The sequence below is a fragment of the Anopheles arabiensis genome, chromosome 2 (genome assembly GCF_016920715.1).
Source record: "Anopheles arabiensis isolate DONGOLA chromosome 2, AaraD3, whole genome shotgun sequence".
Taxonomy (NCBI): domain Eukaryota; kingdom Metazoa; phylum Arthropoda; class Insecta; order Diptera; family Culicidae; genus Anopheles; species Anopheles arabiensis.
In genome coordinates this window covers 27,432,544-27,554,439 of record NC_053517.1, presented here as the reverse complement: position 1 = coordinate 27,554,439, position 121,896 = coordinate 27,432,544, and the positions used below count along the sequence as shown (strand labels likewise).

The 121,896-nt window shown below is 45.5% G+C and overlaps 12 protein-coding genes across 18 annotated transcripts; 8 read left to right on the top strand and 4 right to left on the bottom strand.

Moving 5' to 3' along the window:
• The first annotated feature begins 1,521 nt into the window (after window positions 1-1,521).
• On the top strand, window positions 1,522-25,986 carry LOC120898124 (NGFI-A-binding protein homolog). Its single transcript, XM_040303548.1, has 7 exons — window positions 1,522-3,204; window positions 21,030-21,131; window positions 21,223-22,189; window positions 22,261-22,354; window positions 24,146-24,240; window positions 24,433-24,505; window positions 24,580-25,986. The coding sequence occupies exons 1-7, from the start codon at window positions 2,748-2,750 to the stop codon at window positions 24,799-24,801; spliced, it is 2,010 nt and encodes a 669-aa protein (XP_040159482.1). The 5' UTR covers window positions 1,522-2,747; the 3' UTR covers window positions 24,802-25,986.
• Window positions 25,987-26,003: 17 nt separating this feature from the next.
• LOC120897712 lies at window positions 26,004-32,843 on the bottom strand. The gene is made up of 10 exons (XM_040302765.1): window positions 32,802-32,843; window positions 32,605-32,739; window positions 31,649-32,506; window positions 31,233-31,373; window positions 28,938-29,112; window positions 27,512-27,826; window positions 26,960-27,431; window positions 26,807-26,882; window positions 26,629-26,713; window positions 26,004-26,542 (listed from the first exon to the last, which is right to left on the bottom strand). The coding sequence occupies exons 1-10, from the start codon at window positions 32,841-32,843 to the stop codon at window positions 26,100-26,102; spliced, it is 2,742 nt and encodes a 913-aa protein (XP_040158699.1). The 3' UTR covers window positions 26,004-26,099.
• Window positions 32,667-34,112, bottom strand: LOC120898129 (mucin-2-like). 2 transcript variants are annotated; one of them, XM_040303556.1, is made up of 2 exons: window positions 32,866-34,112; window positions 32,667-32,768 (listed from the first exon to the last, which is right to left on the bottom strand). In XM_040303556.1, the coding sequence occupies exon 1, from the start codon at window positions 33,677-33,679 to the stop codon at window positions 32,873-32,875; it is 807 nt and encodes a 268-aa protein (XP_040159490.1). In that variant the 5' UTR covers window positions 33,680-34,112; the 3' UTR covers window positions 32,667-32,768; window positions 32,866-32,872. The 2 variants fall into 2 exon arrangements, with proteins under 2 accessions (XP_040159490.1, XP_040159489.1); XM_040303555.1 differs by having other exon boundaries at window positions 32,679-32,768; window positions 32,870-34,112.
• A 2,158-nt stretch (window positions 34,113-36,270) lies between these two features.
• Window positions 36,271-40,820, top strand: LOC120898132 (ras-like protein 2). The gene is made up of 3 exons (XM_040303560.1): window positions 36,271-36,591; window positions 38,208-38,295; window positions 38,378-40,820. Exons 1-3 carry the CDS (start codon window positions 36,484-36,486, stop codon window positions 38,785-38,787), a joined length of 606 nt encoding a protein of 201 aa, XP_040159494.1. The 5' UTR covers window positions 36,271-36,483; the 3' UTR covers window positions 38,788-40,820.
• On the bottom strand, window positions 40,730-42,772 carry LOC120898126 (venom protease-like). Its single transcript, XM_040303551.1, has 6 exons — window positions 42,594-42,772; window positions 42,122-42,516; window positions 41,735-42,054; window positions 41,592-41,667; window positions 41,426-41,510; window positions 40,730-41,350 (listed from the first exon to the last, which is right to left on the bottom strand). The coding sequence occupies exons 1-6, from the start codon at window positions 42,655-42,657 to the stop codon at window positions 40,914-40,916; spliced, it is 1,377 nt and encodes a 458-aa protein (XP_040159485.1). The 5' UTR covers window positions 42,658-42,772; the 3' UTR covers window positions 40,730-40,913.
• Window positions 42,773-43,293: 521 nt separating this feature from the next.
• LOC120898127 (45 kDa calcium-binding protein) lies at window positions 43,294-45,183 on the top strand. 2 transcript variants are annotated; one of them, XM_040303553.1, is made up of 4 exons: window positions 43,526-43,702; window positions 43,733-44,154; window positions 44,229-44,904; window positions 45,002-45,183. In XM_040303553.1, the coding sequence occupies exons 2-4, from the start codon at window positions 43,898-43,900 to the stop codon at window positions 45,074-45,076; spliced, it is 1,008 nt and encodes a 335-aa protein (XP_040159487.1). In that variant the 5' UTR covers window positions 43,526-43,702; window positions 43,733-43,897; the 3' UTR covers window positions 45,077-45,183. The 2 variants fall into 2 exon arrangements, with proteins under 2 accessions (XP_040159486.1, XP_040159487.1); XM_040303552.1 differs by having other exon boundaries at window positions 43,294-44,154.
• Window positions 45,184-45,263: 80 nt separating this feature from the next.
• LOC120898128 (serine/threonine-protein kinase fray2-like) lies at window positions 45,264-48,259 on the top strand. Its single transcript, XM_040303554.1, has 4 exons — window positions 45,264-45,589; window positions 45,654-45,765; window positions 45,836-46,049; window positions 46,115-48,259. Exons 1-4 carry the CDS (start codon window positions 45,473-45,475, stop codon window positions 46,575-46,577), a joined length of 906 nt encoding a protein of 301 aa, XP_040159488.1. The 5' UTR covers window positions 45,264-45,472; the 3' UTR covers window positions 46,578-48,259.
• LOC120898125 (3-oxoacyl-[acyl-carrier-protein] synthase, mitochondrial) lies at window positions 46,570-47,996 on the bottom strand. The gene has a single exon (XM_040303550.1). The coding sequence runs from the start codon at window positions 47,965-47,967 to the stop codon at window positions 46,588-46,590; it is 1,380 nt and encodes a 459-aa protein (XP_040159484.1). The 5' UTR covers window positions 47,968-47,996; the 3' UTR covers window positions 46,570-46,587.
• On the top strand, window positions 48,231-49,257 carry LOC120898131 (ribosomal RNA small subunit methyltransferase NEP1). Its single transcript, XM_040303559.1, has 3 exons — window positions 48,231-48,500; window positions 48,582-48,825; window positions 48,898-49,257. Exons 1-3 carry the CDS (start codon window positions 48,354-48,356, stop codon window positions 49,221-49,223), a joined length of 717 nt encoding a protein of 238 aa, XP_040159493.1. The 5' UTR covers window positions 48,231-48,353; the 3' UTR covers window positions 49,224-49,257.
• A 450-nt stretch (window positions 49,258-49,707) lies between these two features.
• On the top strand, window positions 49,708-76,354 carry LOC120898122 (homeotic protein female sterile-like). 5 transcript variants are annotated; one of them, XM_040303545.1, is made up of 12 exons: window positions 49,708-49,838; window positions 53,179-53,250; window positions 56,180-56,237; window positions 56,372-57,523; window positions 57,710-58,799; window positions 58,950-59,120; window positions 60,105-60,224; window positions 60,421-60,546; window positions 68,297-68,379; window positions 68,858-71,346; window positions 71,513-71,684; window positions 71,812-76,354. In XM_040303545.1, the coding sequence occupies exons 3-12, from the start codon at window positions 56,196-56,198 to the stop codon at window positions 71,875-71,877; spliced, it is 5,511 nt and encodes a 1,836-aa protein (XP_040159479.1). In that variant the 5' UTR covers window positions 49,708-49,838; window positions 53,179-53,250; window positions 56,180-56,195; the 3' UTR covers window positions 71,878-76,354. The 5 variants fall into 5 exon arrangements, with proteins under 5 accessions (XP_040159479.1, XP_040159480.1, XP_040159478.1 ...); XM_040303546.1 differs by lacking the exon at window positions 49,708-49,838 and adding an exon at window positions 50,712-51,360; XM_040303544.1 differs by lacking the exons at window positions 49,708-49,838; window positions 53,179-53,250 and having other exon boundaries at window positions 54,585-56,237; window positions 58,950-59,108.
• A 622-nt stretch (window positions 76,355-76,976) lies between these two features.
• Window positions 76,977-80,710, top strand: LOC120896735 (DNA repair endonuclease XPF). The gene is made up of 6 exons (XM_040301116.1): window positions 76,977-77,278; window positions 77,366-78,127; window positions 78,199-78,353; window positions 78,417-79,498; window positions 79,585-79,806; window positions 79,895-80,710. The coding sequence occupies exons 1-6, from the start codon at window positions 77,058-77,060 to the stop codon at window positions 80,600-80,602; spliced, it is 3,150 nt and encodes a 1,049-aa protein (XP_040157050.1). The 5' UTR covers window positions 76,977-77,057; the 3' UTR covers window positions 80,603-80,710.
• A 34,048-nt stretch (window positions 80,711-114,758) lies between these two features.
• On the top strand, window positions 114,759-115,507 carry LOC120894636 (NPC intracellular cholesterol transporter 2 homolog a-like). The gene is made up of 2 exons (XM_040297352.1): window positions 114,759-115,020; window positions 115,105-115,507. The coding sequence occupies exons 1-2, from the start codon at window positions 114,843-114,845 to the stop codon at window positions 115,380-115,382; spliced, it is 456 nt and encodes a 151-aa protein (XP_040153286.1). The 5' UTR covers window positions 114,759-114,842; the 3' UTR covers window positions 115,383-115,507.
• Window positions 115,508-121,896: the final 6,389 nt, after the last annotated feature.

The window sequence follows — 121,896 nt, the reverse complement described above, 5'->3', positions numbered from 1 at the left end:
ATGAAATATCGACATGTATTGGACAAAGACAGCAGAAAGCGTACAAATGCTAACGATAATTGTGAGCTAATCTTTTTTTATCTTCCGTCAGTTGTTAATTTCTTGTCCTTCTTGTTAACATTTTATAGAGTATTGCATCACAGTATTAGAATGCCATTGCAATCCTTTAACTAGTGTTTCATAAATCTTATCTTATTTTTACGTTTTTTTTCAGTCAAAAGTAAGTCGGAAGATCAATTTTACATTAGAAGCACATGCATTGTCTTGTAATAAATAATTTAATATATGTACGTATGTAAAAACAGTTAACGAGATTTCGTGTTGACCTTCAAAAACCTATCGGAATGTGCCCTAAACGAACGTTACGTGAGTGCCGAACAGTTTGCGCGCCAAAGCATCCAACCGTCACCCGGCCACGTGCTTCACATTCCCGGGTGATCTCGCCAGGATCTTGTAGCATCCCGCAGAACAGTAGAGCAAGAGCAAAAGAAAGGGACAGAAAGAAATGATGAGAAAGAATGATGTACAATGATAGTGTCATCGATACGAAACTGAGCTTGGTTGCAGAAAAGGGAAGGCAATCATTTTGCCCCCATTAAAAGATCTATCCCAGCCCAGCAACTCACGCACTACGGCCGACTGCGAGTGCGTGAGTTAACGCGAAGAATTAGCATATCGAAGAAGGTACACACAAAAAAACGCGTAAAGGGCGGAGCCACAATGGTTGAAAACAACCTTTCTTTTTTTTTTTTTGGTTACTCCAAACCATCATCATCTTCCACCGAAATACGCTCACCCTTACGCATTTAACCCTTAGGTTGTTGCAGAAGCACCGAAAATTACTTGATCGCACCGCAATTTTCCCTTCGCTCCCTCGTTTCAAATGTTGGCTTTGGTGTGTGTCGGTCTCTCTTACGCTATCTCGCACAGCAAACGGTCAGTCGGTATTCCATCTCTTTTTAACGAGATCACACGCACAAAAAAACTCGCAAAGGGGTTGATGTTTTTTTTCCGGTAGCCATGGAATTGCTGCTTCTGGTTTCTGCTCATCTCTGCGCTTTCGGTCGCTCTCATCATCGATACGAATTTTCCTTAACCCCTTTTTCTTAAGGGGCGACCCAGAGCGACGTCTTTTCACTCTTTCTACCTCTCTATTTCGGCTCGCGAGTCGAACCATACACGTACGCTCCGTACACGCCGGAGGAATGGAACGGCAATTCGATCTCCAATGCCCAAGAAACCGCTGCTGCTGCTGCTGATGACGGCGATGACGGTGATGATGGTAGCAGGATAACCAGAGAATCTAGCAGAGCAGAGAAGACACATGCAAGTGAAAGCGAGATGCACGAGCGCTGAACTGCATCTGGCGAGAACGAAACGGAACATCGGCCGAAAGCCGACCATGCTAGCGATCGGGTTTTTCTCGGCACGTTGCCCACTAGCTATGGCCAACAAAGCAACGGCACACAGCGAGCAAAAAAAAAACGCTGCTCACCAAACAAAAAGGACCACGTTTCCTTGTGCAACGTGCCCTCTCGATGGCAAAGGAAACGAGAAGGAAATAAATAAAACAAAAAAAACACAGTCCCGATCCACATCGAAGACGTACTGGAAACTGGTCAGATGGTCCTGACGGCGCTCACACTCACATACACACAAACACATACGATGATGATGATGATGATGATAACGACGACCACCACAAACAAAAGCAAACACCGGTAGCCGGTAGACGGGAAGTTTTCCTTGCCACTCCGGAGGCCCTTGGTGGACTTTTCCTTCGCGCTGTGCGCTCAGATATTCTTTCGGCTTCGATCTGTACAGTTGACAGTCCAAGGAATATATAGCCAGAACTGGCACTCCTTAACCCATTCACCGTTCCAAACATACGACATCGTGTGGTGTTGTTTTTGTCGCACAGAAACGCACCATCCAGTAGAGAGTTGTATTTTTTTTTTACTTAACATTCCTGGAATGTTAATAGCTGTGCGGTAGAACCACCAAGAAGAGCAAACCTTGCTTTATTAGTGCAACACTTTACGGCACTTACTTGTTTACGTGAGCAATAGAACTAGTGCGTGCAATCATCGGTAGATCCTGCCTGACGTGTGGAGTGAAAAGACGGTATTTTTGAAACAGAGTGTACTGAGCGTTGCCATGGGAACCAACCCCAATGGACGTGACAACTGAGCTAGCTGGCTAGTGTGTGCATTCATGTTGTGTGACTGTTTTTTTCGAGCTCCCGTGATAGGCAAGGGACACCTACTCGTGATAAGGAACATTGGTTGTTACGTTTATTTTCGTTAATTTACCAAGGATAAGAAACAACGAGCCGCGTAAAAGTGATACACGTGCATACAAAAATACGATAAATACAATATTACTTTAGTAGGATGATAGGAAAGTTAGAGTAGCATAAATACGGATCCGTGTACTTTCGTGTATTTGCGTGGGATAGTTTTAGTTAGCTTTATGTAGGTTAGTGGCTTAACAGGGCGTTGATCGGTAGGCAAAATTTGCTAGTACTGCAACCCGTACGATAGCTCCTTTTGGCTTCCAAGCTTTTCGCGGTGTACGGCCAGTGCACGTAGTAGCTTTGCGTAGGGCTGTTCGTCGCTCAGCCTGCTTAGATCGGAGATACGGCGTCGCGCTAGGCAATGCTTTGAATGTGTGCTTCAACGTACCGCCCCACACCATCCGCTTCCGTGGCCGCCCGTGCACGTTTGGGCGATTGATCGCATCCGGTAATGGAACTCAAGCCCCGCTCCGCCTCACCAACGACCGTGCCCAGTGGTGTGATAGTGCAGAGTGCGCTAGCAGCCGGCTCGCTACCGGAGCAGATCGGCACAGAGAGTGCGGCCAGCAGTAGTTTGCTAGCCGGCAGTAGTAGTTGTACCTCGCCCTTAGCTAGTACCGTAGGTCAGGTGGGACATCTTTCAGACCGTGCGTCCGAACCGTTCGGATCGGCCGGTGGTACGGCAACGACGACGTCCACTGGTTCGTCCACTGTTGCGCCTGCGAAGGTAGCCCCCTCGGCACTGTCCTCCTCGTGCTCGGGCCCGATCGCCGTGCACGGTAAACAATCGCCGTCCATCGCGACGCCGGTGAAAAGCTCGAACGTATCCGGCGGTAGCAGCTCCTGCATACCGAGCCCCATCCTTAGCCCGCCGGGAAAAATCTTCGGACGAAACAACAACGGCATCAGTAAGTAAAACATGCTTAGTTTAACTTAGTTTATTGTTTCCGCTTTTTAACGTTGCAGAGATTGGAAGGAGCTTTGATTTGTATTAATTTCATTCAAAACCAGTGACATAGTGGTAGCATAATCGCTGAGCACATCTACCCTTAATCCAGATCGTAAAGTATCGAACGTATTGTCCGTCCATCCATTACTGAACGATGGAGGATTAGGGATAGTTTTTCTTCGTCTTCTGGTGTACCGCCAGTTTCCTATCCCCCCCACAGGGAAAGCGCCTTCAACGTGCCATTTCTTCTCCCCGTTGACGTTAAACGGATGCCAGCTTCTTAAGTGCATCTGGTCGGAGCGAAGCGAGAAGAACATACCGTAGCCGGTCGGGTACAAGGAATGCAATTTCTTGCAGCGTGCGTCTCCACCGCTCTTCACCGCCCAATAGCCAGTGCGAAATGAAAGGCGAGCGTAGTTCGTTCTGCGAATCATTCCGCTTGGAGATTTTCCTGTGCGCCAGTGTGTTTTTCGCCTCTATGGTTCCCCCCACTTCTTGCGTCTCGTTTGCCATTGTGTGCTGCATGTGCAGTGTGTTCTAAATTGAACTTCCAGCAAGCGCGTTGTTTTTATTGTGGACCGTCCCCACGTCAGAGACGGTTAGGAGCCACCCCAGAGGAAAAGCGTTTCTTGTGCCCTTCAAAATCATGTCCTCCTTCCCTCCAAGGCTCCTTTCCCCCCATGTGACCGGCGGTTTTTTTTTCTTTGCCCGCTTTCTCCCCGGGAACCATTGCTCGCCATGTCCTGCAACATTGCCATGTCCTTTATCCATCTAAATGGCTCTTTTTTTCTCTCTCCCTCTTCCACTCCCTCGTTGGAGTGGGTATTTTGTGTTTTTCTGTGCTGAGCTTTCTCCCTCGTGGCAGTTCACTCCGCCGACTTGCTAAACGGCTCCACCTTTCCCCCCGCGTTGGTTGGGGTTCGTATTTTATGCTACGATATTTTATAGATTATACCAAACCTCCAGCTAAAAAGACGTCGGACACACAGCACTGGCCGGGGTAAATGGAGTCTGATGAACGGAGCAGAGTGGTGTGCAACAAGCAACAAGAACCATTCTGCCATGCTTGTCCAACTTCCAACTGAAATCCTGCTTTTTCTTCAAACACCTTCGTCTATTTGTTCGTAGTGGGAGCTTTTTTTTCATTTTCTCTATGTGTGTGTTTTGTTGCTTGTACTATTACCTCACCGGAATATGTATGCATGTATGGAAGCTTTTCCCGTACGGTTGCCCATTTCTTTGTCCACTGTTCGCTTTTCCTTTGTGCATTGCAGCCTGCTTTCCTGTGTGTGTACATTTTCCTTCACCACACCCCGCTGCACGGTTGCACTTTTCCAACGGACAAGCAGCATCGTTTCTTGCTGCAAGGTTGTTGTTTTTTTTTAGTCTCTGCTGGGTCTCTTTCAACCCGTCCCAATGCCAGCAGTATCATCAGCTAGTACTCACATGCAAAAAAATGTCGGTCCGTGGTTGTAGAGAATCGTCAAGAAGTACAACAGAAGAGCAACAAAAAAAGTACCAGACCAAGGGACTCGGTTGCCCTGAATTCTAACACGGTTCCGATTCTTTGCTTGCGAAAAAAAACACAGTGGCAAAAACACTGCGAGGAAATGTGAAACAGAATGAAGCCTTTTTACATTTTCTTTGCATTTTAGTTTGTTTGTTGCAGCAGCAAAAAACGCGCTTTAAACCTTGTGCACGGCTATAGTAATTATCGAAAAGGCAACCAACAGGGTAAAAGAAAGAAAAAGAAATCAAATAAAACACACACACACACTCATAAGTGAATACATACACTAAAAGCTTGGCTTGGAGGGGTTTCCCTTTGAAAGCGGCGGAATGATCCATTTGGTCGATCAGATTTCATCCACGATATTGGCTCCGAAAAAAAAGAACAACCATTGAATCGATTGAATGAATCGGTTCGTAGGAGTACGAACCGATCCTCTCAGCCTAATGTCCCATTTCACTTCCTCCGACGGTTTACTTGCAGTCTACGGACAGACCCTTTTTTGTAGTTGCATTATTTGCACAAGCTAAAAACTCTTTTCAACAAAAAAGCAGTCTTGTGTTTTGTGCACTCACTGACATTTTTTCCCCTTCTGTGCACACTTGCACAAGTGCAATGGCAGGAACAGTACCGTGGAAAGCATCCTTGTTCTACTGTGCCAGCGGTGTGGGGCGCGCTGGGGGACGCACTGGACATTGCTGTACAGTGATGGCCTTTTTTTGTCCCTGCTTCCGTACACTACTTGTGTTTTTCCTTATATGTTTATGTTCTTTCTATTTTTCTTTCGCTCCACTGTTCGGATACGTTCGCTTGTACTGCAACCTGGGGCTAGTGAAATTGGTATCTTGGAAAAGAGCGGCGAGGAAAAGTAAGGAAAATCTGTGGGGTAGTTGGATGCCTTCCGTTCCATTCTGTCTACATTCTGTGTGTCGGGAGGACTTTGGGGCCAGAAAAAATACAAACTTCTTTAACATGACCCACCCCGATCCTGGTTGGATGGCTGGAGCCGACCCATATTCTTTTAATGCTCGCTCCACTTCCACGGTAGCACGATTTGCTTGCTGTGCTTAGATGGGATCGTTTTTTTTTTCTTTCGTTGCTACCCTTCCTGTTTGCCATTTATACATATATACGAGTTCCTTGGGTCGTTAGTAATTCACTTGAAGTCGTTTTTTTTTCTTCTAAAGCGTCGAGCAATGCAATCTCCTCTCTGTCTATGCAATCTATCTATATGGTGTATGTAACTCCCTGTTGTTGCACTTACTTCGCGTATATTTCATACTATCCGTGGGATTGAAACCCTTGTGGTGTTCTTTTTATTTGTGTTAAATTTTAAATTCCACTTTTAATTTAAAAATTTCATGTAAAAATATACTAAATATTTTTTTAACATTCTCTTGTATTGTTCAAAAAAAGTGATACGGATTATAAAGGTTCAAGGTATTTTTTGTGACAGTATAAAATGTTACAGAGAGGACAAAACTATGCAGATAAGCTTTGGATTACTAAACCTATTAATATTTGATTGAGTTCACAAATATTTGAAGCTATATTTGCAATATTAAAACATGTTTAAACATTCCTACACGATCATTTTAACTTACTAACTTACTGACTAAGTAGCTCTAATTAATCTAAGAAACAATCTACCACTTCTTTATCCACTTTTGCACAAGCACACAAGCATCTTAGATGGTGTACATTTATTTTCCTATCTATTTTCCGATTTTCATGCACACTCATGGCTTGTGCTAGTTTGATGCACACGCATTTGCGAAGCTACCGTAGATCTGTTTTCGTGTCCATTCAACGACCGTCGACTGACCAGCAAACAGCGTCACAGTAATGCCATTCGATATGTCTTTACAAAAAATCAGCAACCATAACGCTAAAAGGTTGGCAGTGATAGATGATTTTTTTCTCTCCATTCCACTTGCAATGACGGGAAGTTACTGCGATTTTTATCTCGCTCAACTGTTTGCCGCATCTTTGAAGTTGGTTTTTGAGAAGAGAAAAAAACATCAGTTTGCGCTACTTTACGTTACAAATTGATGTGTGTCCGGTAGGGTTGGAATAGGATGCTTAAATGCGTAAAATAAGTGCAATGTAAGTGGCAAATGTAAAACAAAACTTAACGGAAATATGTTGTTAATCTATGCTGTATATAACGATACACTCGAACCCTCTTCTAAGCCACCACAGCGTTTTTAGGATTGCCTGACAGGTATATAGGTACATCGTGCGCTAATATCAACCGGGAGGGTCAAAAGTCCTGCAACCCGTGGGTCGTTGCAGGACAGGATAACTAAACACTGTCACGGGACAGCTGTCCCATTTGATGACCTACTCGCATTTTAATCATTGAACGAATAAACCTTTGCCCGCGAGCAGAGCAGAACGTCATTCCCTGGGTCACCGGGGATCACGTACGCATCTATTAGACCCTTTCTCATCTTCTTGAACTGCAGAAAAGGTCCACGTTTGATTTAATTAATAAATTTAGCCGCACCAGGGCACTGTTTGTAATCAGTAACAGTACCCGAGCGAAACAAAAAAAAACACCAACCTTATTTTTGTCAGCCCATCAACCATCAAACCACGGCGGTCACAGCCGGTCGTCCGCGTGATTTTCAGTGGCGAGCAGATGTCTCCACCACGGAGCGACCTCACCGGATGCTGGATATACAGCTTCAGGAAACAAGCGTATTTCATTTGAATACGGTCGGACAACGCTAACCCTACCAAAACTGTTCCAACCAACAGCAAAAAAAAAAGGATCACCATGTACCCAATTCATCCGATCGCGTCCGTCCGTCCGTCCGTATGCGCGTAACGGTCACGCAGCAACCAAAATCCCTCCGCGCAATCCTGCTGGACCGAGGGCTACAAAACCGTATGACGAGGGGTCAGATTGGGAACGGCAGAACGGGTCACAGGATATGTACCGGTGAAGCAGGAATTGGGCTACCGGTCGAGCTGGTTAATGGGTTGAGATTTCTAGTTTCGGAGCTCTAACCAGCCTAACACGCAGAAGGGTGTGCTGTTCGCTTTGATAGTTCGTAGGTACAGCTTGGTTATAGAACAACAACCAAAAAAATGATTTTACAGTCGCTTCCAAAATTACCGTTAGCAATCTGGTATCAAATTAATGCTAGCCAGAAGTCACAGCCATGTGACGATGCAGGTCGTAACCCTTTGCTAGGCCTTAGGTCACTCAGGTTATGGTTTGCTTTGTTTTTGGAGCGCGCATCATCCCATTTCTCCCAAGGGTCGTCGAGTGAGAACATACACACATTGACCCCTTGCGTTTGTTCTGGATGCTGTACGGCTTGGAACGGAAAATGTGATTGTTACAACGTACATAAGGCTTGCAAAGCGTAGTAAATGTTCCAGCTTAAACTTATCGTTATTCTGGGAAGACCTCATGAAGTATATAACAGTGCGATTCTGACAAGGGGACAAGATGAATCAGTGAAGTAATTAGGATCGAAAAATACATCCACAAATATCCGAAAAAAGTAGTTTTCAGATAACGTAGGATCATGTTCTAAAAAATTAGAGCAAACCACACATTCATACCACAGTTCCGAGGCACTTTTTCACAAAATGCAATACCGACAAATAGTGTCTCGGTTTTTCCCGACGCCGCTCAGGCAGGAATGTTAAGGCCATCATATCTTTCACAGCGCACAGGCGGTAGCAAACGCTCAAATCAATGCTTTATTTTACACGAACGCACACAAAAAAGCCTACACCATCTTATAATCTTAAATCAAAGCTAAACTTCTTGAGTCAAAAGCCTTTTTTTCGTTGAACTGGTGTTTTGTTTGCTTCCTTCAAAATGTACGCAACAACACCCGCCCCGCGGTCCCGCGGAAACGGTGTGTGGCGGCACGGTCGCTTAATCGCTGTTGTCGCACCCGACCGCTTCAACAATGCACAAGCGCACCGGGTTGCTGCAGCGGGGCTATTGGCAGCTTTATTAGCTGCCAAGGGCGGCTTCTCCTTTGTCGGGGTGCCCAACTCGTATGCGGTATGTTTTGGAGGGCTGCTGCGGTGAAAATTCTGTTTTTGTGCCTATTTCGTGCTCGCGGCGGTGGCTCCAGCTCTCTGTCCCGTGCAACCCTGCGAACTATTTTCACCTTGTCTTTGGCAAGTCCCCCTGTCGGCGTTCCGATTTCGACGTATGTGTGTGTGTGTGTGTGTGCGTTCGATGTTTGATTTGTCATCTAATTGTCCTTTAAAAATCAAACTCGAAGATGAAAAACGATCGAAGAGCCGCGCGTCGCAATCAGCACGCGCAGAGCTCAGATCAGCTGAAATGTTCGTGGCTGGGATATGGGTTGAGCAAAAAACAAGAAATCAAAGGGCAATAAATTTCTGCATCGATTGTTTTTTTTATTACACACCGTACTGTACTGTACGGGCTCGTACAACTTCAAAAAACATAACCGCGACAGCTTTACAGCCACGGAGCCGCTGATGGTTGTTAAAGAAAATGGAATGTTTGTGTTTTTGCTCTTTGATCGTTGCTATAGCATCTTAGCGCGGTTAAAGGACCATGTTACCCGCCTAATTCCAATAGAATGTGGGGTAATTATAGAATCATTTTTATTTTTAGCGAATAAAAAATGGTCTGGATGCAGTTTTTACTCCAAGTCAACACGATAATTTTGTTTTATCTTTTTAAGACACAGGAATGCTTCAATATTAGAAAGCAATATAAGCTTACAATATTTTTTTTTTAATTCCAGTAAATAAAGTATCTTAAATAATTGTTTTATACGTCATACTTCATTCCAGCTCCAAAAGCAGGAATATCCTTTCCTCAAGTCATGGACTGAAAATGAATGCAACGCCGTGGTTTTTTTTCATTCTTTCTTAATTTTGGCTGTGCTGCCAAGGCAAGACCCAGCGCTGTTTGTATATGTTGAGGTCTTAACCCTTTTTTTCACAGGACATCAGTTTGGCGTACAAAAAAAAAACTCCCTTCATAAATAAACCAAGGCACGTTGTGAGTATGTTGAGCAATTTGCTTCCTTGCATAGCTAAAATCATAACCATTACGGTACAGTCCGGTATAAGTAGAGACGAGTTTTCTTAGATCCAAAAGATTTCAACAAACCAAAATAAAGCAAGAAAAAAAGCTTAATTCAAATAAATGGTTCACCGTTTCCTTGCATCTAGCAGTTCGTATTGTAAAGGGTTGCTTGTAATAGCACGGTATTTTTTTCCTATGTGTGTGGCTGTCGAGTGTGGTTCTTTCAATTTATTGCTCGTCGCGACTTGCCGGGATGCAAAGGTGTGCCTTTTCGTCTTCGTACATCACGGAGCCTTATCCCGAGTGACGCTGCGCGCGAAAAAAAAACAACAGCCTTGTCCAGATGGTCACAGATGAAGATCAAGGTAAGGATGTTCTTTGATGCAGTTGGATCGGATTTTTTTTTGTCGTTTGCCTACTCCTCAATTGTGTGTGTTTTAAGCTCTAGAGAAACAAGACCTTTGCGTTTGAGGGATAGGATTTTTTTCTCTGATACGAATGTATGTATATCTTCTTTGTAGTCTAAGAGGAACAACGTTTAACGGTGATCGTATATTCGTTTGTCCAGATAAATAAAATCGTTTGACAAAAAAAATACGTTGAGCGAAGAAAATGAAAAGAGTAACCGTGAAATAATTAAAGATAAAGGTGTTTGCTTTACACAAATGATTCAAGTCATCATCCAGAAGATATAATCTAGCATCTATTTTTTTTTTCGAATAACTGTAATAGAGAAAAACTGAAAATGCATTGTATTGAAATGCAAAATTGCATCGAAATGGAACGAACCACACCTTTTCTTCTCTGGACCGCGAATCATCCACATTGCACCCTGCCGAAACGTACATGCTATCTTTGATAATCAGCTTGCGATAATTAGTACCGCCGATGAGAGGTTCTGTCGGTACTCCCATCTAGAACCGTGTACGTTTTTGCGTATGCGTTTGCGGCTCATTACATATGCAGCTGACCGTCCAAGTGCCCACATTGGCCCGCACGCGCTCTCACTCGCGCAAACCGCACAATAGCGCGCAAAGGGAAGGAAGGTGATGCAAGCCTTAACCTTAAACTTCATCACTTCCACCGGCTGATTTCAGTAGCGACGCATCAATTGATCACATAACGGGTATTTCGCGGGTACCGCCAAAATTACGCAAACCTGTCACAGTGCTTGCGCAATATGTAGGAGCAGCGATGCAACGCAGAAGGATGGCGGTAATAATCGGTACACCGGACAATATGCACCGTTATACATCCCCGTCCAGATGGTTGTTCGGAGGATCGAAAATGAAGGGTTTGAGTGACCACCGATCACAGTGGCCCACAGCCACCATCATCATAACCCGAGCCGTGGTGCATCCGGTCCCGAAAAGCGCTGCTTGGGCCAGAAGTTCTTAAGTTGTGATGAAGACAAAAGAAAAGTGGACCGCAAGCCACGCGCCTCTGCATTCCGGGGAAAGAAGTGCGACGAAACCATGGCTGTTCGCTGATAAAACGATCTTAATTGATTGTTGGGATCACGCGCCAGCATATAAGGGCATCGTTTTCTTTTCTTTCCCCTTTTGCATCCCGGCACAAGGTCCCGGGACCAAGGGGTTCCTGAGGAAGCTCTAGGACCTAAGACCTACCTGAAGCTGGGATCAGTCTACCTGGTCGCGTTTTGGTCGTGTGTCCTTCGTGACCTAGTTGTGTGATCGCATACCCTCGGCGTACCGTGCAAGCAGTCCGAGGGGAACAAGGCACAACACGTTCCTCTCGATTCTTACGCCACCGGGTCGGTGATGTCATTTTTTGGGGTGCATACTGATAATAACGATAATAAGTGTTGCCCGTAAACTAAATGCTTAAACATCGATCGACACTCTCATTTGCGGGCCGATTTCGTTGCACCGGGTTCGCCAAAACCGGGTCACCCGGCAGTTGCCCTCGTACCGCATACCACATTGTTGCAAACTGTTAACTGCAAAACCCAGCGAACAGGTATGACGCGAATTAGGCGATCGATGGGTGATGACTATATTTCGGCAAATATTTACCCTTACATTGTGCCTCACCGCAAGCTTCACCGCAATGCCCCGTGCGGAAGGAGGAGCGAAAAGATGAAACATCTTTCCGCTGGCTCGTTAACAGAAACTGCACAAGGAAACACAAGGTGCCTAAGGCACGTGTCCGTTTGCCGGGTGCGGTGCAAAGAACACCGAGCACGTGTATGTTGCCAAATATTTGCGATTCTACCCTTCGTGCCGGTGTCCCTTGCGCGTACGGGATGGACCAGCTGGAAGGCCGTTGCTTGTAAGGGTCAAGGGTGTAATTTTCGTGTAATGTTCTTTCGATTAATTGTGCAACGGTGGATGATGATGGTGGTTCGTGGTTGGTCGATCTGCTGTACATTGCCGTATCCGGTAGAACCTCAGCCGAGCTTGGGTCAGCTGGTTTGTCGCAAACGGGTGAGTTGACATACTTTTGTGTGCGTTCCAGAAATTATGCCATATGTAAATTGCGCTCGCGTGGTGTGTAATTTTGAGTAACGGCAATTGTTCATTGGAAACCCTGTTACGCGATGGGACCAAGCGGAAGTGCTTCATTTGGGTGCAGCATTGCATTTGGATCGCAATCGTTGATTTTTTTTTTTTCACTGAAAATTATAAATGAGGAAACCGTGTTAAAACCAAACTCTAATGATTTTAATATTTAATAACTGCATAAAAAGCAAAATACCAATTCCAACATCAAATAATGCAATGTAATCTCCACTCAACAGAAAACCCAATCTTAAGTGGTTCTGATGTAGCAAGAAAAGACCAAGACAAAAAGAACAGATCGGCAAACAAGGGAAAGATAATGTTACAACTTTTGACACTTCCATCATTCCATTTATCCTATTAGAAAACATTCACCCAGCCATCCATCAAATAAGGCCCAAGCGCAAAACGATCCGCAACGATTCCCGAAGGAAAATGACTCCATTAAACAATTTTCCACTTTTTTTGTTCATCCTTGGCGTAATTAATGCGGTTGTTTGCTCAACGAAATGGATGCACAATCTTACCGTCTCGAATGAAACGATTTTCAAAAAAGGGTTTCGCATGAAAAATAGCAAAGATAAATACTCTACTTCAGCCGCGCTCTGGTCCCGCCTTTCCCGTCCAGTTCTCGTCCGGTGAAATGGATTCTAATAATTCAAAATTTTTGTCACACGTTTCGGCCGACCTTTCCATTATGCTGTGTTGTTGGTGCTATGTTTTTGTTTGCTGTTTCGTCCACTGTCCTTCAGAAACCGATGGTGCGAGAATCTTCATTCAATTACGACATTATTGAATTTGGGATCAGTGCTTTTCACTTCCGCCATCGCCTACGGGGATACGTTCCGGCCGCATTGCTGTCACACACTTTTTCCGATGCCAGTTTCACTTTCTCCCATTTCTTCGATATCAATGCACAGGGTGGTGAGTGTGTGTGTGTGTGATGGAAGCAAGTAAGGGTGGTGCAAAATGTTTCGGGCGTATTGCTCTTACGCTCTTACGCACCCAACACACAGCACTCTGGCCAATCAGAGCGCTTTTCGTAATTTTTGTTTCTAACAGCGGTGGTGGTGATGGTGGTGTCTATCTTTTTTTGTTTCTTACTTCCTTCGGGGTTACATTCGTCGAACCGGAAAACCCACCCCTGTCGAGGAGCGAGAAGCACCCTCTTCCGCACGCAGTTGGTGATCGGTTGACGGAAGCGCATCGCCGCTGTCACGACTGGACGAGATTGGCGAGAAAAGGAGAAAAATAATTAAAAATGATAAAAATTTGTAATTAAGGGAGGAAACTCGGCCTGCGTTGCGGCGTTTCTGTGTGAACGATTTATGTGAGTCTGTATGTGTTGTGGAAGATTTGTTCCCCCATGATTCCTGTATTATGCCACTTAGCATTTGCAACCCTTTTACTATCTTTTAAAACTTTCACTTCAATGTCCGGCATTGTAGCTGGCAGTTACGCTGACAAAGGAAGGGTGTTAGAAGGTGGTAAAAAAAACGATTGCACCCATCGCACGAATGGTGCCGCTAATTCAAAGCATCTTGCGAGTGGTGCGAGTGTTAAAATGGTTGCCCATTAGCGGTGGGAGCTGTGGGTGAGTGTAAACCTCGAGCGTTTTTTTTTTTTTGCATCTGGTCTTGTAAGAAGATAGCATCCATTTTGTAATGCCTTATAAGCAGTTAATCCTTTTTCCTTTATACATTGTTTTTTTATATATGAAACACAAATCATATGTAATAACATGTTTTTTTTATCAAATATTATTTAACTATTCCTCAATTGAACATTAGTTAGTGAATTATTCCTCCTGAACTATATAGTGAACTATGCCGCAATTGAGCATCAGATTAATTTGATATACTCTAAACACATTTTATCAACAAACTTTATTGTTGTTATGATCTGTTAGTGGACCTTAAATATGATACCCACCTAAGACCCACCATAAATGCGCATTTATACCTCAAAAAAGTTATACAAACTTGCTATGTTCGTGTTATGTTTCAGAAACCATCTAACGGTAAAACGTTTTTATGTATCGTACCAAAAAGCCGTCCGTCTGCACAAATCTAACTGTTATGACCATCAAACTATTTTCACTATAATTATCGCAATTATACAGATCGCAGATCGGAAGCGTCTTCAGCTTTCTTTCCCAGGCATTTGACCCATCAAATCAAAGCCATTGAAGAAGAAAGGCACAAAAAATGGCCCATTAATTTGCGTCCCAATAACCACTTACTAAACGAAAATATCGCTGATATGTAAGATGGTTCTGCCAAGAAGCTAAACGGTGTGTGAGAAAATTCTATACATTAAACTGTGAAGCATAAACAAAAAATGTGAACAACTTTCGCTCAACCGTTATTTTTTTGGCGGCTGCTTGATAGCTCAAAGGTTAGAACATTCAACGTGGTGGAGGATAACGGTGTAAAAAACTACTTAGATATTCCTATCCGGTGTCTTGATTCTTTTGGGCACAGCATTCAGCGCCCAACCGCCTTACGAAGGAGCTTGGATTTTTTTTTCTTCTTCAAATACGTAGTTTTAACCTATTCCCAGGATCTTCCGTGTCATCACGATCGCATTTTTACCGCTGCCAGCTGCTCATGGTAAAGGAGACACAAAAAAAACCTTGCACCTACCACAAGGAGCCCATCCTCCCAGCGCTCTGTTGCATATTCCAACGGGACTTCTTTCTCCTCGGTGTGGCCAAGGGAAAGTAACATGAAACAATGGTTTGGGCTGGTTGAGGTAGCAGCGCACACAAAAAAAAACCTGTCCGTCTAAAGAATCTTTAAAACAGCACCACAAAAAATACCTCTACCCAATCGAGCAAACCAATTCCGTGTGCATAAATTATCTCCAATGTCCTAATGATTAGCTCGTAACCTCGGAAGCGACCGGCTCCCTGTAATTCACGGCACCCAGAGCTGGCCCACCGGTACCGGAGCTGATACGCTTTTCTCACCGGCTCGCACACCAAACACCAAAGGGGAGTATGCAAGAGGACGAGTTGATGAGTGGTTCTGGCATTTCTGACTGGCTAAGAAACGCAGGAACAAACAAAAAAACAGGACACACACCACCCAAAACTATCTACCGCGAACGATTATTCAAATTTCCTCCAACCTTCCCGACGCGACCCATCGATGTGTGTCTTCAGGGGTTTCCTTAAGAAGCTTGCCTACCCTCAAAGGGCAAGTAGCAACAGCGCGCGTGTAAAAGGGGTGAGAAAATCCAAGAAGCCGAGCTGACCCCAGGGTATGGGCATTGGCAAGCGTGTTCCGCGTAAGGGTTAGGGATGTTGATCGAAAGGTGAGTTTTGTTTTTTTTGTTGGTGAGCTGATAGCTTCACCGTCCATTATTCATACCTAGCGAACACCTTGAACCCGGTAAACACCTTGACAGAGCCCTCTAATGCTGATGATCGTATGCATGATGAGGCGCATCTTTTTACGCTATACGTAAGCCTTTTTCTTACAGGGAGGACGTGACGTATTTTTTTTTGTTTTACGCGTTTTTTTTGTAGTATTTAATTTTTACTACAACTTTTTTTTTTGTTTCATGTGTCTATTGCATTTTAACAACCATTCCTCAAAAGAGCACGCTTGATCGCCAGGCGTATGGTAATGAGATGCTGTGGGAATGTGAATTTTGGTCTTTCCGAGAGAGTTTTTTTATTGTTTGACCATTTTTTGTAAATTTTCATAATGGTGCCATCCGTGTACCGTGTGACAATAAATCTGGACAGCTTTAGAAGCTTGTGAGAAAGTACATAAATTCTTGCGTTGTTTGGTTTACACTGTGTACAATTCTAAACAGATATAATAAACTTATCGGAAATGGTAGCCATACTAAAGCGATGTTCTTGAAGAAGTTATCATGGAATATAATTGCTTTGCCAAGAGAATACAATAATATTAACTAGTAGTGCAATAGTAGTGAATAACACCGAAATGAGGTCCTAAAAACATACCGAATAGACCCTCTGCCGAAATGTTAAGTGGAGTTTGATGACTTAAGAGTTAAGGCAATATCTTGAAAAATTTGCTCGCTAGTGAAGGATGAGCTTTTTTCATTGGGGCATCTTTGCGAAAACGAAAGTCCCTGGCAGCCGATAAGTCGTATTGTTTGATCCGAGCTGGGACTAAATAATGTAGATAACAATAAACTCCTTAAAAAGGTTCAACTGTTTGAACGAAGGAATTAAAGTACTTTGGAATGATGACATTTGAAATCCAGAGTTGTGTTCCCGTATTTGCGTACTCCCAGTGTAATCAACTTACTCCCGGATTTGCTTCGCGAATGAAAGATTCACACACTTCAGTAACATATAATTTTGTAATAAACATTTCTACGGCAAAAAATACACTTTCCCATGATAACCACGAATGCAGCACAATCCTACAAAACCAATCTAAACACTGCCAAAGGGTGTGCTAGCAAGATTGGTTTGCTGGTGTACAAAAAATATTCCATCATGCAAATAACTTTTTTACGCATCCTTCAAAACGCATCCTTGGCGCGGGCACACGAAATCGAAAGCAAAGTTCCATCACAAGGAGCTTCACGATAAGACGATGAGAATCGTTCTATCTACGAATGGCAAAAAAAGCAGTCTGAACATTAGAGCGAACAAACCCTGACACTGTTCTCACGGTGTCTTGCTTAAACAATTACCAGAGAACCGACCCATTCGGACAGTTCCTCCCAAGATACATACTCAAATTTCGGTCTCTACTAAAAAAAAAATAGGCCCAAAAGGAATAAACGCAAGATTAAACAGCAACGGAGAAAAAAAAACTTAAAATCATATTAAATAAACAAAAAAAAGCTATCCCTCAAATCCCAATATTGACCAAAAAAAAAGTAAGACCATTTCTGAAATCAAACAAAAGGGTTATCCTCCAGGTTCCGGCGGGAAATGAGAGCGAAAGTGAAAAATTCCCAAACATCACGTCCACCAGAAGAAGCAAATGACAAATGAAGATCCTAACAGCAAAAAAAACTCATACGTATACACACGGGCTACCCAAAAACGAACGCCGTGATATTCTTTCCACGGGCCGGATCGGACTCGATATGCAAATAAGATCTACCCCTAAGACACGGCGCAGGATCCCTTGCGTCAGGCGTTTATCCTTCCCCGGGTCCGGGACATCCATGAGAAGCAAATGTTCACAGACAGTGTACAGGTTTTTTTTCTTCCTATTCCTCGCATTGTGGCATAAGGGAGCAAGGACTTAACTTCCTTCGCAATAAAGGGATAGTGGCAGAGATTGTCGAAGGAAAAAAACCTGCTACTTCTACCTGCCAGATCCTGGCAACATCCAGTAAAACGCATCAACCTTTCGGATGCATTGTTATAGCATCTGGATGGAATGGAAGTATGGAACTTGCGATCTAGTAGAACCGATCACTGCACGAATAACCACTTTCTATCGCATCAAAGTACGCTTTAATTGTAAATTAATTTGCACACATCCATCGGCGTAGACATCATATCGCTGATTCTCATCTCCCTAAAGCAAAACATTGATCACACACATAGAGAAAACAAAAAAGAAGCGATACAACTTCATTCAGTATTTGCTCTCACTTGACAACGCTAACAAAACCCGCCCCGGGAAGGGTGGGTTAATTGTTGGTTAACCGATTAGCTCATCGAGTTTTGGTTGGAAGTGGTTGGCAGAAAAAGTGGATCCTCATCTACGCCTCTTTACCCGCTACAAGCCCACCCGATTGCACGACAAATGATGCGGCTCGACAAATGTGTTCTCGTTGAAGAGGTATTCTTTTACGGATCGTGTTTTTTTGTCTTTTTTTTTGTTTGGTCTCCAGTATGCTTAACGTTTTGTAATATAAACTCGTTTTCACGCGATCATCGAGTCTTTCACGCGCAACAACCCACTCGCGGACAGAACGCGCAAACAGAAGTCATCATAAACATTTTCCCAAACAAATTTACCTTCCCCGGGGTCCCGGCTGCTGTTTAGGGCCTTACCACACGGTGTAGTGGCAATTTTTTACACCCGCAGTATGCAAATTCCACCCAGCACGCTCTGGAGGGCTTTGCCGCACGAAAGAATGAAGTGTTGTCAGATGAGAGTGAACAGTAAATTGAAGAGTTGAAATAAAAAAAAAGTTGACTTCTTTACTAAAACCAACTTTCAGGCAAACTACATGCAACAATTTAATCGTTTCATTGAGCTGTTGTGGAGTTTTTTTTTTTTTTTTGCTGTCTCGTTTGTCTAATCAAATCTATGATAACCCTTTTCCCTGTTAAAACTACCGCTGCGTACGCGGGTTTATGAGTACGCGGGGTTGACAAGATCTGCAATCAGGGGTGCAGTTTGCACTTTTTTCTAGCCACACTCGACCCATCGAAACCACCGTGAATTACCCCTTTTCGGTTTGGTCGTGGGCCGTTTTCCAAGGGGTGGTTAGAACCTCGCCATTATTTATCGTCGCTCTCGGTGGGTGAGGGTAGTTTGTACGGTGCTCTCTATGATGATGCCATGAAGCACGATGAAAGGATTATAGCGCAATGAATGGAGAAGATAGTGACGGCAGTGTTGCCATGATAATTGAATTTCGTGTTAAAGATTAAATCAATTCCACAGCAAATGAACCATATTTTGTAATGATTAGGTATTAAATGAGCAACGGATTGAAAGTTAATCAAAATTTGGGTACTATAAATAAGTCACATATCTTATTCCACAAATTGCTAAGTAAAGTGTAACGATTAACAACCTGGTCTTTCCATGACGAAACCAAGAGTTGAAAGATCAAGTTTTAAAGAATGATCTTCCCTACCCTCAAAATGATTCAATTCATTCTCTAATAATGAAAGCACGCGCCCCGAATGTTATATATAAATGCAATTTAAACTATTTTACGTACTGTGTTCCTACCGCTATTGTGAAACGATTAATTGTACCAATTTCAAATGCTCGATAGTCATACCTTATGCATACCATGCATTCTTAAATTTACAACAACAGCACATCGAAACCAATCCAAACATGGGAGTCATTGCGACTAGCAATTAAACTTTAATTACTTGTTCTTCCCATATATTTTTCCAAACATGGTTACCAAAGCATTCCACCAAGTCCGCTCATTCTCTCTTCGTGGACTTCGTTGGTTTCTTCCGCCAACGTTCTCTCATTGGTTAAGTCTAAGTTTACAAATGAAAAAAAAAAAAACAAATGTAACAAACTCCAAAACATTCCTTCTTTACCTTCTCCTTCACGGAAGGTTTCACTCTCGCTTGGATTCGGTGGCGTGCAAATATTTAGGCAAACGTTCGCATGCAAGCCCAAATCGACGCATATTTTACACTCCTTCGCATGCGTTCGTCACAAACGTGATGGACTTCGCGATCTTACTCATACACCCCGATGGACCACATTCCAATGGCATGTTCTTTTGGCAGACGAGAAAACAAAACAAAAAATATGATGTTTGACAAGATTTTCCCGCAGTGCTCCTTTCAGCACAGCTACCGGTTTTACTTCCAGCCGAAAATCAGTTGAACTCCTGTTGCGTCCTTGCCTGTGTACGGTGTGTTTCCTGCTTGGAAGGGTGTGGTTTGCGACCCACAGAGTGGTGGGCTTCTTTTTTTCGGTTATTTCGGGGTTGAAACTCGTTGATCCTTTACGGTTACCCCGGTCTCTGATTGGGCTGCTGGAATGGGTCGGCACTGTGAGACACACCCGACAGGGAGGGTTGATGCTGTGGGTTGTCCCACGGTAAGACATTCGCATCGCTCTGTGCCGTCCTGCTTGCTCACACTCCACCAAACCGTTCAGTTGCTTTAACAGAACTCACTTCCGATTCCTTTTCACCGTTTGTGTGACGGTTGGCATGCTGTAAATCCCTCCATTTTCTGCACCAAGGCAGTGTTTTTTTCTCTTCTCTCGTTTAAATGTCGTGTTACACACAAGCGAGGGAAAACGACCGTCATTTTCTCGATTATCTTCTTCCCCTTTAAGGAGGCATCGAGAAGGGTAGATCTTGTATTACAAAAAAACGGCCTAAACATGAAACAGCAGAGGTTTTTCTTTCGCTTTCGCTCTCAAGCATTTGCATACAGAAAGCGCGATGACGACTCTAGTAATAGTACAAACTTTGCTTGTACGAGCTAAAAAAATACTCAATCTCATAATAAGACTTTTTTTTCTTAATGGCTCAAGAAGAAAACCGGCCTAGAGAAGAGTTGTAACGGCTTTCTTTTCACTTGCGACAGCGCGAAACCGTTGTCTGTGTTGGCAGAAGTTCATCAAGCCTTTAACCCAAAATCGAAGCAACGACCGTTAAGGATCTGTACATGGCCGCCCAAAAAAGTGTCTCCCAATGAAGACGTGTATAAAAAGGAACATTTCCGCCGAGTAGCAAGCAATAGAAATAGAAACTAATGATTTGGGACAACGCAAACGTTTGTCGTGGCGCGCGTAAAGAAAGATGTCAGTCGAGGAGAATTGGCCACAAAAAAAAACTAGAATGATGATGGCATAAATTATAAAGTGCAAAGTAGGATTTTTGGAGGGAACTCCTTGACGCCATTCGGAAAGCCGGTTGTTTGAGTTCCAGTTTTTAACGGTTTTTCGGTCGGAAGATCTTTAAAGATTTTGCATTATATTTTGAGCGCTAAAAAGTGAATTGTTTTGCATGTCGTTCCGTTTTCTTTTTTGCTTTTGCAGTGGTTGTCACATCGACCCCATCGAACGAAGCCGAACTTCAGCTGTACCGGGTGCTGCAGAGAGCAAGCTTGCTCAACTACTATGACACACTGCTCGAGATGGGTAAGCTGAGCTAGATTCCAACCGTCAGAGTATGGTTCCTTCTAATGTCCGACATTTTATTGAATTACTTCCATCGTTCTCGCTTCCCCAGGGGGTGATGACGTCCAGCAGTTGTGTGATGCGGGCGAGGAAGAGTTCCTGGAGATCATGGCACTGGTTGGGATGGCCTCGAAACCGCTGCACGTTCGTCGGCTCCAGAAGGCACTGCACGAGTGGATGACCAATCCCTCCGCCTTCCAGAGCCCGCTCACGAACGTGGACATACCGTCGCGGATCCCGTACAGTCCCGAGCCGGGGTCGATAGCGCGCAGCGTTTCGACGGCCAGCACTGGACCGTACGGTGGTCCGTCGACCGTTGCCGGCAGTTTTTCGAACCTGACCGCCAATGCTGCCGCCAGTACGAACCTTCCGCTCACACCGCCGACACCGATCCCGTCCGCTCCTGCTTCGTCCTCCTCTTCCTCCTCCTCGGCAGTGGCCGCTGCCGCAGCGGCAGCCGCTTCAGCCGCATCGTCCACCCTCGGCCATCTCGGCACGGGTGTCGGTCCTTTGGGCCATCATCATCTGCTGCACCATCACCATCATCATCATCCGCTGAGCAGCAGCAATCTAAGCAGCACGATCAGCAACCAGATCGGATCCACCACCAGTGGTTCGGTGCAGCTGACACCGTCGCTGACGGAGGATCAGGTGGCAAAGATAATACAGGCGGCCGAGCGGCTGTCACGCACCCTGCCCCGGCTCGAACCGCGCCAGCAAAGCATCAAGAAGCGTTCGGCACGCGACCTGGAGGCGGTTATCGCGATGAGCGAAAGCGATCCCCGGCGGATGGATGAGATACGCAAGTACTCGGCCATCTACGGCCGGTTTGACTGCAAGCGCCGTCCGGAGAAGCCCCTCACACTGCACGAGGTGTGTGTGAATGAGGCGGCCGCCCAGATCTGCAAGTACATCCCGGCGCTGCTGACAAGGCGCGACGAGCTGTTCCCACTCGCCCGGCAGGTGGTGCGTGACTGTGGGTTTGGTCATTCGGCCAGCATACGATTGACGGGGCTGAGGTAGGTTGGAAAGAGAATATAAACAACAATTCCGGGTGTTATAATTCACCGCTCTCTCGTTCTATTTCCAGCCAAACGCAGCCAAATCGTGGTGACGAACTGGACACGGTGCAGCAGCTGAAACGAGCCCGCCTCTCAAGCGACACCAGCTCGGACATGGGCAAGGTAGCTATAGCAACTGCACCTAAACGCAAATGATGCTTGCTTCCTGCTTCCGTTAACGTTTGCTTGCCACATTTCCAGCACATGCTTCGCCGGGCCGTTGGCCTCAAACGCTTTATCGCACATTTAATGTCGTTGGTTATTGTTATTACACTCGACACAGCATAATGTGTCGTCTCGTTCGCTTTGATTTTAAAAACGCTTCTAAACTGTTGTGCCTATTGTTTTAGTTTGCTATCTTGTAGCTCCGTTCGTATTAGTGAGCGTGTTTATTCCGTCAGTTTGAAGCTATTCTACGTGTGTTAGGACGGATTTAACTAAACCCTTTGTATTTCGTTTTTCCCCCTTTATGCTTCATTGCTTTATGAGTTTTATCATTATGATTATTTTACTTACAGCCAACTCCAACTACGCAATACACATGCTTATGAGCTTACTCGCTGCTTGATTGTAGTTGAACGGTCAAAGTCTAAAGCTCACGCTGATCTGGCGGAGTCGCGGATCAACTGTTCTGCATCGGCCTGCTGCCTACCGGCTGGGCTGTTCGGCTGTGGGCACCGTGTACCTACCACACGTTTGGCCACGCTTCTGGGCTACGCTTTGCTTACCAAATTGCTTTCCAATGCTTCCACACTATCGCTTATCGCTTTATCGTTCTTTTGTTGAGCATTTAAGTATCCTTTCATATTTACTTATTTATTATTGGTTTAAGTTTATGTTTTAAGGTTTAATTTTGTTTTAGTTTCGTTTCGCTCATCTTTAAGTGGTTGATTATAATATATTGAGATGTCAATGGAAAGAAGAAAACTTATCTTTAGCATGGAGTTAAACTCACACGAAGATACTTTTATCCTTTCCATTGGCACTGGCTGATATTTTTGCTTCTCATTTTCTACATCAAAGATGTTGAAGCAGAAATTTCACCCTAGTTTCATTGCACTTCCTATTTTGAATAGCTATCATTAATAGCAGTTTATCTATAAATCTACGGATTATTAATGAAAATCCAGTGTGCCTTGTAGCTTTAGTTCTAGTCAGGTGCTTTGACCTTCGTTTATTTTGCAACCTCCTTTGCCATTGCGTTTTGTAGGTTTTTAATAGTACAGATAAAAATACTCATTTTATTTTCGTAGTAATTAGTTATAGCATTTTATGGTAGAAAAATGTATCTGCTTCGCCACGCTACGCTTTAAAAATTATACGTGCAAATGATTTCCAAAAAAAGTGGATTGAAATTTCAGTTGACGTTGTAGTTGAATTTAAATAAATCCAAAAACTAATAATCAATTCAAAACTCAAACATTGCCACGATATTACAGTTTTTTTTATTAGATTTAATTAATGTTCGAACAACTTGCTTCAGTTTTTTATTCTCATTTTCTGTAATACAACATGTTTATTGAAACCTTAACTACGGTCTAAAAAGCCTGTTTTACTATGTTTGCACGTATAATTCAACTGCCCTCTGTGCTCAAATGTACGATCTTTGCTAACACCAGTGCATTGCTATCGGATTCTGCAGAGAGCTAGATTCGCTTCACTGCTTCTGCTTCCGCTTTCATTTGATTTCTATAGTTTGTGTGTTGCTTCTAGTATTCCTGTAGCTATATTTATGTTCCATGTTTTTTTTTATTAAATATGCTGCACTTAACTTAAATCCTCTATATTCTGCTTATATATCGCTTGCTTATATTGCGCTTATGCACATCGCTTTCTAGTATTGCGCCTACACAACCTAAACCAATAAAGGTACAGTAAAATGGACGGTACTAATTCTTATTCCCCTTTTCCCAGGAAAACTCGGATGACAATCGCGACATTTCGAGCGGCTCCATTTACCAGCAGATCAGTGACAAACCCTTCGATTTAACTGATTCAAGTAAATTTTCGTGAGTATTTTTTGTAGCATGAAGAAGAAACAACCCGAAATGCGATGCTACAAACACGCGATGTGCAAATGTGGGTTGTTTGATCTTGCAAAAAAAAACTAAGCTAAATGTGTAGCCTAGAATCATTGTACCATGTGATGCTTGTGTCATTCGATTGCTAATGCTTTTTTTCCTCTTCTTTCCCCCTCACAGATACACTAGATCCGAATTTGATGACACAGATTCTCGATTTAGTTTTAGCAATTCAAGTTCGTCACCAGTTCAAGTGAGTGATTAACGGGGCATGTTCCTCTTGGTTCAAACTTTAATCCGTACTCGTTTCGAACTCTTGCTTCGCAGGCTGGAAATGGAGCCGACCGAGATTTGAGCGATCCCGACTTTGGTGAGCTGCGTTCGCACACTCCCCGCGTTTTGGACCCGACCGGTGGTTCCCTCGGCGTACAGGTCATTTCATCCTCCGGTGGTCACATCATTGCCGTTGCCAACCCAGCCCTAGCACTCAGCCCAGCGCTCAGCGAAGCGATCTCGATCAAGCGGGAGACCATCTCGCCGGATCTCTGAACCACACGATCTCATCCCATACCTCCATAGACCATATGCTATGCCGGGCCACTGGCATAATTTATTTCCTTTTATCAATAACCCAAGGATGACCAGTGTATATTGTAGCAATAGGGTTAAGGTTCCGTTTTGCTTATCATTTATCTCTGGTGGAGGATTTTGCAAAATTTGCGTAGGTCAAGGCATCACGTTTAGTTTGTACTAGTCGGCAACTTTGTAAAAGTTTTTTTTTTCATAAACACGCACAAACAAGCATACTTTCTGAATACTTACGTTCGGGCAAATTACTTGTGCAAGCATAAACTCTTGCAATTACGAAAGAGAGAGGGAGAAAGAGAGAGAGAGAGAGAGAGAGAGAGAGAGAGAGAGAGATTAACCAGATAGAAACAAAAAAACGATGCAAACAAGCTGTAAACGTAAATGCAATTTTAGATCAATATGTTATGTCGAAGTGACTAATTTTTTTTTGTCATAATTTTGTTAGTTCTGATCAATTTCTAAATTTTCTATTCAAAATTTGGTAATATGCATAAGATTCTTTCTTCAGTGCAAATTTCAATCCGCCCAAAAGACTGTTTAATCAAGCAAACTGATAGGACTGCTTATTTATGTAATGTAGGTATTTGTTTTACTGTATTATTATAACCGCTTTTTTGTTGATGTTGATTTTGATTCTGCGTCGTGATTGTTTCATGTTTAAAAGAACACAATTTTGGTTTACACACAATGAGACTGGCTTCCCGAAATGGTCGACAATTTTAGTTTAATTCACTACGTTTCGATCGGTAGCTTTTGGGTTGATCAATGAAGAGGTAAAGAGATTTGCAAATAAAAACCATTCATAACGACAAAAGGATGAGACAATTAATGCAAGCAAAAGATAGTTGTACATAAAAAAAGAGATAAAATTTTACAAACAAGAAGCATGCCTCGAAACAGTCAAATTGAGCATGTGTCTATTACCAAGGGAGTGCAAAATGAGAGGGCTAAATAAAACAACCTTACGCTCAACGCCCTTGTAGCAAAATTTTAATGTAACAAACTCATCGTATACTTCTTATATCTATGAAAAAAAATATGAAAAAGAGATATATTTGTACTTGCCATGCGAGTACAGACATGGTACAAAACTGAACAACAAAACATCGGTATCTGATAGAATAAACACGCATTTTAAGAACAACACACCGGTCTACCGGGCATTTTCATTTGTACTCACAACACTAATAATACCATTTATTGGAAACGTAAGAGAAAACAACACAAACATAGAGTATCTTCACGCAGCGCAGAGGGCCTTACAGCGGTTCCGCAACCTTCTGCTGTATCCAATCGACGAAGCTGGCCACGCGCGTATAAACGCCGGGCACTTCTGCACGAGCGCATCCGATACCGTACGACACGATGCCGACCTGGTAGTAGTGGAACTCGGTACCGAACCGTTGCGGCAACATCAGCGGCCCACCACTGTCGCCCTGGCACGAATCCTTGCCGCCCTCGATCACACCGGCACACATGACCGCGTTATCGAACTGCTTCTGCGAAAACACCTTCCCGATCTTGTCGTACAGCGTGCGGCACTCGTCGTTCGCGATGATGGGAATCTGTAGCTCCTGCAGCACGTTGGCCGACTTGCCACCCTCCTGGGTGCGACCCCAGCCCGCCACGAACGGGGTGTAGCCGATGAAGTTCTTGCTGCGGATCGTCTCGCTCAAGGGCAGACAGATGGGCTTGATCGCATCTGTGGGGCAATGGACAGGAGAGTTAAAGAAAAGGGTTTCCCATCTACCCAGAAGGCCACATCCATGGTCAACACGCAAACCTTACCACTGAACTGCACCTCAAACTCCATGTACAGCACGGCCAAATCGGTATGTCCGTCTTTTTTGTCATACGATGGATGAGATTCGTACTGGACGATGGTACGCGGGGAAGAAAAGACAGAAACAAAACGTTAAAAATTGGTACTTCCCTTCACCTATCCCGACCTTGGAGAGTTACTCACGCGAACGACGGGTACGTCGATGTGTTTCGTTTCCGCATCGGTGGACGTATCGTGCTCACCCAATCGAACCGACGACCTGAGCAGCGGGAAGAGCAAAATCAGATATTACAATTCCAACCGTTGATGCTACGCACGCCAAGCCCCAAAACTTACAGATCGCGCCGAATACAGTGAGCCGCCGTCAGTACGTGGCGCTTGGTAATGAGCGAACCGCCACACTTGAACGAAACCTCGCCGAGCGTATTCTTATACCCGACCAGCGCCATCCAGGGCCATCCATTCAGTTCGGCCGGAACACCGCCGACCACACGGTTGTGCTGCACCGTGCTGTATCCGCAGCCCGTTTCGGGCGTTAGCAACTCAACCGGCCCGCTGGACGGTGCTGGTGCAGGTGGAGCCTGGGTGACCGGTGCTGGTGGCGGTGGCGGCGGTGGTGGAGGAGCCGTCGGTGGTGCAGTAGGTGGTACGGTCGGTGGTGCAGGCGGAGCTGACTTCTGCAGCGGGCAGCACACGTTTGGCTGGATGTAGTTGCACACGGCATTCGACTGGCGGATGTACTGCACGTACTGTGGGTCGCGCTGACGCTGAACGAACTCATTCAACACATCCGGACAGCTTCGAATATCTGTCGAACGAAACGTTAGAGTTTTATGCTAGAAAGGTGTCGTCCCCGACGTGATATGCGACATGCTTTTGCATACTCACTTATGCAGTATCCTTCACGATTGTCCGGCCCGATGCAGTCGGCCGTACGGAGCGGTGCCAGCGTGGTCGGAGGAGCTGTCGTTACCTCTACAAAAGGAGACGAGGTTGTAGTGGGATCGTACTGCACGCCGTCGCTGCAGCAGAGCACTGGGCTGCCGTTAAAGTTGCGATTGCCGCAGCTGCGCTGGGAAGCGAGCAGGAAGTTTACCGTCTCCTGGTTCCGATTGTACTGGTACAACTGGATCAGGGAGGCACAGTACTGGAACACCTGACACACGCCTATCTGACCGTTCGGGGTATAGCAAGATCGGCCGGCTGCAATGGAGGATGTACTTTCGTGACGGAAGTTCCACTCGTAGGGAAAGGGATCTTGATCCAAATGAGGACATTTGGAAGTTTAAATAGGAGGTGTAGGTGTTTGTGTCTGAGTGTATATTTGTGTGCGTCCCTCGCTCTCTATGAATGGCATGCAAGCATTCGTGTTTGTTGCCACTCTAGAGCATTTATCAAAATACCCTACCCAGCTAATAACATAGCCCCGGCTGGCATACATCACTTATCATCTTAAGTTTCACTTAGAGTCGATTGAACAAGCAATGTAATTGTAGCTCACATGGCTTTTGAATTGATTGTTTCACTCGTGTGGGGAGCGAAACCGGCCAATCGCGCTCGGCTTGACGTAATGTTCCACAATCGTTAGACGCTCCTTCGGTCAACATCGACCACAGACGTGTACGGTAGAAGGTGACCACCACCAACAACAACAACCAACAACAGTAGATATTGTTTGACAAGTAACTGACCATCATCATCATCACCACCACCATCATCGTCGTGATCGTCATAAGCTACCGATCGAGTGAGTGTTATCGATTAACACCATCAAGTTCCCCGCGCACACCCATCCCCATTGCCCTGCCCGACTAATGGACGCCGTACACTTGGCCGTGACTGAGCCGTTTAAACAAACGGTCGAGGCGAACCACCAGCATAGCTGGAAGTTAAAAATTGGACGAACATAACCCTCCAAAACGGGTACGTAGGCAGCAATCGAAAGAACCGAACCGTCTATTAGCCGCCACCATGACACCATCGCACGAAGGAAGACAGCAACAAGCGATAAAGCAGTGAACCGGCTAATTTCACCACCCAAAAACAAGAAACCGGACCCGAAGCGTCAGCATTCGCTGTGCACTTGAACTTAGGTGAGTTTCAGCAACGGTGGTGCACGGTCGAACGATCGTTGCTTTGAAGGAGGTATGGCCTTGGCACTGGTTTTTCCTCAAGGTTCCCGGTCGTCTACTATGCTTTACTACAGTGTGGTGTGTGCGTATGGCTGAATAAGTGTATAACTTGAAGAGCCAGTCCTCTTTAACTGCCACATCAATTGGATCACCAGTGTAGAAATTGCTTAACGCGATCGTACCTTGCGGTTGCACTTGGCTTATAACCAGGCAGGTAAGAATAAGGAACATTAACTTCCACATTATGCTCACACGGATTAAATACACTGCTTTGCAACAAAATTCAAATAAAACCACACTCTCTACTTGATCGACGCGATCACTGGAACACTTGTTTAATGGCGCTGCGTGCTGTAACTTTTAGCACATTCTGTACCGCACACGGAGGACGAAAACGGCCGTCCTTCCCGGTCAACCGTAGCGTCAACACTAAACTTAACCCGTTTCTTCGGTAAAGATTTTAAGCACGCAGCACAGCAGCAGAATCGCGAATCAGAAGTCGGAAGTCGCACAACCACCATCGCACCACTACCAGCAAAGCGATACCACCCTACCCCATAAACCGGCTGGTTCATGGGGGAGGGGGGAGGAAGGTTGTTGGGGGTTCGTTTCACTCGCATACGTTTCCGCGCTCCTCGCAGGACCCTCGGACCGTACCAAAGCCTTAGCAGCTTGTGGCTCCTTGTGAGCAAACCTTTGCCACCAAGCGTCACTCGAATGGAGAAGTGTGTCTATCGGTGGGGCCTTTCGGTGTGGGAATCCCTCTCGCCGGACAGAATCAATTAGCTTTTGCGGAGAAGAATTAGACAGCGGAAACACAAACACAACAACCACACACAGCTAATTCCACTCTTCCGCTGGGATCATTATCTGATTACTCATTTTGGGAACGGGGAAATTACTTGCTTTTTTAATTCACAACAAAGCTTTTGTTGTTTTTTTGTTTGAACACAAAACACTTGTGTCGATGTTTTGGGGATGATAGCTGTATCTGTGCAAAAATTAACAGCAAGTTAACCGACACTAATAGTGATCATCATTGAACCTGTCGTCTGCCATGATGGATGCTGCTCATGCATTATGGAACGTCCTCAACGTAGTAGGCTTTCGATGCAGAGAATATACAGGATCGATAAGATCGGCCGGCGATCGCAAAGCAGGCTGGTTGGACGGGCAGCGTGTAATGTTTTAGCGCCGGGCGTGCATTTAATGCGTCGTCGTGTTGGTAGAATTACTGCACGCGGTATAATCTGGTGCTACTACATCTTACTTAACCGGTCGCTTGCACCTGTCCATTTGCATCAAGACATATGACAATCGAGGATCTTTAATCGATGCACGGAGATCTGGTATGATCAACACAATTATGTTTATCGTCTTTAAAATACATATTTTATCATTTGAATGTTGAAACCTCAGAACATTGATTTTAAAAATGAAAGAGAATTATTTTGCCTAATTTCCACCGTACTGTAGCGATCATTCACAGTATGCAGTTAATCTGTTACAAATACATTAACAATAATAATTCCATCAAGCAATATTTCTCATGTTTTAATTGGTTCTAACTACTTGAAAGCTTTTAGGTAAGTATGTCAAGTACATCTTTATTTATTACACACTTGCCATTACGACTGGTAAGGCACTAGACAGATATTTGTTACTTGTCTAAAAAAGGATTTGTCTTCTGCTATTACCGTAAGTGATTTTTTATATGTGTTTATGGTGGTGCTAGGTACTTTTAAGATATTAATGCAAATTTACTATCGACAGTCATAAGAATAGAAAAGAAAAGCTCTTCCACAGATGTTTCTTTGGTTCACTCGATTGGTAAGCCGTTTCTATTGACCCAAATCACTGGATAAGATATTTTCCCTTATCATAAACAACGGCCCATGCTATCCAGCCAGTGGCGTCACTGCTGAGTGAGCAACGCAAAAACAGAGGTAAGAAGATTCAAAATAAAGATTGTCAACCTTCTAGCCAGTGGCAGCCCGTTCAAGGGCCCGTATGAAACCGGCTTGATTATTCGCCTTAAACTTGAATTTACATTTTATTCGGCTATAGTGTGTGTGGCACGCGATGGGACGGAGTGAAGCAGGGGGTTAAAAAACAAACACATAACCAGCGGCGACAAACTGGTCTTCTCAATTAGCAACCGGTTCTGGGGCCTCCTATCGTTCGAATCGGCCAGCTCATGTGTGTCTGTGTGTGTATCTTTTGCATCCGTTTTCGCGGGGTCATGCGATTTCGGCCGCATCCGTAAAGCTCGATTTAATGTAGAAAACAACAACGAAACCCAATCCAGAAGATGATACCAAGCTCATTCCAAATTTGTATACTAGTGCAAAAATCATGCAGCTCATGGCGGTAGACATGTTGTAGGGTTTGGGTGCGATGACGCAAGCTTAACAATCGGCGTGGCCTTGGTAGGTATTGGTGCAGCGGTTATTAATGGTACAGTGGAGCGCAGCTCAGAAGTTGAGGTTCGCCTCGATCCAGGGAAGATACGCGGTCACTTTCACGTACACCCCCGGAAACCCAGCCCGCGCACATTCGTATCCGTACGAGATGAGTCCGATGAGGGTGTAGTAGTAGTACTGGCCGTTGGACGAGAGCTGCAAAAGAGAGGCAGTGCAGAATAATGGGCCAATGAATTAGGTATTGAACGCCATGATTCAGCCGAGGCGTATGTTTCACACTAAACAGGTCTAGACAAACATACGGCATGGCGCTCGTTAACGCGTCCTTGGCGCGTAGAGCGTAGCGAAGTGGCTGGTGTTTTAGCGTGAATCGGATATTAATCATTGCATCAGTCACATCGTGACGCATGTCGCATGCCCATCTCCCCCGGGGGCTAGAAACGCACTAACCCCGCGTGCGCTATACTAACCTCGGGCAACATTAGCGGACCGCCACTATCTCCTTGGCAGGAGTCTTTGCCCCCTTGGGGGAAACCAGCACACAGCACCGTGTCATCGAAGATCTGCCCGGGAAAGTACAGCTTGTAGTTGAACGCACACTGGTCAACCGGAAGCACGACCACCTGTGCCTCCTGCAGCCGGGCAGCGGTCGGCCCGTTGTACCCGACCGCTCCCCACCCGGCAATGAACGGTGCGTAATAGGTTAGATCCTTGGTGCGCTGTTTCGCTTCCAGCGGCAAACAGATCGGCCGGACTGCCTCCGTAATGGTGACGGATTTCTGCAACAGCACCAGCGCAATATCGTTGTAGATCTTTTTCTCATCGTAACGCTCGTGCACCACCCAGCGCTGTATGTAGATGTCTACCGGGTTGGCACCGTCCTGGTCCGATGTGATATCGTGCTCCCCGAGCCGTACAAAGTACAGCGCCGTCTGGATGCAGTGTGCCACGGTCAGGACGTGCAGTGTGGTGATCAGCGTACCACCGCACAGAAACCGTGGCCCGGCGTTTAGCTCGAACGAGGTCGATCGATAGCCAAGTGCTGCCATCCATGGCCAAGCGTTTAGCTGCGCATCGACACCGCCGACTACACGCGTGTGCGTCCCGTTCGACATGCCACAACGGTCGGCATCGTTCGTTGGGAGCCGGTTCGAGCCGGTGCTGCTGGACGTTACGGTAGTTGGGCCGGCAGTGCTAGAACCAGCTCCAGAGGATGAAACGGCCGCGAAAAAGAAGGACCCGGGTGCGGTAGTAACGGTTGGTGGATTGGTGAAGCTGGATGTCGTGTTTGAGTCTTGGTGAGCGAACCTGAACGTTGGACAGCAAACCTTTGCAACGGGGGAAGGGAAGAGAAAAACAGCAAGGTGAACATGAGAAACCTCCTCAGTTAAGCTTTGTCTTTAATGGTGGTGAAAGCGAACATTACCATCGGTGTTACATCGCTGTAGCCACAGACTGACTGTGCCACATAGTTCTCGATCGCTGGATCGCGCAGATTAGCGTTGCGGATCAGCAGCTGCAGTATGAAGTCACAGTTTACGTACACGATGCAGATGCCATTCTGTGCGTTGGGCGTTAGGCAGCTGTCGTCTGAAAAGGGAAAGAAAGCATGCGCCACGTTACAGTCGGTGATGGTAGTGGCAATCTTTCTTTGGCAAAGAGCATACGTATTCGAACGCTTTCTTACGTACTACTCAACTTCTCGCGGTAGTAACCGGTATCGCTCGTGGATCTATGCACGGGCAACCGTTGTACGTTTGCCTTGGATCGATGCTGGGCATTGGATCGAACCCAGAGAAGGTGGTAGACGTTAGCACCGACGATGGACAGGTCGGTGGTACCGATGGGCAGGAAACGGTAGTTGCGGCGATCGTGGTCGGAACCGTGCTTGTCAGTCCCGGTGGATTAATCGTTGAGAGGAAGGTCGGGAACGTTGGCAGTGGTGATATCCCCGTGACCGGAGTCACCGGGGACAGAGTGGATGTTAGTATAGCACCGGGAAGCGTACCGGTGCCGGTGGATGGATTCGTAAAGGTAACGGTAGGGAACAGGGGTGTGCTTGGAGTGGAAGTCAGCACAGGATTGGAGATGGTGCTGGGAGGAAACGTTGCACCACTACCCGTCGTAGTGGGTGCTTGAGTAATGAAGGTGGTAGAGGTAAGACTAGGCACCGGGATCGTCTGCGTTACAACTGAGGTAGAAAACGTGAACGGTACGGACGGGCTAGTGGTGGCAAACGTGGTTGACGTGAACGGTGCGCCCGTTGGAGTGGTTCCCGTACTAAACGTTAGCGATGGGCTGGTTAGCGGGGTAAAAGGAATCGCGGAGGACGCGGTCGAAGCAGGAAAGGTGTAATTCGGTGGCAGCGTAATGAACGGGAATGGAGTCGTCGTTTTCATATGGTTGAAACAGATCCCCTTCCAGTGGGCCAACTTCACTAGCCAGGGAAACATCAGCAGCTTCCAGCAGATTTCGTCCAACGACATAACCGTTCGCACCATACACTATGTACCAGCACAACACGACCGTTCTCACTGCGCTACTCACTACTAACCGGGTGATCGGGTGCTTTTGTCGCTTTTAAGCCATAGTGGACACACCTCACAAAAACAGGAACAATAGAATCACGCTGCAGCTGTGGCAAAAAGCCTTCAATGTCATTTTTAATGCTCCTGATCACTTGGCAACCGGTACGTGTCGCACTTTACACGTTCGACCAGCGTATGATTCAATAATCGCCCGGGAATGATATTCGGCGCTGGGTGGTGCAGAGTTAAAAAGTGACCACACTCCCGTCACGCTCTTGAACCTTCGCGGGCTATCATCTGCTCAATATGTTCTCATCGACAGATTTACTAGAGCATAGCATTTCTGTTCTAGGTCGAAGCCAGAGTTTAGGTGTTGATTATGCAGCGTGCGGGACTTATGAGAAAGATTTCAATTCACGACGAAATCTCATAATTATAGACACTTGAAAAGTGTTGGTGCTACTGCTACTGCATAGTGCATAGCTTATTTGACCAACATTTAATAATACTTACTTCCTCTCAAACGACCACATCATGTAGCATGCTTTTTGCTTGATGCTTAAAATATCACATTATGTTTTAGTCATTCTACTTACTCTGTCCATGTACGAGATGAAACAACATCAAACTGATAATGAACAACAGGCCGCTGGAATACATCACGCTTGCAAACTAAATCTATCCTCAATGGGTAAAAATGTATGATCTTTATTCTGCAACAGTTAAATCCGAACTGGACCAAGCGCTGGCGATCGCAAAACTTTGCTGATTATTTGAGGCAGCTATTAATGTGCGAATTGTACTCGTTACACGTTTTTGCTTAACGTTGGGTTCGCCTATTTATCGTCCACAAAAATACCACCAAATGTGACCAGCACTGGCCCATGGAAACTGGGTGTTGATTTGGTACTGTTTGATATGGTGAATATGGACCAAAAAAGTGTTCGGATTAAACGCAGAGGACAATCATTCGAATGATAAGCTCAGTACACGCATTCAAGGTATGTTTCCATATTAATGTTGACTAGATTCGTAAAAGTCCTGAAACTCGTGGCCTAACAGGGCTAGGTACTGATCGATTCTTTATTCCTACCTGTAAATGGCTTTGCGTAAAACTTATGTAATAAACGATATCCAACCCATTAAAGAACAGAGAGAATGTCGTCATAATTCCAGAACGATCAAACGATGCTCTGTGAAATAAAGGATTGGATGTTTCAAACAAACCACTAACAAATGTTCGGTTTCTACAGTACTATCGTTGTATTTTCGACTCGTGCGATCGTTATTTTTCAATTAATATTCAAAGTCTTTTCCCTTTTTAATAAAACTCAACTGCTCAACGCCGACGAACTAAATTCATAAAGTCTGTGAAACTTGTAAAAAATTATAGATTTGAGAAGGTTGAAATGAACTTGATGAAATTAGGTAGTTTTGGTCTGATAACTATACGGGTCGGAAAACGATGTTGCCTGTTGTTTTGGAAGAGCAAAAACAGGCTGAAGTGGGAAAATCTTCCGGAAAACCTTGGTACGGAAAGAAATCCGGAACCTATTATAAATATGTATTGAAATATCACATATTACTTTCATAAATGGAGTGGAGTATGATAATCATGCATCAAACATGTTCTTTTTTTTACTTAGTTGAGTTCCACCTACACCTACGCTTGTTTGATATAGCTTCGTAACCTGTTGTTACGGTTGTAACAATTAATGATTGAGTAGCTTTGATAGACTTTTTTAGAACTGACTTTTGTAGGATTTATTGCACAGTTTAAAAATTAGTCTGTCTTCTTTGGAATTAATTATGATACTTCCCATTTTCGATGGCGCCTATTCTCGATCAGCTGATCATTCTTGACCTCGCATGACCCTGTTTTGCAACCGCTGCCGAACTTTTCCCTAATTGGTCATATTTCTAGTACGATTGTTGTCTCCTTAAGGATTATCTTTCTGTCCTTGTCTGTCTAACAGCGCCATCTGGTGTTTTCCTATTACATTATTCGAGCTGTAACAGTAACCATCAAACGGCATGGCACGCGAATGGCCTCGTCAGAACTGGCACGAAATAAAAATATTAATAAAACCATCGTTAGAAGTGCAATACCGGCTTTCCCCGATTCCCTCAACGTCAAGATCACCCGCAAATGAAGAATGAACATAAAAAGCTACCACCGAATCAGCTGATGCGATAGCGGAACATGTACGAGCAAGTGAGACAGCGAGGCGCAGATGCTAATATGGCACGCACATGAAATGTATGACCCCGTGGGGAGGGGAGGTGGTGGAGTGTATTTATTTTTTTGGCCATTTAATTTTGCCCACCAAAACCATCGCACTGAACTCAAAAACCTTAAACTTGAACCCTCAAAAACACTCGCTCGAAACGTCAAAAACCATCGCAATGACTTACAAAAACAATCGCCAGCGAGGGAAAATCGCACCGATTTGGAGTGATGCCGAGCTCACGAAAACTGCGGTTTTTGCCTAGCGGGCGGCCGTACGTCAAACAACCGATTCGCTTTATCCGTGCACCCTCCCGAACGAACGATGCTCCACCGTATTTTGTTTCCGTTTTGTTGTTAGTAAACGCGCCGTCGGTTTTTGGTTTAATTTCGATTGTTTCACCCAGTGCACCGCGTATTCCCTTCGCCCGATCGTGTTTGCACCGCGTGTGCATGTGAGTTTGTGAAGTTCGGTGTGCACGATCGCTCCTCCTCTTCCCCCGCACTCCCGTTCGGTTTCCCCGATCCGCCACGGCCAGGGTGTTCCAGAATGTCCCGTTACAACCAAACGCACGCAGGCTATGCCCAGACCTTCAAGCTGGTCGTTGTGGGTGGAGGAGGTGTTGGCAAGTCCGCTATCACCATCCAATTCATTCAGGTATTTTTAGCAGTAAGCTAAACATTGCGATATCGCACTGTTCCCACCCGCCCGCAAGCCCATCCCCTGGGCAGCAGCTACCGTGCCAGCATCCTTGCGTAAGCTGAAGAGAAACAAGTAGCATCTGGTGCTGTTGCATTGCCAGATAAGATCCATTTCGGAACATAAGTCACGCAGAAACAGGTCGCTCGCTCGGTGTGAAGTGTTTCGCTATCGCCGACTTTGCTCCCGCCGCTGGCCTCGCACTTGAGGGGCCCGAAATCAGCCACTTTCCTCAACCATCATTGTCCATCGGCTGGTGTTCCATGCGAACGAACGAACGAGCGTACGAGCACAATCTTCGCCCGCGCGTAATCTCGTTCCCTCGATGCGCGTGATCGCGCGAAAGAGATGGTGCATGCAAATACGCTGCTCGCGAACCAATCATAAGCTGTAATTCACCGCATAAGTTAGGACGACGTCATCCACCGCCGTGCGGCCGCTGCTGGGACTGTCACTTGTCCCCGTCGTTATCGCCCACATAATTTTTGTACACTTTCGTCACTCTTTGCGATCCGCTGCTGATTGCCAAGGCAAACAGAACGGGCCAGCGGCGTGAATCGTTGCCATTGAGACGAAATGCCGCTTGGGTGGGTTCATGGCGCTCGAGGAGGATGAAGTTTTTTGTTTCTTCTTTTCTGTAACAGATGAAACATACACGCGATCTATGCGCTCTCGATCATGTCACACCTCTGAAAGTGGCATGCGAAAAGAAATAGGGAAAAATGATGATGCTGTTCTGCTACCCCTGACCATGAACAGTGCACTGTCGTTGGAAATGGCGTTTGAAACGAAGCAGATGGTGCTGGTGTTGCGAGGATTATCGCAAAGACCAACCTTGTGCAGCCAAAAAAGCCATCCACAGCACACACACACTCACACGTGGAACCTTGAAAGCAGATGCTAATGAATTTATTATATGTAGATAGAGGGGGTAACTCGGGAAAACCACAGCACATATGTATGCAACAAGTTGGTTCTATTCTTAGTGATGCACCCGCGACCGCTGGCCTTCGGTATTGCAGTAGAAGGGCGCGGCATTTGATTTGCTCTTAGCGGAGGATGATGGTGTCATACGAACATGGTGACATTGATCGCCCACAAGCAGAACGGAGTCATAAACGAAAACATATTTCCCTTGTCCATGCGCACAAATCTTGGTAAATCTTGACCTACAATAGATCGCTGGTAACAGCGTGGTTAAGTACAACAGACACCGTACGCACAGCAGCGATGAGTAATGCAGATGAAAGTGAACGATCTGTTCTAAAAATATTTGCAATAATTGTTCATAAACGCTATAAATAGGTACGCTCACCTATCGGTGTGGCAGAACTGGCGGAACTACACGGCATGGGGTAATGGCAATGAAGTGTTGTAGGCCTGTGGGAATGCTTGTTGTTACCATGAATTATGTTTCTATCTTTTGCGTGAAGTGATCTCGCCTGCAAGGCAGGGCTAGATCGGGTGTATCGAAATAATTCGGAATGTAAATAAGCGTTCGCAAAAGTAAATATTAGGTCTGGCGCATATGTAAATCCCTATCTACTGTGACTTTTCTCTTTTGCTTCTTTTAGAGCTACTTTGTAACCGACTACGATCCTACAATCGAAGATTCCTACACCAAACAGTGCGTCATCGACGATGCGCCTGCTAAACTGGACAGTAAGTGGCGACCGAATGCGATACAAATGTGGTTAGTGTTGTGATACCTAATGTTTGCTTTCCTTTCACCCCTGCCCTGCAGTACTCGACACGGCCGGCCAGGAGGAGTTCAGTGCAATGCGCGAACAGTATATGCGTTCGGGCGAGGGCTTCCTGCTCGTGTTCGCCGTGACGGATCACGCGAGCTTCGACGAGATATACAAATTTCACAAGCAAATACTGCGCGTGAAGGATCGCGACGAGTTCCCGATGCTAATGGTGGGCAACAAGTCCGATCTCGATCACCAGCGCGTCGTATCGCTGGAGGAGGCGCAACAGTTGAGCCGGCAGCTGAAAATTCCCTACATCGAGTGTAGCGCGAAGCTGCGCATTAACGTCGACCAGGCGTTTCACGAGCTCGTGCGGGTGGTGCGAAAGTTTCAGCTTTCCGAGCGACCGCTGGTGGATGAGAAGGGCAAGCGAAAGAACAGGAAAAAGTGCTGCATACTGTAATGGAGTGGTTCTTACTGAAAATTCCTTCCCGTTTACAACCGCCATCACGTTTGCACTGCTCGTGCGGATCGTGCTTCCCTCCTCATCACTACTAACGAGCGGGTTCGCTCGTTCCCCAGTGCCGAAAATGCAGCTAATCTTCGTTTTGTTTCGTTTAATTACTTTTAACTACCTTGGTGTTGTGTTCGTTTCCGTCATAATTTCGTCGTCGATCGATGTGTAAGATAGGTGTAGTACACTTAACCACACTCCCCGTAACACTCACAACACAACGCACAGCGCAAGAGCTGAAAACTCGAAAACAAACCCCCACTAATGCATGTTTTAGTATTTAAGCTAACTAAATCGAACTAAGCGCAGCCGAAATAGGATGGTTTTAAGTGCCAAAGTGCCCACAGCCTGCTGTAAGCGGGACAATAATGTATGCATTGTTTGTTACAGATGCAACTAACGCACACCTACACAGCAGACTGCCGCCCCAAATGCTCTCCCCACCCATCACCGTTGGGTGTGGTGGCAGGCATATTCAGATCTATACTTGAATTTTATTGCTTGTCGTAAAACATTTTACATTGTTAGCTCCATATCAATCGATGCATCGATTTTGCCAAGAGCAAGACTGGTGTTGCTGGAATAGAGATAGATAGAGCGGTGGGAGAACGACATCCGACGATGTGCCATAACAGAGCAATATTCTGAAGATGATTTTATGTTTACCTAACGTCCAATGTTTTGCACAAACTAACCGTCTTTTTATGCGGTTTATAGCGTTACTCTGCAATGGGTTATGTGCCAGCTCCGTACTCAATCATTGGCACGATTGTTATGTAGACACACATTGAACAAACACGATTTCATTCGATGTTCATGCTATTGTTTTGTAATTTATTCTTTTTTCACTGACAATTTGTTGTGTAATTATTCGCTGCTAGACTAATTTGGGCAGCACGCAAAACAAATAATTTGCAAACAGTTTCGTTAAAATCATTCGAACTAAGTGAGTGTATTTTACAGCACTACTGCAAAATGTTCAGATGAATGTTAACGGCAAAAGAAGAGAAGAAAAAAACCAACATATATCAAACGACGAATTTGACGGGGCGCTCAAAAGCGTCACATACACACACACACATATTTAACGATATCGAAAACAAGACTTATCCGTAGTTCACTAAGTGTTACATTTTTTAATTGGGAGGAACAAACCGCCCGATCGTGCTGTGTTTGCACACCCTTCACGAAGCGAACGGCAGTTACAGCAAGCATTATATACAATCCGGATATAAAGGAAAGCAAACACAAGTTGTTAGTGTAGAACAATAATCTAATCATACGCGCGCTAGCTAATACATACAAAGTAACAGAACGGCGTTCATATTCGTTGTACAATCGGTAGTTTCGTAAACGACCGGCCCAATCGCAGATTAGTTGTCTATCGCGGTCCCAGTTGAAGCAACTAGGGATACACTAATCGAAGCAATGGCATACAATGATACGGCCAATAATAGGTGAAGGACGATAGCGCAACGCTTTCGTATATGCAGCCAAGAGAACAAGTGTCTATTAACCAAAATAATAACGGAACGTTAATGATTAGCTTTATTATGTGTGCTTCGACAAATGCAATCAGCTGTGGCAGCTAAAAAAGGCGTTTGGAAGAGAAAGAGGCGTACGGGGAAAGAGGTAGAACAAATCATTATTGAAACAGTCCAAGCTTAGTTTATCCACCGTACAATATGCAATACACGGGTAATGATTTCGCTAGTAATGTTTTAAACGTTATCACAACACACGCTTAGCAGGCAAGAGAACACAACTCATAAAACACCAATTCGTTCAGTATCCGGTGCTAAATTATCGTAAATGTGGTTTCTGGTTATCGTTTCTGGTAGCAAAGCTGAACCCTTTTTCTTTGAAAAAGAATTTTAACGAACAGTAGTGGTTCAGGTTAATCATATATTTTCGTTTACATTTTAACGTTGTGCATATCGTTTGTCGAAATCTTTGTTAATCAAATACATATATTTACTGGATTTTAATCTACTAATGAGAAGCAAATGGGAGGGTTTTCTTTTTCTTTCTTTTCCCTGTTCACACTTCGGCACCCCGAAACATGCACACCGTCGTTACCGTTTTATCTGTCCCACTATCCAATCGACAAAGGTGACCACCCGCGTATACACACCGGGCAGTTCGGCCCGCGCACAACCGACCCCGTACGACACGATGCCGATTTGGAAGTAGTGAAACTTCTTGTTGACAAGATACGGCAACATCAGTGGGCCGCCACTGTCGCCCTGGCAGGAGTCCTTGCCACCCTCCAGAAACCCGGCACACAGCACTGCGTCGTCGAACTGCTTGCTGGAGTACAGTTTGCGTATCTTTTTGTACAGCTGGCTGCATTCTTCATTTTCCAGGATGGGAATCTGTAGCTCCTGCAGTACCTTCGCCTCGATGCCCGTCTCCTTGGTGCGACCCCAACCGGCTATGAATGGGTTGTAGCCGGTAAAGTCGGCACCGCGCACCGGTTCGATCGTGGGCAGACAAATCGGTTTGATACGGGCTTAAGCGGGAGGGAAATTGATGTTTTCTGTCTGAAGCAGCGTTCAAAGAAGGAAACCTTTATAGTAGCACTTACCATTGAATTCGACCATTTCGGTTAAGAATAGTATTGCAACATCCGAATGACCATCAAACGTATCGTACGATGGATGGGAAACGTACTGAAATGGGAAAGAAATTGCAGCAAAACAGCAGCAGTGTTTAATTACGCTCTTTATAAAATTGATCGATATCGATCGTACCTTGTACACCGGTATATCGACGTGCGCCGACTCGGTTTGATTGTCCATATCATGCTCTCCCAATCGTACAACGGATCTGCCAGTAAGAACAATCATTTAAAGCCCTTTCATGTCGGAATAGAAACTAACGCATCCATACTTACAACGAAGACAGTATGCAATGAGCCGCCGTAAGCACGTGACGATCCGTGATAAGTGAGCCTCCGCAACGGAAGTCAACATCCCCGAACGCTTCCTCGTAACCGACCAAAGCCATCCACGGCCAGCCATTCAAGGCAGCCGGCACGCCACCGACAACTCGATTGTGCTCGACGTCGCTTACACCGCACCCGTCCGCTGGCGTTGGCAGAACGGTCGGTTTCGCAAAGATCGGGAGATCATTCGCAAGACGCTTTTGCAGTACGATCGGTGTGGTGGAACGAATTTTCGTAGAGCGTCCCGTAGTGGTGGTGATTGGTAAGGGCTGGGAGCAGACAAAGCAATCATCAGATCATTATTAAAATTTTGAAAAAAGACTCTTTAATCCTTACCTTAGGGGTTGTAGTGGTGGTGGTAGGTTTGGTTGTCGTCTCTGCCGCACAAGGTCCTGTGCTACCATCGGGCCTAACACACTCCAACCCTACGCTGGGTCGTGCCGTAATTGGAAAAGTGGATATGATGGGACGCTCGAATGTTTTTACCGTAGTAGTTCGGGCCGTTGGCGTGGCCGTCGTTATCCTCGGTGGTGCTGGAGCGCTCGTTTGACCGGCGCTAGATACAGCACGCGAACAACAAACACTTCCAATTCCGAGGAAATTCTGGCATCCTCGTGGAGCCGCACCGAACAGGCTGAACGGATTAATGTTCAGCTGAAAAGCGGCCGGGCAGGAGGTAATGCTCATGCACACACCTCTCACTCCCGAGGAAGTGTAGCACGGCTGACCATCTACAAAAAAGGGGGGTAATTTGAAGATTAATCACTCGAAATGGTGTGTTTTAGGGTGTGTTCTGGGAATCAATCACCTTGAGCTGTCGCTATGTGTACGATCAACAGTAACGGGGTAGGAAAAGATTTTACGAACCACATAGTTTTTGTTTAAGAATTTCGAAATGCAAGTTGCAGAGTAGCGGTCTCGCTTAAATCTCTACAACGACTGCAAAGACCGGCGTAAGCGAAGATCGGCGGTGTGTCCGGTACCCCAACGAAGGATAGACTGCACATACATTAACATCGCTCTATCAAGAAGACGATCAAACTCAGGTTCTCGGAAGCTGTAAGACCAGTTTTTATTCAAGATGCTTCAAATTATAGGTGTTTCCCGTTGCTGGAGGGTTCATTACCTTTGCTTTTTTGTTTGCAAACACCGATAAGTATCATCACGGAATGCTCAATCGTGAATGAGCTAAATGTTTACCGGTTGTTGGCTGTTTGCTTTGCTTTCTTGAACTTCTTAAAACGAACAATGAACGTGAGAAGGGTTCTACAATTTAGGCATTTTTAACATTTTTGATTGTACAGTAGCTTTGCTGGAATGTATAACTTTGAAAATTACCTTTTTTGCTGGATGAGCGCTCAGACTACGCTATTTAGTCTTTCATGTGTAACATTTAGAATTTCTTTCAACTTTGAGAATTTAAAATATCACATTTTTTGCTCATTAAATGTTATATTCTCTTGTTAATCGATCCATTCCCGTACCATAGTGATATGTTCCCTAAGCGAAGTGTTTGCGTATTGCATACCTTCAGGCGGATTGATGGAAACGCTTCCCCTGCTTCAGAAGCATTCACTCTCCATCTCTTTTCCACTGCCATCGACCAGAAAGAGATGCATCGCTTCAACGCACATGCGAGAAAACATAAACATTTGCAGCTTTTCTGCGGACCAGCAAACAATCGGAAAAGCTTTCCTCCTTGCTAGAAGATTAGAAAACGCGGAAGTGATGTTGAGTTAAAAGGGAGTTTTCCAAACACCCAGAAGTGCAGAAGCAGCGTCGAGATTGGTTAGCGATGGATTTGATTCTAGTTGGTGTAACAACAAAACCAACGAGCAGGAAACTTGTTTTCTGTCCAAACGACGTGTAACTTGCTGCTGGCTGCTACTTTCACATTTTAACTGCTCTCTGTGTGTCTGTGTGTGTGTGTGTGTGTGTGTGTGTGTGTGTGTGTGTGTCTGGGGGTGGCGCAAAGGGGCGCGCTCGTATAGAGCAGAGCGAGAAGAGCAAAACAAAAAACGCAAAACGCAAAACAAAAGTAAAAGTTTTATCTTCCTCACATCGTTTCGCGTTGGAAATTACGGTTCGTTGTACTTTCGCTGCGGAAATCCGATGGCCAAACCTGCAAAGTTCTTGCGCAATGTTCCACGCCTGTCCACGCTGTTCCCGCTGGTGCTGTACGTGCTGTTCATACTCTGTATACTAGTGTTGGCGTTTTCCTCCCGCAGCCACAGCGATGGAAAGGGTCAAAAGACGGAACAAGCCGGAAGTGGTGTATCGAGCAACGAGAGCCCGAATGGGCCCGCGCCGCTCGTTTACCGGAAGCTGGAGGAAAGTGTGGTAAAGGAGCTGACGGAAGCGTTCGCGAAGTAAGAAAAACGAAGGGTTTGGATGTTGTAAATGAAGCTACAAATTGACCACAACCGATCATTTTCCTTTGCAGGGCCGACACAAATGGCGACAAGCATCTGACCGTGCAGGAGTTAGCAAAGTTCATTAACTTTAAGATACGCGAACACATCGACGAAGCGATCCGCACCAATCCGATCATGTTCGTCGAGATCGACCACAAACCGCGGGACGGTCTGGTGAGCTGGGACGAGTACCAGGGCTACTGGTTGCGCGGGCAGGGCATACAGGGGGACAGCCACATGAAGAAGAGCGCATTTGACAAGCTGGACCGGAAGGTGAAGGAATCGATCGCACGTGACAAAGCGCACTGGATGGAGGCGGCCCGGACCGATCCGCTCAGCCTGACGCTGGACGAGTTTCTTTCCTTTCGCCATCCGGAATCGAGCACCGTCAACTTGCTCAATCTCGTCGACGACATACTGCGACAGTTTGACGAGGACGGCGATGACCATCTGACGGTGGAGGAGTTTTCCGACGTGCAAACGACCGATCTGGGCGAAGGTAAAAAGTTTATCCTTTCGCAGAACGTGCGCGAGCGGAGGGAAGAGTTCACGAAGGTGATCGACAAAAATCGGGACGGGAAAGCGGATCGGGGTGAGCTGCTGTCGTACGTTGATCCGCGGCATCCGCGCTATGCAATACAGGAAGCATCGACACTGTTTACGCTGGCCGATGCAAACAAGGATAAGAAGCTGCTGATGCATGAGGTAAGGATCGGGGGGGGGGGACAATCTTCACGATTTGTGTTGCTACCTGTTGTGGTTTGGATATTTGACTACGGTTTCTATGTTTGCTATTTTACAGATGCTGGCCAAATCGGCAATATTCATATCGTCGAAAATGGTGCACACTGCGGAAAGTTTTCATGATGAGTTTTAAGTAGTGTATCGTAAAGTGCGAGCAATCAACGTTCCTTGCTTTGGAAGTGATCGACATATCTGTGAAATAAATGTGTTGTGTTTGTTTTATTTAAATTGTGCTTTAAACGATTGCCACTTTTTAGAATGCCTTGATTTTAAATTGCAAAATAATTTAGAACAAAAAACCGTTCAAATTAAAAATCTTAACATTCCTACCCCTTATTCGCTCCATGGAATCCTTTCGCCCGGCAAAACAAAATTAGCTGTCAAAGTCAGCTGATGACAGATTGTTGATGTTTACCTCGACCGGCAGAATGGAGCTCGTGGGGTCCAAAATCTCTTAAAAATTTAATAAATATCCTCATCCAGTAATAACATCGTAGCTGTACTTAACTAATGTTACTACCGCCATGCGATGGCATCGAAGCAGCTTGTACTGGATCAATTAAAATCGTTCATCGAAGAGTCTGAATGTAGAATAAACCGGATTTTGCAAAGCGTTGGATGGAGCAAAGAAAGTGTTCTGAATTCGGTTAGTTCATCTGAACGGCATGCGGAATTACAGTTTATTATAGCTCATTATCTTTCATTTTCAGAATGCCACCAAACCCACCGATAAACTCAACAAGGAGAAAAATCAATCAAACACTACCGACACATTACCGGCTTCTTTTCAACCCTCCGATAGTCGTTCATCGATTCGTTTAGGTAAAGCAGTTAAACTGCTCACCAGCTTCTCTGGAATAGACACACGTGCTAATTATTGTGCTATTTTTAGATAACATTAAGCAAGCCGAAGCAATATTAGAGGAAGTGTACCGTAACCCGTCGTTTGAGTTGGGCGTCCCATTAGAACACCTGGTGGATCGTGACCCTCCATCGAGCATTGCAGATTTGCATGTAAACTTTACACGCGAAGAACGGTTGTCAATTTGCCAGCATGTGCTTGCAAACACTACCAAACCACCGGACGTGCCAGAAATCAAAATAAGGTACGAAAGGGAAAAAGTGTGTAAAATTGTGGTTAAAAATCGATCCTTCCGTCGTTCGGTTTTAGGTTCAAGCAAGATACACACTCTGAAGAAAAGCCTACTTCGCTGCCCGAAATAGCTGCTATCGTGCGAGATGCACGGAGACGCAATCCAAAATACAGAGTGTCCCGCAATCCTTTGACTTACAGTGAGGAACTGAGAAACGTGATTCAAGTGCAGACGGACGCTTTGGCACACCATTTTCGTCAGTCTTCCCGCACTGCTGAAGTGGACGCTAGAGAGGGCAGTCGAAGGGAATCGAAACATGTTCGTAAGTCTCGTTCCAAATCTCCCCTACTAGATCGTAGCGATAGAAGCAGAAAGAACGAAACGAACTACGTCCGAAGGTCTCGCTCAAACTCTCCTGCACCTGGCCGTAGCTATAGGAAGCGAAATCGACACCGAAGCCGTTCCCGTGACCGTTCCAGGTCAAAAGAAAGGAAACGCCATAAATTGGAAAAGAAACACAAGAAAAAGCGCGACCGATAACGCTCACCGTTTATTCGCTGTATTCACCAATGCAGAGACAAGCGTTGGTGCCACCAAAACCGAACGAGTTTTTCAACGCCACCCGCCGACGGTGCTTCCCCTCCCATGGTTCGGAGCTGTTCGCCACGTAATGCAGCCCGGCCATATCGTCCGTTACGTTGTGCAGATTAACGGTGGGTGGAAGCAGACCATGCCTGCAGGCCATCACGACGAACAGCGCTTCCAAGTTTCCGGCCGCACCGAGCAAATGTCCATGGGCACCCTTCGTCGATGAAACCGCCACTGACCGTGTGTGCTCCCCGAAAAGTGTCCTTATCGCACGGGCTTCTATCGCATCACCGATCGGGGTCGATGTGGCGTGTGCATTAACGTACCCAATGTCGGCAACCGTTAGACCACCATCGGCAAGGGCTCGCTGCATCGCCAACAGCGCTCCCGTCCCATCCTCCCGCGGTGCCGTCAGATGGGACGCATCGCCAGACAATCCGTACCCAAGTATCTCGCCGTAGATTGGTGCTCCTCGCCGCAGGGCATGCTGCAGCTCTTCCAGCACGAAAATGGCCGACCCCTCGCCCATCACAAAGCCATCCCGACGCTCGTCGAACGGTCGGGACGATGCCGTCGGTTCGTCGTTGAACGCCGTGCTGAGCGCTCGCAGCCGACAGAATCCGGCAATCCCGAGCGGACTGATGCAAGCTTCCGCACCGCCACACACCATCACGTCCGCATCGCCGTGCTGAATGAAGCGGAACGCATCGCCTATGGCATGGGCACCCGTAGCACAGGCGGTAGAAACGGCATGGTTCGGTCCGCGAAACCCGTACCGGATGCTGAGCTGTCCGGCCGGCATGTTGGGCAAGATGCGGGGCACAAAAAATGGGCTCACCCGGTTGTATCCCTTCTTGAGCGCTTCGTTCGTCTCGCAAATGTCCATCAGATCTACCATGCCCATACCGATTGCGACACCGGTGCGCTGGCAGGCGGTTTCATCCTCCACGCCCGGCATCCAGCTAGCCCTCGAGAGAGCCTCCTTGGCAGCGATCAACGCAAAGGCGGTAGCGCGTGCCATCGTTTTGAGTTCGGTTTTGGAGAAACACTTTTCCAGATCGATGTCGTTCGTGTCGATTGTGGCCGCTACGCGGCAGGGAAGCTTGTCGTACGTTTCTCCCACCAGTCGACCAACTTTTGACTGACCGGAGAGGATCGTTTGCCAGGCCGCTTCCACATTGCAGCCGACAGGTGATACTACACCGAGCCCCGTTACCACCACCCGGCGCCGTCCACTGTCTCTGGTGTGTTTCGAGTGTGATTGGTGAATAGTTCGCAGCACGTAGGGGAGACTTTTCCGTGCGCGCAGCAAACAGTAGCTGTGAGCGTTTGGTCCCATCATGTTACTGTACTGTTCTCGTAATCAGCCGAGTCTTTGGTATTAGAGCGAAACAACCTCCAATCGCATAGGTAACACGCAACACTATTACTATTGTGGGCAAAGATCTAAGTCAAGCGGTACACATCTACCTTCAAAAAGTCTGTAGAAACTTGCTGTTTTATATTAAATTGTTTAAAAATCGTACAATATCGTGAAAATTGGAGTTTGCTGTCGTAAATGAAAATAAAAACAACGTACTGTCATTGCGATGTCAGCGCATCGTTGACAGCTGATTTAACGCACTGACAACATACAAAACACGCGCGTGTGGTTTTGTTGTTTATCATCTACGGCACACAAATCTTTCCCCATTGCGGCAAAAGTACCTCTATTGTTTAACCGTAAAAATGGGTAGAAAACGACATGCTGGCGCATCGGAGGAAACGGAGGGAGAGTACGATTTGCCAGCGAAACACATGAACACCAGCCACATCCGAGCGAACGAACGGCGGCTGATCATTGTGCTCGAAGGGGCTCAGCTTGAAACGGTCAAGGTAGTAGGCTTTGGCAACCAGATTCAGATTCGACAACGAGATGGAAGCTAAAATCCACGCACTGCTTCTTGCCCTTTCCAGGTGGGCCAAGTGTTTGAGCTGCTAAACTGTGACGATCACATCAACATACTGAGGCGAAACAAGCGCGACCCGGGAAGCTGCCGGCCCGACATAACGCACCAGTCGCTGTTGATGCTGATGGACTCGCCGCTGAACCGGGCCGGACTGTTGCAAGTGTTCGTGAAGACGGAAAAGAACGTTCTGATCGAAATAGATCCGCAAACGAGAATTCCGCGCACCTTCAAACGGTTTGCCGGTTTGATGGGTAAGCAAAATGTGTAAGCCCGTGGTGCGGTTCGGTCCTTCCTCTAATCAGCGCTTTTTCTTCCATTTCCAGTGCAACTGCTGCATAAATTTTCCGTCAAGGCAGCCGATTCGGATAAGAAGCTGATGAGAATTATAAAAAATCCAATCAGCAACCATCTGCCCGTCGGGTGCAGAAAGATAGCGATGTCTTTCAGCGCCAGCGAGGTGAAGAACGCGAAGGAGCTGGTGCCTGCGGCCAACGAACCGTTGACGCTGGTCGTTGGCGCATTTGCGCACGGCAATCTAAACCTAGACTACACGGAGGGAGCGACATCCATCAGTAACTATCCACTGTCTGCAGCATTAACGTGTACGAAGTTGTGTTCTGCTTTCGAGGAAGTATGGGGAATCATCTAGAGCTAACAATAAACGGTGTCGTCCCGTTAAAGTAGTTGGTGTGTGAGTTTTGCCGATCCACTAATAGTTCGGGGAGGATTGCTGTAAAAGTATTATGCATTAAAATGTCCATATATTCAAGGCATTTCTAACGGATCCGAAAGGGAACCAAGATTTCTGATCGCTATAGAAACAAACCGGAAGTAACATTTGAACAGGTTTTTGTGTCAAAAGGTGTGACGTGTAAACACTGCTTCATGAAATGCATTGCACCAAAACAATAAAATTAAATATCTATCTGCCATTCTGGGCGAACATCTACAGCCGCCAATTTCGAGTAAGTTCAATTGCTTTGTTTCGTTGAGAAGTTGTAGAAATTGTCTTCCAGATTTTGTTTTATCCATTTTGTTATTTGCAATCGCATTTCCATGCATCCGTTAAACTATGGGCTTTGGCGTCAAGTTTGGCCAAAAGACGAACGTCAGTGACACACGTCAGTGTGCCAGTGTCAAAAACCAACACACCCATTATTTAGCATTTCCGTCTTGCGATCGTGACTAACTTTTTCTCGCAGAAAAGACTGGTGAAACTCTCGATGTCTCTGTAACGGCACGTAGAAAATCCGAAAACAAAACGGTGAATATCGTTCGATACCTGGATTTGTATGAGCTGCGGGGAATAATGCTTCGTACGTAGAGTCTGGTGGGAGTGTGCTGGTTGATTTTGTTGGAAAGGAAGACACAGTTGCGAAGAAAAGAGAGAAAAAAGCGAAAAACCTTGAACCGTCTTGCAAGTGCTAATGAAAAGAGCTCTATCGTTCGCCCCTCACCCCCCATCATATCCCCCAAATCCGTACGATTGCTCCTATCGTGCACTGCCAGACCTTCGACTCCCAGTGAACTAAACTTGTGCAATAGTGTTCGAATCACATTATAGCGTTCATTCACTGAAGTAGTAGCGTGGTACTGATTGAATAAAAAGATCTTAATCTTGAAAAAAAAGAGATTGTTGCAAGCATAAAGGGTGTGTTTCTTCTTGTTTCTGTACAACACCACCGTATCGCCCACGAAAAGGAAAAGGTGTTTCGCAGTGCATTCAGCAGGAAGCATAACGAAAAAAAAGGAAAAGAAGGAAGTGGTGCAGAGAATGTCCACCGTCCCCTCGAACGGGAGGGTGGGTGCTTCTTCCGCTTTCTAAAAAATCGAAGGAGCAACCACTGATGTGTGCATGTGCGTGACAGCATTCGATTCGTGGTGTGTACGTGTGTGTCCCCCTGTGTATATGTGTGTGTGTGTTGTGTGCTGTCGGTCGGCTCTTGGGAACAAAACGCTCGACTCCGAGGTATCAGGCAGCCATTTTGTTTTCCAAGCTGGTGTGCTCCACTGGCGCGAAAGAGTTGAATATATATATATATATATATTGAGAGCTGTGCAGGGGCAGCCGTGGTAGAAAAATAAAGGCAAATCAAAAGCTGCTGGTGGAAAGGCAATCAACCGCTGCGGGTAAAAAGCGAGCAAAGACGGAGGGAGGCAGAAATTGGACTGTGCCGCAGCGTAGCAGGCTCTGGAGAAATTAATGTAATTTTCAACCTCCTGCTGGATCTGCGGGACTCGCGCAGATCGACACAGACGCCATACTGGTACGAACGGCGGTCGCGTCGCGCTTTCTCGCTAGTATTTCTTTCGCCCGTTGTGCGTGTGAGCCTACCAGCTTTGTGGAAAAAGTCCGATTTCAACGCCGGTGCACGGGAGAAGTGTTACTTTTCGCCCGTGTGGGAGATATGGTGGCAGTGCAGCAGCAGCAGCAGCAGCAGCATTCGGCGGCTGGAATTTTACGCTGACTTGCAAACGTTAATGCGCGCTGTCACCAATACCAGTACACGCGAGCCGCCGGACTAGTCGCGCTCCGGACGAGTGCGAATTTCGAGAGCACACTGAAAGAGCGAGAAAGCGAGAGAGAGAGTGTGTGTATGCGCGCGCGAGAGTGTGAAAGAACCGACAGCATACTGCGCGCGCGACGCGAAAGCGAGACCACCCGAAGCGTCGCCCGTGCCAGCAGTGGAAGTTTTCTCAAACGTTTTCAGCAGTGTGGCTTGTGTTGTGCTCGGGCCGCATTTTTCAACCTGAATTTCATGCGGAAATTTGCACAGAAAGCACAGGTAAATGGGCACAAACGCATTATAAGGCTGGGAGGTGATCCATTTCGATGCAGTACGGACCGCAAATGGCCAGTGAGGTGCGAAAAAGTCGAAGCAAAGTTTGGCCCACGGTACTACTGGCTGGTACAAGGGGGTAGCCTATTAGCCAGCAGCAGTAGCAGTAGAGGCTCACACTAGAGGGACACTGTTAACCTCTCTCTGTGCTCTAGTGGTGTGGTAATGTGCGCGTACGCCGCCCGCCATGTTTGGCTTGGGGAAAGAGATAAAAAACATACATTTGTTCCCGAATAGTCATTTGTGATATGGGAAAAATTGTATCCGATCGAAAGATAGCATCGTGGGATTGTTGTAACTGGACGGAAAGCGCTACGGATGGATCGGCATCATGGCTTGAAGATGAATTTGTTTGACGTTGGTGGAGCCCGTGTGTGTTTTTGAGCGTGGTTGGATGGAGTTATTTCGATTGTGTAGTCTCCCAGGTTTAAGCGCAAGTAGATGACATACATGTTCATACGCATTGATGGCTTTCTTTTCTTTACGGACACCGTGACGATGTAGGTGAGAGATAGTGTGTGTATGAGGAAGCACAAGTGTGCACAAACTGTAGGCGAGCGCGCGCGCGCGCGCAGACACCTTCGGGCAAATCGTTTGAGAGTTTGTGTGTGAGTGTGTGCGTATGTGTGCGTGTACATGGCTGCGTTCGAATGTGTGTATATGTGTGTGAGAGAGAATATAGTCGAACGATAAAGTGAGCAAGAGGGACAGGCATTAGCACTACTACCACTGCACAGTCCATGGAACAACGCGCTGTAAAGCGAGTGATGTGAAGGTTGGCTACCGTCATCATCATCAGCTATCTCACACACCACCGTGCACTGTAGCGGTTTTTGCGTCTGGCCTTCTGCTGCTGCTGGTGGTGGTGCGTTGTGTTTCACTTCCGATTTCGCTGGGGTTTCGCCGTCTCTTTCCTGCGTCTGAGCGTGTGTGTCATGAAGAAAATCCCATTCACCACACCGTGTGTTGTGCCCCCGTGAACACAGCAACAGCACAGCCGCGACGGTAGCGGCGGCAGCAGCAGAGCGTGTGTTAGGGAGATGACGACGGCTTTCGAACGGAAAAAAGGGCAATGGAACATTCTAGATGCGTTTGTTCGTTCGGGATAAATGTGGCATCGGGGTTTTTGTGGAACTTGGTTGCGAATAATTTTTAAACATCGGCAGAAGTTGGATGGACAAAAGATGGGGGTTTTCATCATTTTTTGAATGTAAAATATGTATGTTGCTCTTGGGTGGGTGGTGAGATGAACTTATTCGTCACATGCAGGCATGCGAATATAAGTTATATAAGATTATTACGTTCCCAATCGTGGCGTGCCAGCAGTAACTGTTGTGCGGAGAGCTTTATGCGATTTAGGGGATAGGGATGGTGGAATTACCTTTCATATAGGTTTTCAAAACGGCTGAAAATAACAGCAAAAACAAAATAATATTTAAGCGCAAGATTTTTGTTAAGTAGCTGTTATTAAATTTATAAAAGAAAGATCATTGTACTGACTAAAACCAGTATTTCCTAGCTTTTCTTTACCTAAGCACTGACGATTAGAAGCAGGCAATCATACACTTATAGTATTTAAACTATTTAATTAAAAGAATGATAACTCGTTAATATATCCAATTTTGTGTTTAGTTGGGATCATAAACGGTTATAAATTTCTTTCAAAAATCTATCATCACCGCGCCCAAAATTCCGTGTGTGCTTGTGTGGAAGAAGCAAATGAACGATTTCTAATCACACTTTCTCTCCTCCCTCTTTTGACAGGTTTCTGCAGAACTGTGAGGTGTTTGTGATGGTACACAGCTGACTGGACAGCAATCCTTGAAACCTTAAACGGTACGTATGCCGATGCCGGGAACACACGGGCATCCTCGCGGTGATGATGGACATTTCCACACATAACACATCTTCTCATAACAAACTGTAGCGAAGTACGGAATCGGAAGCTGACTTAAATGCGAGACATAATTTAGGGGCTTAGCAAGCGGTGGGAATCTTAAATTTTGTGTAGGGAGGATGTAATGTTAAGCTTAGAATGTATGTAGGTAACGCAGTGAGTGCACCGCACAATGTACTAATGGAACCGAAATGTCAAATGTACGCTACATGTAGTGCTATGTAAATGGGTTACCTAAAGGACTCTAATCCACCAGCCGCAGAATTAACCGTTTCGGGGGTGCAAAACGAACGAATTACTACGATGTGTGTAGTTGGGGAACTGTGAACCTCCTAGCCTCGGTTGATTCACCGTCTACTCTCGGTTGGCTGTGGCGCTACACACGTACCTTGTCCTTGTCTGTCCAGTGAGTGCGCTCTCATTCTCTCCAGTGCAGTAGGAGCCGTGTATCCATTGCCGGCAAGCGCATGCTGTGTGTGGTTTTAGACATGAAACGCCGAAAGGCGTGTGAAAGCGGGTGAGGGGGTTGTCCAAAAAAGACCCTAGACACAAACACACACACACATACAGGGGTGGTCGGTGTGTCTGTTCCGTCATCGCATGAATGTAGGGACCAGTCAGTCTCTCCGGTCCCTCAGTAGTTGCAAGAAACATAAAAAGGCACAGGTCGCTTAGTGGGAGAGAATGAGTGAGAAAACGGCTACGGACGCAAGATTAAAACACCGCTCAAATAACGCACACACACACACACATACACGAGAAAAGGGCTGCATGTGAGGCTGGCGCGTCGCCAAATTGTGGCTTTTATGGTGGAGAGCGAGATGCCAACAGTTATTAGGTTGCACCGTACATGCGCGCGTGTGCACGCTCGTGAGTGTGAGTGAGAGTGGAATGAAGCGCGCAATAATGGAGTGTTGTAGCTTGGGTTTTCGCCAGTTGGTGGATTCAGAGGCAAAAGACACACACTTCAAACACGGGCACGGGTGCTGCGGTGTGCTATGAGAGCGCAAAAGGGATGACGTAAATATGTGTGTGACGACCGTGTACGCCCGGTCGAACGAGACAGACGATCGCGCTTGCTGTGGTGGTAGTATTGGTGCGGTGTGGTGAGATCACGTAGCCCGCCTGAAAATAAGTTAGCTGTGGTTTTGGATGTGTGTGTGTGTCTCTGTTGTGTGGATGATGAAGAAAGGCTAGTGGTGTGTGGCTATTGCTGGTGCAACCAGGGCACTGCAACAGCGATAGGGAGGAGGTTGGTTTTTCCCTTTTAAACACACACACACACACACACATACATTGTACGGATAGGGCGCACAGAGCGAGTGGCGAACAACGTGTGCGCGTGTGTGTGTGTGTGCGCGCGCGTGAGAGAGGCGAAAACGGGCCCAAGAAAAAGACGCTAACGCCTGCTGCTCGACTGCTGCCGCCTAATGCTGCTGGTGCTGTACGGACGGTCGAGAAAAGTTGTGTGTGGCGTCTGGGAAATAGTGAAAATTTCGCGGTAAAAGTGCTTCCCTTGCTACCGAAACCGAGTGCAAAGTGTGGCCCAGAATACGGCCGAACAGTGAGCGATGGAGTAGACACGGTTTCGGGCCGACCCAGCGCTGTGAAATTGGAATAATTTGTCAAGATCTTGACCTTGAGTGTACATTGATCTCTTGCGGATCTCAGTGTGCGCGGTGGCGTTGTTCAGAGGAAATAGTGTGCGAGAGCGCTAGCAGGCAGGGTGCACGGCGGGGTTTTCTTCATTTGCTTCTTGCACTTTCCGCTTCATTTCACCCGGTGCGCCCGAGAGACGACTGCGCCGTCGTCTCACCATCAACCCCGCCCGTGTCGCGATTCTTTTGTGTAGCGCGTTTCGTTCACGGCGTAGTTAAAAAGCATCGTTTCGATGGACAGTAGGCGCTTGTTGTAATCTGCGGCGCGTGTGTGTGTGTGTATGTGTGTACGGCAGTGCGTTTTGTGTGTGTGCTGCTGAACTGGCTACGGATGACGGCGACGGACGATACGATGACCGTGTTTCGCAGCTGCTAAATTGCGCGCCCGTTTGTCGTCTACCATTTTTTTTTTCTGCGGGTGTTCATCATCGCGTCATCATCATGAATCCCTCTGCTACCCTCCCGCCGCGCGTGCGGTGCTGCGCACCGTCGAGACAGGTTTTGAAAAGTGTCATTAAGTTGCTCCGGCGACGGTGAGGCAAAAAGACGACGACGACGACAGCGCTAGACGGAAAAAGAAGGTGTAATTTATTGATGTGTGCGAGTGTGTGTGTGCGTGCGGTTTGTCGTTGACTCTGTACCCGGTGGTGAGTGTCCCCGTGTTGCTCGTTAATTCGCCTTCCCACCTTCAAAAGTATGGCAATAAGAGACAATCTCAAAGGAGTAGTGTACATGGCGTGACATGGCAATGTGTGCGTAAAGACATGTGAGGGAGGGTGTATGTATGTGTGTGTGTCTGTGCGGTCATTTGATGCGGAAGTAAAGAACTGAGCGGAAATGATGAAAATCCTTGATCGCTAATGAGAAGACAATGTATAAATGATTTTGCTCAAGATCCTCAATCCGACAATCCAGCCCATCTGAGGCTACATTTGCAAAAGGATGACCACAGTAAATGCCTATGCACGATGATGCAACTTGCTATTATAGAAACATATTTTAGACAGTATTATTTTGCTAGAAACTGATACACAGCTGACAGCGTTTAGCACATCCATTGTTTTTACATTCCATCAATCAAAGGCAGAACGTTCGAACAAAGTCTTAGCATGTCTAAACTTCCGACCTCCGTACGGGCTAGTTTGTTATGAGAAAAAATGTGGAGTGAAAACTACTATGATCTATGCGCTAACGAGGAATTCGGTTTCAGGCTTAGTCCAGATACTATGCAGCAAGGGTCAGGATCGTCAACGCCTTCAGCGGCACCGGTAAGTGGGACGACGGTGGTGGTGGTGGTGGTGGTTGCGACGGAACGGCAGTGTAGCTGGCAGCACCATTGGCAAACAACATGATGGCAACCTTTTCTCACATACAACTCATTTCTCCTCACCCACCCACACAGGCAAGTGTTGTGCCCCCTGCGCCGGCAACAGTCGACAGCATGGACGAACCACCGCCAAGGAACGAGCCCGTGGTGGAGCCGGTGAACGGTATCGTGCAGCCGCCAGTAATGCCACCGCCGGAGCGCCCGGGCCGGTTAACGAATCAGCTTCATTTTCTGCTGCGGACCGTCATGAAGGCGGTGTGGAAGCATCAGTTCAGCTGGCCCTTCCAGCAGCCGGTCGACGCGAAGAAGCTTAATCTGCCCGACTACCACAAGATCATCAAGCAGCCGATGGACTTGGGCACGATCAAGAAGCGGTTGGAAAACAACTACTACTGGACGAGCAAAGAATGCATACAGGACTTCAACACCATGTTTACCAACTGCTACGTCTACAACAAACCGGGCGAGGACGTGGTCGTGATGGCCCAAACGCTGGAGAAGCTCTTCCTGACGAAGGTCTCCCTAATGCCGAAGGACGAAACGGAGATGGAGGTGCAGCAGCCGAAGGGTGGCAAGAAGAAGCCCCGCTCGCTGGCCCCGCCCGGGACGCTGGTTGGTAACACGTCGGTAACGGGCGCGGCCGCAGCGGCCGGTGTCGCCCCGAATGCGGCCATCGTTGCTGGCGCGAATGCAGTGGCGGTGGCGGCGGCAGCGGCTGCAGCCGCACGGGCCCGGCCCGGATCGGCCCTTGGGGCGGCGGTTTCGTCCAGCGTGCCGCCGCTGAGCGCTGTTCCCCCGGGGATGGGTGCCGCCTCAACGGTGGTCGCACCGAGTGTGCCCCCGATCGGTACCATGCCGCCCCAGACTGTGCCTGGTAGCACAAACACCACCACGACGGCAGGTCCTAACGCGGCCGTTGCGGCACTGACGGCGGCAGCCGCTGCTGTGGCGGCCGTAAACACACCGCACAATGCCATGGGCAACCCAATCGGTGCGCCGGTAGTCAGCAAACCGAGCGCGCCCACCAACCCGCCGTACATGGTGAACAGCTCGCAGCCCGGACTGGACACGGTGTTGCCGCCCCAGCAGCCGGCGAAGGTTAAAAAGGGTGTGAAGAGAAAGGCAGACACCACGACCCCGACAGCAACCGTGTTCGATCCGCACTATGGCACGCCGATGGATTCGAACGCTGCCAAGATCGCCACTCGAAGGGAATCGGGCCGTCAGGTAAGCGGGACATTTAATTTTATTGCTTTAAATTGTGAAAGGGATGGAATGGGGTGAAAGGTGAACGGGGGGCTTTAATGTTTGCAGCACACACACAAACACACACCTGCTGCTGGAACTGCGCAATGGCTAATGAAGTGTTTTGTTTTTATTGTGTTTTTGGCCCGTTTTACCATCGAATCGCAGGACATAGCACCCTATCAAACCTCAGCCTATCCGATGTCGCCGATGGCACACCAGGGTTCGAGCTCGTCGCAGTATCCGCCGAAGAACAAGGAGAAGCTGTCCGACGCGCTCAAGTCGTGCAATGAAATCTTGAAGGAGCTTTTCTCCAAGAAGCATTCGGGTTACGCCTGGCCATTCTACAAACCGGTGGACGCGGAGCTGCTCGGTTTGCACGACTACCACGACATAATCAAAAAACCGATGGACCTCGGCACGGTGAAGCGAAAAATGGACAACCGGGAGTACAAGTCGGCGCCGGAGTTTGCCGCGGACGTTCGGTTAATATTCACCAATTGCTACAAGTACAACCCGCCAGATCATGATGTGGTCGCGATGGGCCGGAAGCTGCAGGACGTGTTCGAGATGCGGCTTGCCAACATACCGGACGAACCGGTAAACAACGTTGCCCCGCACCATCAGTGCAAGGAGAGCGAACCGTCGTCCTCGAGCGACTCGAACGACAGCGACGAAGAGAGCGAGTCGGACGAAGAGTGTGCACAGAAGTTGAAGCTGCTCGAGAAGCAACTGTTCGAGATGCAGGAGCGCATGCGGAAGCTCACCGAGGAGGCACTGCTGAAGAAGAAGCAGAAGAAGAAGTCAAAGGACAAAAAGAAATCTTCTGTTGCCGGACCGGGCGGTGCGGCCGGTGGTGGTGCGAGTGATATTAAGGGGATGATGGATCCCCACGCCGGGCTCAGTATGCCGCACGGTCCCGGCAAGGCGATGCATCAAATGGCGGGCGTAATGGGTCAACCGCCGATGGGCGGTTCAGGGGCGGCTCCGGTAATGCCAGCAGCCGCCACCAAGGCGAAGGCGAAGGGCCAGCGAGCACCGAAAGCGGGCGGTGTGGCTGGGGGCGCTGCATCCAATGCACCGGCAAAGCGCGCTAAGAACGCAGGCGCTGCTGGTGGCACCAGTGCGCCTCGGGCCCCGAACAAGAAGAAGGCGTCCCAGAACGTTTCGAACTTTGATTCGGAAGAGGAAGACACGGCCAAACCGATGTCGTACGATGAGAAGAGGCAGTTGTCGCTGGACATCAACAAACTACCGGGTAAGTGGAAGTTCCTGCTTGGTTCCCAAAAAAAACAGCTCTTCGTGGGCATTAGTATAGCGCTACTTATTGTTAAACTTGCGCAGCTGTCTTTACGCGCGTACCTTGCAATGGGTGTCCATGTTTAACCTTTCTATCTTTCTTCGACAGGCGATAAGCTGGGCAGAGTTGTACATATAATTCAAAGCCGGGAGCCATCATTACGCGATTCCAATCCGGACGAGATCGAGATCGATTTCGAAACGCTGAAGCCATCAACGCTACGAGAGCTGGAAAGCTACGTAGCTTCCTGTCTCCGCAAGAAAACTCGTAAGCCTTACTGTAAGTTTCCAACTTAACAAACACTGCTACTGAGAAAGATACCGATCACATACACACAAATTCTTTTATATACATTCACATTTTCTTTCGTTAAACATTCATTTAATCTCTATGCTCTTGTTGGACGTGCGAGTTAATTGTTTGTCCTTAAATTCGTTTTACACAGCTCATATTTAGAAGAGACAAATACAGTTAGTTATCCTCTTCCGAAGCAATCTTGCATCGATTGTCTTTTCTTTTTTAAATTGAATAATGTTCACCTGGGCAATGCGTTTGCTTTGTTAGTAATCATGCACCTTTTGAGTATGTTGTTTTTTTATATACTTATTATTCGCACCATTTCACACATTTGCAACGCCCAAAGAAACTCACCAACACTATTACGTTTTCATAATTTATTACGTTTGACACGTTTTTCGTTCACTGCGTCAATATCGAAAAGGTTATATCCATTCTTATTCAAAGAAATGTTTGTGACTGGATCACGAAACAATGTTTTGCAGTATTAGCTATCAGTAGTGTCTGTTAATTGGAAGTTATACCTACTTACTACTTCTACTTGACTTACCATTTCTGTACGTTATCTTTCTTGGTAGATTCTTAGTCTTCTGCTAATCTTTGCAATTGAATTGAGCCGCTTGTATTAGCGATAAAGCGCGTGGCATTAGCGCGCGAGATCATTGGCACGCCATCGCAGGTGGTCTCCTCCATGATCTCGTGCAGTGCGCACGCAGATTATCTTTGATACAGAAGCTCACGCTTTCGAAAGCATTCTTAATTTCTCTGTAGCTTGGTTGAATTTTAGCAATAGTTCGCATAACAACCTGTTCGTATGTCGTATGGTAGTAGAAGGTCACATTTCACAGTATAATTTATTCCGTTTGCTTAGTTTCTATCTTGAACTGAAATTAACCGTCGCTGCAACAAATGTTGGATCGTAAGCTCTACAATGGGGGTCATAATATTTTTCCTTATCTTTTACAGACAAAAAAGTGTCTGGTAAATCCAAGGAGGAACAGATGACGGAGAAAAAGCAAGAGCTGGAAAAACGGCTCCAGGATGTGACGGGTCAGCTAGGCACTGGGAAGAAGAACGCGAAGAAGGGTAAACTTTGTTTTTTCGTAAACAATTTTTCTGTGTAGTTTGTATAACCCCTACCACCTGTCTCCTACTGCTTCGTGAAGCGGAGGAAAGGTCGTTGATCGTTTGCTAATAGCAGGTGTTGCTTTCTTTCTTCTGTACTTTCTCGATTGTTTTCATAAAACCCATTTTTAACGACCCCACCGGATGCGGTACGTAGACGAAGCCAACAAACAGGATGTTGCTCCCTCCGGAGGCAACATGTCCTCCAGCAGTAGCTCCAGTGATTCCTCGTCGTCGAGTTCAAGCGATTCCAGTTCTAGTGATTCCAGCGACAGTGAAGCAGGTTAGGCAAAATCTTCTTTGTTCTAAAACAAAACAAAATGAATCACAATTCTGTAGTGTTTAAATGATAAAAGGAAAAAAGGAGATACAGTGACAGAACGTAAAATAACATTTAGCACTTATCGTCCAACTCAGTTTGAAACTTGAAACAGTGGGGGATTGAAGAGGGCAGCAAGGGTAATAGGAGCAGTAGAGTAAAAACAACCGTAGTCAGCAGATTCACACCCGCCCCCTCTTGCAAGTGACCGATTAGTATTGTTTTCCTCTGATGTTTTTATTCTCACTATTTAAGATTCCTTATTCGATGCAAGGTATCGGAGCAATGATCTATAAACAAGGATGGGCCCATCCTTGCAAAACCTCCTTCGGGATATGTAGCATAGATTCTGGTTGTTAGCAGTTCCGTGCAAGTGTGTTGTAAAAGTGTACAGTTTTCTCTTCCCAGTTCCATTGCTATAATGGAGCCGGGGATACTACGTTGGCCAATCTGAATGAAAACCCACGCGGTGTCTCGTACGCAACGCTGCTGTCAGTTTGTTGTATGAATCACGTGCACACTGCTATATCTATAACGTAGCTCCACAGAGCATATGCATAGCAACACATAAAAACTAATGGAAGGAATAAGTACACGATGGCTCTATTCCTTAGCAGAATATTAGCTCGCTTGCAAAGGTGTTAGGTATTTTAATTATCGACTTTAAAAAAAAAAACAGGATTTAATTTTGGAAACTCAAAACAACTTGGCAGTAGCATTTAGGGAAGACATAATTGGTGCCATCATCTTGGCGGCAAACGATGAATAGATAGGAAGGAAATACATATGAGTATGTATTAAACACTAAGCCGTGTACAAAATGAAACAGCAAAACACAATTGGCGGAAGCAGACAAGTATTGCTGTCGTCGATGTTGTGGTTATATGGTCTATGCATAAACAATATTCTAATCCATGCTTTTGGTCCGCTATCTGCTTTATCTTCATGACCTCTTGCAATCAGCTGCGAATTGTGACACCTCTCTTGGAACGTACAGCACTGCGTGAAAGAGTATTGATTGCATCGGAATCGATCGGAAACCCGGTTCAGTTATCGGGTTGTCAACTTTTGGATCACCATTTCAATTAAAATGAACCATGAATTATTGTGTGTTTGTTATAGCGTTTTTTTTTTGTAAACTCTGGTAAGAAATAGTTTTCCTGTAAGCTCTTCAAATGGCTGGCCTGGTTGCGCGCAGAGATGCTGTAGCAAGGTCATTTGGTGATGTGTTGGTTTTATTTTAAACATATGGACATTTTCATGTGTATATTTCGTTTAAACGATTTCCAAGAAAATGGTTTGAACTCTCAATCAGACCAATGGTTTGGTCAGGCACTGAACGAGAGTTTAGGTACGAATGGTTATGAATATAATAATATTAAGTGCGTTTTTGCCGGGAGATTGTACAACCCCTTTTACTGTTCTAATTCATCTTGCCCTGGATGAAGATGGGCTGTACGCATTCATAATATAGTCAGTTATTTCATATATCTTGTCTTACGTTTTTGCTAATTTATGGAAAACAAGTGCTGCATGAATAAATGCAGAGAGAGGCATGTAAACAAAGCAGATATGTGTAACTCTCCATACATTTCGAGTATCTGAAAGATGTAATTTTTAAATGGGACCCATGGCGGGAATGTTACGCGAAGTACTCCTTCGCTTCAAGAGAGATTAACACGGTTCCGTTTACGTGAGCGATGAACATTGTGTATAAGCGTGCAATAATTGAAACGGCTCTGTAATGCTGCTCTCTGATCGACAACGCCTGAGCAAAACGATAGCCAAATTACAACATTTACAAACTATGCGCTCAAATTAGAGTACCGGTTCCGTCAGTCCGTCATGTTTCAACACATATTTTTGGACGTTTTTAAGGCAGCTATTTTGATTTTGCAGTATCATATATTAAACCAATGTCAAGTAATCATATGTTGTGTACACCCTTTTCAACATTCGCTGCAATTTCTTGTTGTCTTGGAATGTGTTGTACCATCCCTAAAACCATCCAGACTAAACAACATCGTCTTTCAATTACAACTTGGCTTGCTGCCCATCTTGATGCGTTTAACAATGCATGTACAATCGAAACATGTGCGTGCACATAACACATTAGAAACACTGGCCCGCGTACACGGCGGCGGATATGATAAACAGTGTACTGCGTAAATGGCCGGGTGTCTATAAACGCACGTTTAGGATGAAAGTTTGAATTTACCATGCAAAAGTCATGGCATTTTGGTTTCCATCGAAGGTTTAGTTTGAAGACGTAAATTGAGAGACAGAGAACAATAGTTTTCAGCAGATGGCCTAACAGTGTTGAAGAGAATAGTTGGGTTCTTAAACAAGTTATATACAGCTTCCGTTACGGCCTTGCAATGTGAGACGCGCGTGGTTGCGGCAAAAAAAGGAAGGGGAATTGGCGGCAGCTAATCAACGAACTCGAAACATTTTGAGGAAGGTGTAGTAACTAAACGAACAGATTAGGTAGCCTAACCAATTGATAGTATGATCTATCTTTACTATTCCGAAAGACTAATCTGATGAAAGTTTTTTTTTTGTTCATTATTATTTTGGTATAGATTTAGGACGTGTACCTACCTACTGACGGGGTTTGGATCAGATCTTGCTCAGTTGGTATATTTTCACCATGATTTATGTTTTATAGTTATTTTTCAAATCAGTAAACCCTCCAATAGCGTATAACCGTAACGTTAGTGATTGCATATGACGAAGTGCATATACATACGCCAGTATGTGCGCGCGTATGTAGGATTATCGTGTATCGAACCTCGATCTTATTGTATATGCACATCCAGATATGATAATATTTGTCATTGTATTCTCCTTTATGTTACCTTTTATTTTGCTTTTCAACAAATCTTCAACAAATTTCTCGTGTGTTTAATGTGTAATGCGGTGGGGCAGCCAACAAATCAAATCGTGTCTCAGTCCATCCGTTTCCCTTCGCGATTCGCGTACGGCGGCAGTGTAATGTTGTTCGCTTATGCTTAAATGTAAAGATGCAAAATAGCAGCTCAAACATGAAGACTAAATACCACAATAAGAGAGAGAAAGAGAGAAAGTGAGAGTGAGAGACAGCAAGTGAGAAAAAGAGAACAGGAGAGGAAAAGAAGAAAACTGTTCGATCCGCGCGAACGCATGTTAACAACCTGTTTTTCTCTAAATTGAACTACCGTGTGCTACACCAGAACTTCCAAATGCGTAGAAAAGGTATGTGTTTACTGTAAATTCTGTTTTACCACCACCACTCTTATACAGATCAGAATACGATTATGCTATTTAGCAAAAAGGGTGTTCAATCCTGGTCCAATTATTGCAAAGTAGATAAATGTGCCGTTTCGACAGGGCAATAGATAAAATGCTAGCAAAACAAAACAATCGATCATGTATGTGTGTATTTTTTTTTGGATTATAACGATTATGTATCCTCCATTGTCCTGATTGACGTTTGCCAGTTAGATCCTGCTTTCTTGCTATTTAACATGCAGCATAGAGTACAGTACACATGTTTTGGTAGGGATTAATACATAGCGAATAGCGAGGTAAAGGGCATGTTCGCTACTCGTATGTTCGCTGCTTGTTGATCGGTTTGCTGACATCGATCTTACCAGTTCGTTGATCGTCATTGTTGAACCACACATACGATCATTGAGATGGAGAATGCCCGCTATGTAGCTTGAATCAACTGGAGCTGGTTTTGCTTATTTGTGAAACGAATCTTTGTTGTCATCTGTTCTGTTTTATGCAAATTAATATGAGGAAAGGTTTATGCAAATAAAGACTACGACGAGTTGAGTTCCGTCACAACACTATCGCATTGCACATACTACCGGTGCATCATTTGACCCCAGATTGCTGAACCTGTGAAACAGAACTGGAAAAATACTTTGTGTAGAAAGGAAAATTATTTAAATAAAATGGGTAAAGAAAGAGCCATACAAAACGTTGTGTTAGTAAAAAAGAGAGAGAGAGAGAGAAAAAAAAAACGATTCAATAGTTCAATGCAGACAATGTGTAACATGTTAAAATAATGTTTGTAGGAAAGCATGTTGTAAATTTGTTTTATTTATTATCGTTGATATGACGACGAATGATGAGCAAAGGATGAAAACATAGAGAATATCAGAAATGTATTTAATTTTTTCCGTACCTCTGTAAGCTATTTCCCATCACTACTGGAGCTCAAAATATAAAAAAAATCCTTGAAAGAGTACTATTGCATTGAGTTTTTAAAAACACATCGCCTACAATTGCCTAAACAAATGAAATGCACAATTTAGGGCGTGTTGGTTGACGAAAGAGGACAGTAGTGAGTATATGTAACAATCGATCGCTGAATATGCACAGTTTGTTGTACGTTTTTCAATATATCCAATATTATTCCAAAGGTCTGTTGCAAATACATGACATAACAGGTCATGTCTGTGTTGTGTGGTACTGAGTGGATACCCGAATAATTGTTTAACATTTGCAAAAGCCATCTCACATGAACTTGAACCGCAAAAGAAAGTGTTGATAAAATGGAAACAAAGCAATATTTCGTTTCGCTAATAACAGTAATACCTATTGGAGAGAAATGAATGAGGATCGACGATTCGGCTGTCGGCAATGCCAAAACCCATTACACATTGTTTGCACGTGAAAGAGAGCGCGAATATGTTGTGAACAGAAACAAAAGCTATTCTAAATATGTTGTTCTTGTTACATCCATTGGAGAGGTGAGATGTTTGTGTTGTTTTTACCGTAAATTTTAAGTTTCGCTTGCGTTCGTTTTATGCTACACCCCTCCCCGAAGTAAATATTATCATTTTTGTTGTTATTGCTGGTTAGGACGTATAATAGCCGCGCACTGCAATATACACATGTCAACAGGCATTACCGAAGGTAGAGAGTAGGGCAAGGAAAAACAAAATGGTGGAACGGTTTATATTAATGTGTTTTTCTTAATTTTCTTAATTAATGTGTTTTCACGTATTGCCTCTGTCTCTTGATTTACGTTACACACTGTCTACGTCTGTCAGCTTTGTGAATAACAAGCAAATGATGTGCGTTTTCATTGTCTTACTGTTGTACTTTCATCTCATATGCTGTGGTTATTGTTCTGCCCCGGTGTATTTTCACCATGATTGAGTTCAATCCCATGTGTATGTTGGTCTAGCTTTCAACAGGAAATGCTAAACACAAACAAAGACGATATATTAGCAAACACACGCCGGTAAAGAAGTCACTAAGCACAACAGAGAAACAGGTATGCAATCGACAGTAGATCAATCGTACATAGGGCATAGAAGCTGGTTTTGATTTCTTTGCAATGATGTTTTTCCCATTACTTCCATCTATACAGCTAATAGTGTGACACGCTATACATGATGAAATGGCGCAGTTTGTAGCATTAATGGTAGCTTAGCAGTTGCAAATAGCGCTGTGTGGGACAACAAGGATCACAAACACCCATCCCTTGAACAAACCATAGCGAAATATTAACATATAGGGTGCACACTTCATGCTAGGAGGGAAATGTACGAACGATAAATAGCAGAAGCAGCGCTGTCTAGCGCAACCATGTAATTTACATCTTCTGGATTATAAATGCCTGTACTGAAACAACCTGGAAAATATGTGTGTGTTTGTGTGTGAGTATTTGAAGTCGTCCTGTTCAAACCTGTCCGTTCATTGTTGATCGAGGCGGCATAAGCATGAGACAAGCAAGTAAAGTCAGGAAAAAGAAACGTGTAATGAACGAAGAACTTACTCCCATGTTGTCCATGCCGGTAATGATCGTCGAAACACACAGTGACAGAGAATGTTTAATTGAAAGAGTGTTGTTTTGCCATGGCCGTTCAAATGCGATTCGAGTTTTTGTTGCAAGATACGATGTAGGTAAAGTTGCAAAAATAATGCAACAAAACATAATGCACGCTGCAACAAACGGTACGTAGTTCCCAGAGCTACCAAGGCATTGGGTCCCGGTTAAAATGTATATGGTGTTGCTTTGTGACAGTACACATTCATAATACTTGCGTAAGGTAGTCATGTAGAACTCATATAACTATAACGAAATGATTAAATAATACGCCACAAAATCAACACCCTCTTCTCTCTCTCTCTTTCTCTTCATGTGTATGTTACGTTCTTCAGTGTTTGCGCTAAATAACTGATACAACTACAAACATTGTAAGATGAAGTCTCTTGCTGCAGAAGGCATAACGCGCAGACTTTTGCATTTATCTGCGTGCTGTTCTGGTTTTCCATTGATCATATTGCACCATAACACACACCACAGGCATTAAGAAAAAAAAGGAAAACTTATTAACACTATTATCACGAGCAGTGGTGTTGTAACTAACACACGACGAGAGTCAGGGAGAGAGAAAGAGCGAGAGAGCGAGAGAAAGTGTTAGATAATAGTTCAACTAGAAAAAGAAAAGCACGAAAATCATAGATAAACAGAATACTTGCATTAAACAACAGTTAAAAATATATGAAACAAAAAACTGATTTGTGCCAGCGCGAATCAACTTTGGTGTAAAACGTATATAATAGTTGCGAGGAGAGAGGATCATTCAATCTCATACACAAAAGATCGCTAGTTTGGTGGAAGGAGAGATGGAAAGTATGATTACAAATTTCGACACAAAATGATTGATACAATAGCGTTAACGTCTTTTTTTTTTTGGCTGACAATGCGCGCAGTGCAGGTAAAAGAGAAGGGGACACACTAGCGAACGAAAAGTTAGAAAAAAATAAACATTTGAAATTTGCCTCTTCAAGTATTTTCCTCATAAAATACATCAACGATCAGAAACGATGAGCAGTTGCAGCGGTAATAATGGGTTCAGTTTCAGCACCAATTTGCGTTGGTTAAATTGAAAAGTATAACGTACACACAACTGGCAGATGCGATGTAAAGAGGATTGACCATATAAAATAAGCAGAACTAAAATTGCATTAAAAGAAAAACAGACAAAAAAAAACAACAACAACACAACTAAAACATAAATGGCAAATCAAGCATTATAATCGTAAAACTTGAAACTACAAAAAGAAAAGAATATATATAAGTAATAAAAAAAATGAAAAGTAAAATGCTACATGCGCAGCTCTTCACTGTCGGTGAGATTATTTTACACGAAAGATCAACAGGTTGTGTTCGCGTGGGGGAAGACTTTGTGAAACCGTATGGGTTTTGGTGGTTTTGCTTTTGCGCCCTGCACTCTCTGTATTATTTAGATCGCGCTATCTCTGTTTCCTCTCCTGTCTGGCCCCCCCGCGAATGAATTGTTAAAACGTATATATCGATTGTTGGCTGCTCCGCTATATTATGGTGTGGTGTAGTATGCACACATTTGTGGTTGTTGTCCTTCTTGTTATCGAATGCTATCCGTACGATGGCTTAAATAGCTCAAAACACGCCGCATCGCCGAATTAATACACACAGCGAGAAATTTGTTGAAGCATCAACTTCCGATCAATAAGCACGCGAGATCAAGGGAACACGTGTGCTACCTAATCTACATGACACACCCCGTGTGTAGGGGTGGTGTTCGGTTTTGGGTAGCACAGCGCAGGTATTTATTGACACGGAAGGAAGGAAAGCAAAGAACGATTCCAGAATTGTTGAGAATCTGAGCTTTGTTGGGGTACATGGTCATGGTTTCGTACGATTATTAAACGTTCCTTTGTGTTGCAGAAGCTGGAGGGCGACCACCTCGCAAGAAGAAGAAGGATTCCTCCTCCCCCATGGGATCTGGAGGGAACAATCCGGCTAATACGGTAAGTAGTGTGCGGTTCATGCGCGCCGTCAAATAAATGTATTAACATTGAGCGGCGCTGAAAATATGCTGTAATGCTATGCTTGTTTTGAGTTGTTGCTATTGTATATGTATTAAAAGGAGGCGTATGTGCCAGAAATCTTAAGCGTGTAGGATTGCTAAATAATAGTTTCACACAGGACGCATCACAACGCATGGAAGCATTCGTATGCGTCATGCTTGATCGTAAATTTAACAAATACTTAAATTGGTTTAGCGATTACCAATCTAAAGAAAATACATTGCTCTAATGTCAATGGATAAAAACAAAGAAGTTTGTTGAACATAAACTAGACCATATTACCCTAAGAAGATGCCAAAACTCTGACCGCGTGTTGAAAGTAGTTAATTATCGTTTTGCGCGCTCATTACCATGTAACCTTCCCGCGGGCAGAGCATGCATATTGACTGTCATTTCTTACCCACAATCCATTTTCCAGTCCTCTGCTCCAGCCACCGCATCAACACTATCGGCAACGGCAGCGGTATCGCAGTTGCTACCGAGTGCTGGCGCCAATTACACAAACACCACCTCCAACACCACTACTACTACCACGAACAACAACTCCAATACCATCACACCTCTCCCGAACGCCGCCGCTCAGCAGCCACAGCAGCAGCAGCAACATCCTCCGGCTAACGGCAGCAGTGCCCTAAACCCGACCGCAGTCGCTGGCCCGCCGCAAGTGCACCTCGCTGCACATCAGCAGCAGCAGCAGCATCGGCAAACGCCAGCAAACCAGCTACAGCAGTCACTCATACCGCCACCACCACACTCATCTCAGTCCACATCCACGCTGGTATCATCAACCTCCTCCTCTATTACCACCTCCTCCTCCACCTCCTCATCAGGTGCCGGAGGGGCCACATCGAGCATGGGCATTGCAGCTACCACCGGCAGTCACAACGGTAACAATCCACCAGCAGCAACAACAAGCATTGCTGCTGCCGTTTCATCTGGGTACGGTGGCATGATGGGTCTTTCCCAAACGCCGGCCACAACAGTGGTTGACTCTGTGCCAGCGCTTCTGCAGATTCCTTCACTAGCGCAGCAGCAGACGATGGCCGCCGGTTCGCACACGCTAGCGAACGCGCTAATGATGTCAGCAAGCGGTACGGCAAACAGTAACAGCAATGGCATGGGCGGCGGCGTCAGTGGAACTAATAGTAACAGCGGCAATCCCAACCCGATCGGTAGTAGTAACAGCAACCAACTCTCTTTACCACCTCCCATACCATCACCAAACACCACCACCACTACTACCAGCACGATGCTACCTGTGAATAATAATGCTTTGACCACCACCACCACCACCAGTACTAGTAATAATCTGGGCAATAGTGCTATCTTGAATAACTCCATCACTGTTACGCAGCACCAGCAGCAAAATGCGGCACTCGGCGCGAACGGCATCGCTACCCCGGTGGTGCCGGTTACGGCCCACGCACCAACGTCCGGCATTACCACCAGCAGCAGCAACGTTATCAACACGAACGGTAGCGATGGTGCACTGAATGCCAGCAACGGTCTGATCAATAGCATGCTGGGACTACCGCCAACGTCCCAGCTTGCGACGAGTCTGGCCGCGATGACGAACCTGGCCAGTATGGCTGGCGGTCTGCCGCAGCCCCCCTTGCAGATGCAGACGCAAAGTCAGCAGGCGAGCAAACAGCAGCAACAGCAGCAGTTGGTACATGGAGGTGCAACCCAGTCCCAACAGCAGCCACAACAGCAGCTGCAGCACGCACAGCAGCAGCAGCAGCAACAGCAACAGCTTAATCAACAGTTCCGTCTCGGGGGTGCTGCCGGCAACAACGGGCATGGTGGGCTCGGCGGAGGCTTCATTGATCCTCTCGAGCACACGCTCAACTCGTTCGAACAGTCGATCAAGGCGGAACCGCTAGGGCTGAACCTGCTGAACGACATGCCCGCCGCGCTAAAGCAAGACCTCACGACGAGCATGCTGTCCGCCAACATGGATCTGTGTATGGCGCACCTGCAGAACCAGCTGCACTCCGGCAACAACGGTTTCGCGAGCGAGTTCAATGGCAACGGGGCGCTGAACGGTGGTGCCAGCGCTGGCATGGGTCTCGGTGCGGGCATGAACCAAATGGTCATGAACAGTATGGCATCGTCGGCTGCTGCTGCCGCCGCCGCCGCCGCCAACAGTGCGCTGATGGGTGGTGGCATGCCTTCGATATTCGATCCACTGCAGAGCTTTATGCGTTCGGGGGCGGGAGTGGCGGCCGCCGCTGCTGCCGCCGGAGGATACCACCAGTCGAATGCGGTCGGTGCGGGAGGTGCCCCGGCGGGCATGGCAGGGCTAATGACGGGTGCAAGTAACAGTAGTAACGGTGCCGGGCTGGGCAGCGGCGCCAGTGCTGGCAACGTCGGCGCAATGCACGATCGTTCGATCGATCTGACGCAGGCGGGCAGCAACAACAGTAACAGCAGCGGCGGCTCCCTGGGCGGAGCAGTACCGCCTGGGATGATGCCAACCGGCAACGGTGGCGGTAACATGATGGCCATCAAGAAGGAGGAACCGGGGGTAGGCGGTGGCAAGTTTATGCTGACGCCGAAACCGATCGAAGACTTGCTGATCAACCCGAACGAGAAGAAGATGGGCAGTACGCCACCGCCGGCCGACGTGAAGGGCGGGAACGTGGCGAACGCGTTCAACAAGGGCCAGGATCCGAAGAGTGCCTGGTCGTCGCTGGCCGCCGCGGTGTCGCCCCAGAATACGCCCACGTCGAACAAGCCGAAACCGTCGATGGACTCGTTCCAGGCGTTCCGCAACAAAGCGAAGGAGAAGTTTGATCGTATGCAGCAGCAGGAGCTGAAACGATCGCAGAAGGAGCAGGCGGAGAAGGAGCTGAAGCGCCAGCAGGAGCAGCAAAAGATAAAGCAGGAAGAGATCAACAATGGACGGTAGGTTTTATATTTGCGCGGATACATATCTTATATGCTGTGCGTTGTATGTGGTTGTGTGTACCTTGTGTAGGATTTTGTTTGGTGTAGTTCCTTGCGTGTACACGTTATTTTGTATAAAACTCACTGAAGCGATTTCGTATGTTCGTATTTTATATTTTTTCAGAAAATTACCTATTGAACCCGTCCAGCCAAGAGTAGTGGAAGAGATTAAAACATCGCCACAGGGTAGTCCATCCCCGGGAGGAACGCCTACCACGCCGCATGCGCTAGATCGTTCCGCCGCCAAGCGGGCAGAACTGCGGCGCCTCGAACAGGAACGTCGAAGAAGAGAAGCGGTAAGTGGATCATGCATGATCATGATCATTCCTGCAGCAGTGATCTGTAAGCATATTGGTGTATACTACTATCTTGTTTCTTCCCCTTTTCTCTCTACCCTCTTTTGCAACGGCGCGCAAACTCCAGATGGCCGGTCAGATCGATATGAACATGCAAAGTGATTTGATGGCCGCCTTCGAAGAGTCACTGTAAAGCGCGTAAAACCCCGTTTTAAAGATGCAGATGCCCTTCCATTCGATGGGGGGAACGTAATAATAGGCATGGAACAATCGACACGGTGTTCCCCACCACCATCATACATCCGCTTTCGAAGAACAATCGAACAATCGTTTTGACGAGACGTGTTGCACATATTCGGCAATGAATGCCGTCCTTTAGTTAGCTCCGTTACATCCGCAGTGTTGTTGTGCGTGTACGAACCGTTACCCTATTCCCTGTGCACACAGAAACCTACAGCGCATCCATTGAGCATCCTCCAGGTGCAGCAGAGAACAGTAATCTTCGATACCGATAGCGTTTGTTACCAAAAATACACAAAAAAAAAAACACAAAATGAAAAAAGGATTATCCACACAACGCCACCGCGCGTAAAACCACCGAAATCGTAGGGATGATGCTAGATGAAGATAACTGAATCCTGCTGTTGTGTGTGTGCCTGGCCAAATGGGTAGTAGTAATGATTTGGTGAGTACGAACTATACACCTATTCTGATACATAAACAAACCCCCATTTCATTGGAAGAGAAAGAGCGATCACTCCCATGTTATCAGACTATCACTAGAGGGGCAAATCTACACTAATCAGAAAGTGTTGTACGCATCCTATACTCAAACGATCATGCAATGTATAGTTTAGCCCTACACACACACACACACGCACAGCGGTAAGCGTAGTTCGAAGTCTGTAACGATGATGTGGATCGGTTTGGTGTGGTCCATTGTCGCATTAGGGGTATAGTTTTATTATGTTCGATTAGCTACAGTGAAGTCGTTACTTCGTAGCGTTTAGCCGCTTCAAAAGAATGGTGGACGGTGGTGCAAACGTCTTTACGCGTTAGTGGTGTAGTGATGGAATAACTCAGAACATAGCCCATCGCCCTCTCCTGTGCTAAACGGCACCACCAGAAATCTTGTGTATAGAAACAATCAAACGATCGATCCCTTGTCGCAACTGACACCCCAGCATGATGGGATATTGGAATGAGTAGTTAAGAAAGGAGGAGACACATACACACCATTACTATAAAGCAGACGAAGTGTGAATGTTAGCAGGAAATTAAAAAAAAATACTATAAATAGTAGAACGTATCTAGACATATAGCTGTAGTAGAAAGTATAGAAAAAAGGATCAAGAAAAACAAAGCAAAAATGTGTTTAGCATAGCAGAAGACGATAAACGAAACAATATATTATGTTTACAATTTCTGGGTAGTAAGTAGTGGCGGAAGGAGGGAGAGACGCATCATGAATGTAACGTGCACTAGTGTTTAGGGAATACTTTATCAGTTGTGATATATAAATTAAAAACGAAGAAAAAAAAAACAAACATAAACAGCCAGAAAACAGTTGCGGCTGGGTGTCGTCGTCGTCGTCCCTGTGTGGACGGTCGTCCAAAATAATACTAATAATAATAATAATAATAATTATAATAATAATAATTAAAATAATAATTATATTAATAATTATAATAATAATGATAATAATGTGTAATTAAGATAGTAGGAACGAACAGGATGTGTACACGGAACCGCGGACAACTAAGCAAAAAGGAGAACACAGGTTCACACGGTTCATTAGTATGGCTGTACTTTTCGTCCTGAGTCATGGGAGAAAAGTACCAAGTGTAGATATCATTTTATCCGACAGAAAGCTGCTGTAAGAAAGGAGGGAGAACGGAACCAGGAATCAACCTGGTCTACTGGGTGGTGTAGCGTTTTGTTACGTTTACAGTAAATGCAGACGGAAAACGACGGAGGAGGGGGGGGAGCACACATACACACACACACACACACACACACACACACACACACACACACACACACACACACACACACACACACACACACACACACACACACACACACACACACACACACACACTCACACACTCACACATTTTCGCAATAAAAGGAAGGCAACGGCTTATGGCTTACCTTTTGCCTCTCTCCGTACACAGGATTTGGCACCGACCCACTCACACACACACACCATCTGCGTTTGATTTGATCGTGTCGCCGGCGATGACGTGCCGCGATCATGCAGTGTAATATATTTATGTAAAGTAATGTTAATGTACTCGCTATTTTCCTCGTCCGGTCGTCGTCGTCGTTGTCGTTTGTGTGCATGGAGATGATGGTGGAACTGATGCATTCTGGTTCTCCCGTATGCTGCGGAGAGGATTGAATGTGTGTGATGTTCGGCGCGACTATGTAAATGTAAGCCAAAAACTACTACGGAAGGAAGAAATGTGGTATAATAGAGGAAGAAGATTAAAAAAAAAAAACTATCATCGGAACCAGATTGTTGTTTCTCGTGTGTTTTCTCTGTCATTTGCCTAACACACATTGTCGTCATTCGTATTCGTACACAAGTTCATGTAAATTTTCCCTCGAACTTTTCGTATTAAAAAACCAACAGCTGCAACTGTTGTGAGTGTGTGCGCGTGTTAGAGAAATCGAGCGGGATGAAAGGCAAATAAATGGAAAAAAGTGAATCGAGTAGTAAATCGTTGTTCATTTATGGCGCTACGATTTGAGTGCGGAAATGCGCGCCATACATGTGATGCAAGGATGCAAAAATACTGAATGGTTTTTGATGTAATAAAAGAACGACGAAATAATGATGATAAATTGCGGGATGTAAAAGAGGATTTTCTCCTCCTCCCCCCCCCCCGCTGGGCAGCAATATTTGGTCAATTTGAGGAGAAACGAGGAAACTTGGACGAAGGGATGTAGGTAGTGTGTGTGTGCGTATGCCCGTGCGTGTGAGGTGTGCGCCAAATCGAGGAGCACACTTCGTGAAGGAAAGGATAAAAATATAAAAAAAAAACAAATGAAATTGTAATAAACGTTTCTTTTACACTTTTTTTGTTCTTTCGCGAGTTTTGCTGTTATTTTTCCTACCTTATTTTGTCAGTAGTTAGTTTAATGCATTATGAATTAACCACAATGCTAATATATTGAGTTCGCGCGTGTGTGTGTGTGTGTGTGTTGGGTTGTTTTGACTCTATTCGCATGCTTATTCGACAAAAAAACAGAAAATCAACACAGATGCTCGTAAGTGCATCACGTGCGACATTCTTTTATGATGGGTTTGTGTGAACTGGTTTTTTTTTCAATACTTTGTAAGGTGTGCTAAAGGTGCGCCTTAGTTGTGCCGTTAGTGTGGTGTGTTTTACAAATGTTTTGGGTTATGTTACGATCAGATAAAGATCATCAAACATACCACGCACGAGGAACAGGCATCTAAATCCAAATGACCTTTTCCTTACCCTCCCCACAGACGAAGTAATTGTGTAAGTAGAAGAAGTGATGAGGTAAAAAGTATGTTAAGCACCTGAAAAAAAAGAAAAAAAGGAATCTACTATATATGTACTCCAGAATATTGTGTAATTTGATAAAGGCAGGGATAAAGCAGGAATCAATCGAGCAGCAAGATCACGTTGCACGCACATCTCGTACATCGATGATATGGTAAGGAGGTAAGAGCAAATTGTTCTTGACGCTTTGAGTTTGCTGCTCCAAGTAAACGTTGCTCCAAGTAAAGCAAGAAGCGTAATAAAACATGTTGGAAATATTCTAAACTAGCCAAGCAATACTAAAGCAGAACACAATCTTGCTGGGAGAAAGATACTGTTTAAAACAGCCAATGGGATACGTGTGTACAGTAGTGTTAAGTAAGCTCCCCTTTGACTGGAGTAAATAGTTATTTTTTCATTCTTTGTTTTACTGCTTTTAATTATTACTTTGTTCTTATTGCACCTTTAGTTACTATCATCTGCGATCATGTTACGTGAGCGTGGTGGAGTTGTGGAGTGTGCTCTTAATGTATAGTGTCAAATAAATAAAAAAACGAGTATTAATAGTTTAATAAGTTCGAACAAAGGCATAAAGACGCGCGTCCGACGAGGAGAAACAGGAATGGAATTGTACCGAGAATGGATGGAAGAAGTGTATGTAATGGTAATTTAGGCGACAGAATGAAATTCGAATAAACGTCGTGTAACGCTAATACCATTGTCTAGTTGTACTGTATAGATTAAAGTAGTGGCGTAAGCGGCATAACATATTAGAAGTAAAACAAAACAAGGGGATTCTATTCAATGTAAAAAAAAAACACGTGTGCAACAAACCATCAATTTTGGTGCATTCATTTGCGCGGATACGAGAGATGCAAGCGCGCGCGCGCGATGTTAGGTACGCCAACGACAAAACAAACACGTGCGGGTGCAATACCTTTTTTTCTATAACAATTTGATGGTACACGGTTCGATGATATAGCAAAACAAATGAAATCGCACGCCCATAAATATAATGGTGAATCAATCGAGCATACATTTAGAGATATGTTTCGCACGGAACTCTACCCACAGAGTGGAGAGGCAGTTACGCGAATTAGTATAAACTGTACACGATCCTGTCATTTGAAATACATAAGAAAACCAATAAAATGTTCGTTGTGTTTTTTATTCGCGTAGTAATAGTAATATTGTGTGTGTGTGTGCAATTGATTTTTTGTAAATATCGTTTTATTTGAAATTTCCCGTCCCTGATTCTTGGTGGAAACGTGTTCCAGGGTTTGTAAACCGGATTGTCTGAAACTGAACGAATGGTGTACAGGTATTCCCCGATATACGCCATACTTGATATACGCGATTTCGCTATACGCAGTTCCTAAATATGAAAATTATTTGAGCAAATTGTACTAATTCGACTCACATCGAATGTCAAATGCAAAATAAATAAATAAATTCGACCAAGAGGGAATTTTAAAAACCATTTTAAAAGGTACAAAACTGTAATCTTCAGTTGAAATCAGATCAAATAACTAATTTAGTGGCTAAAACCTTACATTTCAAGCAAAATTTTAGGAAAATTAGCTAAACATTTGACTTAAAATCTGGAAATTCGACGCTATTTGAGATACGCTATTGCCTCCGGTCCGCATTAATAGCGTATATCGGGGAATACTTGTAGTTGTGCGGTGGGATTTAACGAAAGAAATGAACCGTGTCTGTTAAACGCAAATTGTTTACAAACCCATTTTTCGACGTGCGGAAAGCCGGCTGTTTGTTTGTACATTGGCAGCATCCGTTCGGATGCGGAATTTGCGTGCAGTTTGCAGTTGCTGCAAGTGAGTGAGGAACCAGAAGGATGAGCTTCGAAAATGACGATCTCGATATGGAGCTCGCCTGCTCGGCGGAGCAGGCCGAACAGGAAGCGAAGGCAGCGGAGGAAGCGAAGGACGATAAAACGCTAACCCAGCTGGTGGATGCAGAGGAATTCCTTGCCACGGAAGGTGTACCGCTGCTCGAGTATGAGAAGCAAATGTTTTTAGATCTACTACACACCGATGCGCTGGTTGTTTGTGCGAAGTAAGTAAAGCGTACAAGCGTACGCTACACCGACAGTTCTCACTGTTCTGAACGGTTCGGTTCCATCCTTCTGTCTTCCTTTTCCAGGGGCATCACGTACGAACGGGCGATGCTGAATCTACTGAAAATATTCTGCGACACTTCGACGCTTGTGCTCGTGGTAAACTGTTCCGAGGCCGAGGAGCAGTACTATCGCACGAATCTCGACCACTCGGAGCACATTCACGAGTCGGCTAAGACGGCTGCGGAGCGGGAGCGGGCCTACCTGCAGGGCGGCATACAGTTCATCAGCACGCGCATACTGGTGGTCGATTTGCTGAAGAACCGCATCCCGATCGAACTGATCACCGGTATGTTTGTGGTGCGGGCGCACGAAATCGTGGAATCGTGCCAGGAAGCGTTCGCACTGCGGCTCTACCGGCAGCGCAACAAGGTCGGCTTCATCAAGGCGTTCTCGCGCAACGTGGAAGCGTTCACGTACGGGTACGGCCATGTGGAGAAGGTGATGCGCAATCTGTTCGTGAAGGAGCTGTTCATTTGGCCCCGGTTCCACATGACCATCCAGCGGTCGCTGAAACCGTACGAGCCGGGCGTGGTCGAGATACAGATACCGATGACGCAGAACATGATACTGCTGCAAACGAACCTGCTCGATCTGATGAACTATCTGGTGAAAAGCATCAAAACGCTGAACCGGTTCGTCGAGCTGCAGGAGGTAACGGTGGAGAACTGTGTGACGAAAAAGTTTCACAAAATACTGCAAGCCCAGCTCGACACGATCTGGCACCAGCTCAGCTCGCAAACGAAGCTGATCGTGGCCGATCTGAAGGTGTTGCGCAGCTTGATGATGTAAGAAACGGGAACGGTGTGTGATGTTTTCGGGAGTGATGCGCCATAATTGACCATCCTCATCCTTTCAGATCCTGTCTGTATGGTGATTCCGTCTCGTTTTACGCGCTGCTGAAGCGCTATCGCACGACCGAGTACGCGCTACACAATTCCGGCTGGACCATACTGGATGCGGCGGAGAAAGTGTTTACGATTGCAAAGGAGCGTGTGTTTAATCGAGAAAATGGTATGCATGTGATGCGAAGCACAAATATGGGTTTAAATAATGACTTTCTTTAAACATCGACAGAATTTGAACCCGAGCTTTCCCCAAAATGGAAAGCCCTTTCGGACGTGCTGCGGGTGGACATACCAAACGACATAAAGGAAAAGGCGCGCAAAATTCGGAAACAGGAGGAACGGAACAAGTTCATGCAGCAGCAGGTGAAAATACTGATCCTATGCCAAGATTCGCGTGCCTGCTATCAGCTGAACCAGTTTCTGACGCAAGGCCCCGAGCGCTACCTGTTCTATCAGGCGATCAAGAACGACATATCGATCGCGAAGCTGTCGGATGAGTTTAAACACATCACCAGCGAGACGGATCTGGCCGCGTACAGGATACAGGAGTTTGAACCAGTCGCTCGACCAAAGCCACAAACCACACCGGCCGTTCCGGGGGCGAAAGGTGAAGCGACCGGCAGCAGCAGCAGCGCAAGTAAAGGAGCCCCTGCAAAGGGTGGGTTTTTGCGTGAACGTATCGCGAACAAGCGCCGTGAGCTGGCCGAAGAACAGGAGGCCCGCAAGCGCAAAGAAATGGAAGAACAGGAAGCGAAAGAACGCGGAGAGGGTGTCGATGAGAGCGGTGGGGCGAAAAAATCGGACATGGAAACTGAGCTAGCCGCGGTGCGGACGGACGAGCAGGACCATCAGCAATACTTCCGCGATGCGTACGTACTGACCATGTCGCAGCGGACGGTCGCTGTGCCGGTGGATGCTGCGGACGAGCAGTCGTCGCAGTTCGACGTTAGCATGCTGGAGAGCGGTGTGTTTGAATCGTTCGTAGAGATGGAACAGATGGACATTACGACCGTGGTGAAGGAATCGAACCGCCCGCTGGTATTTATACAGACGTTTAAGAGTGAAACGAGCGGGCTTGGCTCGTTGGACCGCACGCTGGAACAGATACGGCCCCGGTATATCGTGATGTATCACACGAACGTTACCGCTATACGGCAGATTGAGGTGTACGAAGCGCGGCAGCAGCGGCAGGAAATGGCACGAGTGCGTGTGTACGCCATCATTCATTCGAAAACGGTGGAGGAGCAATCGTATTTGACGTCGTTGCGGCGGGAGAAGCAAGCGTTCGAGCTGCTGATCGAAACTAAGCGGGTAAGGAAAGCTATTACCATCACTGTGCGAATGAATTCTGTAAAGAAATTGTGCATTCTCTCTCTCTCTCCCACACACACACTCAGACCATGGTTGTGCCGGAGTACCAGGACGGCAAGTCGGAGGACACGATCATGATGCTGCAGAAGAAGCAGGAAATTTCGAGTCGGCAGGCTGGCGGACAGGAAGCAAAGGACCCGGCCGAAATCGTAACACCGCGCGTGATTGTCGATATGCGCGAGTTCCGTTCCGATCTGCCCTGTCTCATCCACCGACGCGGGATTGACGTAGTGCCGCTGACCATCACGGTAAGAGTCGCAGTAGTGGGTTCTGCCGGTTCTACCGGTAAGTAATTAATACACGTTTTTGTTCGTCCTTTCGGTTTTGCTCGCTAAGATTGGGGATTACATTATCACGCCGGAGATCTGTGTGGAGCGGAAATCGATCTCCGATCTGATTGGCTCGCTGAACTCGGGCCGCCTGTACAACCAGTGCGTGCAGATGACTCGCTACTACGCCAAGCCGATCCTGCTGATCGAGTTCGATCAGAACAAACCGTTCCACTTTCAGCGCTACTTTATGGTATCGAGCGCTGGTAGCTCGTCGTCGACCACCTCATCGTCGTCCGGTGGCTCCACTAACGAGGACATTATGGCAAAGCTGCAACTGCTCACGATACACTTTCCAAAGCTGCGGCTGGTTTGGTCGCCGAGCCCGTACTCGACCGCGCAACTGTTCGAGGAGCTGAAGCAGGGCAAAGCCGAACCCGATCCGGATGTGGCCGTCAAGATCGGTTCGGACGAGGCGGGCAACGAGGAGTCCGACACGCTGGTGGACGCTGGGCTGGCTAATGTGGAGGTGCAAGAGTTTTTGCTAAAGCTGCCCGGCATTACGACACGCAACGTCGGTCGGGTAATGCGCCAGTGCAAGAGCTTGCGCGAGCTGACGCAGAAGACGGAGGCCCAGCTGGAGGAGCTGCTGGGCGGGCCGGCGGTGGCCAAACAGCTGTGGGATATATTGCACTTGGTGCACAAACCGGCACAGCCGGACCCGAGCGACAAGCCGTACGGTGGGAAGTTTAAGCGGGGCGGGAAACGGTTCTGAGCCTGCGCTTTTTTTCGTAATTTTCATTTTTGGAGCAAAATGTTGCTTTCGTATTTTGTAGTTAAATTATTTTCGTTGAGCTAGTAAAACACTTTCGATCGAGAAACATATTATTTGGTAGGTTTGTGGTAGTAACGTCCGAAATCGGTCAGATTTGCAAGTTTTCATTGACTACAACTCCTAGCATTATTACCAGAAACCACCAGATTGCAGATAAACGAGGCAAAGATCCAACTGCAGAAGTTCTATCCGGCTGTAGAGGCCACCCTGAACGGGGTGCAGTGCAATGGACTCGCCTGTCTGCTCTTCAACATCGCCCAGGAAGTTATCATTCGAAGCGCGGGGCTAGACAACGGCATCGGCACGATCCTCTACCGGTTTCTCCAATTGCTTGGCTTTGCGGATGGCATCGACATCATCGGCAGAAAAACCGTGAAGGTGTGTGAGGCGTACACCCAACTCAAACGTGAAGCAGCAAGAATTGGATTAAGAATCAATGCGACGAAGACGAAGTACCTACTTGCCGGAGACTCAGACCATCTGGGAAGCGTGTGTAATAGTTGACGGCGACAACCTCGAGGTAGTAAAGGAGTTTTGCTATCTCGGGACGGTCACTACTTCGAACCACGACATCAGCAGCAAAATCCGGACACGTATTGTGCAGGGGAATCGTGCATACTATGGGCTTCACCGACTGCTGAGATCCAGAAGACTTCGAGTCCGCACGGAATGTGAGATATATCGCACATTGATTCTTTATTGTGAGATATATGGTGCTCCGGATCATCTTTAGCGAAGGCTGGCAGGATACGATGGTTAGGGCATGACATGAGGATGTCGGTGAAGCGAGACCTGTCGGAGATCGGGTGTCTTCATGGATGGGAGGCTGCAGCCAGGGACCGAGCATCCTGGAGAATTATTGTTGACCGGGCCATGTCACATCGACGTGCTCTATCGCGAGCAGGCCAAGAAGCGAGAGAGAGAGAGAGAGAGAGAGAGAGAGAGAGAGAGAGAGAGAGCGAGAGAGAGAGAGAGAGAGAGAGAGAGAGAGAGAGCGAGACCCAAGTGATGGTGCCTACACCAGCAGATCTATTCACAAATTCAGAAGAGTCGTAAAAACACACCTTCATCTCGATCACATTTCATCTATTTCGGGTCAAAGGTCACACAATGATGATGGCTGCCAACCGTTCATTCTATAGCCGGAGGAAGCAGAACAACTTAAAGAACCTGTCACGATTGTCGAAGCTGGGACTATATCGTACCTTTCTAGTACCAGCACTCACATACGCCTCTGAGACATGGCCACTGTTCTCTAAGCCGCCTTCAGGTGGAAGATGTTCAGAATAATGTTTGACCCCGTATGTGGGGAAGGATAATCGAGAAGTCGTTACAACGATGAATTATACGAGCTATACAGCGATCCTATCGTGCAGGGTATCAAACTCGTTAGGCTCTCCGTGTGTATGGACGACCCAATGCGTAAAGTATTTGTCAGCCGTCCACAAGGATATAGGGGGCTTGGTAGGCCCACTTTGGCGATGACGTGGAGGACATAATCCATTGATTTTGCTTCTGTGGATTATCCTTGCATTTTACATCTTGATAAAAATAAGCTTTTGTGGACTTATTTTAAGTGAGGTCCATGTCCCAAAGACTTATATGAGTGCTTGACACACATGTGTACTGGTACAGTACGTTTCTCAGCGTACGTTTTCTTAGACTTCCACCGAAGTCACTAACAATACAGGAATACAGTTAGAAAAAAGGAACCAAAATTGCACTCTACAACAACCCCAGCCCAACGACGGTTAAGAGTAACACCATTTAATGAAAAATGTCCGCCAGGGGTGTTTCTTAGACTTATCGATGCTACCGGGCATATTTTCATCGTCCTCCAGAAGGCACAACGGCAAAGAAGGAGAAAAAAACAGACTATACTAGCAGGAAATAGGAAAATTGAACCAAATTGTATTCCCCTCGGTAAGCCGGAAATCAGAAGCCGGCAATGGTGGAGGAGAAGAGGTGGTTCGTTCATGCATCGCTGGAACGGTGGTATATTGGGTGACGTAGACGTCCTCGTCGTCGTCGTCGCCGTCCCGAATAAAATGAGGTGAAACTCGCCTCCCTCGTTTTCCCGCCTGCACGCACGAAATTCATCCCAGCCCACATGTACGGTGAAGCACATTCGGGGAAAGGGAATGAAAATGAGGATCCAGTGCCGAGAGCCATTGCACGATGATACGATGCTCAGATTAATTTTCACACCAGGGCGCACTACGGTAGCATCTTTTCATACAGAGGGGAATACAGGAAAAAATATATAGCCCAGAGACCGTTGGCACAACTCCCCGTACACATGGTCGTGCGGCCCTCTCGTGTCTGGGGACTGGAGCGGTTGAATTTGTTTATCTAAAAACAATTCACATATGATTATCGAAAGAGGGGAGCTCCCGCTAGCAATGGAGACTTCCGTTTTATTTGGCCCCGTTTTTTCTTCGGTGGCATCGCAGGTCAAAGTACTTTCAGCGATGGTTCAGCATCTCCCCTCCCCCCGCGGTGGGATAGAATGCACAAAGGGGAAGCGAGCCGTCGGTGGAGGGCGATGGTCGTATAAAAATTTGATTATTTACATTTTTATTTATTTTGGGAGTTTGGTAGCTGATCCGTAGCGGGTAGCAGCGTTCCATGGGGTGGAAATTTTACGGTGGTATGTGAGAACCATTACCACAACACTTCGGAATGTTTAACCGGAACTAGCATGAATTCCAAAGAGGAGCGCGCCACCATGAGAGCACCAATCCAAGGATGTCGTGGTTTTTCTTCTTTATTTCTGTTAACAACGGCAGGAACGGAAAGAAGCTTGCTTTGTTTGTTGGAGTAATAGCAGTAGCAGCAGGGGCAGCGGCTCTTTTTAGCTCGTACCGATCGACCGGAACTGTGATTTTCCCAAAGAAGGAAGGGAAATGGTGCCGCACATCCTCCTTCAGACAAGGATGTTGTTCCCCGCTTGTGATGAATGTGATACGTGGTAAAGTTTGGGGGGAGGTCGGAAGTACAGAAAAAGGGGGCGAATCTTTCAAACAGCATCCGCAATCTTCTGCTGGATTCTCTGCCAGGCGCCGCCATGTGTGTAGGATCCTCGCAAGTTTCCGTGTGTGCCTGTATGTGTGCGCTTTTCACAGGAAGTAGTAGTACGAATAGTTTCGGAAGCAAGGGGGCGGTACCGGGACCGCTGGGTGAAATATTGTTCCATTGTTGTTTTATTGTGTTTTCCTCTGGTTTTCTGGAAGATTGTACGGTACGGTTCACTGCACAACAGTCCAGGCAATCGCTCGGTTGGGCGTACCGAAGACGATGACTCATAACGATATGGTATGTGGTGTAAGGAAGGATTGGTGTAAGGAAGGCTTCATGGCGACCGCCGGATGTGTGTGTGTGTGTAGAGCAGTTAAAACGCTCTGGATGCGTATGTTCATTCGGAATGTTGGTCGGAATCGGTTGTTCGCGTGTCAAACGGTCAGTTGCAGGGAATGTTCACTAATCAGATTGATGAGGCTATTTGTTGCGCTGTTATGATAAAGAGCGCAAAATATAGTTTTTAGCCCATTTATTCGCCCAGCACGGTTCGTCAGCAGCAGACCGGGAAAGAGCGCAATAACATGTTGATGTATGGTTTCCCATCGATTTGATCCATTTTTATAAACGACATAATAAATTTTTTTGTTATCAAATCATACACAGGGCGGTGGTAAAACGATGTTATTATCCCAAGCAGGAGAATGATTACTTCGTGACGATTTTTATGCTAAATTTTTTCTGATAAATGATTATTTTTAAATTAACGTGACATTTGATTGAGTGCTACTTTACGAAACTACTACAACTACCGTGGTGCCCTCTATGAGCTTACGTTCGTAAAGCGCCATCTGTCAGAATCGAATTGCACTACCATGATAGTTCAAGTTCAATGGTGATTGTTGCTAGGGACAATTAATAATTAAAGATTAGAAAACATACAACAACGTCATGTCCGCTATTCCATTCCAAGCGTTTGTTTTCAAGAACATGTCATTCGCCCTCACATTTGCAGCCCAAAAAAGCATGTTAAGAGAGCGTAAATTAAGTTTTTCCGGTCGCTTCCAGTGGTCTCTCCTCCGAGCCCTTCTATACCCTTACTTCTCATCCGATTAGTCCGTCTGTAAGCAATTTGTTTTAATTTATGCACAAACTCTACTCGGTATTAATCAAATTAACGTCAGTTTTTGAAGCGCTCGGGCTCGGGCTATGCTCGCCTTCAGGCGCGCTGTCATCGCGCTGTTCATTCCGCTTCATTCGGCTTGGATAATGGTTTAATTTGTTACGCTGGACGTATCCTTCCTGGGAGCTTGGAAGTGGAAAAAGATGAACAGTTTAGCAGCAAAACTCGAACCAAAACACACGTACACTTTAAAATAACGAATTCCCAAACTCGCTCCTTCTCGCTAGTTCATTTCCAATAGCTTTGCAGCGGATTAACAACGCTTGGACACTCCGTTGAGGTGTTGTAGCCTGCCTTCCCTGGCTTTAAAGCCAGGCTTCGTTGGTGGGGAAGCAAGTTTAAAGCACTAACGCACGGTATAACACACACGGTACAGCGCCAGCAAAGGCGCGTGATTTAAGGGCATTTGAACAGAACAATAACATTGTTTTTGCATCGCAATGGCCATTAAGCGAAATCAGCAGTTTGGTTCGTCGTGGTGGGTTGTGTCGTGGTTGGGTTTTTTTTTTCTGCTCCTTTCCTTTACTTCACTTCATCCATTGCTTCTTCCGTGGCGTGGACCGGATGTGAAGTGTCTTTTGTTGTAGAGACCCGGGATGCTGCCATGAATGGCCATGAATATTAAACCGATTTTCACTGGGGCTAATTCTTATCGAAAGCGATGGGCGCGATGGAAACGCTGTAATTAACCCAGATCGCCCACGGTCTGTGCCCACCCCCCCTCCCACTGTGTGTGTCCAATTGGTTCCGATGGTGGTAACGGCGCCTACAAGGTTTGGCGTTATCTCTTGGGAAAGGGAGGGATTATTTTTACTCCTCTCTCCATGTTTGTCTGCTGCTTTGAGCGCATCCTTGTGCGCCATCCGCAAGCTGCCGGCTTGTTCTTTGGAGGAGGATTGTCGTTTTTTTTTGTTGCTCTCTCTCTCTCTCTCTCTGGGCTGTGCATTTAATTTTCGCGCGAGCGTGCAATTAAATTCCATTTAATTAAACGTAAATTTGTGCCCCGCTCCTCCTAACGATGTCCGTGCGTGTACAACCCCGGGTAAGTGTAATCGTAGGTTTGTTTTACGGTAGGTGTGAAAGCAGCTGCCCATAAAAATGTTCCGGAAGAAGTTAGAATCAATATGATAATGGGCAAGAATTTAAAACAGCAGTGGTTCTGAAAGTTATCGCTTTTTTCGTTTATTATTTTCTTGTGTTAGGTGACTTTTTGCAACAATTAGTTATGTTTGCAGCTAGAAACGCTCATCATTTGTTAATGCATTTGTTAATGTTGATAATTTTTATACTATGGAACATTTTTGCAACATCTTAAATTCTATAATTTAGGCTTATTTTTAAATATTACTCTTAGAGCATTTCATATCATCTCGGGTCTTTGGTTGACGCTCACTGCACTTACCTGAGCAGTAAATTCCTTACTTAAATGAAGAGAAAAAAAAAAACTTCCAATAACAAAGTGGCCACAAACAACACAAATACTAGCATAAAATGTAATCTATTTGTAGTAATTACTTTTCTACTCCGAAACTTATGCTCTTTTTCACACTTTGTACAAGCGAGATAAGGTACGGTGTTCGAATAGTCCCTGGCCCATGATCATCATTAGCATACCGAAGGAAGGGGAAGGAAATTTGTTACAAAGAAATAGTATTGTCCATTCAGCAAAACTCTAACACACAAGGCTTGGGAAGGCTGATCTCAGAATCACTTTTCTGCCTGCATCAGGTCAATTAAATGCTACCGGACCATGAACAGTGTTTGCTTTCGGACTGTTCGGATGCTAGTGTAAACGTTACTGCACCCTCTTGCTGATTTGGTGTTCGGTCAGTGCAAACAGGAACCGAATTGCATTGGCATTGGCATTGCAATGCATTGGCTCGAAATGCAAACAATCCAACTGCACACGAACCTTTTGCTTTTCCTAACAGAAGCAGCTCTATTCTACCCTTAAACATTCCCGGTACCGGTTTCTTGTTCTTCGAGCAGAGGCGAAGCGTTTGCACCTTACCACCAACACACAAAGGGAATGTGCACCGTGTTTGATGGTGTGACAGTGGTGTCTGCTCCATCTGCATTCCATCTTTCCCACATCCGGGAGCAGCAGCAGCAGTGGCAGTAGCAGAATGTCTTGTATTGCTGACTCGGTAGAAGTTAACACAATCAAATTTGCATGTCATTTTTCTTCACCGAGTTCACAAGAAGGATGTCACTTGGCACGTTTGCACGTGTCCCAGATATGGTCCGCACATCAGACATCCTCCTGATGGTGAGTTTTCCGAAAAATAAACCACCCCAATGCGTGCGTGCGATGGTTTTTGTTTCCTTGGGCGGCATTCCTTTAAGAAGGTCCCGTAACATAAAACGATAAAATGGTACTGCTGGAAGTGGTGGTGGTGAATCCTCACACCTTCTCGTCGTGGCAGTGGCCATCTTCGGCCTTCGTCTTGCAGGGCTACGGCTTTCACACCCACGAGACTGTGGGGTGGAATATGGGATCAAATTTGCATACAAACGTACGCTGCACACGCGGCGGTGGATCATGTAGAGAGTACTGTGCTACAGTACGCAGTCTCTTCGTGTTCTCGTTCCATTCTCGCTCGTCTGATTGGGACGAGGAGCATTGAGCACTGCCTGGAGTGTTCTGCTTCGACAAGAAAACGGAGGCGCTGTGTCTTAGGTTTTCCCTAGGTGTGTGCTATCTTCACCCAGTAATGTGGACAGTCGATGGAAATCTAGTTATGAAGCAGCTGGTGTGCACACACACACGGGAACGGACGAGGAAGTGGCTGATGATGGACGACTTCTTTAGTGTTGAACGGTTCCGTACGAGCATTACCTGGAATGGGCCTTTCAAGTTATTTCATACGGTTCATGAGTCTATAAAGAATCTGCAATGAGCAGCCTCCATCGTTTCACCTTAAAGGACTTTTCGTTTCTTGCACAAATGCGAAAGGCACTCTGCTCAGGCAACACCTTACATTGCTGAATGTGTACTGGAATTGGTTTTAAAAATACCTCGCTTTAGGTATTTTTGCACTTGGGTGAAAGAATGAATTAAAAACTATTCTGTACACAATGTACAAATTCAACACTCGTACAAGTGAAATGAAAATATTCCTCGTGTTTCTATTCCTGGTATTTCCTGGTCTTTTGCCCCCCTCTCGGAGTAGATCCAATATCACCCCAGGACTGGTGGGAAGGAGTGCAAAATGCTTAAAGTCTTCTCACGTGTTTCCCTTTCTGATGGAGTCAGAAAATTGACAGAACTTCCAGCAGGCAGCAGGAGGTGGTGTTGTTTGCTGCCTGTCCGGAAGGATTCCGCAACCCATCGACCTCCCCCTTCGGAGGATCGATATCGATAGGAAGGGATGAATATAAATGATAATTTCGTTTCCGTCGCTCCACAGTAACCAGGCGTGTGGTGGGCTACAAACAGGAGAAAGGAATTAAGAAATTCCTACCCACCGTGAGGCCAGCGCCATAGACTGATTTTGCAAAAAAAAGGTGTAAACATGAAGGTTTGTATGCATCTTAACGCAGAGATAGGAAGGATAATATTGGTGATAGGTTTGTATTTTTTCCTATTAATTTTGATGATGTACCTTGCTTGTTGTCACGCATGGAATTTGTGAGTAGAGAAGCAGGATGCATGAATGAAATACCGAAGATATATAACAAAGCCTGAATGTAGGGGGAATGATAAGGTTTGTCACTGGCGAAATACTCGTCCATTAATATTCGTCAACGATATTATAATGATATTGAACGTGTGATGAAGAGATGACTTTTTGCGTTGGAATTGTAGTAAAATGAGCGATCTGATGATTAAATGACTGCAAGATCTTATTGAGTGCAACAAAGGGGAAAAAGCAAACCAAAAGATGGAGTACCTCTAACTCGATAAGCTGGACGATGAAGGCGGAATTTCATTACGGAGTCACATTATCGTTCAAATGTTCGTTTTGTTTGCAATTTGCACCGGAACAAAAGACAATCTATTTTTATTTGCCCAAAACATGAAACGGGGCATCATGTTTATTCATGTCACTCTGTAGTTGTTTCTATCACTGCATCTAGTTATGGTCCAACTTAAGCGTAACGCAGCACACGACACACGACATTCCTAACTGGCCGGCGAAATTGCGTCTTCTCCTTGCGACTGTTTATCGCCAGCCGTCTTTCGAAGGGGGCGTCGAAGGCGCGTGCAATCAAATTTTACAAATAATAAACAATAAATCTCATTTTTCGTCACTTCACGGTTGATTTCATGCCGCTTGTGTTGGCTCCGGACCGCGTTCCGGAGATTGTGAACATTTGTTTCCATCTTTCTGGATGAAATCTCATCGCTTCGCTCTCACAGGAAGCTTATCGATTGCCGGTGGTTTATTACATTTAGCCACGCCAGTGCGGCGTTTCCATCCGGGGACGGAATGCGTGAGGCAATTGTGTGTTTGTGTGTTTTTTTTCTCCCCCGTTCTTGCAATTTCCTGTTTGGAAGGGAAAATTCTTGCCCATGTAATAGCGCCCAATGCACCAGCCAAACCATTGGCAAAAACAGTTGCATTTATCGTGTATATCGTGGCAACAGAATGGGCAAGGAGGAGGAGGGCGCTGGTCCAACAATTCACCGGCACCGTACCGTGACGGATTGGGACGAAAATATTATCATTTCACCCCATGCGAGAGCGCGGACAGGATTAAGTTTTGTGGAAACAATGACAGTGTTTTATCGGGGAAGTTGGCTGCAGGGAAACCGCCGGGACCGGTCAATCGAACGAATTGGCAATTGAAGTGTGCGGGGCAAAAATTAATACCCACCAATGAAGGTAGGAGGATTGTGTAGCATTGTTGGCGGCACCAAGCACGCAACAAACACATTGTGACCCGTGGCCAATGGTGGTTGATGTTGGCGTGTTCGTCACGGTAGACAATATAGAATGTCGCGCCACAATGTTCACAATGGTTGCTGGACATCTGTTGAACAAAGATACTGCGACGTAGGTTCTGAGAGGTTTGAACACTTTGGAATGTAAAGTTCATTGAATCAACTTATAATAAGATCAAAATTGAAATAAATAGAAAATAATGAGGTGACTATTGCACAACAATTATTTATACATAGAGGATACAATTCAAATTGAAGGCAAACTAAACAGGAAGGATGATAGAATATTTTATGCCAAAAATTGCATTTCAAAAAAGATTAATAACAGATATCTGCCTACGAATCTCTATACTGGATTCTAGATATGGCGAATACGTATTTAAACATTTATGAGCACTACTTTCATGAATAAAGTCATCAATAGAACTATCAGCCCTAAATGAAACATCATTTTGCTTATCTACAGGCGCTTAGAAAGGTCATCTTGGGACACAGGGTTTTTAGGAGTTCTTATAGTTGTGGCACACTTCCTTGACACTTTCTTACGGGGAAGTGAACTTTATACGTTCTTAATCAGACGGTGTCATATAGTCGTTTTGGTTCCTTGGAAATTTCTATTAGATTTGTCCAAAAAGGATGCGATAGAGAACGATTACCATCACGTGAAGTTCATTTCCTGTAAGAAAGCGTAAATAAAGTGTCCCACAACAATGAAAACCCCTTAAAGCCCTGTAATGTTTACTCAAACCAATAGCTCCTATGCTACACTTTGGTGAACAGTGTAATTAATATTTTACAACTGGATTCCAATTACTTCCCTTCCCTGTATCAATTGCCGTGCGAAAGCGTCAAGAAAGTGTGCCAAAAGTATCAGAACCGCGGAAAACTCCTGTTCTACTGTACAGTGATTAAGAATTTATTCTATTCTATTCTGTTTATGTTTTCGGAAAATAATTCACTATACCAAAGAGAGTACGAAACACTTGAGCTTTGTGCTGTTTGCCTTTTAAATTGAAAGGCGAAACTAATTGCATTAAACCTATGGTGAAAAAATGCTTCCACTTTCCTCAATCTTTCTAACAATACGGTGGCAATCCCTATTAATAAGTGCTTCTGATTTGTAAAAGCATTTCTGGTGCAATTAGACGCAATAACTGATCTGCCAACCAACAACAACGTACCTACCATTACGCTTAAGCTACAATTAAACGCAAAATTCCCGTTGCTCCGTTGCTTTAGTAACATCACTACAGGAAGCATCTTCCGAAGATGCCCTCTCTACCTTCAGCCATCCTTCGCAGACGCATCGCCCGCAGTGCAATGTCGTGCAAGCAGGAGGAGCAGCTTAAAGGAAGGCAGCAGCAGTTAAAATCAACCTTCCGGAAGAGCAAGATTGATTGAATCCTATTAGGGGTATTAGTTTTTTTCCCCTTCCGCCGCCACACCGCCATGCGTGTGCGTAGTATATGGGCGGTCGGGTCGGGCGGTTTCCCAGGACAGGATCGGCCGTTCACAAAAGCCCCTTATCGTTATCGTTCATCACAAATTCAATCAATAATTGCAGGTCTTTCAAGACCTGCGCCACTGAGTCGGTACAAGTTTGAGCAACGTTGTACCCAGCTGATAGATTAAACGAAACAAGGCCTTGGTCTTGGTATTAGCGTTCTTTATGTGCTCCGACGTTCTGCTGCCTGGATTTGCAAACAGGATCCTTTGGTTTTTTTGTGTTGTTTTTGCAAAAAATGATACAATTATTTGCAGAGCAACTAGTTTGTTCTGTCTTGGTATCGTGTTGTATGCGTAGACGTAGAGAGTGTATTACGTTTAATTGAATCGTTCAATCATGGTGCATTGTTTTTTTCGAGTCCCCTGCACGCGGTGTGCTTTCTGCTGTTGCTGCTGCTGCGAAGGAAACTACTCTAATGTAAACAAATGCACGATGATTGGTACTTCGGCACTTCGGTAAGTGAGGCTTATGCAAAGGGTATACATCCACACACGTGCAATGTGCAAAGTAAATGGATAACTTATTTATTCAATTTTCATGATTGTTTGCCAGCTGCCAGACAGTGCTGAAAGACAGGGATCACACTGCGTATCACACACACTGCAAACCATTTAAGACGTGAAAAACTCAAATACACACACACTGTCTGGCTGTTCGTGCGCGGAGAAAGCGTGAAGGACTGTTGGGAAATACGGAAGCATTTTTGCCTTTTTTTTTGCTGTGTACGCAGCTCCTGTGTACACCCGGTTCCGGATCATTGTGCCGTATTGTGCCGGACTACGGGGTTGTTGAAAAGCGAAAGCGGATTTGAACATTATCGGATTATTGTTTCTCTGCACATATTACCACCCGGCGTTCCCGGCGTGGGGGGGAAAGGTTTTTGTGAAGTGCGTTTCGGGAGCGTTTTTTTTTCCTCCCAGTTCTCCTCTCTCCCTTCCATAGTGGAAGCTTACTGGTGGCTCCCGTACGTCTTTCCTTCCTCTCTACCCTTCGGTCAAGCTAAAGCCGTCGTCGTCACCGCCGCTTTATATCCCGATGCGCGCGCCTATCGGTTGATGGAGCGTATAATAATGGAGATGAATTATTAAAAATAATTCCACACCAATGGTGCGCCCATCGTCCTCGTCCTTTGCTTGCACTTTCTCTTCATTGTGGATTGTTTCCTGTGTGTTTTACGTTTTTTTTTCCTCTCCCGGTTGGTGCTTTTTCATAATTTCCCTCCTGGCGTTCGCCAGTTCAACGGGGCAGAGTGCATGGGAAGATTCACCATCGGAGCATCAAACGACATTAAATTACATTGTCAAAGGTGGTGAGGTGGCGAGTACCGCCGGGGAGGTAGCACACGGTAACTGACTCCTCCTGGGCGTGGAACGGAACTGCTCTGTTCCGTAGATTAATTTATGAATATGCTGCATGATTTAGTAGACCCGGTAGCATAAATTGCATCAACTGCAGCATAATTGAGGATGGGAGCTTTCACGGTGAGATTGATTCACAGTAAGAGTCATTTGGTTTGTGTACGCGATACATTTTCATTTTTTATGCTTAATATTTTAAATTAATTTACTTGAAATTGCTGTTTTTAATTAAAATATGTAAAATCTTGATCGTATTATTCATATTGGGCGATCGTTATCCCTGTGATCAATTACTTACAAAACATTACATCTCTTAGTGTGTACCCTTTACTTTAAAGACTCGCCAAACCATAAAATATCAGCGACCAAAAAGCGACCATAAAACACCCACCACAGCACCAAAGCTAATAAAAATCGAATCCCTCGAATTACGCTCGTTCGTTCGGTCACTGCAGTGTTCCGACCGGCGCAAATGTTAAACACCTTCATCAAACCCCGGGTCGTCGGCGGTTAATTAACAGTGAACCGAACGATCATTAGTTGTTTGTAACCGAGCTTTCTGTATTTAGCACAGCAGAGAGGGTGTGGTGTGGTGTGTGTGTCCCCATGTCAACAGTGGTAGTTGGCCAGAACAAACTCGTTATTGGTGTCGTTCGATAGGTGCCCCGGCAAATAGCACCGTTAAGTAGAATCGATTAATGAAGCCATTATTTACCACACTGGCAAAAGGGGGTTCGGGTTAAAGGGGTTCCTTCCTGGAGCACCCGGAACCCAAGCAGCAATGTACCATGTACCAAGAGACGGAAGGCGAACCGTGGGGATTGTGTTGCGGAACGGAAAAGGTTCATTGCACGTTGCTGCTTTATTTGGTGAAAATATGGAGCATCATGAATTCATCTTAACTGTTCTGCTAGTTCGAAAAGAGGTCGATTTATTCGTCCCTTGTCTTTCCTGTTTGTCTTGCATCGATGGTATGGGAAGGAAGGTGAGGGAAGGAAGGTCGATCGTTTTGGATGTTCTCCCTCCGGACAAAGTTTATTATGTTCCATTAATGATAAAATATTCCCATAATTAAAACGTACCACGTGCGGTCATCACTAGCCAGTGTACGCATATTGCCGACATGTTTCCTTCTCGGTCAGCCTCAGTAGTATTGCTAACAGAGCTTTGAATGGGGTTATGCAAAACAAACCCACAAATTAAGTGGTATTAATGGAAATTTAAAGCTATGTTACAGTTGATATTTGCTATCCATTTCTTCATGAAATGATTTTTAAGGTACAAATAAAAATGTAGTGCAAACCAATTCCAATTCTAACCATCACAATTAATGATAGCCCAATGCATATGGTGTGTGTGTGCGTGTGCCCGTTTGCTTACACTACACAAATAGGCCACCTTACTACGCATGAAATGGTTCACAATTATTTGCTCATCGATTTAATTAGTTAAATGTGTCGGGGCGTCAGTGCCTACAGAACACGATGCGATGGTACAGCTAACGGTTCCTGTCAACATTTGCGCAACCTATCACTGCGTAAAGCAGCGTCGATAGGGGTTGGTTACAAAACAAACAAGATGTCCTAGGTGTAGGTTACTAGGCGTTCTCATTGATCGTGATCTCATTGCTGATACAGCTCAAGATTTGGGTTTATAGAATATTTGTATTTTTGGGTGTAAACAGGTGTAGAGGAGTTATCAAAATACGTCACGTTCGTAACGTGCAGGCGCTTTTTGGAGTTTGTGCTATCAAATAATCTTTGTTGCTAATTGGAATATGCACTAATATGAATTTAGTTTACCATTATCTAGTTTTCATTTAAAAAATTAATAAAATAGATAAACAAATAAATATAGCTGTCTTCTCCGTGTAGGAATGGACCCATTTCATCGAATTCAAACCTGCTATTATCGTGTGAGTACACATTGTGCTAAGTGGCGGAAAATCGGGAACATCGGCTATCACCGGAACTGCTCTTAGTGCTTTCCGACAGCCAATTGTTGAAACCACAAACACACATCTCGATGGCGCCAACCAGTCAATGATGGTCGCCACTAATAGCCCAACCCCAACAACCAGTTGCTTCCAAACCAATCAGACCAGGCCTCGGACCACGGCGTCTACACAACCATAAACCACCACATCGCAGACATAGACACATTGCTTTGCTAGATTGGCAACAGCAGGGCGATGATTAATGTCCTTCCTTTAGCCGAAGCTTTTCACCGAAGCTGAAAGGAAAACAACGCACAATTGAAGAAGCAGTCCCACGTGCTCACTACAAAAAGAAACCCTAACAGGCCTTACCAAAAATGGTGGATCGTTGGTTTGTGCGGGCAAAGCTTGCAAACAATGGTCAATGGTTGTGATCACTTAAAGAAATGTCCCACAACTCCCAACCGGCGCAAAGTTTTATCATAATACTTGAGGAAAATGTTTTCCATTTTCCTCCGGTCATCATCTTGCTAACGGCAAGTGGAAATTCCATCCAAAACGTTGGCTGGAGGCTCACACAGTACTCTGTACAGAGACAGAGCGATACAGAAGAGGGGGTCTGTTCGAAAGGACAATGTTTTGCTTTGGTGGTGCCAGTCTGTCGCGCGCCACCGAGTGTATCCAGGCGCACCAGCTCGGTATGGGTGGTCCATAATTATGTTGTTTCATCTCTGTCTGTCGGTGCGGGTGTATGTGCAGGGATGATGTTTGTGGGTTGATGAGTCAGATAATTATTTCGGTTGCATTGCGGCGCAATGTATTATTAGTACTGTTGTAAGTGGGATTGCTTATTTTAAACTAATTATGTGTAACATTAGAGAAACATATGATCTGTTTTATTATTTTCACTAGTTCGTGGAATTATATTTTAATGCTGACTTTGTGGAAGAGAATTGAATAAATTAATCGGATTTACATTGGCCCTCACAAAAGCACTATAAAATAATCTTCTTCTGCTGTTCAAAAGGAATAAAATCCAACTGCGAAATAAAACCCCCCTTGCACTTTAACGCATATGCATTTACGCCAGCTAAACTGGTGCGAAATCCATACACACACGCACTCAAACAAATCCCTCCCCAGCATCTGTGCAGGGGGGGGGGTTGGGATCGATAGAAATATTAAACAACAAAAAATCACCTAACCAACATCGCAATGTAAATACACGTGTGGCAGCATATTTGTGTGCCGCTTGCGGGGGCGAAAAGCGAAAGTAAAAGGGCATACAAAAAAAAACCCCAAAACTCAATAAAATATACATACCAAACCGTTTGTCCACTGCCTCACCGTGCTCGGTCCCGTGCCACAACCAGTGCCAGTTGTGTGATTTGTTGCGTTTCGTTTTCCAGCATGTTTGTGATCGTTCGGTACGCAACACACAGCAAGCAGGATCGCAACTATTTTCAACAATTCTTTGTCCACTTTCGGGCAAAGAGGGATGCTTTGAAGAGAGGCGACAAACAAATACCCAAAAACGGGGGAGAAGGTGGCAGAAAAATAGTATTAAAATAGTTATTGTTTGTTCGCTCGGTATTTTGTGGCGTGAATTTCCATACGCTGCGCTAGCTTCCACTATTGAACGTGCCTGCGAGAGCTGGGGAATGTTATTGTTTTGTGAATTGTTTCTCTTGCGAAGGGAGAAAAGGGAATACGGAACGGGACACACACACACTCACAAAATGCAATGTTTTAATTTGCATCTCTCAGTGGCGCATCATTTCGGTGGAATAACACTAACAGCTAGTAGTAGCTGTTGGCGATGGTTTTTAGCGTTTTCTCACAATTTCATCAGCTCAGTCAGTGGGATTGTTTGTTCATTCTACATGCGCTGTGGTGGCAGCTTTCAGTTTTAGCAGCTAGCAGGATTAGGTGTATTGGAAAGTTTGTTTTTTTTGCCAGTCCTTTTTCAATGTTTAGTTTAGAGCTATTGTTGTTAGTTTGAGACTATCTAAAATAACGTCCCATTTCACTGCAGCAGTACGGGTTTGAGCAAAAGCTACAATAATAAAACCATAAACACATTTCAATCCACCTAATTCGTGATGCCAGACACTAATCTATGTAGTTGAAAGTTTGATCAAATCACTCAAGCCTGATAGTGCCTGATGCGTGTTGGTGGCTGTGATAAGCTGCTGTTGTTCATCTGTCAGAGTAACAGCACTAAGCGTTGTTAGGGGAATGGGGTGTTGCAAGTTTTTACAGCGACTTTTGGCACATAAAAGCGTAGTGCAATTGAGATTGAAGTTCGGTAGAGAAGAGACCGTTGGGAAGATTTTCTGAATGTTCAGAAAATAACATATGACAGATTGTAACAACAAGTGGACAAGTTACTATATTGTGAGTGGATTTACAAATTATTAGAATGCTTCAAAATAATCCTAGAGAATTCATGTTCAAAACACAAAACTATAATCAATAATATGTTTTATAAACTAAAGAAAATCTAAAGGGAAATGTAACAACTTAGAAAGATTTTTCTATTTTTTAAAGAGTATTATCTACAACATCTACTATCTACAACATTCTTAAGCAATACGGCCTTTTTGGACCGTTACTCCTGAATAAAAAAAAAAGAGTATTATCTTTTAACCAGCAATGGCCACTAGCATTATCCTCTTATGGGCAAAAAATTTCTCCGAATTTCCTTCAAACTGGCAGCAAAAATGTGTAAGAATACTGCAGGGCACTGCACTGCAACCACCCAAACGATAGGCGATAAAGTTAACCATTGGGTCGGGTCATCGTAAAAGCAATCTTGCCTAAGCTCGGTACTTCTTTCAGGCGCACCCTGGCCATTACTTTTGCCGCCGCTGGCACTGTCTTGTGGTGGAAATAGGAATGGAAAGAGAGGAAAAGAAAAGAATAAAAAAGCAGACCAAAATGAAAGGAAAAGATTATCCTAAAACTTGTGGAGCCTCTTCGCATCGTAGCAGCGGAGCCGGAACAATCTGCTAAGTGATGCGCTACATACCAGACGGTGCCTGCCGCCGAACTGCCCCACCCACCGGCAGTGAATCTCTCCAGTGCTTCCTGTAGTTTTGCATCGGAACTAAGAACCACTCACCACAACATCCTTTCACTTCCGCGCCCATGTGTAGGCATGCGTTGGCCACACTCCACACTGTGTAGAAAAGAAGAATTTTAAACCCTAAAAAGTAATATGCAAGATGCAAGCATGCGCATACGGATGGTGCAAGGGGTCGGGCATGGGTTTACTTACTAGCAAGCCAGTTATTGTCGCCCGGTACCATCCATAATCGGGGCCAGAAGTTTTGCGGAAAGTTTCCGCCCTTAAAGTTGTTCCATACTGGCAGGCATACTGAGATCGTAATCGACGTAGCTTTTTGCGTTCACTACAAGAAATGGCCACATAAAGTTAAGCCAAAAGCTGCAAAGCTTTGAGACTCTCTTTGCCTTTTGTGATGAAGCAATGTGGGGAGCAGTCTTTATTGCGAATTTGCGCGCAAACCGTTAACGCTTGCGAAGGCGGAAGGCTGCTTCCAGCTACGGTTATTAGTTAACGGATTTAACCCAACAGCATTAAAGCGGGGTTAAGCAAGCGCAGTTTCGAAAATAGTATATTTTTTGGGCAAAGTGGTTCGTAAATGCGACTAGTGGTTTGCTCGTTTCCTTCTGGGAAGGATGCTGTGGTATTGGTAACGACAACGTTTGAAGAGTGTCGTTCTAAGCTGCTAGAAACTGTAACTACTGTGCATACCTGCTAACTTGGACGACCTTAATCAAGCGGTATATTTAATCCTTGCTGTGCAGAGGCTACAATTTACCAACGACCACAGCAAAGCTAGTTGGTTCGCAAATTGATCAACAAAATGAAGAGCATTCGGTGGGTGTCTTTTACGCAGGGGGTTTCCTTGACTGTTACTGCACAGTTTGTCGTCGTTGGAATTTCCACAATTTAAAGCAATTTGTGGGCTGAAATGTTTCATCCGGAGCGGAGCATGTTCTATTACGTGCGTTAGGGGAAAGAGCAAACACAAGAACAAGATTCAAAAGAAGTTACATCGTCGTACCTTTTACATTCCTGCCATGCAATATATATACAATGAGCGTCTATTTACGTCTCATAGATCGATCATAATTGCGGCACACATTGTTTGAAATTGAATAATTAAAAGGCTTATGAATATATGTATAGGCTCACTGGCACGCTGTTCAACGCTGTGTGTTGTGTTTGGAATGGTAAGAATGTTACTCACCCCTCCTGCCGTGCATTATTATTCTGAAGTCAATTTGTATCCTTGTCAGGAAGTACAGTGCCACGTGTACCTAATCAAAGAGCTATTTATTAATAGTACAAAAAGGGGGAAGAACGGTTCATCATGAAATGATATCGTTTTTATCAATAACTTACAATTGGAAAGCATTTCCGTCGATGGGGTGTATAATATTATACAAGTGATAGGAATAATCAATATTTGATTCGTTTCACTGTTTAGTGAACCGTGACCCAGCAATGTCCGACCGGGACCACGAATGACCGAACTGATCGATGGAGTTTTGTGCCAAACCTACCTATGTGTGCTGTGGTGTGACCTCCAACAATCCAAGGATCGATCAACAAACAACTTCTCCTTTTTGTGTGTGTGGGGGGGGGGGCGATAGTTTGTGTGTACATAATCACCTTCCATCTCGAGGCGCCACGTCCTCAAGGTGTACCATATCACGTGCCCTGAGCCTCGGTCAAACTTGTGTGTCATCGGTTTTTAGGTGAACCGGTGGGTTAATTAAATCGTTTCCCCTTGCAGCTAGCACTAGATGAACGACGGCACAAAAACGATACCAGCCCTCAATGTCTGGTCCAAGAAACCCGGGGTAAAGTAGGGTAGAAAGGCAGATGGCCAGAAGTTACTCGCTGATGAAGGTAGCGCGACTGTTTGATTAGGGCTCGTACGTACTTAATTAGTATTGGCCCCGTGATAGCGAACACCCGAGCACGTACACTGGTCTAATGTATCCGTTGCCGAACACAGCAAACAAAACCGAATCACTGCATTCGGTTGACGGGGGCGGATCACATGGGCACAGTGGTGCACGCTTTCCCTCCATCTATATCTCGGGCTGCATCGTAGAGACACGCGTTGTTTGTGTGTTTGTGTGAAACAGTTTGCTCCCCGCTTGCGGTGATGGTGCCAGCCACGAATTTGGAATTAATTAATTAATAAAATTTTGAACTTTCCTCCCCTGGAGAGGGAGAGGTTGTGTTTACAGATCAAACTAAAAATCCCACCTCCCCCAGCTCTGGATGGAGAACAGTGTGGCACGTGAAGCTACGTCCTTCTTCATGGAAGTATCTGATTGTCCTGTATTGGTTTTGCTTCCTCCCTTTCGCTGAAGGTACTTTCAGGTTCAAATCATCTTTACGGGTCTATTTTATGCCCTATTTCCAATTAATTGACTGGCAGGGTAAACAGGATTTTGACGACGAGCGCTTAACCTAGGGGCTCGCACTCTCTCTCTCTCTCTCACTACGCTAAAGACTTTCAAACGGCAACAACGCCGATATGAAGTGAAATCGATTTTTGACCCCATCGCAAAATGGCGTGAAAATGGCACCAGGAGTAAGATTGACAGCGACACCAATGGCCGGCACCACACTTATTTCGGTGCGATAAGATCTAGCAAGTATTATTTCTTTGTTTACACTAGGCTGCAAGTAATGTGATTTTATCCTCTCTGCCCTGGTAAAAGGGAAAGAAGGAGGTAAAAGAAAGAACAAAACAAAAAACAACCATACATTCACACTGCCATAGGATGAGGACCGGGATAATCCACCGATCCTGGTACGCCTGCATGCACCGATGTAAGCCACCTACTTGAGGATTCTTAACGTTTTCGATTGTTTTCACTGTTCATGTGTGTTCGCTGTGCAGGAAAGTTCTCGGGCAAGGATTTTCTTACGGCGAGGGTGAACACGGTCCCAAGCAAGCGGTCCTTGTTCCGCTTTCCACCTCCCGTGCGGAAGAGCATCGTGCTGCGATGGATTTAATGTTTGCTTAGGAAAAGTATATGTGTGTGTGTATGTAGTAAACCATGAAACGGACGAATGGACTCAGCAGCCATCAGGCAGTTGGTGTGAGGAATGGCTGAGATAATGCACAGCTGCTGTTCGCAACCGCGGCCCGCTCGCTCGCTCGCTTCGTCCAGCCAGGATATGTTTGCAATGAGCCATGGCTTATGTGTGTGCTATATGCTCTTGTACTTGACTGTGTTTCTGGGGTGGGTGTTTCTGGGAGACGGGAAAGGAAATATGATAAAAGCAGGATGTGAAAACGATCATGAGTTCTCACCGTTCGATATCGTTTCGGAATCACCAATATGCGGTGGGGATCGATTTCAGCTTAGGAGAAAGGATGTGTGGATGTGTAACAGGGAATAAATATTCGCTTGAATTATATTTTACCAATGGAAGCGATCATCGGCGCTGAAGGTGCTGAAAATGTAGGGAGAGCTTTTATTTGATTTGTAGCAAAAGATTTCTTCGAATTACTGCTACCGGTAAGCTCGTTCGAATTCGTTGGAAGCCTTTTTCGAACAAATCAACTGGAAAGGTATTCTGCAAAGAGAATGTCGCTAAGTAGAAAGTGTTCCCCCCCAAAGTTGATGCTAAACCTTTACCAGTTTGTGTGCCTTACCAGCTTGTATCATTTTTCTTGCCTTGTAAACTGTTAAAAAGAGACACGCGAAAGTTTTAATGATTACACTGTGCTGTTGGTAGTTCCCTGTTAACTGTCAACATCGCGTTGCCTTGTTGCCTTTTAGCCTACGGTGTAATGGGTCCGGTCAGATGCGAGCGAAACGAACGAACGAAGCTCGTGCAGTACAGCTTCCCGGGGAAAAGTTGCGTTTTACTTGATGCACGTGTGATTGGGACAGACATGTGGCTAAATGAGCATAAACGCTTCCTGTTCTGTAAACGGAATTTTTCTTCCACCTTCCAACTGTTGTGCTTACACAGATACATTCAATTTCAACCTACCGTTCTGTCGACAAAGCTTACTTCAAGGCAGCCCAGTAAGCTTTAAGCTTAAGGGGTTGCCATAGCCTACCGCGATGCACAGCAGGGACGAAAGAAGCTGCATCGCTTTCAAGCAGTTTCATGTTACACTTTACGTCCCACTAACGAACGGTGACGGTAGTGCAACCGTTGATGCAATTCACTCCATCGTTCCAACCGTTCTCCTGCACAGTTCCACAGTTCTCGTCCGTTCTACAGACAAAGTTTCTCCTGCGCTGCATCAGCTGGGTGATGTTTTCCAGCGACAAACCGAAGGATTTCGGCAGCCCGATTGGACCGGTTCCGGGTGGGCCTCTATATCCCGTTGATACTGGCTGACAGTGGATTTTGCCACTTTTGATATTAAACCTAATCCAACCAGTGCCGGCAGTAGTACCAGGTGGGCCAACGAGCCATGGCGTCTAACCGTGTCGTGTGCAAAGTCGGTGCAAACCGTGTCGAACATCGGTCGGTTGTAACGTTTCGATTCTATTTTCAACAGTGGCTTGTTTGGCACAGTGTGATGAAAATAAAGTATCAAAACGAGCGTTTTTCAACTGCCGTCATGTCAGGTTTATAATGCGATTCGTAAAGAATAAATCACGTTTTTCAATTAAGCCGTACACAGCCGTACCTTGTTTGTTTTTCGGTTGCGTGATGCAAGAGGCGGGTGACAACAATATGCGCCACGCAGCTCTTTTGATAAAGGTGAAATGTGATTGAAGGGATGAAACAGGAAGCTTAAAGACAAACATATTATGCTCAAACTTGCTTGTCAAATTATCTTACACATCTTCAATCTCTAACGCCTAGCTCATTAAAATGTCTTTTCTTGCTACGCATTATCTCATCCATTCGATTTCAATCTATTCTAATATTGATCGTCCGGAAACAACATTATCGATGTTTGCAATTGCAACAAATGGACCAAAATAATTCAACCCCTTTTTCGTAAACGGTACTGGTGGGTACGTAATGGGCCGATGTCGCAGCGCATGCCACTAAAACGATGCAGATTTCAATTTAGATAGCGGCGCACCCGAGCAACATCATAACTGCTGATTTATATGGGCCATCGATTGTATCTGGTCTGTGGGACGTTCTAGTACTCTGTGAGTGGAACTAGTGGTGTGTGCGTGTGTGTGTCTTACCTCTAACGGAAGGAAAAGCCATTCATATCCCTATTGGAGCTATGATTGATTTTTGTACCAACAATGACTCATTCCGGATCGATATAGTTGTGCTGTAAGATGCGTTTTTAATACGACAGTATACACACATGTACATAGCAGCTTTTGCATCACAACGCCTTCAAAAGATCGTGGTGATGGTGTCAATCTTTGAGATTGTTTCTCTCCCCCCCCCCAAACGAAACATCGACAAATGACTAACGAACCCAATTGTGCCCCATGGCAAGAAAGAGGTAAACGAGCAAAAGTTTGTGCCCGTCCGGTGAACAAACGTGGAACAGGACGTGGAGAGAAAGGAATCGTTGGTCGAAAACTGGTTTCAATTGGGTAAGATTGCATCACTTTGTTACCCCCCCCCCCCCTTGTGGGCGTGGGTGGTGATTGCGATTGTTCAACTTCGTGAGGAAGAAGTTTCGGTGTTGCCGTTCGACTTTACAATTTCTCTCCATTCCAAGGGGCTCCTGGCTAGGCGGAAGAAAGGATGAATTTTGGCGTTTTCCCCTTTTTTTCTCTTTTTGATAATATTTTCCACAGCGAATTGTTTGTTTGGGTGGAAAATTTGCTTCTACCGAAAACGATAGAACAAAATAAAAAAAGAAAGAAAAAATCGCTCAGACAAACCAAAAACCATCGACAGCACAATTGACGGGCAGGAGTGGGAAAAGTCAAGAAGTTGGAGAATTTTGTTTTGAAAAGACCGTTTCCTAATCTGTTTTTCGAAGCGGGCAACGGTTCGGCAACGGTTTCTGTGCTGCTATCGGGAAAGCAATTGGTGACGACTATCAATTGCGTTTTCTGGTGGGTGCGCAGGGTGATTCCATTCAGCATCATCATCCTCCTCCTGCCGGCCGGTAAACGACGATCGATGTCGTCACGGTTCGTTCTGTTGAGGAAGCCTTTTCTCTGTTGAACAACAGCAGGAGGAAAAAAAACAAGTTGATGCTTTAGTTAGATGCCATTAGAACCCTGCTGCTTGTTCTTCGCCTTTTGTTGTGTGAGGTTTAGTGAAGGACGTGTTTGTTTGTATTGGGCGTAAAAGAGAAGGGATTTGCAGGACAAGGCAATCGCCTCCCAAAAGGCTCTTTGTCAAAGCACAATTGTGCAAAGATTTTTTCTTCCCATTTTTCTGTTATAAAAACAATTCTAAAAATCAATCGGCCCGTGAATGATGCATGATGCTTTATTTTAGAATGTTTTTTTATTATGTATAACCACAATTTGAAGTGGTTGAGCCGGAGGTTCGTCTGTTTTTTTATGAACAAGTGCTACACTATTTTAATATAATAAAAGGCTAGTTTCCTTCAGACTATTCAGCTACAAATATGTAGCTTTTGTGACATTTCCTTCAAATGTTATGTTTTATTGTTTTTTCTTGTCTGTGTTTTCGCTATCGCTGTAAAAGCCAGCGAGCTACAAACAAACAAACAAGCGAGCGAACCCTTTTTCCTAAAATGTTTTACAAGCTGCTTTACGTGATTTTGTGATTCTATTCAACGCGCGTTGGTGGGAGGGTTTCCCTGTGGATTGCGTCATGGGTGAGATAAAGGTTTTTCGATACCAGCGTATGCGGGCTTGGAGCTTGGAGAAAGTATCTCAAGGAAAGTCACTTGATAAATGGCCCGAGCGGTGTGCGTGTGCGTGTGGGAGATAAAGCAAACAGCGAAATGCCTTTGGGGTTTAGGGAATCCATTTTGCTTTTGATTTTGAATAATTTTAAACCTCTAGCGCTTTATTTCATTGATGAATTTGTATTGGAAATTATATATTATAAATGTGGATTAGATGAAATATGTTTACATTGAAACTATTTTATTACGATTTTCCTTTATTCAACTTTGTTCCGAATATTTGTTATGCAAAGGTTTTAGAAAAAAGTCAATAAATGACAGTTAAATGCTTCAACTAACATAAATAGTGCTCTCTTTTGTAGGAAGCTCTTTCTCCTTTCCAAGTGTGTCTTCCTCCGTGGAGAGTTGTTAACCAAATTTTGTCCGACATTTTCAATGAAAGCTAAGTTTTTGCCCTCTTTTTTCACCGAGACACTAATTTGTTCCACGAATCTTCAAACCAAAACAAAAAAGCGTACATTCCATAAAAGGCTCCTTCCAGTCCAAACATCACTTCCTTGTTAGAGATATTTTAGTCACTAAGTGGACTCTCTCTCTATCTCTCTCTCTCACACACTCTATTGTTTCTGTGCAAGGTATTCGGGAGGAAGCAAAAACGCCAAAACTCCCCGTTGGCCATCGTACGACTGTTCTTTCCGATGTGCCAGATGACAAACTGCTACGCAAACGTGAAGAACTTGACCAACCGTTTTCAAGTTTCATCCAGTCCAAACAAAGAATGCCGACCGACCGACCCGCCCGGAAGTCGAGTTGACGGTTCGTGATGGTGCGCTAAATGCTTTGCATCGGAAAATGAGCCTTCCAGGCACTTCGCCGGATGTGATGCGCTGCGGAACAGCGCACACTGTGCAGTGGCCGTAGGACATAGTACGCAAAAGATGGCAAACGCGGCTCAGGTACACACACAGACCGGGATTGCTGCTGCTACCACCATTTCGAGCCGAGTGGCCAGTTGAACCGGATTTCCCGCGGCTGTGGAGAGACTACACTTGGACTCGGTACTGCTGCCGCTTGCTAGTCGAACGTGAAGCCGTGAAGAGTCCTTCACGGCTGCTTGGAAGAACAATCGTTCGAAACGTTCGGCTATGGGGACATCCGCTTTGCTTCGATGCACCCGGGGGCGCGCGCGTTGCGCACAGGAACGGAGATGACATGCGAACAAAGCAGAGCAGTCAAAGCAATAGCAGCAGCAGCAGCAGCCGCAATACACACTCACACAAAAAATGTCACTCGTTATGTCATGTTCTTCAAGTAGTGGTGCGAGTGCTTACCTCGCATGGTATGAGGATCATAATTAAAAGTGGCTCAGTCCGTTGGAGATATCTTATTTTTGGATAGCTTCTTCCCTTTCCCGAAATCCGAGTGTACTTCAAGCCACTGCGGGATCGTAGAGCGGACGTAGCAATGACAATTGCTTTAAAGCACAGTTCCCGGTGGCCTTTTGTGCCTTTTCGAGGAATTGAAATACAATCGCTTTTGCGGATTGTCCGCCAGATGAATTTTTGGACAGGTAACAATAACGACGTCCATCATCCGTGCCTGAAAGAGCCTGGCCATTGTGCAAAGCAGTGCTATTTTTACTAACGCATTTAATTGAACTTTTAGAACTAGCTATTTTTGGATATGTGAAATCAGTCATTGTAATGCCAAAAATAAATCAACAAATGATACTAAGGGTATTCATGTGGAACAAAGAAACATCCCAAATATATCCTTCACATCTCAGTGTGACGAAGAGAAGGCCCCAATGAAGTCACATCCAGCTGCAGTAGAAGGACTTGCTGCCTTTTCTTATACTCTGCTCCACTGCTTGCTGCTGTCATCATCCTGGGTGGAGGACACTGATAGACATTTTTCTTTGTCCCTTCCACCGTACAAAGGCTCGTACCGTAGACATTCGGGCTTCGAGCGCATCATTTGCATACTATTTGCAGCGATGAAATTTTGAGGCTCTTTCTGTATTCCTTTTTTATGTTGGTTTTGGTTCAAGTGTTCGAGATGTTCGCTCAATTACTTCCAGCAAACGGAAGGAAGATGATGCAGGGAAGTGTTGTGCCGTTGTCTCCTCGTAGCCCTTAGTTCCGGAGACAATAAGGCTACGGCTGGCGTGCATCTTTCATCACGTGCGGGCCAGACACAAGGCGGGCAGGGCTCGATATGATATGGTCTCGTTTCGGGCATAAAGTCACACCCAAGCAGAAGCAGTAGTGAAGTGCAAAATTAAGTGAAAAGTGTGCACGAATTGATGGCTGGTTTGGGTGTTTGGAGGTTTTATGAAATAACTGGCAAGCCGACGGCGCGTCGGCAGGGTTCCGTGTGGCAATCCCGGGATGGCGCGATGGGCTGCAGTTGTAAACTAAATTATGCGTTCGCCTTTATAGGCCCATTTAGCGATATGAGCGCGACGATGAAGCCGAGTGGTAGTGTGACTTCAACGGTAAGATAAAAAAGAAAGAGGAAGTTGAAGGATAGCAACTCTACCAAGACGTTGTGGGCACGTTTGTGTGCGAAATAGTATTTTGCTATTAGACTGCTGCACCAGGGCACGTAGTTCGCTGGAGGTGAATATTAAGCACGCCGGCGACGATGAGGTTGGGTCGGAGTTTTTAGTTTTATGGCACAATTTCGTACGCGGTGCCGGGGTAGTATGGCGTTGGTCCCATGCGTATTATTCATTGTGTGGAATAGTCCCTTGTTTTATTTGTTCTCAGTCTACGGGATTCTTTTTGTATCATGATGCTAAAAAAATGAGTTGCTTCTCTTTCCTTCTCCTTCATAAAACCCAAACGGGTAAGGGTAAATCAAATAAACTCATTCCACATACCTCTTTCCGATCGAATTTCAATCACTTCTATTCGATTATCAATTTTCTCCGCACAAATCGCATTCTTCCAAATGCAAATACCGTGTCGTATGTTTCGTTAAATAAGAAGTAATGTACATTATTATTTAGGAAAGATCCATTTTATCGATGAAATTATAGCTCATCGAATGGGACATTTATTTCCTCCCCCAGCTCGCTACCACCAAAACGGAGGGAAGTGTACACTCCACCACCCGTTCTGCCTTTCTCTCTGAGAGCTGCTGTTTGCCCTTTCTCTTGAGAGTCATCGACTCCCGAGATATACAATACGCTGGGGAATATATGGAAAAGAGGATTTTTTCGAAGTTTTTCTTGTGCTTCGCTTCTAAAATACAATCAATGTGGCAGCACCAACCCCGTTCGCCTTGCTATGATGGACCCGCATCCGATACAAGAACCACAGGGAAGTTTGGAAAAGAAGCAGTTGCCACCACCGGTGCCATGCCACCGAGCGGCAGGCTGCTCTTGCTTATAATTTAATGTTCATGTTACGGTAAATCAAATATTGACTGAGCTCTTTATCTTGTAGAATAAAATATGTGCCAGCTAAATTTGGGTGTTACGGTGCTGTCCTGCAGCATCATACGCACAAAGACGCCTACCCACCACCATCATGATCATCAGCGTTGAAAGGTGCAACTCGTTCGTTCCGTTGTGTGGCCTACAGCCACGCAAATAGGGACACTGGTTACGGAAATAACACACGTGTCGTCTTCGAGAACTAACTGTCCTGTGGCTGCACATGTGTGTACTCTGTTACTAGTTCTAGTTCGCATTGCAACGAAACGAGGCCAAGGGAAGGATGCTGGTCCACAAAGTTGACCCATCGTGCTTGAGCAGCTCGACCCGACTTGACCCGGTGGTGACGCTGTTGCATTCTTGTTTTGAGAACGGTGACATTTGAGCAGTGGTTCGGAGACACATCCATCAAAGCTGCAAAATCGTCGTTCCTGCAGGCAGAGGCGCCTCACACCCTAATCAATCTTGCAGGCCGATGCGTCGTAAACATTCCATCTACGGAGGGATGGAACGAGATCAACCGGATGTTTGCACTTCTACGAAACGGGAACGTGCATCAAACATCAAGAGGTCACCACAGGCCGTAGTGACCGAGTTGTAAAGGGTCAGCACCCAGCATCATCATCACCACCACCAACATCGTGTAGCATTGTTGGATGATTTGTTTGACTTTTGCAAAGTGAGTTTGGCTCAGTTTTTGCAGTCCAGAAAATAGACCAACTTGAATCAATTCTGACCCAGCACTTGCCTGTCTCCCCTTGGCTCGCCGTCTGTTCCATTCCATTTCCGTGGAAAGTGAACAGTTTACTCTGGAGGGCATGAGTCACATGTTTAATTGACAGGATCGCAAACAATTCCACTGGCGGTGGAAGGAGAAAGAGAAAGAGAGGTCCAAGTATGCTATGTGACCTGTGCCATACAAGAACGGGAAAGCAGTCGTAGCGTATCTAGCAAGCTGCCAAGCTGCCATAATTCATCACGTATTTCATCAAACCAAGTAAGCGACGACCCTTGGGCGGTAAGCGGAGCTGTCAAAGAGAATCAATATACTATTCTATTCCGAACCTGCAGCCAAACCCTGAGTTATTAGTTTTCGATCCCATAAGGACACACGTGAAGAATAAATCTGAGTGAGTGAGTGTGCGTATGTCCTTCTCTCTCGGTATTAAGTGATTGCATCTTTCTACGAAACAAGATTGTTTTGTTTTGGCCCCGCGGGGAAATTGGGAAGGGAAAAATCGTCCCGAATATAAATAGAAAGATTTAGTTTTCAGAAAATTGCATTACGCAAAGCATTAGTAGGGTAAAAGTTTTTACAGATTTACTGAACGCAGGGGAAGGTTGTGTTTTGAATACGCTAAGTAGAGGAGAGAGAGAGACTGAGGAGTAAACTGACAAAAAACTAGGTAACATTCCCAGGGACAGGGAATATCCAAATTGGAACACACTTATTCTCGCAAACGTCGGATCTCGCTCGCTCGGATAGATTTATAGACCGGAAAAAGGGACGCCAAGCAAAAAGGGTAGATAGAGGTGGAATTATCATTAATATTCATTTGTTGGGCATTCCCTTGGTGGTGGTGGTGGTCACAACAGTAGCAGCATCAGCAAGGGCGGCACAGTACGGAAAACGAAATAATTTCACTCTCAACCCGAAGGACGCTCTACAGCTCTCAGTCGAACAACAATACGCATCAAAACAAAACGTGTCATGAATGGTAAGATAAATGTTAGAGCCCGGTTTCTCTTCCACGTGCCTGCGACCCCCAAGAAAAAACGCACCAATCCCGCTGTGAATATCCTGCGTTTGCAAAAAGAGGACGAGGATAACGAGCGGTGTGTTGTAGGTAGTCAAAAATTACCAACCATCATCCTTTTGCAATGAACCGAACGAACCGTCCCTCTTCACACACACACACGCTCATACGTGTGCCAGATTTATGGTAAAGATAGTGGCAGAAAGTTCAACATTCGGTTAGTTGTCAAAACACACAAAACAACAATGACAAAAGACAGTTGTCCTCGCTTAAATCACTGCTCACTGGGAGAGTGCTCGGGCCTGTCCCACCGGCTACCTGGCCTTTGCGAATGGCTGCTACTGACCGCGGGTGAGAAGCTCACCAAACCCGCAATCCGGAAGCGGAGATTCTTGGCGGATGGATGGGCAAAGAAAATTGCCATGCATCACTGAGTCAGGACTTAATTCCCGCATGCAGTGGTTGACACGGGAACGGGGACGGATCCAAACCGTACGGATCATACAGTATATCGTGGTTTTCGGGGAGGGCGCGGGGTGGTCCTGTTTGTTTCGGTTTGTTTGTGTTTCACCTTCGAGAAATCGCGCCCGCCGAAGCTTTCATATTCCAATTTTGGGTTCAAGTCGATTGAATATTCATAGAAAAAGTGTCCTCCGAAACTGAAACCATCGGTCATTTGTGCCCGTGCGTTGTGTGTGGAATAAATTTGTCCACATACACACAAACACATACACACAGTGTGTTCTTAGGTTGGACAAAAGGATCAGTATGAACGACCCACGGCGCGTAAGGGGTGTTCAGGGCGCAAGCAAATTGGAAAAAGTTTTTTCCGGGGTTTCCGGTTGCAATTACGATAATTGAAGCATGGCCGTAAGCACATCCTCAGTAGATAAACGTGAGCATTTTTGCCTATTTTTTTATTCAAACTGTTGTTGTAAGTTAGCTCTATAATATCGTTTGTTTGTGATTCAGTTTTGTTTTAAACTAAAGTCATTTATAGTATGTCTTAGCCGTAGTAAAAACACCCGCAGTGTTCTCAACATTCGCTGCTATTGTTGATGTTGCCATGTGCTTACACCACCGACGGCATGAACATTCTCGGTCCCTATCCCCGCTTGCGCTCTGTGTTTGGCTAGTGTGTCAACGGTTTTCTGATGACTGTGTGGCGAAACGTCCAAACGATATCTAGTTGCCATCGCCTCGCCTGCGAGTTTCACCGCCAGGGTCGCCCGTTTTTGAACCACCCTCCTCCAGTCGGTGATGATGCAGAACCCTAAAATGACTTTGTTTATTAGGAAAAGTTTTCCCGTCAACTTTCGTTTATGTCAGTTGCTTCCGATGACAAACTTTTTTTTTATTTCGCTTCAAAACTCCGCAATCTGAACACACACACACACACCCGGGTGAGCGGGCATGAGGGAGTACGCCATCTGTTCACCAGAAAGGTTGTCCCTAACTGCTGCTGCGGTGTGTGGGATGAGTTTCGCGACAGGGCGACAGACCGGCCGCCGGTTCAACACGGTGTCAAATGCCGTTAGAACAGACCCATGGCCTCGCGCTGCTGATCCTGGCAAATGCGAAAAGTTTAATAAGATCAATTTCGTCACACGGCCTACGTGATTGCAGTGCAGTGGACGGGCACCCAGTGGGCACACAGTGGACGGCACCCAGTGTGCTTGCTGAATCAAGGCAGCACTCGCTGATTGAATGACAGTTTAGCGTTAAGCAGCAGCGCTCTGATTTCATATGCATATGCGGCAATGTGCCAAAGTCACGCACGATTGGCCGTTGGCACAGGAGGCAAAAGGGAAGATTTTTCTATCTAGAAACTTTGTTCCATTGTACGAGCTGTTTCCATCAGATTTATACAACACACCGTGTCTTCTTCATAGGTAAAAATTACTTGGGAAAAGATATTGGCAAAACAAGAGAAAAAAAAAAACAAAATTCTTTTAGGGATTCCTTTACAAAAACCTTCTTCAGATGTAAGCAGAATTGCATCATCTAGCTTCAATTGCATCACTTAAAAAACATGATTTTTCACATCCCGCCAGTGGATGATGAGCTCAAACAGCTTCGCGTCGATATTGCTCGATAGTGCCGCTTGAACCTTCGTTTCGCTGACTGACGATGATGATGATGATGATGGACCACGTTGGGCGAAGAACACGCACCAGCAAGTTGAACAACTTTTGGCCCCCCCATCCTTGTACAGTTACCTCTACCAACTCCCCCTCCTGCAACCGGAAGTGCGAACAGAACGGATTCAGCAGCCGACGCCGCCACGGCAAACAAATTGCTCTCCGGTGAGTTGCCGCTTTCGCTAAGAACACCCATCGGCCCCGGAAAGAGCGTGTAACCTCATCCTTGTTGTTGTTGCGGCGGTGCTGGCGCGAGCACCGTGTTAGCGTGTTTGTTGTTTTTTTCTGTCTTTCTTCTACCGCAACGCTTTTCCGCCGCTGCTAAGACTTCCGCTTTCCGTGCGTAAGGAGCAGAACGCAACGCGCAAAGGGATGTTACGCAAGAAGCGCGCGGAAGGAATGGCGAGGTATTGTTTTTCGTGAGTCAGCAAGTTTTCAACAAAACACACCCCTCCCGTGAAGGTTTGCTGTTGGCTGGTGGAGCGCCAGCTAAACCGACGCATTCGGTGAATGGCGAATAATGGGCTTATGGAAAGGATTGTGACGTTAATGTACATCTTGGGGAAGATTGGTCGACCAAATTGATGTCGGTTTGGGTAACAATACACTTGAGGGTTTTGAGTATTTTTTTTTTCGGCTGGCTCCTCCACTCTCCCTGTATGTCGGGAAGAAAATTAAGAACCTGTAAAAGCTTATCGGGGGTGGTGTGCAGCACATGAGATCTTTCACGCTTGCTTTCATCGTGCCGGCGTGTGCAAGGAGGCGTGCGAACGGTACATTTATTGCTTAAGTTAGGCATTTCAAATCCTGCGATTCTGACATATTTCTAATTTTTGGGCATGTTTGCTGAGCGAATCAAAGGAATGGGGAATGATTTAGTGTGTGTGTTTTGTTTGCTGCTTATTTTTATGTTTATTTTACAAATCATCTTGCGTTGTTTATTTCAACGTTCTTAGGGCATGTTATATTAGAAAATCATGGCCAGCCTTGGCGTGGTCAAATAAGGACGTTACAATTCTTAGAATCTTTTTTTTATATATTTCAAACAATTTTGTCTATAAAATACATTTCGTGCAATTCCACCCCATCTTCCCCACGCCACTCGTTACGCAACCATATCACGCGTACAGCCGAACAATAGTCTGTGACTGCGGTAAGACTATTAATTTATGACTCAATTTTTCGACCTTTTTGTCCCTCCAGCGTCAGTGCGGTCATCGCTCGCTTTTAATCTAGCTCAAACCGTTCCCAAACCGCCTGCCATCGTGCGTACAGTATGCTTCATACTCGGTGCATGCAGCGTGTACGGATGATGATGGCCCAATGTACCTGGCCGTCCTTCCGAAAACTTTGGTCCAATGTTTTCGGTGGTCCGATTTTGGCGGGGAACTTTTCGAACCACCGTTCTCGAGTCTCCCTCTCTTTCACGTTATGCTATATTTTTCAATCAGTCATCTTCCACCGGGAAAGCCTGCAGGCTTTTTTCCTCCGTTGTGTTTTGGGCTGTCCGCCGGGACACGCACAAGGGCTGGGGACGGCAGGTTGGGTCGTGCGATTTATTTATGTGTCTGTGGTCTTTCGCCCGTCCTGCATTGAACAGGCTGGCTGTCGACTGTAGTTCTATACTGCCGGGAACAACATTAGCCAGAGATGGTGTTGTTTGTGGGCATCACAATAAAACGATAAATAAATTTGTGCACACACACCGTCGTTCCTGTTGGTGTATGTTTATAAAGTTTAAGCTTCATTGCTATTCCAGAGAAGAATAGCAAAAAATGCCTATTTTTCTTACCAAAATGCGAAACAGAGCATAATGGTCCGAAAAAGGGGAGAGGGAAGATCACTTTCGCTCCCGGTTACGGTTAGAGATTGAAATGGGGGAGGACACGTTGGTGCTTATTAAATGATCAACACATAAAAAGCAACATTCATCATGAGTCATTTGTGGGTGTGCAAGGGGGAGTTTGGCAGTTCGGTCACCCTAGTGCAAAAATCAAATGTTCAATTTCATGTTATTAGATACTAGCGAACAAAGTCAAGCGACAAAGAGTAGAGATTTCATTTCTAACACACAGAGCGTCTCTCGTGCGATCGAATAATTGAATAAACTTTGCAATGATTCATGCCAATTCGGTATGCCGGTCGGGATGGTGTAGAATAATTTTTGCCACCAACAGGCTTGCATTGAATGAAGACAACGAAAACGGAGCGTAACGCGCTTTCCCTCGGACCTTGTTTTGGGTAAATTACGTAAAATTAAGTACAGTTTAAATTTTGGGCAGCACAAACAAGAGGGTTGCGGGTATGGTTACAGAGCAGTGGAGAACATTTAGCAAATAATCATAATTCATAATAATGTTGTATGCGTTGAAAATTGAAATTACCGTGGCGTGGTGGCCATTTATAGTAAACTCCGCAATCGGTGATAACGGGTGAGGGTTGTTGGTGGGAATATTTATGAACTGTTCGGTAGAGGCGATAAATTGTCGAAAGCTGGCCGGTTCAAAGGTATGCAAACAGCATTCCCACAATTGCTTTCGGAAAACACTTATTAAACCGTTTACCACTAAACGATCGTAATAGGCTTCTGTGACGAAAAATCGAGCAAATGCTTGCACATTGCTGATTTGTAATCGATAATTAAGATGTGACTTTGTATGCTGATAATCGCACCGAACTGTAATTAACTAATCTCCCCAATATCAGAGCAAAAAAAAGAGCTCGATGCGGATTTGTTTCAACGTTCCAAGTGGCCTGAATGCCTTAGAACACCTGGTGTTGAACACCTGTTTCGCGCTGTTGCTGTTGCTATCTTTATCATGAGAGGTCTCGTGTCGGTGTCGCTGACGCGGCTTTGAAACGGCACACCTGTTCACATATAAATCAAATTATGGATGATAGTAAGATAAAAAAAAATTGAACCAATTGTCAAGATTAAAGCCATATCAATAGGGTCAGTGTACGATGAGTGGCGGTCTGCGTGTGGTATAAAAGCCGGCGCTTGATAGAGTTGGACATCACTCAAACAGTAGCCAGTTCTATTAACAGCAGCTTATAACAGCACGAATTAAACGTTAAGTGAACTGAAAAGTGTGACAAAAACCTTTATCAGCAAACATGTTCCGTGTACTGCTCTTGATTGCGCTGGTTCCGGCGTTCGCGTACGGTAATGTGTCCCGCGCGTGTAGTGGAGGACGCCCGCAACCGACAAACGTGGTCATTGAAGGATGTACCGCTCCTCCCTGCAATCTCGTTCGCGGACAGGATGTGATTGGACTCATCGATTTTACTACCGGTAAGCCTCCTCGCCCCGTAGAATCCTAGTACGCGCGCTGACGTAGCTAACTTTTGGTTTGGTTTGATTTGTTTGATTGGTCAGATCGTGCCGTTACCTCGATGACTACGATCGCCACCGCGACGGCACTCGGTGTGGTGACCAACTATCCACTTGGCTCGAACGCCATCACTTGCAACTTCCTGCAGGGTAGCAGCTGCCCGCTGTCGGCCAACGAGGATGTTACCTACCGTCTGACCATGCCGATCCTGTCGATCTATCCGCTCGTTAGCCTGAGCATTGAGATCGATCTCGTCGATCAGGATAACAATTCCGTTAGCTGCTTTGTCGTTGATGCTCAAGTTGTCACTGCCAACAAGTGAGTGATTGCATCGTGAAGGTTGGAACTGGACATGAGGCGAGATGTGTGCTATCGATAAGAGTATTAGTTTAGGTTATGGATAAGCCAGCTAAATAAATAAGCGATCGTTTAAAAGAAAATGGCAAATTGCTTTTTGGTTAACAACAATTATCCTATATATAACATAGTTATAGACATACTAATATTTATATAGCTCATAAAACGATAACTTTAAATAATCGTGTCAAGAAACAGCCCCATTTGCTTTGCTTGCTGTAGTCCTGCTTCTAGTCTATAGCACTAAAACGCTACGAATGGCGACCATCAAGGTACAAGGTTGTTAACCCGGAGCACCCAAACCAAGGCCAGCGCGCGTGTGAAATGCAAGTGCAAGCACATCTTGACGTGATTAAACACTGTTTGGATTACGGGTCAAGTAGACGATCCCGGCAGCCATAACCATACGGTATCCATCCCGTAATGTGGTAATTAAGACGGCATAAAACCGCTCCCGACCGCTATACTACGACCCTCTGCTGTTCATCATCTGCACATCATTCCGGCCGATCGGTTGGTAAATTTCTCTCGACACAGCAAATAATTGAACGATAGCAAGTGAAGCAAGCAAGACAAAAAAATTGCAACTTCATCCAAAGCGACCGTGGCTTGGGCTGGAGTCGAGACGAAGCGACCCAGCGGCAAACGATTATCGTAAATATTTCATACGCTAATAAACATGCTCGTCTCGTCTCATCGTTGTTCGATAGGGTTCGGGCGTGTATGGTAATCCAACGGTTCGATGCTTCGTTGTTTGCGGTTCTTTGTTTCTATCGGGATGAGCATTTCGGGGAAAGAGGGAACTTTGGTAGTGCCAGAAGAAAGTGGCTTCAGATGCAATGTGCATCAAGTGCTGGTTCATCAGCAGGAACTCTGTTGGTGTGCGGAGGACAGATTCATCTGGCGTTTGCCTTTGGGTAGAGGCTGGATGGGGTTCCAGCCGTTGCTCCGTTACGGCTCGTATTTCATTATTAGCAGCGATATCATTTATCATTTCCCAACTATTGGGGAGGATTGGTACAGTACGGGATGTAGTGGGTCTGCCGTAAGCCTCCCCAAACCAATAACCGATTTCATCTCCCAGCCGAGTGGTATGAAATTGATACCGGTTCCGGGAGGCTTTCGAGCGCACCTCGTACAAAATATGTGTGCGCCAATGAAAGCGATAGTAATGTTTAAAATGATCTCATTTAACATAAATAATAACCTTAAGCGAAAGGGAGAACATTCTCATTTCCTCCTGCTTATGACTGCTCTTCGAAACATTAGCCCAGCAAATTAGTGCGTGAGGATATCGATCCGTGGCAAGAAGACGCACATTGACGCTACAGCGCTGTTGGGCGTTTTGTATGATACGCACGGGCTGAAAAACGATGAATGGCCACGCGATTGTAACCATCTGCGCACGTAAAGCATAAATGCAAGGAAAGGGCAAACAATCTCAATCGACTCGCATTAGAAGGCGATTGCACTTTGGAAAGCCATTAACGGGTGGCTTTTGTTGCATCGACTGACGACGGCTCGGATCGAACAATTGATACAATGAGCGAGCGAACGGGCTGGGCGGATCTTGCCCATCAACAACCAATGCGTTCACCACCACAATGCGAGTGCAATCGAAATTAAAGTTTTAACTGTTACGAGCTTACCAAATGCTACAATGAGGAGTGTCTGGATCATGACCATCTGTGATAAACCTCCGCTAGCATTGGGATATATGGGAGTTTTATATACAAACAATTGGAAAGGTTGAAGTATATTAGTACCCCGAGGTCCGGCAATGGACTGTTTGGTAAATAATTTCGAGTGAAAAACTAATTCCCTTTGCCCTATCCCTACCGAAGGAGAATCTGTTTCAATAAGCTAAAACAATTTCCCGCTGGTCGAAGGTTAGTGTTGTACTGCTGGCGTTCGTCGGTTGGTGTATTAATATTCTAAGCACGCAGCTCGAAGCGAACCACTTTCTAAAATCGAACATTGAGGCGAATCAATCGCGAACGAAGTGAAATAAGTAAAATAGCTCTCCAGTAATACTTCTTAAGGCCCCAGCTATATCAGGTTCGATGCGTGGTTCGATACCATTCTAGGACTCTCTTAGAAAAAAGAGGTTCTGTTTGCTTGGTTCCGCCTGCGATCCTAAAATAACCAACCCAATTCTCTCCCGGCAGGGTTTGGGGTTAAATTTGTTCTTTCGTTTCCTTGCCTGTCTGCTTGCTGGCCACCATCCCGACGCACTTGCTTGTGTTTGGTAGGTCCGGGGCTACAAGCAAAAAGAATTGTATAAATTTAGCAAAGCCAGCACACCGGAGCGAGCTGCTTTGGCGAAAGCAATTTGTCTTTATCATAGACGGAAGATACACTTTTGGGCATTGTGGCATTGCGTTTGCCCCTTTACTTCCTACGATAAGTTCCCTTTTGTCTAGTGCCCAGGGGGTAGAAACATTGAAGATGTTTTTCTTACATCATGAAGGTTAAGTTTTATTTGGAAAGTAAAAAAAGCGCAACTAGAACTGAAAGGCATGCTATACACAGATACTTTAAAGTGAACCGATACGGATAGCTTCTTCTTTGCTGATTTTCCCATTTTACTTCGTGGAAGGACATAGACTGACGACAGAGCTGCTGTACGTTGTAAGGATGGCCAAATGTATAAGCCTCTGTTTCTGATTAAATTTCGTTCAGCCAAATTGCAAATCCAAACAAAACCTTTCCGCCAAAGTCCCTGGCAGGAATGGGCCAAACTTACCGCGGTGGAAGTGGATACAGTCAATCCTCCGGCCCTCCGGCGGAATGGAAGTTTGGACATCACCCCGAAACCAATTTCCCCCCACCAAGCCAAAAACTCTGCTCATTCGATTCAAGGGGCGGCCACATCCTTCGGGAAGGGGGCATGTTTTGGAGCAGCTCTTAATGGTTAGTTGATTGGTTGTTCCGTTCAATTAAATTCGTATTTTGCCGAAAGACTCACGGCAAACCCACGAGCGGGAGGTAAGCGCTCACCAATCTTTACGGCTTGTTTAGTATCGTTTCCGCTTTTTCCCCTCTCGCCACAGAAAATCCCGGTGTTCCCGGGGTCCTCCCTTTTTTGCCCTTTTTTCTCCCTCTCAATTTCCTTTCCCAGCTGTGCGAAAGGATGGAGCGATTTGATTTTGCAGTTTGATTGCAGGTGAAATGTGGAGACGACGGTACGGGGCCGTACCTGTCAGCGGCACCTTGGTCGGCCGAATCCGTCCGCCGGCCGGATTATTTCGTTGACGGATTTACGGGTTCTGCAACAGAAAGTGAATTAGTTTGTTAGCGAATTTTATTTATTTCCACCTCGCAATGGTGCGTTTGTGCCCTCGGGGTGTTGGGTCGCTGTTGAGAGAAGCAATCGCGAATGAAGATGAACCTGAAACGGATCGCTCATTAAAGGCTAATCAGGGGCGAAGGTTCGGAGGGTTTGGAACAGATTTGGCAAAGGGTATTTTTTGATTGATTGCTAGCATGGAAGTGACTGGCTTACGGGCTGCTATCGCTTTGATGGTGAGCTTTTTGAGAGGGGTCCTACCTGTTGTTGATTTATTTGCGATATATTGGTGCAGAAGTGGGCCCAAGTTTGACACTGTTTTGTAAGTCATAATGCAAGAGCTTTTGCTGAACGCGTTTAGATTTAAATATTCGAAAGAGTTCCTTTTATCCACAATTGCCAGGTACAACAGTAACCTGCTTTTCAAAGATAACGAAACACTTGAAAAACTCTAAAAACTACATCCTTTATTCGCTCGTTTTGTGTCGTGCGCGATCTCGCTCTAATCGGCTTTCTGGGAGTGAAAGTTTTGTTCGCTCACGAGCGAGACACACACTCTGTTCTGAAAGTGCCAAAAACAAAATGGAAATTTATCACCGAACAGGAACAGAAGCACAGCTGAAGCATACCCACTACTGTACGCGCACAATGGTGGAAAGTTTTGTTACAAAGAGAGAATAAGGACGAGCCCCCAAAAAAAAAGCCTTCGTGCCACCAATACCTGGCCCAGAAAAGTTGTACAACAGCACTACAAATAAATGGAGTCTGGTCAAAGATTTACGTGCAGTCGGATTTCCGGAAACGAACTGAAGCGTTCTACGTAGTTTGAAGTTTAAATTTATTGAAAACTCCTGCCGAACGGACGGAATGTTTTCTTCTTTTTGCTTCTTGTCTGCAAAAAAACTATGAACTGCTGCACTGTGAGTGCATTAAAAAGGGCAGTATGAAACCAAAAACTCCGTGGCACGAATGGGACATGATGTTATTTTAACTGCTTTTAAAAGTAGATTACTCTATTGTATTAAGGCATTATTGCATGTTTTATGTGAATTATATCGCTGATTTGATTACACCTTAAGCGGATCTGTATATTACGAGGAATAAACATAAAAAAATACTATTTCCCATATCAGTCAAAGGTTAAGAATGGTTGAAGAAGTTTAGTATCCGCCTTGAGCCAATTCAGTCCACTTGCCTGGGCCGCCCAGTAATTGTACATATTTATCCATCCCCTCGCAGGACAAACAAACGATTATGGCCTAACCGGAATCCGGTTTGCTGTATCCAGATTTTTCAACAGGCAACGGCTGACTGTTTGACTCCATTTGAGCCTGGGGCATTGAAAACAGTAGAAAGCGCATCTGGTACCAAATGCCTGCGAAACTGAGTAGAAATTTGGAAGAAGCCCCGAGGTGTTTCGGTACTTGAAGAAGAGGATGCTGCCTGAAATCGCTTTGCCCCCGGTTTTGCTATTTGATGTTTTACACTTTTCCCCAGCTACGTTTACGCCGTTTGTTACTTCTACCAAGTCCACCCCCTTTTCCTTGCGGCTCAACCGATTGAGGAAATGCGGGCATCGTTGCCAATCGGGAGCTCGGGTGGTGGTTAGATGTGGCTCACATTTGATGGTTCGATTTTTACTCCTTTCTCTCTCCAAAAAATAAAAATGCAACCAGTACAAATACACCTTTTGTGAATAATGAAAATGTATGATTTGGAATATATTTTACGGCGAGTGTAATAACAGTATGAGCATAAAATATTTACACCACCCCCCGCACATACACTTTCACACAAAACACATTCTTAAACCATTCCGAGCGCCACTGATTTGTGCGTTCTAGGGGCATAAAAATCCCACCCTGCATCGCTGTATGTGTATATGTGTGAATGAATCAAGTCCTAGTAAATACCACTGTGCCCCCCCCCCCATTTCACCTGAAGGCACCAGTGAAATGGGAAGGCTTTCTAAGCAGGAACTAGATTGTACAGCACGGAAGAAGCGCCCAAAGCAATGGGGCACCACGGTTTCAGCGCCCCACCAGTGTCGAAATCTTTATGAATCTTTTGGCCTGTTGCGAATTCCCGCAGGGTGGTGAGAAAGTAATCTTGCGTTTCGTGCTCCAGAGCGCTCCAACGGTTCTGTTTTGCTTCCTGAGTTAGTTGGGCTGGAAAAGTCAAAAGTGCGGAACGTGGTAGATGATTGGTGGAAGGAATGAAAAACGAAAAAAAAAACCTTCTCCCGTTAAGAAGCAACAATCGTTTGCTTCCGCTTCTGGCAATGAGGAGGGCGAAGGAGTCCAGGGACAGACATTTTCCATCACAAAGCCGACGGCACTGCGGGGGAAGAAGTTGGAAAATTCGTTATGCTTAGGATTCCTTGGGCAGCCCGGTTGGATGGGCTAGGGAAGGAACGGCAATGAGCGATGGAAAGTTTGGACAAACTTTCATTGGCCACAGGCGGCTGCCGCTTGATATTGGCGAGTGCCGCTTAGAGAATGCCCCAAAAATGCCGGCCTTAGCGGTATGCACCGAGGACTATGAGGATGATCAAAACATTCTACTACCGACGGCTGCACTGATCGGGGGAAAGTTTTGGAGGTTCAGAACTCGCAAATAAATTAAATGAGCACGAGTTTGATGAATATTTTCACAACAATCGGAAGTGTGGCAATATCCCCACAATGAAAATGTATCCCAACTCAAAAAGGGATTGCCTAAAAGCGTACATTGCGGTGTGTGTATGTGTGTGTTAAAATTGATAGTTATAGATTCCGGGAAAAGTGTGCGGGGGAAGTTTAACAGTCAAACGGAAACGGTTGATTGATCCGCAGCTGCTGGCATTGGGCATTTATAGCAATATTTTATGCTTGCTTTCTCCCACAGACGAATCGACAGTTCGTGAGCGTCATGCACAAGCTCGTGCTGCCAATCGGAACCGCCGAAAGCTCGCTGGCTAGAAGCTACAGTACACCACCAGCCAGCCTGTATCGCCGGCGCTTGTAGGGCACGGGCGTGATGCCCTTTTCTAGCACACCGAGCACACCCGCGGACAGGTAGAAATCTAATCGGGTGAAGATTTTTGGCTTGGAGCAATTGCCAATCGATGTATCCAATAAAAGGTAAATCACTTTTTATTTATCTTATTCCATCCACCGGAACACCGCCGGGGAGAGATCGCATACTCCCC

Excerpts from the sequence above, each read along its gene's own strand:
- LOC120898126 (XM_040303551.1), bottom strand. The coding sequence starts at position 42,657 with ATGTGGTTCGTAAAATCTTTTCCTACCCCGTTACTGTTGATCGTACAC. Across the intron at positions 41,668-41,734 it reads CATTGCATACTGTCTTCGTT|ATCCGTTGTACGATTGGGAG; the intron begins GTAAGTATGGAT and ends TCTTACTGGCAG. Across the intron at positions 41,511-41,591 it reads TCGATATACCGGTGTACAAG|TACGTTTCCCATCCATCGTA; the intron begins GTACGATCGATA and ends TTCCCATTTCAG.
- LOC120898124 (XM_040303548.1), top strand. The coding sequence starts at position 2,748 with ATGGAACTCAAGCCCCGCTCCGCCTCACCAACGACCGTGCCCAGTGGT. Across the intron at positions 22,190-22,260 it reads ATACGATTGACGGGGCTGAG|CCAAACGCAGCCAAATCGTG; the intron begins GTAGGTTGGAAA and ends TTCTATTTCCAG. Across the intron at positions 24,241-24,432 it reads ACTGATTCAAGTAAATTTTC|ATACACTAGATCCGAATTTG; the intron begins GTGAGTATTTTT and ends TCCCCCTCACAG.
- LOC120898128 (XM_040303554.1), top strand. The coding sequence starts at position 45,473 with ATGGCATCGAAGCAGCTTGTACTGGATCAATTAAAATCGTTCATCGAA. Across the intron at positions 45,590-45,653 it reads AAGAAAGTGTTCTGAATTCG|AATGCCACCAAACCCACCGA; the intron begins GTTAGTTCATCT and ends TTTCATTTTCAG. Across the intron at positions 45,766-45,835 it reads TCGTTCATCGATTCGTTTAG|ATAACATTAAGCAAGCCGAA; the intron begins GTAAAGCAGTTA and ends TGCTATTTTTAG.
- LOC120896735 (XM_040301116.1), top strand. The coding sequence starts at position 77,058 with ATGAGCTTCGAAAATGACGATCTCGATATGGAGCTCGCCTGCTCGGCG. Across the intron at positions 77,279-77,365 it reads GCGCTGGTTGTTTGTGCGAA|GGGCATCACGTACGAACGGG; the intron begins GTAAGTAAAGCG and ends TTCCTTTTCCAG. Across the intron at positions 79,499-79,584 it reads TGCTGATCGAAACTAAGCGG|ACCATGGTTGTGCCGGAGTA; the intron begins GTAAGGAAAGCT and ends ACACACACTCAG.
- LOC120898122 (XM_040303543.1), top strand. The coding sequence starts at position 56,127 with ATGTGGAGTGAAAACTACTATGATCTATGCGCTAACGAGGAATTCGGT. Across the intron at positions 57,524-57,709 it reads GAAGGGAATCGGGCCGTCAG|GACATAGCACCCTATCAAAC; the intron begins GTAAGCGGGACA and ends ATCGAATCGCAG. Across the intron at positions 71,685-71,811 it reads AACGTCGAAGAAGAGAAGCG|ATGGCCGGTCAGATCGATAT; the intron begins GTAAGTGGATCA and ends CGCAAACTCCAG.
- LOC120898132 (XM_040303560.1), top strand. The coding sequence starts at position 36,484 with ATGTCCCGTTACAACCAAACGCACGCAGGCTATGCCCAGACCTTCAAG. Across the intron at positions 36,592-38,207 it reads TCACCATCCAATTCATTCAG|AGCTACTTTGTAACCGACTA; the intron begins GTATTTTTAGCA and ends TGCTTCTTTTAG. Across the intron at positions 38,296-38,377 it reads TGCGCCTGCTAAACTGGACA|TACTCGACACGGCCGGCCAG; the intron begins GTAAGTGGCGAC and ends CCTGCCCTGCAG.
- LOC120894636 (XM_040297352.1), top strand. The coding sequence starts at position 114,843 with ATGTTCCGTGTACTGCTCTTGATTGCGCTGGTTCCGGCGTTCGCGTAC. Across the intron at positions 115,021-115,104 it reads ACTCATCGATTTTACTACCG|ATCGTGCCGTTACCTCGATG; the intron begins GTAAGCCTCCTC and ends TTGATTGGTCAG.
- LOC120898127 (XM_040303552.1), top strand. The coding sequence starts at position 43,898 with ATGGCCAAACCTGCAAAGTTCTTGCGCAATGTTCCACGCCTGTCCACG. Across the intron at positions 44,155-44,228 it reads CTGACGGAAGCGTTCGCGAA|GGCCGACACAAATGGCGACA; the intron begins GTAAGAAAAACG and ends TTTCCTTTGCAG. Across the intron at positions 44,905-45,001 it reads AGAAGCTGCTGATGCATGAG|ATGCTGGCCAAATCGGCAAT; the intron begins GTAAGGATCGGG and ends GCTATTTTACAG.
- LOC120898129 (XM_040303556.1), bottom strand. The coding sequence starts at position 33,679 with ATGGTGCGAACGGTTATGTCGTTGGACGAAATCTGCTGGAAGCTGCTG.
- LOC120898125 (XM_040303550.1), bottom strand. The coding sequence starts at position 47,967 with ATGATGGGACCAAACGCTCACAGCTACTGTTTGCTGCGCGCACGGAAA.
- LOC120897712 (XM_040302765.1), bottom strand. The coding sequence starts at position 32,843 with ATGCTCTTTGCCAAAGAAAGATTGCCACTACCATCACCGACT. Across the intron at positions 27,827-28,937 it reads AAGCCAAGTGCAACCGCAAG|CCGGCCGATCTTGCTATACC; the intron begins GTACGATCGCGT and ends CCTCCATTGCAG. Across the intron at positions 26,883-26,959 it reads CACTGTATTCGGCGCGATCT|GTCGTCGGTTCGATTGGGTG; the intron begins GTAAGTTTTGGG and ends CCCGCTGCTCAG.
- LOC120898131 (XM_040303559.1), top strand. The coding sequence starts at position 48,354 with ATGGGTAGAAAACGACATGCTGGCGCATCGGAGGAAACGGAGGGAGAG. Across the intron at positions 48,501-48,581 it reads CTCAGCTTGAAACGGTCAAG|GTGGGCCAAGTGTTTGAGCT; the intron begins GTAGTAGGCTTT and ends TGCCCTTTCCAG. Across the intron at positions 48,826-48,897 it reads ACGGTTTGCCGGTTTGATGG|TGCAACTGCTGCATAAATTT; the intron begins GTAAGCAAAATG and ends TTCCATTTCCAG.